General features: G+C 44.1%; 1 protein-coding gene across 1 annotated transcript; it reads left to right on the top strand.

Annotated features, from left to right (window-relative positions):
- The first annotated feature begins 41,573 nt into the window (after window positions 1-41,573).
- LOC144729302 (zinc finger protein 385D-like) lies at window positions 41,574-125,087 on the top strand. Its single transcript, XM_078609462.1, has 9 exons — window positions 41,574-41,917; window positions 61,270-61,403; window positions 100,041-100,166; window positions 106,130-106,268; window positions 116,605-116,779; window positions 117,501-117,709; window positions 120,168-120,355; window positions 121,793-121,894; window positions 122,903-125,087. The coding sequence occupies exons 1-9, from the start codon at window positions 41,908-41,910 to the stop codon at window positions 123,104-123,106; spliced, it is 1,287 nt and encodes a 428-aa protein (XP_078465588.1). The 5' UTR covers window positions 41,574-41,907; the 3' UTR covers window positions 123,107-125,087.
- Window positions 125,088-144,179: the final 19,092 nt, after the last annotated feature.

Below are 144,179 nucleotides of genomic sequence, written 5' to 3'. Positions count from 1 at the left end.
ATACTTATGTCATACTGACGACAAGACTATATTCGATCATTAAAAATAAAATAAATTTAAACAATCTTATTTTATATCTTACGTTTCGCCTTTGGTCTAATTGTCCACGCTCAACTGACATTGGCTGTAAATCACCACGGCCACTTACGTTATGGCAAGCTTCGGGGCCACTTCCTGGAGTCGTGGAGTTCTGCCATTACTAGTACGGTACATTTCATTAAAGCATGTTTTTAAAAAAGTATTCTTAAATATTACTTATTTATAATCACCTTGTCCTCTTAGCTATGGCCATTTTTATCCGTGACTCATTATCTGCACAAAGGCGTCAATGTTCCACATATATTGAATGAAAAAAACTCAACACATTTTGGTCAATAACATTGTCGTCAGAAGGGCAAACATAATAGGCAGCGTTTTGGGTAATTACCCTTAATCATTAGCAAATATTTAATGGATTGGCTCAATATTTACGATTTCACACATTAAAGGAAGAGCGTTAAAGAGTCTGGAGGAAAGCGCTAAACCCACACAATAACCGCGCAATTAAACTAATTATTTGGTGATCCTTGGTGGCAGTGGTGCAAAAGCAAATCACCTCAACACATTCGTCTGTAAGACTGTAATCTTAAACGGAGAAAATATAAATAGATCACGGGTAACTTGTTAGGCAATGAAGACGATTTGTGAAAGTGAACAAGAGTAGCATATGACAACAATGACTGAAGATTAATCAAGTCAACGAGCGTTAATGATGACGTTGGTTGATAGGTGCTAATTACAATGATGAAGAATAATGATTCAAAAATAGTTTTACGATAATAAAAATCACGATCATGAATTACGATAACAGGGATTATGATGATGATATGCATGACAGCAATTATTAGAATGATGATGGATAAAGATAATTATATTCTTGGTTCTTTCGGTAAAGTCACGTAGAAGGGACATTTCCCTTCTACGAAAGCTTTAAATGAAAAAGACAATTATGTTAACGATGGACGTTTGGTTATATGATTCAGCGCCTTCCAGTAAAAACGAAAGTTGTTGTCGTTGCCAAGTTCGCTGCTTTTCGTAAATTCAATCTATAATGAAGATTACCTTTGCCCCCATTTATCGTTTACCGCCACCAAGACAGCCGAGTGGCATTGGATTCAACTCCCAGAGGATGGCAAACACTTGGCGATACAAACAATCGTCAGTGTGGGATACGGCTAACGGAGTCAGCACCCCCGACGTTCCGTGCTGACACCGACTGTGGGATGGGAATAATTGTGACGATGATGACAAGGTTACATTGTGAAGATATGACAGTGATATTGGATGATGACGGTAATGATGATGACAAGATGACGTTCGAGTTGATGATGGTTGATGTAAATGATGACGGATGTCGACAATGGATCACATTAACGAGGATATCATCATTGAAGCTGCTACCACTGTCACTAATCATTGCCATGCCTACTGCAACCACGAGGTTTGGGTTAAATAAATTACGCGAAGCCTTCTTATCCTAGTAACATACTGCTTGCTAAAATAATCGCATCTTTAGTTGTTGTGGATAATACTAATGAGGATTTATTTCTGGAGATAATTGGACTCTGCCTACTCGACAGACCTGCTCTCCACCTGAGGACGGCTGCTTGCGTTGTGGCCGAAACGTCGTGAGAATTATGTTGTTTTATTTTTATTATTTTATTATTTCCATTCTACGTGACTTTACCGAAAGAACCAAGAAGATGAATCTCTGCAGTCACGAAAGCTTTAAATCGAAATTCGACTTGAAGCATGTTTTATTTTTTGAGAGGGGGGGGGGGGCAGAGCTTTGTGACGTCATATTTGAGGGGGGATTTGACTTTTTGTGACGTCGTATGACGAAGGGGGGGGGGGGGTCAAAAATCGTCCAAAATCTCGTGACGTCATTTATGGACGGCCCCTATGGAAATTACCCACAAACGGATGCAGTTGTGTATGACTGCTCTAGCAATTGTAATAAACCTGCATTAATAGCCGAAGAAAGCTTTTCAATGTGGAGTTAATATTTAGGACTTGCAGAAAAAAAGACGAGTTTGCAGAAACACGACATTCCAAGACTCATAGCATTAAATTGCGATTTAAAGCTTTCGTGACTGCAGGAATTCATCTTCTTGGTTCTTTCGGTAAAGTCACGTAGAAGGGAAATAATAAAATCATAAAAATTTAATAAAACATAATAAAATACAATTCTCACTAATTAAATATACGCTGCCAAGCTTGGTGGTGTTCATTCAGACGCTGTCTTTCCGACAGACCTGTTCTTCACCTGAGGACGGCTGCTTGCGTTGTGGCCGAAACGTCGTGAGAATTGTATTTTATTATGTTTTATTTTTATTATTTTATTATTTCCCTTCTACGTGACTTTACCGAAAGAACCAAGAAGACTCATAGCATTGCAGAGTACTCAACTTCCCACTGCATCACAGAGCTTCCAGATACAAAATCAGTTTGGAAGGGTTCTCAACTCAGGCAGGTATTTCCATGTACAATGTAAACACGTTTACATACTTGTGGGAAATATATTATCATTTTCCTCGTCTGGATTTTTGGATAGCGTAGCCCTATGGCAATGGGCAATTCGTTCATACGCAGTTCGATGCAGGTGAATGAGATGATTCGCTTGGAAAGTGTGCAGGTCACTTGCAAGAGCTGTAGGTGGCAGTGTTGTAGTACACTTTAGAAGACCACTCCCAACGTTTTTGGCATTGTACTTGACCGTTTGCAACGCTGTGAAAGGCGTTGCACATGTCCCAGTCGCCCTCATTCGCCTCCTCGACTTCTGCCAGTCACCATCGAGAAGATGCCGCGTCACGAAGAAGACAGCTTCACTTCGTGATACAACTCCCATGCATACATCGCCGAATACCCTCGCCATTGAAACGAAATAAAGATAAATCAAAATATTAATTCTAACAGGAGGAATCCAATGAGTTTTCAAGCTCCTTTTCACAGATATTCTCCAAATTAACTAAACTAATTTTTTTTTATTTTTGTCAGGAAAGGCCCACTGAGCGATACAGCTGTTTTTTTAGAAGCGACCTGGCCACAAATGATAGCTAATCGAAGTGGCGTTTCATGTGCACATTTATAGCAGTCAAATACTCTGAACGCATGTTGAATATAAATGTGAAGGGTAAAACCGGAGGACCCGGAGAAAAATCCATGCGACTATGGGGAGAACATGCAAAATCCAAATATACAGGCGCCGTGGTCGGGATTGAACCCACGACCTCCTGTAAACCAGGCGAGGTAATTAACAACTCACCACATTGAGGAATCACCCTGTACTGTCCTTGACCACGGTAAAAAAAAATACTCAAGGCCATGAACTACACAGCAAAGTTGCTCAGTCTCCATACGTCCATCGCAAGTACTCGCATGTTTAGCGTATCTTTATGCTGTATCCCACAGCGTGCAGTATAATTAATGCACAAACATTGTTCCGGTCAAGAGGTTTTTTTTGGTCTATTTTTCTTTCGTTATTCTGGCAGCCTTTCTTTTTTACGACAAATTCCAGCTTCGTGAGATTTTGCTGTATTCGGAATGATCAATTTAAAACCAAAACGTCAGCGTTATTCATATAAATACTGTGCTGGTTTAAGATTCGAAGAACACACAAAAACTCGTTACCGTTTGTACACTATGCAAGAATGATCAATAGTTCCTGAAGAAATGCACTGTGGTACTCTAGTCTTAAGTAATAATAATACTATTAATATATTTAAGTGAAATGTGACCAACTAACAGAGAGCGGTGAGACGGAGATAGATAACTGTAGACCGGTTTCGCTCTGATTATGAATCATCAGTACAGTATAGTCACCAATGCTCAACTGTTGCAGAGTCTGCCTCTGGAAACCACTTTCTCACTATGGGGCCAATTATTTGATTACTGTTTTAAGTGCACACTAACGCCAATTCGTGTGCATCTGTGGAGCTTACCTACACATATATTTCTTTTAGTTGGGCCCGTTTGACTCCAACATGCAATTTCCAGTGTCGTATGTATGCTGTGTAACCGTATCTAAAACTAAAGACGTCAAGTTAACAGTCTCCCGGTAATGACTGCTTCACTCGCGGACATCTTTATTACTATACAAGCGTTAAATAGCATCATTACATCACAGTAACAAAGCATCGCCTATTTAGTGTCCGCCTGTAATCTGAGAAAGTTGCCTTTAATTTTTAAAGTGATAACCACACCAACGGAAACATAACCCTCGTGTGCCCCTGTGCATTGTGAGGGCAGTATTGTCTGTGAATTGTAAATGTCACGTATCAATTTTCTCGGCAGGCATACGTTAGCATCTCGGCACGGTGGCTAGGAGATGTTAACTACCTCGCCTGGTGTACAGGAGGCCGTTGGCTCGATCCCAACCCTGACGTCTGTATATTTGGAGTGTGCGTGTCTCTCGTTCCGTGGTCGCGTGGATTTTTCTCCGGATCCTCCGGGTTTTCCCCTCCACATTTAGACACGTGCGTTGAGGGTATTTGGCTGCTATAAATGTCCACACGATAAGCCACTTAATTGGGCTATCATTTGTGGCCAGGTGGATTCTAAAAAAAGAGCGTTTTAGCTCAGCTGGCCTTACCTGGTAAAGCTAAAAAATTGTTTAATAGTTTTGAAAATGGTACAGTGAACATGCAGACTTATGGTGGCATGGGGCTGGACTGAGTGTTGACATTTGATCACAGCTTGTAATGGCAACATTTTAAGTCAATGTGCTGTGGGGTAGGAGGAAGGATTAAGTTTACAACTTCGGAAACATTTCCAAAGAAGATCATGACATAATTAGGTGGCTGCATGGCGTCCCTTGTACGCCATGAGCTTTGCTAATTATTATTTACACGCTTTCATTTAACTCACTCTGTCTGTTGTTGTTGTCGTTGTCGTATCCTCAAATCTTGTAACTCAATTTTAACCCAATTCCCAATGTGGTATCGACTGCAAACTTGGTATACTTATGTCATACTGATGACAATACTATATTCTATCATAAAAAAATGAAAGAAAATATTTTTAAACATAATTTTTTACATGTTATTTTTCGGCTTGGGTCTAATTGTCCACGGTCAACTGACGTTGGCTGTAATTGGCCACGGTCCCTTACGTTATGGCAAGCTTCGGGGCCACTTCCTGGAGTCGTGGAGTTCTTCCATTACTAGTAGGGTACATTTTATTTAAGCGTGTTTTTAAAAAAGTTTTTTTAAAATATTACTTATTTTCATTCCAACATACAGCGACGTGACCCCTCCACCGCAGTCCACGCGCCTGCAATTCTTATTCTGAACGGGGGTCAGGTGAATCTGCGAGTCACCCCCTCCTTAATAGTGGATTGGGCCTCCCTTGCTGTTGTCCACGGACAAGAGGAATAGAGCCACGAACTTGACATTTCCCACGAGCAAACGTTTTATTTCGATGGGCACATAACAAGCAACGCGTTTTTTTTTCTCTCCAGCCAAAGCAACTTTGATCTCGTCCGCGGGATCCACAAATAAGGCTACGTACAGTCTGGTCGAATTACCTCGCGGGCTATTAGGGTATGCTGGCGTGTATGCAGGGCTCCCATGTTGATCTGACTGGGGTAGAGCGCTTAGTCCGTCACTGGTGAGTGTCAAGAGTTGCAGAGGGCATCGAGGGGTTGGCGTGGTGGGGTGGGGCAAGAGGAGATGCATGAGAATGAGCAGATGGCGAGGGTTTGGCATCACACCTCAACCCCACCGTTGGTTGAGAGCGAATAATCTTCAGTCAGTCTCTGTTTTACCTCCTTTGCCAGCGTCAAAATATAAAAATAGGTTTTCCCCTTTTTTCTGGCAACAAAACAGGTGTTAAGATGTTAAAATACCAAATTGAAACCTTTTGCAAGGAATCATGTCTGCATTAACCACATATACTTGTGGTGAGAATACGAACAAAAAGCATTCTCTGACAGTGTATGCATTGTCTTTGAAACTGATTGGACCACACCAGAGACAGCTTTCTTTAGAGCCTAGTTTCAAACAGTGTTAGATCAGAGGACGCCAAAAGGCGGACAGCACAAAGACAATGTCACTATCAGAGCTCGGGGTGAGCAGCTACAATATGGGACCTCCTTTGCCAGTGTCAAAATATAAGAATAGGTTTTTCCCTTTTTTCTGGCAACAAAAAGGTTAATGCAGTAACATGATTCCTTGCAAAATGTTTCAGTTTTGTGTTTTAACATCTTAATACTTGTTTTGTTGCCAGAAAAAAAGGGGAAACCCTATTTTTATATTCAGTCTCTCTTTCTTTATTCACCCAATTTGGAACCTGCACTTAACCATTCGCGTTCTTGTCTCCTCTTTGCTTGTTTGTTTTGTATGTGCACATGTATGTTTAATTTCTTTCGCACCGTACGTAGCCGATGTATTTAATTATAGAGTGGCATGGCAAATGAGCTGAGCTTTAATGTTCGGGTTGCCGGGGATGTTTTTTTTAATGTCGATATCTAAGACTGCAGCTCATTTTTCGGCTTCTAGTGGATGTAAGTTGATGTGTGGAACACTCTTTGTCAAAAACAACTTGCAGACTTACTCGCTTGCTCCTGACTAACAAACTGATTGCTGCAGTCACCTAAACTGAATGTTGGAAGACCGGTAGGACAGAGTGTAGTCTCAGCGTTTGTTTATATCGCCCTGGTGTTGTTTAATCGTGTATTCCAAACGTTCTATTCCTGGGTTAAGCTGTTGACAATCTTAAATTAAGTGTATGAGGCGTGGAGCTCAAGTTGAGGAGCATATGAGGCAACTGTTTCATTAAAACACCATTGCATCGCTGCATTACTGACCCTTCCAGCAAATTGAACAGTTAAGTCGATTTTCCATTAGGTTCACTTCCATTCTATTAATTATTCCTCTGCCCTCTATAGGCAATTCTGTCGGTTATTTTCGCTTTTTATTACTGTATGTCTGTCTAGTGTTTAACCTCATGGATTTCACTGTTTGCCTTTATCCCCGTGCAGCTCTGGTAATGTAATTGTGTCGGCTGCAACTGACATACTTGCATATCTCTGCTAGCTCTATATTTTTTATAATAGAGGTTTTTGGGTTCGATCGCGTGAATATAAATGTGTCGTTAAACCCGCCACCACCTGACACAGCCAATTAGAAAGGTTTGTCGCAGCCAGTTATGATGATTTGCCAATTAGTATGTGACAACCCTTACTAATTGGCTGCGTCGGGTGGTGGCGGGTTTAACGACGCATTTATATTTATGCGATCTCACCCAAAAACCTCTATTAGGGATAATATTAGTCGCAAAAGCCTACTACGTGTTAAACTCGCTCTAATTTATTAGCAGATATGTCTGCTTTATCTTTATAATAAACTCTGCCAAAAAAATTGTGTTGAAACTTTTTGCGTCCATGCCTCCGTGCTCGAGTAGATAGGTTGTATTATTTCACAAATTGTATTTGATGCTGTCTTGTTTGCAGCTGAAGTTTAAAAACTACAACTCGACAACCTATCAGCTACACTCATATGCTGTGAACAAATTAGAAGAAAAGAGAAAAATACATCAAGCCTGTGTCCAAAAACGGAGCACGAATATACAAACGTATGATGTGAAAACATGCTCTTCAGATTATGTAACAAGGGCTTAAAATATATCTCCTACAATTAATTGGTTTGCCGCAATTATATTTTTCACGTTTTGATAGGATGTCTAATTAAACGATGTGACCATTGTCGCAATATCAGTTTGAAGCTGCCACCAACCTTTGAAAGTGAACGACTCCTCGGTTTGGTAAATTCACGGTACCAATCGTTTCTGCAGTGGCACGTGGTGAGCGAAAGCCCATCGGCGGCCCAATGTCACGTGAGGTCGTGGCTTTCCACGCACCACTTGGCGATGACTTGTAGTCAGGGATCGAACAAAGGGGGTCACCTGCTGTCTTGCCTCACGGCAGGTGTGGAGCGTGCGTTCACAGGAAGTTCCTGTTTTTTATGCTAATTTTGGTCACGTGACCAGGAAGTGACAATGTTAGATTTCCACTGTACCACGCGGGCGTCGGCCATTACACAGATAAGTCAAGATGGCGGCACGCATCGCATCTCAGTGAGACCACAGCCGCACTTGTCCATTGTGGGAGCTTAAGAAGCATTATCTGTAAGTTTGTTTATATTCCTATAATATTGGCAATGCTGTTGTAATGTTGGAATGACCGTTATAGTGATGTAAATGCCTTTATAGTGCCGTTAAGTTGTTGTAGTAAATACGAGGCCTAGTTAGTAACGAAGCCTGCGACTTTCCTTATTGTGGATGTTACTTGTGATTTAGTAGGTCGAGTCAGACTTGTGCCTATGTTGCGATCCTGAGAGTAAAGTTGACGAAGTATCTCATCCACAGTTTAGTGTTATGTGTAATGCTGTACATTTGGGGTGCAGTGGGATGAATACACGATGTGCCTATATGCAACGCACCGGCTTGTGCTTTTTTCTAGTTGTTCAGTGGTAATGTAGGGGCCTGGTCCGTCCAGGATCTATTGTTATCTAAGACAATGTTCTGATGCTGTGGTGTTCATTGTGTTGGTGTTTCCGGATTATAACAGATGCTGTATCTGTGTTTTCTCACCAGTTTTACCTTGTTACAATCAATAAATGACGATTGGAGTTGGACGTTCATCCTGGCTCCGAGGGTTTATTGAACGCAAGGTTATCTACTCAACTAGCGGTGCAACGCAGCGCACAGTGAGGCCGAGATAGTAAAAAGATATTCTTCTTGAAGCTCCCAACCAGTGCTGCAGCCAGCTCTCTGCAGCCAAGTAAAAAGATAGTCTTCTTGGAGCTCTCAAGCAGTCAGCCTGCAGCAAGCAACCAGCTCAAGCAGTCAGCCTGCAGCAAGCAACCAGCTCTCAAGCAGTCAGCCTGCAGCAAGCAACCAGCTCTCAAGCAGTCAGCCTGCAGCAAGCAACCAGCTCTCAAGTAGTCAGCCTGCAGCAAGCAAGGAGCTCTGCAACGAGTCTACATTAAAATCGTGCTGCAAGCATCGCAGCATGGAAAGCCACAGTTCAGCAGGGAGAGATACTGAAGAAGGTGATTTTAGCAATCCAGGACCTCCCATCCTGCCTCAAGAGGACCAAGGGAGTTCAAGGCCCCAAAGAGAGGTCAGGTTGACACAACGGGCCTTGGAAAGCTATGAGGCTGAGAAACAGGACCTCGATGCCAGGATATAATGGGCATGGAACCGGGTTGAAGCAAATTTATCTGAAGCTCCAAACGCCTCAGACACAGTGGCCTCAATTCAGAGGGCCATCCAGCGAGTGAATGTGAGCAGCTCAAGCTACAAGCTCCTGGCAAATAAATACATCTCGCTCCTGATGAAGGTGAAAACAGATGAGGGCATTGAGGGAGTGCGCAGACAAGAGCACTTCCTCGAACTGCTCGATGATAATGTGCAGGCAGTGATACAAGATGCAATGGACCGTGTGGAGGGCTTAAGAGAGACACGATCTCAGCACTCTGTCTCATCCAGGTCCACCACAAAATCTAAAGCCTCAGCACACTCAAAGACATAATCTACTAGTATGGCAGCAGCTCAGGCACGCGCAGCAGCAGAAGCAGCAAACGCCCGTATTGCCTACATGGCTGAAGAGGAAGCCATGCTAATTGAAAAGGCCCACATACAAGAAGAAGCAAGCATAGCAACTGCTGCCGCACGGAGGAAAGCAGAGCAAGAAAGTATATTAGCAACTGCTGCCGCACGAGAGCAAGAGAGTATATTAGTGGTTACTGCTGCACGGAAGAAAGCAGAGCTTGAAGAGCAAGAGAGTATATTAGTGGCTACCGCCACGCGGAAGAACATTGAGCTGGATGCTAAGTTAAGCACCCTACAACTCAAAAGGGAAGCAGCTGCTGCAATGGCCCAGGCAGAGGTGCTCGAGGCAGCAGCCAACCTGGATAAGGAAGAGAATTGGAGTGAGTTTGGCACTCAGATACCTGTCAAGGACCGTGATCAACTCACCAGAAAAAATATTTTGGACTGGTCTGAACAATGCATCAATGCTCCTTTACCAAACGATACTGAACAAAGGGTGGACGTTCAGGCATTGCCATCTCCACTCCGAATGAACATGAATGCTGTCTACAGGAATGGTGGAAATGCATATCCTGCACTGGCAGTTAGCCGCCAACTCAGCGTCGCGCACGTAGGGTCAGACGTGGATGCACCAAGTCAGACCCACATTCCAGACAGTCACATAAGGGGATCCAGCCAACGTGATCGAAACCCTTTGGGCCCACATTCCAACGCCATCGCAAATGACGGCATGCAAGGCAAAGCAGCAAATAATAGCACCTCACAAGCGCCAATATGGACACACTCTGGATCAGCAGGACTAGGGGACTTTGCTAGATACCTGGCTCACCGCGAACTAATCAACACAGGACTCGTTAAGTTTGATGACCACTCTGAAAACTATCGAGGCTGGAGATCTACCTTCAGGAATGCAATCCGAAATGCAGACATCTCTGCAAGTGAAGAACTTGACCTGTTGGTGAAATGGTTAGGAAATGAATCTGCAGAGTATGCAAAGAGGATCCTGTCAGCAAACTTTGACGACCCCACCTCAAGCCTGCATGCGGTGTGGGAGAGGCTCGAGGAGTGCTATGGTAGTCCAGAAACCATTGAGAACGCTCTCTTCAAGAAGTTGCAGAACTTTCCAAAAATCTCTGGTCGAGACAATAAAAGGTTACGGGAGCTTGGAGATCTTTTGATGGAGCTTGAATCAGCCCAGGCTGACCCCTACTTACCAGGTCTCATTTTCTTGAATACATACCATGGCATGAACCCCATCGTAGAGAAATTGCCATTTGACGTGCAGGAAAAATGGAGAACAGCGGGTTCAAGATACAAGTCAGAGCATCAGGTTGCATTCCCCCCATTCTCTTTTTTCTCAATGTTTATCCGCAACCTGGCTAAGACTAGAAATGACCCGAGTTTCATGTTTAGCACCACGGGGATTTCAAGTCCAGATCTCCCAAAAATGGAAAGAACGATGGCGAAACGAGGAACAGCGACAGTACCAATTTCCGTACACAAGACTGAGGTCTCTCCTGCGACATTCGCAAACTCCGTCCAGTCAACCACCACAAAGAAGAAGATAGAGGATCCAGAGAAGCAATGCCCATTGCATGATTAACCTCACTCCCTCCAGAAATGCCGTGAGTTCAGGAGGAAGCCATTGGAAGAGCGGAAGAACATGCTGAAAGAATTTGGAGACAAGTGCAGAGCTTTGCAAACACGTTCTGGCGTCGCTGGAAAAACGAGTACCTTACGACACTCCAAGTGCGCAACAAGTGGCAGTCTAACAGACCAGACATCGAAGAAGGCGACCTCGTCCTACTGAAGGACAACCAAGCCAAACGGAATGAGTGGCCAATGGGCCGCATCCTCAAGTCGATTCCAAGTGCCGATGGAAAAGTTCGAAAGGTCGAGGTTATGATTGCGAAGCAAGGTGTCGCAAGAACTTTCATCAGGCCCATAGTCGAGATAGTACTACTTCTCTCTCGCAAAGATATGTAAAAATAAGTCGACCCGTTGAAGTTGTTATACACTTGTTTATGAGATAGGAAATAAATGGTCGTATCTCCTAGATACCAGACGGGGAGTGTCTTGCCTCACGGCAGATGTGGAGCGTGCGTTCACAGGGAGTTCCTGTTTTTTTTATGCTAATTTTGGTCACGTGACCAGGAAGTGACGATGTTAGATTTCCACTGTACCACGCGGGCGTCGGCCATTACACAGATAAGTCAACATGGCGGCACGCATCGCATCTCAGTGAGACCACAGCCGCACTTGTCCATTGTTGGAGCTTAAGAAGCATTATCTGTAAGTTTGTTTATATTCCTATAATATTGGCAATGCTGTTGTAATGTTGGAATGGCCGTTATAGTGATGTAAATGCCTTTATAGTGCCGTTAAGTTGTTGTAGTAAATACGAGGCCTAGTTAGTAACGAAGCGTGCGACTTTCCTTATTGTGGATGTTACTTGTGATTTAGTAGGTCGAGTCAGACTTGTGCCTATGTTGCGATCCTGAGAGTAAAGATGACGAAGTATCTCATCCACAGTTTAGTGTTATGTGTAATGCTGTACATTTGGGGTGCAGTGGGATGAATACACGATGTGCCTGTATGCAACGCACCGGCTTGTGCTTTTGTCTAGTTGTTCAGTGGTAATGTAGGGGCCTGGTCCGTCCAGGATCTATTGTTATCTAAGACAATGTTCTGATGCTGTGGTGTTCATTGTGTTGGTGTTTCCGGATTATAACAGATGCTGTATCTGTGTTTTCTCACCAGTTTTACCTTGTTACAATCAATAAATTGCGATTGGAGTTGGACGTTCATCCTGGCTCCGAGGGTTTATTGAACGCAAGGTTATCTACTCGACTAGCGGTGCAACGCAGTGCACAGCGAGGCCGAGATACCTGCCATCGCTCGCTGTCGGATGTACTTCTACGGCCATCTGGGATGCTCTTCCTTGCGATATTAGCAAACCCGCGAATACCTTCTAGAATTGAAGCTTTCGTGACTGCAAGGATTAATACTCTTAGGTTTTTTTTTTACGTCCATGCCTCCATGATACAGCAATCGTGCTGTGACGGTTCCACCTGAAGACGGAAGCTTGTGTTGTTTCCGAAACGTCGTGATTTTTATTATATTTCTATTATTTGTTCTATTATTTTTATTATTTATCTTTTATTATTTCTTTTTACCGTGAATACCTTCTCACAAAGTATAAGGGTTCGAGTTCACTCTTTGGTTCTTTTGCTGCAGTCACGTAGGTACAAATTGAAAATAAATTCAATCACGACGTTTCGGGCGCAACACAAGCATCCTTCTTTAAACACCAACTTAGCGAAAGCACACCGCACGAAAGCACGCCACATTTAATCGGTGTACTTTCGCTAATTTGTCCTCACCTGAAAAAGGACGCTTGTGTTGTGCCCGAAACGTCGTGATTTAATTTATTAAAATTTTCATAAGAGTATGAATCCTTGCAGTCACGAACATTTCAAATCTAGAATTCACATAATTACTTCTGGGGTTCTTAAATTGAGGGTTACGAACGATAATACCTTGTTGATCTCGTCAAGGAGCATACACCATCACACGAACTTCAGGGCTGGCTTCAGAGTAGCGCAGGAAATCCCACCGCTTTTTTTTTACTTGGTGCAAGGAGACAGGTGAGAGACAGACACTGTGGGGGCACTGTGATAACAGATCAGGGGCTCACACTGCTTGTGCGATATGCACCCTTTAAACTGGCATGTGCATGCTCCGGATAGTTTACGTGCACCCTGAATGCTGGGTTTGCATGGGTGGCACGTGGCCTCTCCTCTGCGAAATGCCACGGGGTCCTTGGGTCGTGCAGGCAGCCCACCACAAATGCAGGTGTGGCGAGTGTCCTCTGTCCCCTGCATTGGCATCATGAGGAGGCTGCTGGTGTGGCACATGATCGTATCCATTGTGCATAGGCTAGTACACGTCGTAGGATATCGGCTAAAAGTTGTAGTTTTAAAATGATTCTCTAAGGTTTACAAGCCCCAGAGAGAGAGAGAGAGGTTGCATGCGATGCCACCAGTGTGCAATCGATGCTGTTGCAAGACACGTTGCTCTAAAACAAGGCAAGTCCGTGTGTAAGGCTTAACGTATTCACTGGGACAACTTGGGCTTTCACGATCAATTAGGGTCATGAATACTTGGAGTAAACAATGGATAATGGGAAAATGTTCCATTGTCCATTTATTTTTATGGTAGCATTTGAGTTTGTTTGCAAATAATAGAGCTTAGGTTAGGATTTCTACCGTGAAAAATAACAGGTTTGAAAACATAATAATTGCAAGCTTTGTTTCATCACATGTGAGCCAACCTATCTGGAAGTGGTTTGTTAGGGTTAACACATTGCATATGCTTCTCCAGTACGTTGTACACGTATAAAAAGCCAACTCTGTGAAACACAATTGGATAGCAGGGAAACCTTATGGTTATCTGATTATTTTAATATATAAAAGTGACATGATGGGTAAATTAATAATATTGATGAGGAATTTGACTTTTTAAGTATGGATTTTAATGTTGAAACTCCTTATTATGCGTAAAGTCACTTATCTAATACAAGCAGCCTCACTTTGTCATGGATAAGAGGATTTATATTGTAATTAAATGAAAGTAAAAATATCCTTTCAGACTAATCTTGATGCGTAACATGCAAGGACTATTTAATAAGGTAGTTACTAAAGGGGATTATATTGAAACTTTAAATTGAGCTCCATGTCCTCTAAGCCTTGTATAAAAGTACCCCCGAAACCTAATGCATACTGACGCGGTTAAATGACGGAGGGTCGATTAAATTGGATAATAATGAGAAGGGACAACAGCAAGTGGACTTCCTCCCGGTGAAAGTGGAAAATAAATAGCGGAGAAGGTACCAAAGAGGATTGAGAGACCAACAAACAAATAACGGAGGGATTAAGGGAGAAAGCATGTTGGCAAGAATTGGTAAATAAAGTAAGATGCTTTATACCCATACTCCAGTGTTGCTTGGGGGGAAATCTCGTACGGTATTTTTTATGCACCAAAGCATGCGGGCGAGAGTAAAATCTGCACCGTGTTCTTTGCAGCAACATTTTGTCCGTGTTGTGTATTTTAGGAGATACATTGTGGAATATGACATACAATGCCCCTGGACAGATTTGTGAATATTATTGCAAATTATTATTTCGGGCCACCATTATTTTGAGTTATATTGGATATATTTGTTTACTCTTATTTTTTATCGTTGCCGTAAATCTCTGATTTGTACAATGCGAGCCTTACATTTTAGTAGTCGCTTTTGTTGTGCGTTGTTTATTGCCTACCTTGTTACAGATTATCCATTAGCATTCCACTGCCAGGCTTGGCCGGCAAGACCTGGCAGAGTGGTTGTGTGTTACCCGGTTGTTGTAGAGGTTTCTGGTCCGATCCCAGCGGCCGCCCTGGTCAATGCTGCGGGGGTATTCATCAACGAATATGTGCCGTCCGCTGCACAGTGGACGTTAAAGATCCCGTGATGTAGTTTAAACAACAGGAGGTCATAGTATGCCGGCACTCGGGTTCAAATTGGCCAAATTATACATTTACCCACAAATTACCGCAAGACCATACTAAATCGAGTAAAACCATTGCTGGCAGACTATACCCGTCTGTGAAACATAGTGCCGTCGTGATGTACTATGATAATAATGGTGATAATTCTAGATTTGAAGCTTTCGTGACTGCAAGGATTCATACTCTTAGGTTTTTTCGGTAAAGTCACGTAGGTAAAAAATAAAATTAATAAAAGTAAAATTAAAATTACGACGTTTCGGAGGCAACACAAGCTTCTGTCTTCAGGTGGAACCGTCACATCACGATAGCTGTATCAAGTAACAGCAATCGTGCTGTGACAGCAATCGTGCTGTGACGGTTCCACCTGAAGACGGAAGCTTGTGTTGCCTCCGAAACGTCGTGATTTTAATTTTACTTTTATTAATTTTAATTTTATTTTTTACCTACGTGACTTTACCGAAAAAACCTAATGGTGATAATACCACATATATTACTTTGTATTTGGTACATTAGCATTGCCAAACACTGCCTTATACTGGAGTGTATGGGGGTGCCGTGGTGGCGAGATGTTAACTACCTTGCCCAGTATGCAGAAGGTCGTCGATCCGATTCTGACCCTGACGTCTGTATATCGCCACACTGATCAGTGTGGCTCAGTGAAGATACTCTCCTGACAAGGGGGTCCATCGCCACCAATGTGAGCCTCACCCACGACGTTGCCCAAGGGGTCACCAGGGCGATTGTTTTTAACGCTCATCCCATTATGGGCGGTAAAGTGGCGGTGAACTAAACTATTTTCTAGATTTGAAGCTTTCGTGACTGCAAGGATTCATATTCTTAGGTTTTTTCGGTAAAGTCACGTAGGTAAAAAATTAAAATTAATAAAAGTAAGATAAAATAAAATGAAAATCACGACGTTTCGAAGACGGAAGCTTGTGTTGCCTCCGAAACGTCGTGATTTTTATTTTATTTTATCTTACTTTTATTAATTTTAATTTTTTACTTACGTGACTTTACCGAAAAAACCTAAGAATATAAAGTATTTTTATTTTATTTTATCAGGTAAGGCCCAATGAGCGATGTAGCTCTTTTTCAGAAACGACCTGGACATCACAAATGATAGCCCAACGAAGTGGCTTATCACGTGGACATTTATTGCAAGCCGAATACTCTAAATGTTGATTCTAAACGTGGATGGAAAAAACAGGGGACCCGGGGAAAAATCCCCTTGAACATGCAAACTCCAAATGTACAGGCGTTCGGGTCGGAATTGAACCTATGATCTTCATGTATACCCGGCGAGGTAGTTAACATCACACCACCACAGCACCCAACTAGCTTCACAGCCAATAATGAGCAGTACAGAACGATTTAACGAGGCAATGAGCAATAACACGTGTTGTCTAAAACAGGGAGGCAAAACAAATGTTTAGGATTATAAAATCAATTCGCTTCCTATTACACGAAGATCATAATGCGCGCCTTTTGTGGATTATGAAAAAGGCACTTGATTCAGGAGAAAATGATGGGGTCATCCAAGCTCTCACAAACAAAGGTTTTCATCGTCTTCTTTCATATGGCGTTTGAGAAAAAAGAAACCGGGCTATGATTCTGTTTTTTATTTTGTCAACCATTCCGAAGCATCCGAGGTGGTCGCTGAGTGGATGTCTTCATGCGTACTATTTCGGTAACGCTTTCCAACATGTGTTTAGCCAAGGAAGTCTTTTTTTGTTATTTTCTTTGAACCTATCTACGTGACTTTACCGAAAGACCCAAAGAATACGTCTTTTTTTCTCTCCAATCTGTGAATAAAAGTGATGCAAGTGACTGATCCCTTTTATCCCCCGCTTATGTTACTGACCCGGTGAGTGACAAGAGAGATACCTACCATCTGTCGGCAGACGAGGAGGCGTATTGCATTAGCAGGGCAGGTGTTCGATGGCCTTTGAAAACCACTTTGGCAGAGAAGCAAGTTTGAGTGTAAAGAAAATGGTATTTGAAGCTGGAGTCAAAGTGATTTCCTTGCTCAAATGAGCGAAGAGGCGTTGCTAATCTCCCGTTTACAGCCATGGGTGGAAACTGCACGTTGCTATGGCAGGGGTGAGTCTATCCTTCGAACGACCACTGTTGATTGAAGCTGCAGTGTTATCTGTATTCACGGTATGTTCAGACAGCTCTATATGAATACTAAAACATGCATGGAAGTCGAGGCTAATCAACGCTGAAGTCTGGAAGACACAAAGTTTCAAGATTGCGCCTGGTTGGACAAGTGCGGGTTTGAGGAAGTCTGGTCACCGAGCGAGGCATCGGAGTGGCCTCCACAAGCCCTGGCCAGCACGGGGAAAGACCCAAGACCAAATAGTGGGACACTTTTCGATTTAAAGCTTTCGTGACTGCAGGGATTCATCTTCTTGGTTCTTTCGGTAAAGTCATGTAGAAGGGAAATAATGAAATAAAATAAAAAATAAAACATAATAAAATAATTCTCACGACGTTTCGGCCACAACGCAAGCAGCCGTCCTCATGTGAAGAACAGGTCTGTCGGAAAGACATAATAAAATAATTCTCACGACGTTTCGGCCACAACGCAAGCAGCCATCCTCATGTGAAGAACAGGTCTGTCGGAAAGACAGAATTATTTTACTATGTTTTACAGTGGGACACTGTTCGGGAAGATCCGGGAAGTCTTCCGTCTGCTGTGCAGCAGGTGTGAGATCTGGCGGCGGGTCAAAAACATTGGCAATGAGGCATGGGTCGCAACAACGGCGTTGGACACGATGACATCTTGATTTGCAGGTCCCCTACCATTTGCTCAAGGCTTCGACGAAGTTGCGAGTGTTCTAAACTGTTTGAAATCGCACAGCAGACACACATGCACCCAACAATGGACTTTTGACCGCCAGTCAGAGATGATAAATGGACACTGTACAAAAAGTGATGATAACAACTGCAGTTCGGTAGGAAATGAAACACAGATGGAAAGTGATAGAAGCTGTGGAGAAATGCTGCCACACAATGGGTTCGTTTCAATGAGTGAGGATTTTAGGGGAAAAGTCACCGTCAGCGGGCGTGGCCCCTGGGTAAAGGAGCAAGCTTGCATGGAGCTCGTGTGTCAGTGAGCGAAGGCTTCAGGCAGAACTGCAAGTTCTTAACGCTGGGTGTCAGAGGGATCGGTCACTTGTCTGTGTAGCCGCATGGTCAGTGGTGCCAACATCCACCTTGAACCTACTTGCACGCACAATTGCCCTACACATCAGAGGTAGAGATAGGCCTTCCGATTACACATTCCTGCGGAGGGAGCTGGTAGGAACGTTGGGTTGCTCGGTCAATGGCCAGGGTCAACGGCGGCGTGGTGTATTCCACAAATATGCCCGACTGTGAGGGTGGGCACAAGCCGGCGTGAGTAGGTAAAACGTTGAGTTTTATAAGGGCACCACGGGGTGACCAGCCCCTCCCCACCCAGCCCCACCCCTCCCACCCCCCACCCAGCCCCACTCTCCCCACCCAGCCCCTCCCCACCCTTCCCACCCAGCCCCACCCTCCCCACCCAGCCCCTCCCTGCACGACGGACACAATAATCCCTTGTGGGCTGGTGTAACCAGGAGGTTCCTACCAGTATTATTTAAGTAGTACAATACTAATTACTCAATTACTGTGCAGGATATTCGGTTGCACAACGAGCCAGTAATTGGATAACACAAAAATAGTTTGAAAGAGGTTAATTGCATATCTTTCACTGCTGCTGATCGGCCCGCGATCGCAGATATTAGAAGTTAAACACAAGATGAGTTACATTATATGAATACATTATTATTCTGTAATGTTAATTTAAAAGTAGTTTTTTTCTAGTCAATGCAATTATCGACGTTTATGTATTTTTTGGGTTAGGTTACATAGAATGTTATGCCATAATTCGCACCATTAATAGCAATAATTGTGGCCTAACCCAAAAACAAATATGGACCACACTATGATGTCTTTTTTTCGCAATAAAACGTCATTCATTCTAAAAATGCGACTAGTTTACAAGTCGAAAACATTTTGTGCATGATGTATCATAAAAAACACGTACAGGCAATAAACTGACATTTATTGACACGAGAGGGCCTCCTGCTAAAGAATACTTCAGGACATTTTTTTACTTTCAAACTAAAACACTAACATGGTACAAGTACTATAACAGACAGCCGAAGTTGTCCGTATACTGCATAGCAACACAACGCCATTATTACCTCTTCTGGATATAAAAAAAAACACACGGTTATTATGTTAACAGTCTAACCTTCATAATTATTTGTCAGATATGGAGGTAAAAAATAATAATTCTAGGTTTGAAGCTTTCGTGACTGCAAGGATTCATACTCTTAGGTTTTTCGGTAAAGTCACGTTGAATTAATAATATAATTATAATATAATTATTTTATTTCTATTATTATTTCAATTATATTTTTATTTTCTTGGTTCTTTCGGTAAAGTCACGTAGAAGGGAAGTAATAAAATAATAAAAATAATTTTTTTATTTTATTATGTTTTATTTTTATTATTTTATTACTTCCCTTCTACGTGACTTTACCGAAAGAACCAAGAAGATGAATCCCTGCAGTCACGAAAGCTTTAAATCGAAATATATTTGTATTACTTATTTTTTACCTACGTGACTTTACCGAAAAACCTAAGAGTATAAAAAAAATAGCCAAAGTAAAATAATACTGGATGTAGCATTTACTCATGTGGAAATTGTTATGCAACCATGAAGGCAGTACCGTGTTAGTGCACAACTCGGACTTAAGTGTACGTTATTGGACCATAAAAGGAGTTTTTCACATGACACGCATTATTTATACATATATACATACATTCTGTTTTCACAGCAGCCTCCATAAGATGTCTTCTTTATCTGCGGAGGTATGAGTATCTTTCTTACGATGCATGCCTGCAAAGTCGTTGTGTGTTCACATACGTCCTGCCAGCACAAAGTGGATGCCATCGGAAAATAGAAGGAAAAAACACCCATTTGTACTGGTGCCACAGTTGTTCACATACACAAATCCACAGAGAGTGAACACAGACAATTCAAGGAGTGAGATACCACTGTTTGCTAGAGCGACTGCTTTTGATGTATAACTGCACACATCTTTCGTCACAACATCATTTTGTTTCCCCTACATATTCTATACTGTAGGGCACTGCCACGTAATGGCAATTTGATCATTACTCTTAATCTTGCAAAATGAATGACATAAATAGAACGCCGCTGTGTATAACAGTCAGATAAAAGAGTATGCTTCGTAAAACCAAAACAATACGGTTTTTGTTTTCATAACGTGAGACTATCTTTGAGAGATTGCGAATTGCGCCCGTTTACTCTGTTGCTGACATAACCACAGAGGCATGATGAATATTGCCAGAGAAGTCAATCGTTTACTGCTTATCGTGGGTTTTGACAGGTATACAGTATTTACATCTTCATTTCCATGCCTCTGTGCATACAAAAATATAACATATACACAAACATGCCCATCTGCTCCTTACATAACCACAAAAGAGACAGCTAGCCTGAGGGATATAGAGACACAGTAGGCCCTATTTAAACTCTTATAACGCATAAGTACTCCTCATTTCCTTTAGATTCCTCGAATAGTAGAATGTGGCACTTAGCTGATTTGCATGAAACATTTAAATGCATGTTTATATTGGCCATAATAAGCTAACTTTACATTTTTAATTTTACTAGGTAATGCGCACAGAGCAATACAGCTCTTTTTCAGAAGTTACCTGGCCACAAATAATAACTCAACGAAATGACTTATCGTGTGGAAATCTGTGAAACAGATCATCAAAGCTCATCGGATACCGCCAGTATGAATACGTATTCTGATGGTGAAAGAATATTCTCGAATGGAGAAACTGCGTGGCGATTGAAGGGGAGGGGTGTGTTTTTGGCATGGTGACTTGGTGGCTGGGTTTGCCGGGCAAGCCACCTGCCTGAAATGTCTTCCGATAACACGGTCATTAGTAGTGCAGGCACAAAGAAGCCACCAGCCAATTAGGGATCACGTTGTTAGGGAACAAAGGCGGTGCTCTAAATAATTTACAAGCGCTCTTCATGTCAGTGTAACGTGATATGTCACACCAATGGAAAGTAAAGGGCCTCTGCCACATCAGAGACTACTTTCATGTGCGTGCCTATGGCTTTTAGCAACGGTATGTTTTAACTTTCAAAGCTTTAGTTAAAACGCGTTTTGAGTTCAGGAAAACTTGTCTTGGAGTTGTGGAAGCAAAAAATAAGTTGCAATGCATTACAAACTTTAGTCATTCGCACTGCAAAAATATATAGGCAGCGTGGCAAGGAGTCAACGCATCACAAATTGGATTGCTGAATAAAGAGCGGCTTTGCTATTAAGATAAATGAATTCCACAAAAGGAGATTAGTGTGAACAATGTTGGCAGGAGGCAGTATTCGTAGTATGCGCTTGCGGGCTGCATGCAGAGCAGTGAACGACACTTGGGTGAGCTGAATTACAAGGCGTGTAATAGAGCAGCATCAGAGGGCACATGCCTTGCCAAAGATACGCCATATCAGTCGGGGGTCATAATCAATCACTACAAATCTGAGTGTTTTGTAGTTACATAATTACAGGTGAAAATCGTTAACGCTGTCAAGCCCCATTACCAACAGCTGAACGACTGTAGTTCCAACGGAAGTGTTTTGAATTAATTCATATCCACACGTTGCTTACATAATAACTAAGCATAGACCAAAGACAACAAGTTGTGCAATTTCAAATCACGGTCAGAGGAAGATGTATCCTCTTATCCTCGTGGTGGATAATATGAGAACCACTTTTGTGAGGAAATGGCCCTCGTCATGGGAATGTGGATTTTCCACCACTGGCTTAGGGCTCCCAATGGAGATGAGCACTGCCCAAGGCTCTGAATGTGAAAACACCTTGACTTTTTTGTGTGACTGAAGCTCATAAGCGAACAACTATTGACAGATAGCACAGCACAGGAATAACAGGGGAAGATAGGAGAGTAAGAATGGGAAAGATGTGGAAAATGATGGGAAAGGAATGGCAAAAACATCCACCTTGAACCTACTTGCACGCACAATTGCCCTACACATCAGAGGTAGAGATGGGCCTTCCGATTACACATTCCTGCGGAGGGAGCTGGTAGGAACGTGGGGTTGCTCGGTCAATGGCCAGGGTCAACGGCGGCGTGGTGTATTCCGCAAATATGGCCGACTGTGAGGGCGGGCACAAGCCGGCGTGAGTAGGTTAAACGTTGAGTTTTAAAAGGGCACCACGGGGTGACCAGCCCCTCCCCACCCAGCCCCACTCCTCCCACCCCCCACCCAGCCCCACCCACCCCACCCAGCCCCTTCCCACCCTCCCCACCCAGCCCCTCCTCACCCTCCCCACCCAGCCCCACCCTCCCCACCCAGCCCCTCCCTGCACAACGGATGGACGGACACAATAATCCCCTGTGGGCTGGTGTAACCAGAAGATCATAAGCGAACAACTATTGACAAATGGCACAGCACAGGAATAACAGGGGAAGATAGGAGAGTAAGAATGGGAAAGAAGTGCAAAATGATGGGAAAGGAATGTCAAAAGGGGGTCCATAGGGTCAGGAGGGATGAGGATGGGGGCGGACGAGTCGACATCGGGCCCTCGACGCCGCTGCTCGGGGGAGCGAGCGGCGTGTGTTGTCACAGTGGGCGGTGCCATGCAGATGGGAGGGATTTAAAGTGGGAGGGGGGGCACGTAAAAGTCACGTGGTTTACGGGAGGCTTGACCCGATCTAAAACACGCATCCTATATATATATGTAACAGTTCTCAAAGTTCAAAGTTCATTTATTAGGTATAGCCCTGTGAACCATTCGGCTCTTGAATCGGGTGCAACCGCAACAAACAATAAACAAAAACATGTGTATACAATCGTGAAACTGAGTCGTACATTACAGCTAAATGTTGCTTCGACGGCACCCTTTGCGCCGCACCGCTTACGAAGCCGCTGCACGCAGTTGCCGCTCTTCGCCACCATATACGACAGATGGATGACACAAGCCAATGTAGTTAAGCCCACACAAGCGTACGTGAGCACATGGGGTTTCAAACAAATTATTTGTCTTTTGCTGTTTATTACAACACATTTAATTTGCTTAAAACCTCATGTGACCACAATTGATCATGCATGGCTGGCTACGAGCTTGCTTCACACCATCCTGTGGGCTTAAGACTTCTATCGCAACCACTGTTTCTTGGCATCGTAAAAGGCAAGCTGTTGTTCGGTTTGTTTTCCTGTAGGGATATAAGGCCATAAATTAAAGTACAGAAGTAAACTAATGACATTTTGTGTTCTTTAAAAATTAAGTGAATGGGCTTTAGCTTCTTATGTAACCTGTGCTGTGTGCTTCAGGCTGTAAAGTCAATGAGGCCAATTCAGTTGTTGCTGATGATCCACAAAACGCCAATACACAAATCCCAAACCAACCCGCACTCTCCTTGTCATCTCCAAATGCCAACCAACATCTGACATCCAACCCCCTTTGCGACGCGGACCTTGCCTCCATACAATGCCGGATTGAAACTAGTGTGGGGCCTGTAGCATATTTACCTATAAAAGTAAATTGTTGTCTGTCTGTGTGTGTGTCTGTCTGTGTGTGGACGAATCTTGCGAAGGATTTGACTCGCGAACCGTGGGGTTTACGGTTAGAAAAAGCTCCCATGTACCACGCGATAAGCCCCGTGAGCCAGCGCTCTTCCGATTTCACATTGGTCAACTTTTAAGTAGTTAAATTCACAATTTAGTACAGTTTATTATTGTAGGGTCAATAGATACTACTATACAGTCAATATATACTACTGTAGAGCCAGATACTACTATAGAGTCACGAGATACTGCTCACTCTATTGAATGTAGGGTGTGTAGGTATATATGCCTACCAGGGGGTAAACTTATTTTTTAGGGGGGAGGGGGGAGGTCGACAATTTTCGGAAACTTTTTAGATCAACTATTTACCCGCCAATTTCTATTACTTTTTATTTCAGGACTTCTTCAAGCCTCTTGTAATTTTGTTGATGGACAAATGGACAGACAAACGTAACGCCGGGCTTTCACAAGAGTGTAGTACTTGTGGATGTATGTGTTATGTTTTTAAGAGAAGTTTTGAAATATATTTTTCCCCCGGGCAACGCTGGGTACATCCCGCTAGTATGTTATAAAGGGGCCCTAGAAAACCACGTAAATGTTAAAACACACATTTTTTACTTACACAGTAAAGTAATTGTATTTTTTCATTTGCGAAACAACCAGATAATACGACGAATCGCTAACCTTAAACACCCAGTCGTGCATAAAAGTTGAAGGCAGTCTAGTACTATCGTAATATAGAGCAAGTGCAGAATCACTGAACCGGAATTGATCGCTTGAAAGCATTTAGCGCGGGGTGCTTGAAAGTGCGGAGACGTAGCATATGCAGCTACTTTTGCTACAAGGAACACATTCCTGTGGAGGGAGCTGGTAGGATCGTTGGGTTGCTCGGTCAAATGCCAGGGTCAACGGCGGCGTGGTGTATTCCGCAAATATGCCCGACTGTGAGGGCGGGCAAAAGCCGGCGTGAGTAGGTTAAACGTTGAGTTTTATAAGGGCACCACGGGTGACCAGCCCCTCCCCACCCAGAGCCACCCGTCCCACACCCCACCCAGCCCCACCCTCCCCACCCAGCCCCTCCCCACCCAGCCCCACCCAGCCCCTCCCTCCCCATCCAGCACCTCCCCACCCTGCCCTCCCCACCCAGCTCTTCCCACCCAGCCCCTCCCCACCCACCCCTCCCCACCTAGCCCCACCCTACCCACCCAGCCTCTCCCCACCCTCTCCTCCCCACCCAGCCCCTCCCTCCCCACCCAGCCCCTCCCTGCACGACGGACGGACGGACACAATAATCCCCTGTGGGCTGATGGAACCAGTGGGTTCCTACCAGTATAATCCGGCACTGCCTCCATAGCACTTCATTACAGGCGCGCACAAGTCACATCGTGTGCAAAATCACACCCTCCAATTTAAGGCTGAATCGACCTAGGGAAGGGTCAGAACGGGTGCCGCTGATGTTTGCTGCAGTTGAAGCTGTGACCCACCCCATCCCCACCCACCCACCCCCATCCCCACCGGGAGTTGTTCAGTGTGTGTGTTTGTCTTTGTGGGGAGCGGTGGTGTAGCGGTTAGCGCGCTGCTGCGCTACGAACCCGGCGACCCGAGTTCGATTCCCGCTCACTTGCCAACACCATCAGTGACGATTGTTATTTTAACCGGTCCTGGGCATCCCCTAGGTCGACTCAGCCTCAAATGAGTACCTGGTGTGGTGTGTAAACATCACCCCTGGGGAGACAAAGGCGGTCAGGTGGGGTGTTGGCCACCCATCTCCTTGTACACTGTACCGGTCTTCGTAGGTGCTTGCGAACAGCACTTACCGCGACAGTCTTTTTGTATATATGTGTGTGTGTGTCATTACATTAGTCGTACACGTCTATGTAGTCGAGTCATTGGTGCAGTGGGTAAAAAAATATCGCTGAAAAGACGCCAAGTTTGCCTTAATAGGCGCTTGCTAACTGCGCTTTCCCCCATTTGTCCTGAAGGCGATGTGAATGTCCTCCATGTCTGTATGCGGAGAGCGTAGTGCCTTGTGCACTGGGCAATTAACTCGGTGACCTGTGCCCAATTCCCAGCAAAGTACTGCGGATCAAAACCCGTCCTCGGCCTCCCCTAGGTTTGCTCAGCCATAAATGGGTGCCTGGTGGGGGTCTGTGTGGATATTGGCTCTTTGTTGAAATCTGGAAGTGACAAGAAAACTCACGACAACAGAAAATAAACGGCCGGTGTGGATGCAATGCACATCTTTGTGTTGTTAAGAAAAAATGCCACTTGTCCACGCCTGCCATTCATTGCTTTGGAGCAGTGGTTCTCAAAGTGTGGTCTCTGGACTGCAAGTGGTCTGCCACGGACCTCCAGGTAGTCCATGTGCTGTGATTAGAAAATAATGACAATGTTTATACCTTTGTTTCGAACAGTAATTCATCTTTTACTTATGATGTTTAGTAAAAAAAAAAGATAAGTTAGGTAAACTAACCTGATTAAACTACCTAACCCTAATATCTAAATGCCCCCCCCCTAAAAAAAACCCTTTAACTACTTTACATGTATTTTTGTTCATGTTCCGGTAATATGAATCATGCTGTATTAGTGGCATTTAGAGAGAAGCGAATGCGTTTTGTCACCAGGAGTGGGGGGCTGAGTGGTCCGTGGGCCAAACAGGTTTGAGAAACACCGACGTAGAGGCAAAGGTTGGTGGATCATGTCAGGGGCGAGTCGAAACATAGGACACTCACTCACGACTCCCCCACAAATTGGTACCTATTTTATCGCTCCTGGGGGTGGGTGGTGGATGATGGGCTGAGTCACCTCCCAATCAAGATTTGAACTCAATTCTGATTGTGAGCTACTCGCTCTACCGCAGAGGCACGTGACTAGACTGCTTGCAAATACTTTTGACAATGCTTTTGTGATGGGGGATGGCAATGGCGCTGAGAGTCCTTCAACCATAGACAATGACTGATGATGATGTTGTGTCAGAGAGTGTACAACTGTGCGTATTTGGACAGGGTGAAGCTATCGAGTGGGGATTGCATGCCGTTCATCATCCATCTGTTGGGGCGCCACGCTTGGTATACAGGAGGTCGTGGGTTCGATCCCGACCCTGACGCCTGCTGCTGTATATTTGGGGTTTGCGTGTCTCTCTCCCCGTGGTCACGTGGATTTTTCTCCGGGTCCACCGGTTTTTCTCTGCACAATTAAAAACATGCGTTTAGAGTACTTGGATTCCACGTGATGGGCCACTTCGTTGAGCTATCATTTGTGGCCAGGTCGCTTCTGAAAAAGAGCTATATGGCTCAGTGGGCCTTACCTGGTAACAAAATAAAATGGTTCGTTTGTATGTGTTGCAGGTGATAGATGAGAACCACGTAAATTGGTGCCATAACCAAACAGTGCCACAGTCGCCACCAAAGCTGATTCGTCACGATTTTGATGCAGTCCCTCGCACTCTGGTGTCAATATTCAGTTAGTTATTGTCTGTAAATTAAGAATGCAGATATAAAGAAAAAGTAAACACAAACTTGAGGTACGTAACTCGTGAAGCATTTGTTTATCCAAACATACACGACTGTATTCTGTCTTATACTAATTTACATTCAACTGTTTTCTCATTATTTGAACAGAGACTCTATAATAGAGGTTTTTGGGTTAGATCGTGTAAATATATGTGTCGCTAAAACCCGCCACCGTTCGACACAACCAACTAGTAAGGGTTGTCACGTAAACAGAACGTGGCCAATACGTCACTAGTACAGCACACCGGTGTGTTGGAGAGCCAAGCCACAACATTTACAATCTGAGTACGACGTTTCGCCAGTAATTACAACTAGCTTCATCAGGCGATAGCCAGATTTGTAGAGAAGTCTTACTGGTTCGTTCCTTATATAGAGGCGTAGATGTGGTGACCACACTTCTGCGCTCTTGCACAAAATTTCGATAGATAATCTATTGAAATTTTAAGAAATCAAAATAACGTTAACCGTTCTGATAGCTACCGCCTTAGTGCTGCGTGGAAGTGAATAATCAAATAAGAGATTATTTAAATGCATGCCTACAAAGGGCAGCGTACTTCAATAGGGATTACCGTTGGTAGGGCTATTTTAATAAACACAATAGACAGGAAGGACAAGTTGAAAGGGCTCGCAAAATGCACATGCATAATGTACGTTGCCTCAGAAATCCCCCCCCCCCACATTGTGCACAAGAGTATATGTTCACACGTATAAAGCCTATGTGTGAACATTTTCTCTCGGGTTTTTTTCACAAATTGTGTTTTTGCGCTACTTTTATACGCATCAGAATTTTTTGATGGATTTCTGTCAATTGAAGTCTCCTGACAGAAATGACTCGTTTTCTCCCCATCAGGCTCGCTCTTTGTGGCTGGAAAGTCACCCCAATTCCACCCTTAATGGACATCTGTGACAACGAGTTTCATAGCTCATCGGAGTCCTCCACAATAAATAAAGATTCCGATTATGAATTTCAATTCATGAAAGGCTGTTTCTTCCAGGAGTGATCCTTGTTGTGCCATGCCCCTCTCTCCTACCACGGAACGGATCAAAGCCAAAGAATTGAGCACTCCAGTGGCGGAATAATACAAATTTTTTTCCCAGGTAAGGCTCACTGAGCTATATTGCTCTTTTTCAGAAGCGACCTGGTCACAATTGATAGCTTAAGGAAGTGGCTTATCATGTAGAAATTCATAGCAGCCAAATACTCTGAACGCACTTTGATTATTAAATGTGTAGGGAAAGACTTAAGGACCCGGAGAAAAATCCACGCGACCACAGGGAGAGAGACATGCAAACTCCAAATATACAGTAGGCATCAAGGTCAAGATCGAACCCAAGACATCTTGCATACCAGGTGAGGTAGTTAACATCTCGCCATCGTCGCGCCCAGGATATAATTCTACACTTTGAGGCATGAGTAGTCAAGGGTTTGCAGAGTGGGAGTAGCAAACTGTCACGTGTCAGAAAAATGCAATAGAATTATGCCAAGTAGTATCGTCCAAAAACGTATAATGATGCAATATGCCCATTCTGGAATTGCTACAAAGGTTCTGACAAGTTTGGTCAGTTTATGGTCAGGGGTCAAATCCCAGTCAGGGGTCAAGTTGGTCCACCATCAATATCATCATTATTGTCACTATCCGGTTACAGTCGCATCCCCGATTAGCACGGTTGGCTACGCGAAATAAGTCCAACACTCATACATGCAGTCGATAAAGTATATAACACCACTTTGTGTGACATCCTGTGGGATCAGATGGTTGTGTTGCTTGGCGGTTGTGTGCAGGTTTTTAAGATTTGACAAGTCACCAAAGCAGGCATTAAAGTGACACCAAAGTGTGGCCGAGCACGGTGGTCATGAACGCTGTAATCGCTGTACTTGGAGGTCAAATGGTGAATTGTGCCACAATTGCAACATCAGGAAGGAAACAAGTAAACCCGTAAAAACAAAGTTTTTCACTATAAATCCTTTATATGCGTGGCGGCTAGAGTCCTCTCGTCCTCTGGCTTGAGATGGCTGCCACCTATGGGTCAGATGATTGTCTGCCACCATTAAGCAATTGGTAATTAAATATTTAATTTGTTTTCCCTAAACAGTGTAAAATTTAGGAATTTTTTTTCACGAAAATTAATTGTCACACACAACGAGTCTGTGTGGAAAATGTCAGCTCGATTGGATCACGGGAAGTGGGTTAAAAAACGAGCGAAAGATTTGCACGGTCCTAAGCAAGCAAGCGAACTTAATATAAAGGATTTAAAAATATATTCGCTTGTGGAGGACGCGGGGATCGATCCCGCGACCTTTGGCATGGGAAGCGAGGGCGCTACCAACTGCGCTACTCCGCCACGGCCTGTGGAGGGGTTACGCTCTGGGCTCTTACACTGTGACGTTCAGCCAAAGCCATGAATGAGTTCTATTTGAATATATGTAAAATAAAAAAAATTTGACTAAAAAGTGTAAAATTTTGGGAATTTTTTTTCACGAACATTAATGGTCTCGCACAACGAGTCTGTGTGGAAAATGTCAGCTCGATTGGATCACGGGAAGTGGATTAAAAAACGACCGAAAGATTTGCACGGTCGTAAGCAAGCAAGCAAGCACGCAAGCAAGCAAGCAAGCGAACTTAATATAAAGGATTTAAAAAGAAGCAATAGTGAGGCGTGACGACATTGGCTGTGCTGGCTTCTTGGGCTTTATTGACCTCTTGACTTCGCTGTATTTATCCAAGTGCACAGACACGCACCTTCACTCGGCAGTGGATTGACGAAGGGCTGCAATCACGCATGTTGTATGTGATCGGGAGTGCAGTTGCATGCCACTACTGCAGATCTCTCTGCAGCTCTCTCAACCTCCTACGCAAGCTGCACAGTGGCTTTAGAAAAGGTGCAAGGCCACCCAAGGCTTTGCACAATGACTCTGCCATTGCAGAGAGGCTCTTGAGGCAGAGCAGCCGTTAACACAGATAGAATCACAATCTGTATTTATGCTGAAGGAATCAGATGAGCTATAAAGCTCTTTTTCACAGATGTCCAGTAGGGGTGTATCAGAACGTTACAACAACAAACAAAACAACAATACGACAGGAGTGTAAAGTATAGGAAAGGTAAACAAACGACTTAAAAAAGAATACACAAATTAAAAGATACTATATATTTTGAGCTTACCAGGGAAAGCCCACTGAGATATTAGCTTCTTTTTTCAGAAGCGACCTGGCCGCAAATGATAGCTCAATGAAGTGGCTCATCATGTGGAAGTTTATAGCAGAAAAATAATAGTTTCTAACCAACCGCGTGTGCTTGAGTGTCGCACGGACCAGCGGTAACGACCTTGCCGCCGGTCGGTGCCGGCAGGTGACAGAGCCACAAGCTCAAACTTACATTCCGATTGTGGCGAATGGTAGTGCATCCAGTGGATACGGGAGCTACTTGAGAGCATTACAAACAACACACGCCGAGCGACAAAGACGTTGGTTCTTAGTCGATCAGTTGGGTGGATTACAAGCCTCGGAATCGGGATGAATTGGTTGATGAAATTATTCATCATTCCATCACTTTGGGGGCTCCTGTAGAGTGCAGTTCTTCATCTCCAAGTCAATCTACCACATCAAGACATCGCTGTTCCCTTGAAGAAGCTGATACATTCCTGGCTGGAATGTTGTGTTTCTGGGTTAATTAACACTGGCAATAAGCGTTTCGGTTATTAAGACGTTTAATAGGGCATTGATATAATATGATTGTCTACGTGTTTAAACTCGCGGAGGGCTGTGTTCATCTTCTTTGATTGACATGAGCCAGTGGTGGAAATGTAAATTGTGTGGTTTTTTTTTGGGAAGGATCATCTTCTCCGCAGGACAACTGCCGGGCAAAAGTAGAGTGCTCATTTTATTGACCCTGGGCTGAGCTGGAGCCCGAATGGAATTCGACACGAGCTGCCTTTCGAATTGTGAAAATAAACATTGGGAACAGCACAACAAATTGCGTATACAGTATGAAGGAGGGGTAAAACAGATAACATCTAAACAGTAGCAAAGAGCAGCCGTAGAAGAGGTAATAACACACCACAGGTATCCCATTACACTGTAAACACTCATTAAAGGCTCCTCTCCCCTTAGGTCTGTTTGGGTAGCTTGAGTCTGTGCGCGTTACCCCCCCACCCCCGTCCGTGTATTTACCGTGACTCCACTGATGTGGGTTTCGTGTGTAATACGAGTGACCGCATGATGACACATAGATCTGACATGGCACACCCTATTCCACCGACCTCTGTGTATCCGCAGTTGGATATGTTGTTGCTGAGTTTCTTAAGATAAAAAATTATCATCCCTGTTTTTATATTTCATGCCTACTGCATTTCACACCACTGCACAATCCCCGACACACGCAGGGGCATATATATATTAAGATGTTTTCAGTAAATTAGTGTTTATTCGGTAAAGTCACGTAGAAGGGAAATAATAGATAAGAGGTAAGCTAGTTCTAGACAGAATTCGTTTCGCATTAGAAGAAGTTACAGCAGCAGAGGTGAGTGTCTAGAACTAGCTGAGGTCTTATCTATTATTTCCCTTCTACGTGACTTTACCGAAAGAACCAATAAGATGAATCCCTGCAGTCACGAAAGCTTTAAATCGAAATTTAGTGTGTATTCATTAGCAAGAAAGACGAGTGAATAACATTAGTGCCAACAAAACAATCGGTATAAATACAAGTGCTGTGCACTCTAAACGTGTTTTTTATTGTATACATTGTTCTCGTGTTCATACGAAGAACGATGTAGTGTTCTTAGCCATCGGCAGCCATTGGTTGAAATTCCAGGAGGGGCATTTATTGCAGAAGTGGCCAATTGCAATATGGACAAAACGCTGCTTGGCTTAGTATTGGTTTCACATACACCCACGTGCTTAGACATTCATAACAAGTTGCTCGGTGAGCCAGAAGCGCGATGCAGTGACCGTCTTTGCTAACCATCGAACAAAGACGGCCACCGCATCGCGCGGCGCTTTCTGATGCGCTTCTGCGGCCATCTGGAACGCTCTTCCTTCCGATATTTGGATGCCACTGGAGCTATGCACTTTTTAATCTGAATAGAACACTAATTTTTTTAGAACTGCCTTTTGCGTTTATTTTGTTGTCCTTCTCCCCAGCACCTCCGATTAGCACGGTTGGTTACGTACGGTGCGAAAGAAGTTCAAATATACATGCAGTACATACAAGCAGAAGTTAGCACTCACATTTTAGTCACTGCGGCTCAACATGATTCTTCCGTGGGCTGCTCCACACAGCAACAATGCTTTGTCCATCAGGGGATGCTTCATGGGCTCCCACACTGTGCACAGAGGTACTGCCTGTAAGGGCATCAGAGGCCAATGACATTGACCTTGCACAGGCGGTTGTCAGTTGGACCACATTGAAGGTATTGCCAAGATACGGGAACAGAAGCTATCCCTCGCAACTCCATTTTAAAACCAAGTTAAATCTTCAATACTAAATAAGAAAAATGTAAAAAAAAAATGGTTGACAGTGAATAAACTTTCAAAGGAGAAATAGTACATTCTGAAGGAATTCAAGCGGTTATGAACGAAAAAATACGCATTTCATGTTCAAATCAGAATAATTACAAAACGGTGAAATATAAGAATTTCCCCTCACAGACTATTAAGTTAAAACATGTTTTTCTTTCTCATAAAAAAAAGAATGGAATCGTTAAATTGAGCGTTTTCCGATGGATACGTCTTTAAATAGATAGAAGGGTAAAAAAACAATTATATTTTTACTGGCAAATGAGGTTCCAATGGTGTTAAGTCAAGCTGTCAACTATTTTGGGATTTTTTTGGCAGAAAAACCAATTTTTTGAGTAGTTGTTCGTGTCTGCTCGTAAATATAAATTGTAAATAAAGAATATCAGGTCCATTATTATATTTATTGAAAACTTTTGCCTGGCAAAGGCAGGCTTCATGAAGGCAGGCTTCATGAACAAACAAGAATCTACGTCTAATGCAATTGCAAATAATGTAAGGTTATCGAAAGAAATCTAAAGTTCAGAGTGAAGGGAGTTTGTGTGTCTATGCAGTTTTAAGTTAAATCAGTGTAGGCGAACATCTGTTCAGACACAAAAGTCAATCACGTTTGGATTTAGGATGTTTCTATTTCCGTACACTATGTCCTTGTGTCTCTATTGCATTCATGTTGTTCTTTGTTCACATTGTATTGTAATGTATTGGTACCTTACTTTTCACGATCATGTTCAGTTTTAAAAAAGCACTTCACCACGCTCGATCGCGGTCTAAATCCAATAAATGTGCTGGGGTACACGTATTCTTAGTTTTTATTTTTCTCAATTGTGTATCTCCAATGGAAATCACCAATTCTTTAAATCTTGATTTAACCAATTTTTTTAGCAAACATGCTACTAGGGTACGAGGTGCCACGCTCTCAATACGATAATTCAAAGTGCAATTCGAAGATGTTTTCCCAAAATCAGATTGGGAAAACCAAGACGTATTTTTTTTATTTTTATGGAGAAAACGTTACCCACCCCAGATGTGCTGAAGTCGTCGGCATTATGTTGCCCGTGAGATTGAATGGTGGCAAATGCACAAAGAACTCCATAATGCAGACTGCAAACTCATGCCCAAGATAAATACGGGCAACACAATTATTATGTACTGTGTTAAAACTACATACCAGAAATCTTGACTTTCGTGACTGCAGGAATTCATACGGTGTTGTGGTCAGCACGCTGGACTTCCAATCCAGAGGTCACCGGTTCTAGTCAATATCCCAGTGTGGCAGTTAAAATAATGTGGCACCTTCCTGAAATTTTCCCGCAGCTGTCCACCCAGCGTAATAAACAGGTACAACATCACAGTCTCGACTATAAGCTTTCGTGACTGCAGGAATTCATATTCTTGGGTCTTTCGGTGAAGTCACGTAGATCGATTGCTTGTGTTGCGATCGAAACGTCGTGATTATTAAATCCTTTATTAAATCCTTTATATTAAGTTCGCATGCTTGCTTGCTTGCTTGCGTGCTTGCGTGCTTGCTTGCTTACGACCGTGCAAATCTTTCGGTCGTTTTTTAACCCACTTCCCGTGATCCAATCGAGCTGACATTTTCCACACAGACTCGTTGTGCCAGACAATTAATGTTCGTGAAAAAAAAAAAATTCCCAAAATTTGACACTTTTTAGGCAAAAACAAATTATTTTACATATATTCAAATAGAACTCATTCTTGGCTTTGGTTGAACGTCACAGTATAAGAGCCCAGAGCATAACCCCTCCACAGGCCGTGGCGGAGTAGCGCAGTTGGTAGCGCCCTCGCTTCCCATGCCAAAGGTCGCGGGATCGATCCCCGTGTCCTCCACAGGCGAATATATTTTTAAATCCTTTATATTAAGTTCGCTGCCATGCATATAAAGGATTTATACTGGTAGGAACGAAGTGGACCAGACCACCAATAGATTAATGTGTTTGTCCGTCCGTCCGTCCGTGTATCAACATCGCCCCCTACTGCAAACACTTGGCATGACCCTGTCCGACAAGATGGCCGCCCGCTCCCCCTGCGATCTGTGAATTAAACAAGATGGCCGTCGCTTCCGGCGCATCACGGCAAAACTTTAAACTTCGCTTCAAAATTACTTTACTGAAACGCAGCACGTTTATTTTAAAAATTACTTTACTGAAACGCAGCAGGTTTTTTTAACACAGAGACAAGAAACATTTATTAACACAGAGACGAGATACATTTAATCGCCTTATTTGTGCACGAAAAGCATGGCACGAGGCCTAGTGTGGCAGGCTTCGCGAGGCCTAGTGCGGCAGGCTTATTAACACAGAGATGAAACGCAGCTCGTTTATTTAAAAAAAAATACTTTACTGAAACGCAGCACGTTTTTATAACACAGAGACAAGAAACATGTATTAACACAGAGACGAGATACATTTAATCGCCTTATTTGTGCACGAAAAGCACGGTGCGAGGCCTAGTGCGGCAGGCTTCGCGAGGCCTAGTGCGGCAGGCTTATTAACACAGAGATGAAACGCAGCACGTTTATTTAAAAAAAAATTACTTTACTGAAACGCAGCACGTTTTTTTAACACAGAGACAAGAAACATTTATTAACACAGAGACGAGATACATTTAATCGCCTTATTTGTGCACGAAAAGCACGGCGCGAGGCCTAGTGCGGCAGGCTTCGCGAGGCCTAGTGCGGGAGGCTTATTAACACAGAGATGAAACGCAGCACGTTTATTGTTGTTGTTGTGCATATTGGCAGTGGTGCCTGACTCGGCTGAATCTGCTGCCCGGCAGCGGCAGAGCAGAGGCAGCGAGAGGCCTCGTCGCTGCTGCTATTCACTCGCTTATAGTTCTACCGTGTTCACTACATCTCTGTCGTGTTCACTACATCTGCTGTGTTCACTACATCTCTGCCGTGTTCACTATCATCTCTACATCTCTGTCGTGTTCACTATCATCTCTACATCTCTGTCGTGTTCACTACATCTCTGTCGTGTTCACTATCATCTCTACATCTCTGTCGTGTTCACTATATCTCTGTCGTGTTCACTATCATCTCTACATCTGTCGTGTTCACTACATCTCTGCCGTGTTCACCACATCTCTGCCGTGTTCACCACATCTCTGTCGTGTTCACCACATCTCTGCCGTGTTCACTACATCTCTGCCGTGTTCACTACATCTGCTGTGTTCACTACATCTCTGCCGTGTTCACTATCATCTCTACATCTCTGTCGTGTTCACTACATCTCTGTCGTGTGCACTACATCTCTGCCGTGTTCACTACATCTCTGCCGTGTTCACTACATCTGTTGTGTTCACTACATCTGCTGTGTTCACTACATCTCTGTCGTGTTCACTACATCTCTGCCGTGTTCACTACATCTCTGCCGTGTTCACTACATCTGTTGTGTTCACTACATCTGCTGTGTTCACTACATCTGCCGTGTTCACTACATCTCTGCCGTGTTCACTACATCTCTGCCGTGTTCACCACATCTCTGCCGTGTTCACCACATCTCTGCCGTGTTCACCACATCTCTGTCGTGTTCACTACATCGTATTCACACGCAAGTATTTCTACTTGTGCTGCAATCTTTGATTATTTAGCTGCTGGCTGCATGTTTGGTGGCGATGCTACCGTTATAGCAGCACCAACTGCGGTTGGTTCTAGGTCCATGGAAACGACGCTTTTCACTGCGAGTTTGTAAAGGGTTCCAGCAGCAAATGCGGTCTCTGTTTCAGCAAGCATCTTTTCAACGTGGGCGTCCAGACAACCATTGGGGTCTTCAAAGTCGTGGTTGTTTTCGGTATCCATGTCGTGCGCGCGAATAAAAACTCGAAGTGCCAAACAAACACTGCTCAATGTAGTACTGTTATATGAATATGCCAAACGCCCGTTTATTCAACTCTATGTAGACGACATAAAATGCACCAAGGTGCCGTTTATTCCCTCTATTTTATTTCACCTTTATACTAGTAAATGCATTCGAGTTTCCCCATCTAAGGTCAATTAATCTCAGATGTGATCGTTTGGAAATGAAAGACTACGAGTCTTTAAATTTCACAGCGTTTCTTGTCAAAACAAACACTTTTAATTAACGTTACACTAGAATACAGTAATTTTTTCTTTAACTCCTCTATACCCGGTTGATATCCCTGTACCGGTACTAAGTATTATTCCTACCAGCCCACCCCGCAGGGTCCTGTTAGTGAAAACTTTGTTTTTACGGGTTATACTTATATTAAGTTCGCTTGCTTGCGTGCTTGCTTGCGTGCTTGCTTGCTTGCGTGCTTGCTTGCTTGCGTGCTTGCTTGCTTACGACCGTGCAAATCTTTCGGTCGTTTTTTAACCCACTTCCCGTGATCCAATCGAGCTGACATTTTCCACACAGACTCGTTGTGCCAGACAATTAATGTTCGTGAAAAGAAATTCCCAAAATTTGACACTTTTTAGGCAAAAACAAATTATTTTACATATATTCAAATAGAACTCATTCCTGCCTTTGGCTGAACGTCACAGTATAAGAGCCCAGAGCGTAACCCCTCCACAGGCCGTGGCGGAGTAGCGCAGTTGGTAGCACCCTCGCTTCCCATGCCAAAGGTCGCGGGATCGATCCCCCGCGTCCTCCACAGGCGAATATATGTTTTAAATGCTTTATGTTAAGTTCGCTGCCACGCATATAAAGGATTTATAGTGAAAAACTTTGTTTTTACGGGTTATACTTATTAAAATTAGTTTTCTATCTACGTGACTTTACCAAAAGACCCACAGAGTACATACCAGAAATGTACTTAAATAAGATAATTTAACATATCACCTAGTTTATCCGAACATATGCTTGCTTTAAATTTTATTTAAAACTAACCCCCCCACTCACCCTCTCCTTTGTATCACTCCTCGCATTTTTCGATTTAAAGCTTTCGTGACTGCAGGGATTCATCTTCTTGGTTCTTTCGGTAAAGTCACGTAGAAGGGAAGTAATAAAATAATAAAAACAAAACGTAATAAAATAATATAATTCTCACGACGTTTCGGCCACAACGCAAGCAGCCGTCCTGCTGCTTGCGTTGTGGCTGCTTGAGTTGTGGCCGAAACGTCGTGAGAATTATATTCTTTTATTACGTTTTATTTTTATTATTTTATTACTTCCCTTCTACGTGACTTTACCGAAAGAACCAAGAAGACACTCCTCGCATGTTTCATTTTAAGAAAGGAACGGCCAATCCTGTAAAATCTCCAAACCGAGCCCTGCAAATAATGATGTGGACGAACTGTAACGGCGGGCATGTGTGGGTATTTTGTTGGAGTGTACCGTCCATTGGAAATGTTAATCAAGAAATATTGAAAAAACTTTTTTTCCAACATTGTGTCTTGGCCACCATCACGAGCTTGTGTACAGTAAGGGAGAGGGGTTAAGCAGGGATGACCCAGCAGAAGTTGCCATGAGCAACCCAAGCGAAAGCTTAGGGCCACAAGTAGCTCAAGGGGCCTCGATTTTATGAAAAAATTGCAGGGCTTCAAACATCAAATTGAAATAAAAAATAAACGTAAGCTGACATACAAAAGGCAACACATCTCTCTTGCCTGCATCTTTTTTTGCTCATCTCACTACATCTATATTTTTGTCTCCATTTCTCTTCTCGCTTCAATTACATATCTCTTTTCTGTTTCTCTTCTGCCGTGTTACTAACATTGTATTGATTGAAACGGAAGGCTCACGTATTTTTTTTAGCACGGGCTGAGTCCATGGAGCTTCGATATTCATTGAGCATTCGAGCTGCTCGTTAAGGTTTTGGCTGCCAGTTTCCAAAGAAAGTGCGAACAAGGAAGCTGTGTCATTAATTTCACTTATATAGCCCCCCCCACACCACTGCTCTGATGAGGATATTTGTAATTTGACGTTGTTTGAAAATGCTTAGAGCAGCACTCCCAAAGACATTACATGCAAACTTTGTTAAGTTTTAATGGAGCCATCAGCGATCTGGCTGAGATCAAACTCACCATATCTGATAACCGTTGTGCTTCGGGCGCAGGCTTGGGGCTGATGCTCAGCATCTCTGTGAGGTGATGGCTCATTGTTTTAATTGAGACATTAGCCCCCCCCCCCCCCAAGCCTGGCACTACCACCTCCCCTTGTTAGTATTCTTCTCCTGGTTTAATCGTAACTGTAGCAGCAGTCGGCCCTCAGGTGGTGTGATCACCATACGAATCCAAATCTCACAATCCTCAGCCATGGCCCCGAAGTTGTGTAATGGCTCCAAATCATTAAAAATACACGGTTCAATTGAGAGAACGTGCAGCTTTATGTCTCATTAAACATAACTACAATCTATTCTTAGTTAACACAAAACAATCATTAGCGTCGCTGTGGAGAATATATGGAACAAAATCAAGCAGGCAATATATCTCCTTCAAATATCTGGACATCCACACAGAAAATAAAATTTATATCTTTCACACTTTTCATGAACCTACATTGGCCTTCCGTAAGTACACAAGTAAACGTGGGTCGGTTTCAACATGCATTGTCTCAACAGCAGAGTCAGGGCTGCATGAACCAACGCTGACACACTGATAGATGTCACAGGCAAGGACCCTCTCCTTGAAATATGAGTCCTAGTTCGACACAACACATTCCTGTTGAGGGAGCTGGTAGGAACGTTGGGTTGCTCGGTCAATAGCCAGGGTCAACGGCGGCGTGGTGTATTCCCCAAATTTGCCCGACTGTGAGGGCGGGCACAAGCCGGCGTGAGTAGGTTAAATGTTGAGTTTTATAAGGGCACCACGGGGTGACCAGCTCCTCCCCACCCAGCCCCACCCCTCCCACCCCCCACCCAGCCCCACCCTCCCCACCCAGCCCCTCCCCACCCTCCCCACCCAGCCCCTCCCCACCCTCCCCTCCCCACCCAGCCCCTCCCAGCACGACAGACGGACGGACAGAATAATCCCCTGTGGGCTGGTGTAACCAGGAGGTTCCAACCAGTAAAATATAGACTGTAATCTTGCGTCGATATTGAACCCATACTCATTGCTGCATGCACATGCAAGACGATCGTGACTAACCCATTGCGTGACACCAAAGATGACTTACTCCAAAGTTTGAAATCATTGATCGTGTCTCATGGCTGCATAACTTATTGAGACGGAATCTATATACCGTATATACACAGGAACAAATACATTCGTTATTGCCTCATGGGAAAAACAAACAAATGGTCATTAAAACTCCACGAAAAGTTATAGTTATATACAGGGTATTCAGAACTGACTTTAATACAAAAGTATGAGCAACAATTAAAGCTTTTGTTTGTCCTTATACTGGTGTTCCTGAACCAATTGTAAAACAACCATTACTTCCCAAATTTTGAGTAATTTCGTTGACTGCATACATGATGACGGGTTGAGTTGAATACCACCACGACTGTAACTCGTAACTTCCTAATTGTTCTGAAAAAAGTGTTTTTTAATGGGAGTACTGGCACAACACGACTGTGTTTTCCTATTGTGGCATAAACCAAAGGTAAGAAAAAGCTGAGAAAAATAAACAAATAAATAAACGCGCACGTAAATAAACTCCAGTGGCAATATCAGCCAATCAATCCCTTTGCAGTGAAAGCACGAGGGGCCAACAGGGAGATGCCATGATCCATTGTGTGGTCCCCCGGGGTTCGTGCTGGGGAGATATGCTCTTTGAAAAGGACAGCGTTCCGTGGCTTCTCGGGACAGGTTTATTTGAAATTTGTATCCTGGATATAAAATGCGAGCCATTTTCCCTCGGGGGATTTTACAGCATCCCTTCCTTGCTCGCTGATTTAATGTCTCCTGTGCCTTCGTTACGAATACTGTAATGGTTGGGGGCTTGCTACCTTGCATCTCGCATAAATGGCAGCTAATCGTGGATTTACTCAAATAAACATTACAAAGAAAGTGTGTACAAGCATGTGGAGTGTTGTGTATACATTTTTGATTGAATCGTTTTTAAAAGTTGAAAGTGTGCGTGTGTTTTTTTTATTAACTGCCACCAGATGGTGAAATATGGCACGAGAAATTGTATTTAGCGTGGCCGCGAATGGAGCGCATGGACTCATATGCAGTCTGAATTACGCTCCCTGTGAGATTTTATTACAATAAGCCCATTGCGAGAGCTGTTCCTGGGCAAAGGATTGTTGTGGTATATTGTGCCGAGAATTCTACAGAGCAATATACATTATGGATGAAAAGACTATACGTGAAATATGTGTTTTCTAATGAATTTGGCTAACAGATTTTGCGAAAATGAAATCTCTCCCAAGGACGGGAAGATTATTAGTCTCAGGAGCATTGTAATTCAAACCTCACTCACTCACTCCCACTATTATTGCCCGCCATAATAAAACACACATGCACACACACGCGCAAACACAAAGATTCCCCGCACAGCCTTGACAGACTGCTGGTGCAAGTGCTGTTAACGAGCCCGTGAAGGCCGGCACGGCACACGAGGGGGGGCGAGTGGCCAACACCACGCTCGGCCGCCTTTGTCTCCCCACCAGTGGCGACGTTCACACACTCGTTTGAGGCTGAGTCGACTTAGGGGGTGCCCAGCACTGGCTCAAATTCGTAGCGCAGCGCGCTAACCGCCACACCACCGCCCACCACCCCCCCGCACCACCACCCCCCCGCACCACCACAACCACCACTCCTCCTCGCTCCCGCACAGCGCATTCAGCGAGTGACTTGGCAGCGTCTCTCACGCCAAGCCAATTGCAAGCGAGGCACCCACGCTTCCCCGACAGCGGTGGTGGTGATGGTTTGGGGGGGAGCTTTTGTCTCGTCAACGTCGTGAACGAGTGGAGGTGCCCAGCCGTCCAACCCCGCACGCCCGGTGCATGCGCGCGCGCGCGTGCGTGCGCGTGCAACGTGAACGCGCTTTCGGCCACACGGAGCAGCGTGCAGGTGTAGCAGTAGCAGCAGCAGCGGCAGGGAGGGCAAGTGGCAGCAACAGCGGCAGGAGGCAGAGGACAGCACCATCGCAGCACAGACCGGCCGGTCCGTGGCACGGGTGTGAAGTGAAACCAGCTCGCCGCGTCTTCTCTAACAATGATCTTGAGTGAGTATGACAACTTTCATCGTCAAATGTCGTTTTTTCTTTGTGTGTGTGGCACCGTGAAGATACTCCGGGCAACAGCATCGGAGACGGCGTTGTAAAGTGAAGTGTTCATAATACAGGTTTTTTGTGTTATTTAGCTTGAATATTGGGTTAGATGGCGTTAATATTTTCGCGATTTAACCCAGAATAATACAGATATTTTTGGATTAGAACGCGTAAATATTATTAATGATATTGGTCACGAAAACCTACGTGTTAAACTAAGCGAAGTGTTGCTTCGTCAGCGTTGTCAAATAAAGGATTATAACGTTGCAAAACATAATGGTTTATAGAATGGTTTCCTTATTGCTGGTTTACATCATTGTGTAAATCGGAATATATCTGTCATCAAATACACGATATTCATATAGATATGAGATATATAAAATAATCTTGCAGAGTTGAGTCAATGCAAGGCACGCTCTATTGAATAGGAGCCATGTACAGTTTAATTGTATACACACAGACGTAAAAGTGGCGAGATCTAACTTGATATGCCGAAGTTTCTTTAACACAAATATGCTTGTGGGGACAGCTGTTTATAATTTGAAACATTCTTGATCTGTGGCTTTTTAGTGGAGCATGGAAAAGGACAAACTGTGGAAGGCGTGCCACTTTAATGTAGAACAGGAGACACGGTACACACCCGTTCTGGATGACTGCAAAACCACGGAAAGTATTTAGAAGCAATTTAAATTGCTGCGTTTTTTGTTGTTGAAGTAAATTTAACCCTCGTAATTTGTAATGACATAGGAGTTAATGGTGGATCTAAGCTGACCAATATACAATGTAATTCCGCAACATTACACTGCATTTAAAACACTACTTTTTGTGCGTACACACATCGTGTATATTATATGCGCCGCGTTGGCGAGATGTTAACTACCTCGCCGAGTGTGTAGGAGGTCTGTGGGTTCGATCCCGACCCCGACGCCTGCTGTACATTTAGAGTTTGCATGTTCTTCTTGGTTCTTTCGGTAAAGTCACGTATAAGGGAAATAATAAAATAATAAAAATAAAACATAATAAGATAATTCTCACGACGTTTCTAATATGTTTTATTTTTATTATTTTATTATTTCCCTTCTACGTGACTTTACCAAAAGAACCAAGAAGATGAATCCCTGCAGTCACGAAAGCTTTAAATCGAAGTTTGCATGTTCTCGCCGTGGTTGCGTGGATTTTTCACTGGCTGTTCCGGTTTTCCCTCCACATTTAGAAACGCGTGTTTAGAGTATTTGGCTGCTTTCAATGTCCACGCGATAAGCCACTTCCGTCGGGCTATCGTTTGTGGCCAGGTGGCTTCTGAAAAAGAGCTACATAGCTCAGTGCGCCTCACCTGGTAGAATAAAAATAGTCAACAGTTAAAATATGCACATGTTTTATTTTGCCAAAAATTACACTGACGTGTGATATGTATATATACTTTACATACTCTCTGGTTATTTCGGTAAAGTCACGTAGATAGAAAAATAATTACGACGTTTCGGCCGCAACACAAGTGTCCGTCTGCGACTGAAACGTGTTTTATTTTATTATTTTTTTCTATCTGCGTGACTTTACCGAAAGAACCCGAGAGTATGGATGCCTGCAGTCACGAAAGCTTCAAATCAAGATTGTATATACTTTCACCATAGGTACATGTTAGACAAGATACTGAAGTTGGCTTGACAAACGTGTGTTGCAAATGTACACATCAAGCGGCCACATTCCTAAGTGTACAAAGTGCAAGTTTTCAACTAAATTCCTGTGAATATGCATTTGTTTCTGCCTTTGATGGACTTACATTTGACTTAAACACTAGGAGCGATCGTCAACGTACTTAAGCACATGCATACGTTGATTTGGAATCTATAAAAAATGAACCTTTCCTAGTTTTAAACCCTTTAAACCTGTTTTTAATGGGGATTCCAAAGGGTACAATTCTCACATGTCATCGACACATGCACACACATCTATACAAAGCCTCTGGCATTATCGAGTCTGTCTTTTGTGTGCTCCACATGCAAAATGGATATAACTGGAAAAAACTAGACACAATCATGTGGTAAAGAAGCACTGCGGGTGTGCAGATATTTACATTGATGTGGTATTCAGACTTGGACGACTTACATCGCCAATGTACCGTTTGCGTGGCCAGAAGTTTCAATGCACACGAGCTACCACTCTATCGTGTGTGCATGAAAAACAGTTCGGAACGCGCAGCTGATGAATGTATGAAAATAGATGTTGCCCTTTCTGGCAATAAAACAGGTGTTAAGATGTTTAAACACCAAATAGATACCTTTTGCAAGGCATGTTTCCTTGCAAAAGGTTTCATACTTTGATACTGGCAAAAATGGTCCCATTTTGTAGCTGATGAATAATTTGCATAAACGGCCATGTGTCAGTTTAATAAAAATAAAATTGCTAAATGGTTGTAAAAATGTTCATATGGAGTATTGGCACTTCTCATCTACACAATAATTACACACACGCGGATAAATGTACTGTATATGTGTTTACAATTGTAGTGTCCATCCTTAATGTAGCGTTTGCTAACACCACACAGTATTTGTTTGTGACATATAGAAAAGTAAGAGGGCTTGGGTAGGATGCGTCGCAGAAAACACGATGGCCGATGGTCAAGCCTAATGATGGAGTAGAAGCCAAGGAATGGAATGCGTCCGAAAGAGAATCACGTCCACAAAGGAGATGGAGCTATTAAATGAGCTCATTGCGCATGTGCTAGTTGGATCACCACATCCCAGGTTCGTGAGGGATGGCGACGGCTCGGTGAGGCCTTCATCCAGCAGTGGATTGACCATGTCTGATGACAATGAGGATCATCAGCCATTGAGCCTACATTCAAGACATTGAAGCCATTCTCCCATTGCTCTTGTTAAGAAGGGAAATAAACGTACGAGCATTAGAAACAAATTTTCCATACCACTCTAAGGGTAATCCGTATACATTATATATTTCATCACTACTACAGCAGGGATTAGGTCTCGCATGTGTGAAATTTCCGCCAGCAAAGCGTATAATTGCAGCGAGGTTTGATGGTCGTGGCAAAATGTGTAGATTATTGGCCCAGTTTCAGTTAAATTGAGTTTATGTATGGATTAAGTAGACTTTCAAATTACACGCCATAGTTCAGTTACATATATATGCTAATTAAGTTGTGTGGTTGGTCAGATTTATATTTGAAACATGTTTTTTTTAAATAATTATCCGTGTAAATAATTTGGCTTAATTTATGAAAAGTCAATTATTGCTGCAATTTATTTGCACAGGAAATATTTGCCGGCCGTAGATACGAGTCTATCTGGCTCATTGTAGCACCGACAAGAAAGGCCGTGTTAACGAGCACTGTATTTTAGTATGTAGGACAAGTGTGGAATTGAATGAGGACCGTGGCTCCTTAACCTCCCATGCCTGGCATAACCACATTGGGATTCATTAGGCTGTGAGTATACCACTTGATACACCCACGGCTTGTCTGCAGTATCGTTTGTGTGCCTCGCCTTCACTCTGTCCACTGCAACAGTTCGCCGGGAACCAAAAAAAATCTGCATTCACTCACAAACCCCAGGCAAAGCGTTGTGCGACAAAGATGGTGTTGTGGCCATGAGTCTTAGCTTCCTGTTCGTGACGATGGTACAAAACATGTGGCGCTCGCACGAGACGTGAGATAGTGACTCCATTACAGGACTCCATCTCGGCAACATTGTTGAAAATTAACCGCGATATTGTAAATTAAAACGAATTCATTTACGTTGCACTCATTACACACAAAGTGCTTATCATAAATGAACCACGATACCTTGCTGACCTCGTCAAGAAGCATAAACCATCACACGAACTCTGGTCATCCTCGCAGCGGCTTTTGGCTAGCCATTGAACAAAGACGGTCACTGCATCACGCGCTTTCAGATGTGCTTCTGTGGCTGTCTGGAACGCTCTTCCTAACGATATTAGGAAGCCACTGGAGCTATGCACTTTTAAATCTAGATTGAAAACTCATTTCGTTAGAATTGCTTTTAGTGTGTAGTTTGTTGGTTACGTAGGGTGCAAAAAAATGTCAACATACATTCGTACAAACTCTTTTATTCTTTCGGTAAAGTCAAGTAGGTAGAAAAACACATATATAACCTCTTGTTGTAACAGATCTCTCGCTGATTCAGCAGTTCCACTGCCGGGTGATTTTTTCCGCCTGAGGACGACCGCTTGTGTTGCGATCGAAACGTCGTGATATATTATTTTCATTTTGTTTAATTTGTCTACCTACGAGACTTTACCGAAAGAACCAAAGAGTATAGATTCCTGCAGTCACGAAAGCTTCAAATCATACATTCGTACGTTTATGAGGGCAGTCGGGCTCAAAACATATAGGTGGGGCACCTGCTTGGCTAGTTCATGCTGTGTCCACCTCTTGGTTAAAGTGTCTCCCTGCTCGTCTGTATGTTGAACTTATTTCGCACCCTACTCAGACATGTATGGTGAGACCCTTGGGCAATGATAATAAAATCGAATTCTCATAACGGTGGTCAGTCCACCTACGAGATTACCTTTTTTTTACTTTTCACAAAATGGTACTCCGTTGGTACCTTCCAATATGTGAGTGAAATAGCCTAACCAGTGTCAGCTGCGTCGTATGTACTTTACTATATCATTCACATTTCTGCGTTGCAATATTTTTACCAGTTTATCAAACAACGTTAATGAAACGTTCATAATTGCCGTTGCCTTAAATGCTTTCACCGATGACAATTTAATTTGTTTGGCTGTGTAGGGTGGTGGAGGGTTTACATGACAAAACTTGGGCAGTTTCACTTTCTTACCTACCTAAACAATAAATTATTAATAATAATAATACAGTAATGGCTGTGAAAAACCACATTGTAAGTTAGCGAATGCATGGTTATAGAGTATAGTTAACAATCAGCAATATAACAGTCATCATTTATCAAGTGTGTGTCTTATTTTTAGTTTTTTTCGGTAAAGTCACGTAGTTAAAAAAAGAAAAGAAAACCAAAAATAACTGGATTAAATCACGACGTTTCGGAGGCAACACAAGCTTCCATCTTCAGGTGGAACTGTCACAACAACAAAATGTACCTACGTGAAATTTCGATTTAAAGCTTTCGTGACTGCAGGGATTCATCTTCTTGGTTCTTTCGGTAAAGTCACGTAGAATGGAAATAATAAAATAATAAAAATAAAACACGTGACTTTACCGAAAAATCCAAAGAGTATGAATTATTGCAGTCACGAAAACTTCAAATCTAGAAGTGTGTCTACGTAATTGGTATTTACATACACTGCATGTTACCCCATTATAGACGTGGATTTGGGGTTGTTTAATGAAACGGAGATGTGTAAACATCACCACAATAAGGCGGCTGCAGGATGTAGTACTGCAAGTAGGTTCCAGGCCTTGCTGTGCGAAGTCAGTGCATTCTGTTTGCATGATTTTGTTTGTTCAAGGCACTCCACTTTCCTCTAATAGCCAAAAAAATACTTGATCAGTCAAACATCTCAAGCAACACACTCGGGGGGGGGGGGGGGGAGATCATGGGAACTCAACGAGGCTTTACAGGTTAGATCAACAGTGATAATTATTAGACACTAAAATGTGTCTTGCATTGTGGCTTATTGTGTTATACGCTTCTAAACGCCATCGCAGTGGTGAGCACATTACAGGAGCAACCCAACGATGCGTGTTTCAGGCCACAGGAATCGTCAGTGGCGAGTGATATCTACAACCAGTCCTGGGCCGCCCCCTTTTCAACCAACCTGTAACTAAGCCATCACGGTGAAGTAACATCAAACACCCCTCCCCCCCGATGATCGGCACGGCTTAGAGAGGCTTTCATCCGCCAGCCGATTGACAGAGGCCTATCGAGGAGATGTTTGGCGAGAACCATACAACAACTGACGAGCCCACGCTTACGGTGTGATCGAGCGTGACATGTATCAATCCCTGAGTTGATCCCGAGTCCAAGCCATGCATAGAACAGCCGCCTCACCGCATTCCCACATCTCCCCACCACCACCACCACGTGCCCTCCCGCTGCCCATCATCCCAATCGTCTTGTCGTCTCACGTGTCTGTCTGCCTGTCTGCCTGCCTTCCCCCCCAGACCTTACCGATCGGCTCCACTCGGCAGGGTGTTTCCCCGAGTATAATTAGAGAGCCCTGCCTCAAAGCACGCAAGTGACCTGTCCTGCCTCGTGGCCTCAAACAGTTGGACAGTGATGGATTTGTGGCCCACATTTATATTCCAGTTCAGCGGTGAAGTGTGCTGCAATAAGCTACTGCACATGGGGCCGCATTATCCTATAGCGCCTACGAGAAGTAAAGTGCCTCGGGGAAAAAATGTGACCGTGTTTTTTTGGATGTATGATGCAAAAATATAAGCAATATATTTTCTTGAAGAAATGTATGTATATAGCAAGGATAGGCAGAGTGTTTCAAATTAAATCTGCTTATCTGCGGCACACGGCGCACTCCCGTCGAATTAAGGCCCGGACTGAATAATGAATGTATCAGTAACGACATCTGTCCAGCAGCTGGACGACGTAGGCATGAATCAAGCGGAGTGGAGGCGGCAGTAGCAACACGGGGCAGCAGCAGCAGCAGATATCACTGAAGGCCTACGAAACAGAAGTGCCTAGGGGCCGACAAGAACCTTGATCCGGCCTTGTCTGCAGTAGTGAATGAACGACCTGTTATCGTTTCTGCCTCAATTTCTCCACTTTAAGTCGGCAGACTTATTTACGTGCAGCTCAAATTCTCTATAATGCAATGATCGAGGAAAACGCGAGTGTCAAATCTCTTTGTTTGGAAGGTTCCCAGGATGTTTTGGCAATTCTTTGTCGAGTATTTTTTTTTGGTAGTGAGGGGAAACATGAATGCAACACTACAAAACTGTACAGACAGGTCAGTAGTCTGATTAACACGTAGGCTTTCGCGACCAATATTATTCATAATCAACGTTTTTGGGTTAGATCGCGTTATTTATAAATGTGTCTTAATTAGCTTTGAGCTGTCCTGGTAAAGTAAAAATCCATATTTCAGTCTTGTGTATATGGTACACACCTCGGAGGTGTTATGAGGCGGCTCACAGATGACAGGACAGCAAATAGACTACTGACGAATTGCCTGATGATGCTGGATGCAATTACCAGCAAAACGTCGTACTCAAAAATTGTAAATGTTGTGGTTTCACGCTTCAGCACACCGGTGGGCTAAAGCAGTGAACTATTTGTCTTTTGTCAACGTGACACTTTTTTGCTGATTGGCCGTGTCGGGTGGTGGAGGGGTAAACCTTCTCCCATGTGCATTGTTATTGTTGAGCATAAATATGCGATGCATTGTATTCCATTTGACGTCTGCGTATATTTCACGACCATTATCATTGGTATTTTACCTTCCACATTAATATTGCACGATCGTTTTTTTAGCTCATACGCATTGTTTTTTGTATGCACCCATTGATATGTTAATATAGATGTTGACGCTCATGATATATGCATTGAATTCTGCGTGTGGAATCAATTATGTATGATGTTTGTACATTATTTACATGCAGTAATCTAATGCGCGTGACCAAATCACCCATAATGTACCCAATAAGGTCAGACCTGGGAAGCTCAGCGGGTTTGAGCCTGAATGGTGCTTGCGTGGCTGCCCACCGTGGGCACAGGGCAGGCGTGATTGGCATTTTTGGCAGTAGAGGGCAGTGCAGGAAAACTGACTGTTGCACTGCCATTCTGTCACCAAGACAAAGACCCCCCGTGTAGCCTTAACAGACTGTCGGGGAAAGTGCTGTTTGCGAGCACCTATGAAGGCCAGCACTGTGGAACACGAGGGGGGTGGGTAGCCAGCACCATGCCCGGCCACCTTTGGGGCCGTCCATAAATGACGTCACGCACCTGGGGGGGGGGGGGGGGGGTCAGACATTTGTGACGTCACATGAAAATGCGCAAATTTAAATAAATATAGACAACACGTTCTACTTAATTACATAGACTTTCTTTTTTATAAATGTTTTCTCCTACAACATCAGAGTGCAGCGCCACATTAAATACGCACGACAATGACAATAGTTTAAAGCGATGTGACGTCATATTTGAGGGGGGGGGTCTGACTTTTGTGACGCAGTGTGACGAGGAGGGGGTCAAAAATCGTCCCAAATAGCGTGACGTCATTTATGGACGGCCCTTTTGTCTGAAGTATCTCCAAATATCCCTCAGGGCTCACAAGGCATGATGAGGCCCGTCATCCAGTCGCAGCAGCGGATTGACAAAAACAAGCTATACATGTAGATAGGTTCAAAGAAAATAACAAAAAATAACAACGAAAAACTACGACGTTTCGATCACAGCAGCAGCGATCGTCATCAGGAGGAATAAATAGGGGGAAAGATGACGATCGCTTGTGTTGTGATGGAAACGTCGTAGTTTTTAGTTATTTATTTGTTATTTTCTTTGAACCGATCTACGCGACTTTACCGAAAGACCCAAGAATATGAATTCCTGCAGTCGCGAAAGCTTTAAGTCAAGATTTAGGTTATACATGGACAAGCTAATGCTACATTAAGGCTAATCGAGTAAACAAACTGCACATATACGACGGAACAATTTTTAGAAACAACAAAAATGAAAGGATAAAAAAATATAATGAGGTAACAATGGTGATGATAGAATACCGTCAGAAATGAAAAAAACGTCCTACGCCGTTGATCTCGGCTAATGCGTTTGCTTTCTCCTGTAGTGTAGACAATACGGCATAAAGATAATATCACTGCACTAATAATAATTTGCTCTGGACCCTGTAATCCTGTGAACTATAATGAAGCCGCGGCGCAATAACATTGCCTGTCTAAAATTGTTGCCAGGCAGCTCAACGTGAGTTAGGACATGCATCCTGTGCAATATAACGCTTGAGTCCTTTGTAATGAAATATCCTGGTGACAGCTCATGTGTGATGTTGGCACGCTGGTCACCCAGGCCAAAACGTGTCGTCGTGGTGAGCGCTCCGTGTCACAAGGCTCACGCCGTGCGGCGCGTGAGACAACACATTTCGGATGAGTTTTGGACGTTTTGTACGTTAAACTTCGTTTGCACCTCATGTAGCCAACCGTGCTAATCGGAGGTGCCGGGGGGATGGACAGCAAACTAAATGCAAAAAGTAGTTCTAATGAAATGAGTTTTCAAGCTAGATGACTTAAAAGTGCATTGCTCCAGTGGCTTCCTAGGAACGAAGAGCGTTCCAGACGGCCGCAGAAGCGCATATGAACGCCTTCGTTCGATGGCCAGCCAAAAGCCGCTGCGAGGATGACCGGAGCTCGCGTGATGATGGTTTATGCTCCTTGACGAGATCAGCAAGATTTTGCGGTTCATTTGTGTGCAAGCACTTTGTAATGTATTCATCCAGCAACCGGAGGCCGTGCAGCTCAGCGGGTATGTTGCACCCACAGAGACACGTTCTAAAGTTAAGATTACATACAGGCTGATACATGCATAGTTACCCCCCTAACATCACAGGGGGAAATATCGGCACAAAACGTATTTTTTTCTTTAAAATGTATTTTCTGTAAGTTAATGAGCCGTCATTTTCACAGCACGAAATCACCTGTTGAGAAGAAAGTAATTGAGTCGTTGGAAATCCGTTGCGCATCTACAAATGGATCAGCATGTACACCGTCACTGATTTATATTGTGCGCCAAAACAAATATCCATGCTCAAATGAGAATGGTTATTGGCAGCCCTACATCGTAGGGCAAACGTTCCAAATACGGCTCAGTCTTGTAGATAGACAGGATTATTGTGGACTTCTCAGAACAGTGATACACATTTCAATAATCCCGAACGCATGATTGGCTGATGCGATTGCCGGCTAGTATTTTATTTTACAATCTTCCAATTAATTATGAGTCGTGGTCGGTGCCACAGCGCCACCCAGCCTGATTGATGTGTAGCTCTCTATGGGGCCGTCCATAAATGACGTCACGCGATTTTGGACGATTTTTGACCCCCCCCCCCACCTCGTCACACATTGTCACAAATGTCTGACTCCCTCCCCCCCCCAGGTGAGTGACGTCATTTATGGACGGCCCCTATACCCTGTATAATAATTATTAAACCTCTCTAGTGTATTATGAAACTGTAAGGCAATACACAACGAGGAACACAAACATTAGCCTGTGTGGTGGTGTGGCAGATATTAAAACTGACTTCTCCAATATACACTGTGTATTATAACAGTACAGTACTGTGTTATTCGTGCAAAGAAGACCCAGTAATACTGCACGCCAGTGTCTCGTCTCTGCCAAGGACTCTTGCTATTCGGCAGGGGAGATGTTGTAGCTGTTATCCATCTCCTTTTAGCCAACACAAAGACCAGCAGCTCTGGGCCAATAAGATGCCATCACGGCTTTAAATTAGAAGACACACAAATGCTTGCTTTCTGTTCCGAGTTGGAAGAGGTGGAGAAAAAAAAAAATCTGTCTTGCACGGAAAGTGAGGGAGGTCAAAAATAATGGTAGCATGCCATTATAACTAGCTGAGTCGTGAAAATAACAACGCAAGGTCTTTTTCAAATCTCGTTGCCGAAAGATTCCGAGTAGAAAGGAAACAGTCAAGCGTTTGTAGTTTGATTGATCTTGACTGTGTATAAATGTAACTTACGTGATAAGCTACTGTTTCCAAAAGAATTCACTGTAAATACAATAGTGTGTATTCAAAGCATGCATGAAGGTATTTGTTTTACCCACCATGCCTTCATCATCTACAGCGAGGCTCAATGGGAGAGATGGGGTGGACGCGGGAGGGAGCTTTGGAGATGTGATTGTACGAATGATCAATTACCATCCTGAAATAATTTTACTTTGTAATTATAATTCGTTTATACAAGTGTTTTTGAGTAATCAACAATTCAAAGCTAATTGCTGCATTTTTTTCTGGCGAATGTCTAGGATTCACAAGGGAATGCAATGAGATTGAAGCTCATGGCAAATAGCTCACAAGGATATTTAGAGAAAGCAGAGCTAATTACAATAACAATGGCATGCCAACAGGAACAGCTGAGCGAGGATTTAATGAGAAGAGATTTTAAAGTTCCTGGTGGATTAAAGACTTGAAGTAGAAGACGGTAGACATCCACTTTAACGTTTCATTGTGTCATGAAAATAAGACAAAGAAATGTTAAATTAATAAAAATAAAAAACAATATTTTATTTTATTTTTATTAATTTTTATTTCATTTTTTACCTACGTGACTTTACCGAAAGAACTAAGCGTATGAATCCCTGCAGTCACAAAAGCTTCAAATCTAGAAATACAATGAACTTTATTTTTCTAAAGCATCTGTTGCAGACGCATAATAAAAAATTAAAGGCGTAGAAAATTATTATTTTTACTTGCAATGTCTTCATCATTCTTTGAGAGAGAGAGAAAGTGAGCTTTGTGAGATGTCTTCTGGAATTAATTGTAGGCCAATTTTTCTTGGGTCTTATTTGAGTTCTCGATTACCATTCTGAAATGCAATAATTTGGCAGTTCCAATTTGGTTTGTGAGTAGATTTCTGGGTTGTTGAAATGCGCGCAGTATTGAGATATTTGTTTTTATTGTGAGGCCCTGGCTTCTGTGATGAATTCGTTTTTCCAAGTATTGAATGAACGATGGATTTTGTCGATCATTTATTATAGTTTTTAGGGTGTGTGCGTGTGTTTTTTAAACTGTATTTAATACATATACCTAAGGATTTAAAGTAGACCAGGCAGTGACCATATCCAACTGTCAAGCCAACAGTTGGTTATGTGAGTGAGGGTTAAAGAGGTGTTTCTTTTTATATACAGCAGTGACATGACATAGCATTGGATGTGAGCGGATTCTTGCCACACCATCATGCATTCATGTGGCTGAAGAACCACCCATTTGTTTCAGAGCAGGACCTTGAGAGCACATTGTTGGTCATGTTGACAATGAGTGTACACCACTTCAATGCCCAGTCCACGCAGTTCCTCCTGATTCCAGGTTACCAAGTGTCGGTCTTATCTGAAGCTCGGTCACACCTCAAAAACAAAGATCCCCCGTATAGCCTGTAACAGACTGTTGAGGCAAGTGCTGTTAGCGAACGCATATAAAGCCCGGCACAGCACACGATGGGGTGGGTGGCCAGCACCACGCCTGGCCACCTCACCCCCTGCTCCCCACGCACCCTCAAAACTGGCTCCCTCCCCTCTCTCTTGGGGAAGTCACGTTTAGGTGGCTCAAAATGCAGCGGTAATTTATAAGCATGTTCCATCTGCTCTGCTTGCTTCTACCAATAAGTAGACGTGGACCCCTTCAACTTAGCCTGCTTCCTACTCTGCTCTTCCCTATTGTGCTTGACACACAGCTTTTGATTAACTTCCTTAGCCGTGTCTATGTCTTTTCTTGTTTAAAAACTTATTCACTCATCCTTCCTCCGTACTAGCAGGGCCTAGAACCTCTGCTGCTCTCTCAACTCTGTGTGAAAGCCATCCAAGAGTGTATCTCCTTCTGGCTATGACGTCCCTCTTCTTTTATAAGGTTCACAAGGACTGCAAAACCTGCCTCCGATGCTCTCACCTGAAATTGTTTTGCCGCACTCTAGCGGCCCCTCTCTCTTGCCGTGGCAAAACTAAGTCGCGGGCCCTCTCTCTTGCTTACTCCACAACGTAGGGACTTTATGTCATGAGGCAGCAATGCCCATCAGGGATTGTGAGGAGGGGGGGAAAAGGCGCATTGCTTTAGCAGTGCAGGTTCTTTGATGGACTATGGAAAGCACTCTGAAAGAGAAGTTGAGTCTATACGGATCAAAGTGCTTGACCCTACGTATGCCAAAAATAAGTTGTTGCCATTTGAGCACAGGTGTCTGAGATGGATGCTGGGAATTTCATAGCAAGACATGATACAGCAATGAAGAAGTCCAGGCAAAAACATGGCAGGTCAGTATTGAAGATGGGATGATACAAACAACATTGCGCCGGGTTGGACGTCTGTGTAGGATGGAGGAGGGCCGATCGCCAATACGGGCATTAGAATGATCGCCATGAGTCTGGTGCCCAAGGGGAAGACCTCAGACCAGATTGTGGGAGACTGTTCGGGCCGATCTTCGAGGAGGTCGACTGTCTTCTGTGCAGCAGCTGCCGAATCTGGCAGAGGATAGAACGATCTGGTAGGACGGATCTGCCGGAGAGAACGGATCTGCCGGGTCTGACAGAGGATATAACGCCTTTGGCGAGGTGTGGTGGCATCGATGCCTTTGGCCATGATGATGATGTCTTGCTATTGAAGTCAGGTCCCGAATGGATATAATGAGTCGATGCGATACAGTATTATGCATGCAATGTAGATTTTAATCGGAGCAATTTTAGTTACTACTTTGTACAAGGCAAATACCGTAAAATATTTGTTTGCGATGCATAACTCACATTTCTTTTAAGATTCATTATAAAGTAGCTAAAAGGTCAAATCCATTGCTTGTGGGTTTAAATAAAACGTAATTTTAATAAGCAATAACCTTTGCAGCTGATTTAGTTGCAGTAATTTCGCAATACCTATGTTTAATATATTTTACAATTAGAAGCACTACAGTTATGGAAATATGACTGACATTTACTTTCACTTGAAATAAGTGCTGTGAGTAAATGTCAGATGCAGATCATAATAAAGCATCTGCTTACGTTGTGCGTTTAACCAAACCTCTTTGAATACCAGTGACAAACAAACCACGGTACAGACCGTGCTTGTAATTGAACGCTCCCATAGGCAATGTGTGCTAACACGTAACTCTCCAATGTAATAATAATCTTTTAGCACTATTCACTGCCTACTGCCATGGAGATTTTAGATTTTGTAAGTACATAGTTTATGGGTATATTTTTTTGCCTGCTTTTTACATGGATAGTGATTATTTTACTTTGCAGGGTATTTTATCTTGAATTGTCCCTTGTAATTTAAATGAGTGGTTCTTCTTCTTAACCTGGGGTGCACCACCTCCCTGGGGTTGCGAGATGCCCTTTCTGGGGGTGTGAGACATGGGGCAGATTTTTTTTAGAATGTAAATCATCTTCTTGGTTCTTTCGGTAAAGTCACGTAGAAGGGAAATAATAAAATAATAAAAATAAAACATAATAAAATAATTCTCACGACGTTTCGGCCACAACGCAAGCAGCCATCCTTAGGTGAAGAACAGGTCTGTCGGAAAGACAGCGTCATTTAGACGCTGTCTGAGGACGGCTGCTTGCGTTGTGGCCGAAACGTCGTGAGAATAATTTAATGATGTTTTTTTTTCCCTTCTACGTGACTTTACCGAAAGAACCAAGAAGATGAATCCCTGCAGTCACGAAAGCTTTAAATCGAAAGGTAAATTATTGTAACACAAATTAAGCATGGGCACGTAAGTACAACTACTTTGTTTCATCAAACCCTGTGTTTATTAACATTCGTGTTTTTACGATTGAGAACCCAAGGGGTGCAAGGCTGCAGTAAATGTTAAGAACCACTGATCTAAATTGAGACTACTTTGGTTTACATGCAGTTAATTATGTTGCACACTCGAAATGAAGCGGAAAAGCTGCTGAGGCAGGCTGTTTTAAAAGATTGGAGGTTTCAAAACAGGCTGCCTCAGCAGTTTTTCCGCTCTTTTTTCTCCTGATGACGATTGCGTGTGTTGCCATTGAAACGTCGTAGTTTTTTTTGTTATTTTCTTTTAACCTATCTACGTGACTTTACCGAAAGACTCAAGAATATGAATTCCTGCAGTCACGAAAGCTTTAAGTCGAGACTGTGATGTTGTACCTGTTTATTACGCTGGGTGGACAGTGGCGGGAATATTCCAGGAAGGTGCCACATTATTTTAACTGCCGCCCTGGGATATTGACTAGAACCGGTGACCTCTGGATTGGAAGTCCACAGTGCTGGCCACGACACCCTCTGTAGGCCTGTGAAATGTCCACCAACATATCTCGGAACCTCCAATGGAATCGAGTTATGCTCATCGCTCATTCGTGGATGGGCGCACTTAAACTCTTTAATTGCCGTGAATGGTTATTAAAGTGTAGTGTGAGTAATGCGTGTGTTACGGTACATCTTGCATGCTGTTTTTCTTATCATATTAACGCGTACTCAGCACCATGGAACGTTTGCTGCATTGAAGCACTCACTGCCCGCCATTGGGGCTGATAAATTGCCTGGGAACAGCTCAACGCCTTTTGGATGTGACCCAAAAGCGGGAATCACTTGGCCAAGATGCTAATAGCATCTTGCTTGTTTATGTCTTTTAATTAAAAAGACACTGGACGTGCTCATTTGGCTGCTTGCGAACCCAGTCCTCATTCAATGAATATTCCATGCATGGGATTTACAGGGTAGGGACACACTTTCCTGTCATAACACAGCAGTCGTGGTCTCGCCGAGACGGATACAGGGCAAGTTCCAAACTTTGCTCGACTCTAAATTAAGTTTGGAACAAATAAAGCGCAGCTAATGTGGCACGCATGACAGCAGCAGCAGTGCTACCTGGTATTGACCTGCAATGGAGCTACTACTATAGTTCTAAGATCTAATTTACATTTAGACACAACAATCTAATTTGAGGCACACGTATGGCTTACATAGCATCTCCACATTTGTTTTATAGTTGCAAATTGAACATCCCCGTTGGAAATTGTAACATACACAGTACTTTTTCCGTTATGAGCTTCTTCGTTACGAAAGCTGAATTCTTTACACATCTTTGTAGTTTGTAGAAAAATATAAAATGCCGTTGAGATCAAATTCATGTTTTTTTTTGTAGTGTGCACGTATACAATATAGCGTATGCAATGTGCACGAGCGTCGCAACATATGATGATGACGGTGATGACTGGTCACAAGTCAGAAATGAATGTTGTGAATAGAATTTTGCCGTTGATTGAAGAGGGTCAGTGACGATTGAGTAAATGCGTTTCACGCTTCACACATCCCGTGAGGCGAAAGTTGCAGGATCACTGAGGTGCTGTTCAGGTTTATTGCATCTCCCACCTCCCCTTCCTTTCTCGGGAATAATTCAGCACGAAACTCAGTTGCATTGACCTGCCTTTTTTTCGAGTGGTATGGCAATAACTCTGAAAGCGGCCTACAGTATTTACAAAACTTATAGTCGAAGCATCTCTCTGTACTCAAGAGAGACATTTTGCAGCATTCGGTTTCATTGCTGGCATTGAGCCAGTGGTGGAACACATTCTTCATTTCTATGGTTATTATTTTGTATGGTAAGGTGCAATTTGCAATGAAGAATGTGTATATTGAGGTTATAGGGCCATGCATTAGCCTTTGTAGAGCCTTGATGGTTGACGATGATATTGAATCGGCAGCGAGGGGATGGCAGTGCTGGATCATGTATGTGTGTATGTATGTTGAATTTCTTTCCCACTGTGCTAATCGGAGATGCGGGGGAAGGACAACAAACCGGCAGCGCAGGGGTCAGAGTGTGGGATCACGTGACCCATGGTCTGGCTCTGGTTAACCGCAGCAGTCACATTGCCGAATGTTTCTCATTTTCCATCAATGATGGAGGTGACCGCATCTTCCGTTGCCCTGTTCTGCAGCTGTTTCGGGTTGGGTAGATCGAACTCGGGAAGTTCCATGGCGTGAGCCAGTTTTTCTCTTTTTAATACTACCATTGGAATTCGATGGAGGGATGACAGCCCGAGTTAACCCCTGCATCAAAACTGAAGATGCGCTGGTCGTGAAGCACTGTCAGCAATACACAAGTGAACAAAAGCCTTCTCTTTAATCCCGAGTTTCCGCTAAGATCAATGATTCATCAGAGCATTTGTTTTCGGCAGGCACATTCTGGACTGGCTTCAACCTCCTGGGTCTCATCACCGGAGCCAGGCTTTCTAAACCAATGTTGCTATATTATGCCAGATGTTATAAGTAGGAGCCGTTCGCCAACGCTGCAGGGTACGTTTAGCACAAATCAAAACACTGCATCAAACTAGGGTTGTCAAACGACACACGGCAACCGTTTTCTGGATCGATTCCCAGTTTCGAAAGACGGGAAACGGTGTCCATTTCTGGTGCAATTTTTAATAACGAGTGGAGTCATCCATCTTCGTTACCACCAGCCAGCCAGCCAATGTCTACACTGTAATCATCGTCGTCCTGCGTCTATCAAGGTGCATCACCCTGATCATCATCAGCCAATGCCTATAATCGCTATCATGATAAATATATTCTCCGCCACCATCGGAATTAATATTTTAACGTCACGGGCTCAGTATTGGGGAGAGAAGAAGTCATTTACATCATCATTGTCCTTGTGCAAATATCTTTGAAACACCACATTGTAATTCGCCAAGAGACGATCGACCGTTCTCTCCACGAGGCCAATCCCGTACGGGCAGTCCTCGACTTACGAAGACGATTAGTTCTTGAGACAGTTCGTAAGTTGAACGGTTCGTAAGTGGGGGAGCCTATAAGCACGGGTGTTTGTAAGTCGAGGACTGCCTGTATTTGTAAATGGGTGAGTGGCTTGAATCGGCCATTTAGATGACAAGAAGTGTCCCAAATCAATTCTCGTCGATTTATTTAATCGATTCTATTGGAATTTGCTACTTGTGTTTTCATAACAGATGTTTTTTAACTACTGGATTTCTTTTGTTAAATATTAAATTTCTCTAAGGAACAATGTTTTAAGTGTGGTGCCAGCTCCAACGTCCCAAACAGACCAGCCACACATGGAGATGCAGAGTTCTGCGCATGTAATTCGTAGATGCAAAAACAAAAATAGGTGGCATACACGATTTCAGCCATATGCTAGAATTATGCTATAAGAGCATGTTGTTTTTGGGCATTACATGAACACCAAAACCACGAGTATAGGTGCTGACACATTGACACAAACTCAAAAACACATATACAGGATACAAAAGACAAAGACCCCCCCTCCCCCCGTTTAGTCTTAACAGAATGTTGGGGCAAGTGCTGTTAGTGAGCACCTATGAAAGCCGGCACAGCACATGAGGGGGTGGGTGGCCAGCACCACACCGGTCACCTTTGTCTCCCCAGTGTCGATATTTACGCACTACAGCAGGTACTCATGTTGAGGCCGAGTCGACCTAGGGGAGGCCCAGGACCGGTTCAGATAACAGTCACTGATGGTGGCTGTGAATGGGAATCGAATCCGGGTTACTGGGTTCATAGCGCAGCGTGGTAACCACTACACACACAAGTAATAAAAAAAAAACCTTGCATCCAGGCACATACGGAATAATTATTTCTAAATGCTGAAATACACAGCAATTAATGCAACACGCAATTATATACACAAGCATATGTACATGCGTGCATTTAATCCACATGCATGCTAGCAAATGTGCATACATAAATGTACGCATTAACACACGCAAGCCTACACGATCTTTTAGCGATGCAGGTAGGAACGTATGAATGCAGTTACACGTTAATGAGGGCACGGACCAAGTGCACAGTAAAAATATGTATGTGTCGGCACGTGCCCACGGTGAATTGCATGGGCCTGCTTGCGCGCACAGACACGCACACCGACGCTTGCAGCGCTCACACGTCCCCAACATTCATTTTACTGCCTCCCATTCTCAGCTGCCAACGGAGTTCTGGGCAGTCTGCCCGGCTGGCCAAATGGTGTGTGGGCTATAGCCTTGCCTGCCCGGAGAGAGAGAGAGAGAAACACGGTCATGAAAAGTAGTGTGTTAGCGGTTTTAATGCCATCCATAATATTGACATTGTAAAAAGAAAAAACATTTGGACAACACTAATATAAAATTGTATTTGCAACTATGGTGTATATATATGTATACCCAGATAGAAAATGGGAATATGAGCATCAAGTCAAAGTGTATTTCTGACAAAAAGATAAATAATAGTTTATAATTTCTAACGTGCAGTTTTCATTCTCTCAGAGAGATAATTATTTCAGAGGTGCAGCAAACCAAAGACAAGTTTTAAAGCAGGCAGAATTGCTTTCAACAATTGCCCGAGCTCTGCGGTCCTATATTGGGATATTTGTCCATCTCCATTATTCAGCGTTTATTCACATGGGAGGAAACCGGAGTACCCTGACAAAGCCAACGCATGCGAAGGGGCGTTGGGTGGGGTGGGGATGGTAACCCACAATCCCCCTGCTGACGGAATTCATTCCGCTTGCTGTGCATCTCTTGGCAACTCAGGAGATGCCTCTTTGCCAGGGTAATGTGCAGTACAGCATCATGAAGCTTGAACAACGACAGTCGCTTACAATTGCATTGTGTTCATCTGCCCCACTCCTGCCCTAGCTGGGGCGTACCAGCCAGGCGGGATGCCCGCGGTGGTGCGGGCTCACGCGCCAATGCTGCGCTCCGGCCTCGCGATGAAGCCCTTCTTCAACTTCCCGCTTGCGTCCCTGGGATTTTACAGCAACTTCCACGCCGTGAGTCGCACGCCAGTCAACAACAACAACCGCGACCGGCATTCGCCACTAAGTGGCGGTGACGCGAGTCAATGCGCGTGTACACCCGTGCGTGCGTGCATTGCACCAACGGCTACATGCGCAGTCCGTTCTCCCATAATGCGTGTGGTTTTCATAAAGCGAATTGGATAGAAACGGGATGAATTTATTAGAGAACAATTTTTTTCATAACGCCGATGTCAATTGGATATAACGCGATTGAGCGAACAGAATCACGTCACACTGAGCAGGAATAAGCGGTTGTACGGCTGTCTGGGCGACGCATCATTACTACAAGGCGGGATGCTGCTGGATGCTTGTAGATGCTACCCAAGCGTTTCAGTCTTTATTCAGCCTGCATATGCATCTGCCGTGTTATCGCGGACTGCGCTTTACCCTATATTATTAATTATTGCTTATAACGCGATGTTTCCATAACTCGGTGTTCTTCAGGAGCACAAACTGCCGTTATAGCAGAACAGAGTGCATGTTGAGCGCATGTGGGGGTTCGCAGCTGCCAACACGAGCCGCGTAAATGATTGTTTGTTCATTAGCATTGCCGCAAACAAAACAAAGACAAAGATTCCCCATATAGCTGTAACAGACTGTTGGGGCAAGTGCTGTTAGAGAGCACCTGTGAAGGCCGGAACTGTGGCACACGAGGGAGTGGGTGGCCAGCATTACGCCCGGCCGCCTTTGTCTCCCCAGTGGCGATGTTTACACTCCTCACCAGGTACTCATTTGAGGCTAAGTCAACCTGGACACACACACACGAACACACACATGTACACACATATAAACACCTATAAACACAATGAAATACCGTCATTCAACTTCATAAATGAAGGAGAGTGCTTCCTCTGAGAGATTGGTATTGCCTGCATCACACCAGGCAACCTTTGTCTTCACAGATGCTCATTTTACTGGTAGAAACCTCCTGGTTACACCAGCCCACAGGGGATTATTGTGTTCATCCGTCGTGCAAGGAGGGGCTGGGTGGGGATGGAGGGGCTGGGTGGGGAGGGGAGGGTGGTGTGGGGCTGGGTGGGGAGGGGAGGGTGGGGAGGGGCTGGGTGGGGAGGGGTGGGGAGGGGCTGGGTGGGGAGGGGTGGGGAAGGGCTGGGTGGGGAGGGTGGGGAGGGGCTGGGTGGGGAGGGTGGGACTGGGTGGGGGGTGGGAGGGGTGGGGCTGGGTGGGGAGGGGCTGGTCACCCCGTGGTGCCCTTATTAAACTCAACGTTTAACCTACTCACGCCGGCTTGTGCCCGCCCTCACAGTCGGCCATATTTGCGGAAACACCACGCCGCCGTTGACCCTGGCCATTGACCGAGCAACTCAACGTTCCTACCAGCTTCCTCCGCAGGAATGTGTTAATCCATGTCAACAGAAAGCATACCCAGAATAAGGTTCACTATCCTGATTTACAAGAATGTGCATGTATGTATTTATATTGAACTTCTTCTGCACCGTGCCTAGTATTCACGACGACTCTGCACATTCGCACATTCACATACATACATACACAAAAGAGACAGACTCCCCCGCATAGCCGTTAGCAGACTGCTGGAGGAAGTGAAGATCACCACGGCACACAAGGCGCTGGGTGACCAACACCACGCCCATCCACCTGCCTCTCCAGTGCTGATGTTTATGCACTGCAGCAAATACTCGTTTAAGGCCGAGTCGACCTAGGGGAGGCCCAGGACCGCTTTAGATATTCGCCACTGATGCTGGCTGTGAGCGGGAGTCGAATCGGATCACCGGGTTCATGTCGCAGTGCGTTAACCATGACACCACCATTGCACAGACACACACGCTCGCCTATGGTTTTGTATAATTGTCATACAATAATGCAAACCTGCTCATTAGCGCATGCACACACAATTTATTATAGGTTCACATAGATATAATTGTGCGATTTCATCGTGTTCCAATTGCTTTCAATTAAACGTTGGTTTACAAATGCTCACGATGCTGCTTGTTATATAAGGAGCCTGTAAACAGTAACGGTAATACTGTAACAAAGTTTCCCTTGGATGTTCGTGCATTTCTTACGCTGTGATGCCTTTGATTTAAAATCTTTAATGTTGAGAGCTAAACATTGGACACAGACCTCTGAAACATTGAGGCCCCAAAATATAAACACAGCAATACCCCGATTTACGTCTCCCCTTTTAAGTCGTTTCGCAAATACGTCGTCACTTTATTATTAACACCGCTACCTAATTTGCGTTGCCTCAATCCCCACAATTACGTCGCTGACAGCATCGTCCGTCCTGTCTCGTTATCCGTTGCCTCTCAACCTTCCCCTCCACGTACTGCCCTGCAAATCGCTTCGATTTACGTTGTTTCGATATTCGTCGTCGCGCCTTTCAGGAACGCATCCCGGAAGTAAAAACTGGGGTATTTCTTTAGATAAAAAAACACACACATGGTGTCAGACGTTAGTTAACCTTGCAGCAGCAAATGTCCTACACATGATGTCACCCCAATTCTGATACAGCGGTACACATGTCAATCCCAAAGGGGTCAAATCAATGAGACCCTTCCTGTTAAAAAAACACTTGGAGAAAAAAAGGCAGGAACCTGAGACAAAAAACCCCCAAGAAACTGAGAGTAAATTCCAAGATATTGTGGCACAAACTGTCAGACAGGTAAGGGGGAGTTCACTTTTTGAGAAAAGGGGGGTGAGGTTACTAAATGAGTTTGCTCAGCAGCAATAGGTGAATGCACACCACTTAGAGAAACCCCCACAATAACCTTGGGTAGTTTGTATGTTAACTACCTCGCCCGGTATACAGGAAGTCGTAGGTTCGATCCAGACCCTGACGCATGTATATTTGAAGTTTGCATGTCTCTCTTCCCCGTGGTCGCGTGGATTTTTCTCCGGGTCCTCCGGTTTTCCCCTCCACATTTATAATCAACGTGCATTCAGAGTATTTGGCTGCTGTGAATTTCCACGTAATAAGCCACTTCGTTGAGCTATCATTTGTGGCCAGGCCGCTTGTGAAAAAGAGCTACGTAGCTCAGTGAGCCCTTACTTGGTAAAATAAAAAATAGTTTAGTTTTTTTGTTTAGTTTTCCTGCTTTTGTCTCATAGAAAGGTTGTGAGTAAAGACAGCACTTTTCCGCAACAGCCGCTGGTGCACTGCGGCAAATAGGGGCCGAGTGAGTTATTCACAACAGGTAAACAATAACAACAAACACTGTGAGAATCGATAGCATGCCCATGAGATGCTTAACATTGTGAAAGAACCATGAGCCTCAAGAAAGACTTAACATGTGTCCCGGGGGAAATATATAATATTTAACTTTATTTGATTTGTCTACACGTATGTATCATGTAACATTTAAATGCTAACAAAACATTATTTAATGCAATACACACTTTAGTAAGTAATACCGGAATGTATGTATTTTGAACTTCTTTCGCACCGTACATAATCAATGATACTATTCATTCATAGGTGCTGGGGAAGGACAACAAACTAACCACAAAAAGCAGTTCAAAAGAAATTAGTTTTCAATCTAGGTGATTTAAAAGTGCATAGCTCCAGTGGCTTCCTAATATCTGAAGGAAGAGCGTTCCAGACGGCCGCAGAAGCGCATCTGACAGCGCGCGATGCAGTGACCACCGCATTTGTTCGAGGACCGGAGTTCACGTGATGATTTATGCTCCTTCACCGAGAGCAAAATATATACACACAGTACGCATATATTGCGTGATTTATGTTTCAAAACGGAGATTACGACCCGGGGATGTGTCTTCATGAGTCTTGTTAACACAAGCAGCGGGATGTTGTTGGAAGATTACGCTGGAGGAGAGAGGAAAGAAAAGCCGACGTTGCCCAGCGAAGCCATCAGACTCACGCCCCAATCCCCACTCCATGGACTGCTTCTCTTGGCCATCCCCATTGGCCATATTGCCGCTGCTTCATACACTTCAAGTGGGAACTGCCAAGGACGTGATGTCGCGGTGTGTATCAAGCAATGACGGAAATGATGTTGCTTACAGCCGTTCACGACGTTGTCCCAAGTGCATAATTGCGTATTTTTCGTGAAATTGTAATCCTGCAACTCCTCAGCGTTGCGAGGACACTGCACTTTGATTTGAAGAGGTATTTGTTGTTGAATAATTCGTGTGCCATGCACGTGATTGACGGGAGACAACGTGTGATGTTTGCCTCTGATGTCGATGCATCATGGTTACTCATCACGGAGAGTCTTCGACTTCACGTATTCTCCTCCGTATAGATATGAATTGGGTAGAAACTATAAATGCAGCTGCTGTCTTCCGGGCACACTTAGAGAATCTCACGGAAGCGTGGTGCATTCATTGTACTGCACACACAGCGTGGCAAGCAATCATGAGAAACATTAGCTCGTTGTTTTTTTTTTATTCCCGTGAGTTTAAAACATGTTTCTGTGTCATTACGTCTTTGCTACGTACGTATCACTCAACACCCTGGACACCCTTGCAAACGAAGATGCTCCATCTCCAGGCGAAAGGTTTTAATTTGTAAGAAAATAAATAAAGCAATTACAGCTCTATCATTATACCTCCTTTGCCAGTACCAAAATATAATAATAGGGTTTTTCCCCTTTTTTCTGGCCACAAAACTGAAACCTTTTTACAAGGAATCATGTCTGCATTAACCACAATACTTGTGGTCAAAATGCAAAAAAAACACTCTGATAATATATGCATTGTCCTTGAAACTGATTGGTCCACACCAGAGACAGCTTTCTTTTGAGCCTCGTCTCAATTGGTGCTAGACCAGAGGACGAGGCTCAAAAGAAAGCCATCTCTGGTGTGGACCAATCAGTTTCAAGGACAATGCATTTATTATCAGAGTGTGTTTTTGTTTGCATTTTGACCACAAGTATTGTGGTTAATGCACACATGATTCCTCGTAAAAAGGTTTCAGTTTTGTTGCCAGAAAAAGGGGAAAACCACTATTATCAATTACAGCTATGTGTGTGTCCTGCCTGTGCACAATACCGCCCTTAATAGCAAATGAGGTCTAATTTTTTTCTATTCGTTCCGTAACCGCATTCTCCTCTTAAAGAAGTAATTCCCAGCATTCATGTTTTCCATGAGCACTGCTTTGTATACTTTTTCAGCGCTTGTTCTGTATTTCTTTGTCGGTGCCCATGTTTTCAATTCATATTTCAAAGCAGGTAATATGCAATTATTGAAACCATCCCTCTTTAGGCACATAGCAATGTTGCTTTTCAGTCTCAAATTACATTTTTAGAATGTGCTCCAAGCTGCACTCTCATACCCCTATCTTCATGTTGTCATTAATATTATTATTTTATCCCAGTCCAGAGTAAAATAATGTCCCAAGACATAGGGATGTGTTGCATTGTCCCTCCAACAATGAATTCCTGTTGTTCAGCGAATTTGTCACGTTTTTGGTAGATCACGTTTTCGTCACTCGTGTAACATCTTTAGCCCAACTTTGCAGGCTTCTCTATTAGATTATTTAATCATTCCCTGCAAGTGAATTTAGAACAACAACAACAAAAGAACGTGAATGCATGGTAACGGTTGTAATATGCGTGACAATGTTAAAGTGTTACTGCTTGCTAAACAACAAATGTGAACATTAAAATATTTTTTTTTAAATAACACGGGATACAAGCATTGCATAAAATACGCAGGTGCAATACTTTTTCTATACTGTACATTTCACAATTTGTTGTGAAAGGTGTGAAATGTCACCACTGGAATCTCTTATGGACAACTTATAAGCTTGAAGATATTGCTCCACCAAAAATCGCTTTATTTCTTTCTTAACTTCGTTTAAAGTTTCTCATATTGGATTTTCCCCCTATCTATGTTTTTACCTTTTTTGCCATCGTTGTCGTAGCCATAATTGACTCGTGCAGTGAAACTCATATATAATATGCATCTCGGTAACACATGGTGTGGTATTTAAAAGGTGATGTATCACAGCTTCATAATTTAATGTTTATACATTTGGATAACTTTTCTTAAGCTTAATTTATTTTATTGTACCTATCATCTCAGTCTATTTATGGATTGGCAAATCTAACAGGGATTGAGTAACTTATTATTATTTTTCATCTGCAGCCCCGGTGGTCTGGAACAGTTTTTTCCACATGACGTCTGCTCAGTCCTGACGATCGGCGCTTTTAAGAGCTGACCTTAAAATAATTAGTTTCTGTTCTCATTAACTTGATTAAAATTTTTATTGAAAACTTTCGTGACTGCAGGGATTCATATTCTTGGTTCTTTCGGTAAAGTCACGTAGAAGGGAAACAATAAAATAATAAAAATATAAAACAATAAAATTCTCACGACGTTTCGATTGCAACACAAGCAATCATCACCAGGTGTAAAAACTACGGCAAGAAAATTTAAAAAAGTGGCGGTTTTTTCTTAACGTTAAAATTTGAAAAAAGTGGCGGTTTTTTCTTAACGTTAAGAAAAAAACGCCACTTTTTTCAAATTTTCTTGCTGTGGTTTTCACATCTGATGACGATTGCTTGCGTTTCAATCGAAACGTCGTGATCATTTTATTGTTTTATATTTTTATTATTTTATTGTTTCCCTTCTACGTGACTTTACCGAAAGAACCAATAATATAACTTGATTTAGTTAAATATTCTCAACCCCATCCGCGCTTCCATCTCAGCCTTTTGTTTCTAAATTTGGCATGTGCATTACAAATCTTGGATCTATTGATTGTAAATGTTTTAGCTTCAGGGCTGCAGCGAAATCTTAAGAGGGGCACAATTGCATCAAGCTGTGGTTACTGCGCCATTGTCTCTGGCGTGGATTTCCAATGGACCCTGCGGGTTGATTTTAATTAATTATCAAGACCAAACTGCCGTTGCTTCAAAGTTTGAAACAAAAACTCGCTTCTTTCCATTTTTTTTTTGCGTACTTCTCGGTAGGAAACGTTTGTCTCTCGGAATATACACACTGAAAATGTTCACCTTTTATCGCGTGACTATGCGGCAGAGGTTGCAACCGGGTACCCAATACCCGTACCCGTACCCGGCTGGGTACGGGTACCCGTTTGCGACCCTGGTGCGGCCGGGTACGGGCAGGCCGTGAGTCACTGGCGAGTAACTGTTTGTCACTCATTTCCCAACGTCTCGTCTCTTCTCACAATTCAAGTTCCTAGAATCAACCCACCCGCTCCTGCAACATGGCTTCATCCCAGAGGTCGCAATCAGGTACCCGATACCCGTACCCTACCCGTACCCAGCCGGGTACGGGTAGGGTACGGGTACGGTCGGGTACGGGTACCCGTTTGCGACCCTGGTGCGGCCGGGTACGAGTAAGGAATCAAAACCCGTTTGCGACCTCTGCTATGCGGCTCGAGGAGACCGCACTGACCGTGTTCAAGCAGCAAGGCAGTGTTGCTGAGATTCAGTGCTCGCATAGGCGGAGTTTGACTTCTATATTTGGGGCGGGCAGGGGTTCGCTTTGTCCATTGCATTAGGAATCGTGGGTGCTTATAAGTAATTCATGTATTTTTTATGTTAACGGTAAACTACTGAAAATAAATTAATTAAGGTGCCCAGTTTGGGGGGCATTGCCCGCCCCCCCCATGACGCCACCCCCCCCTAAACTCCGCCCATGAGTGCTCGCATCCTAAGTCAGTCACGAATTATGCACTTTTAAATCTAGACTGAAAACTAATTTCTTTAGAAGCAACATTTGCAGGTCCTGCACCAGAGTTCAGGCTTATTCACTCTATATGTTTTTTTTTTACCAAAATCTTAAATGTAAGTTAAAGAATAATGAAAGTTTCAATTACCCTTTGAAACATCTCCATCTGTTTTGGATATATACATACAAATGATGAGTATAAATAATGTATTTTGCTTCAGTATATAAAAAAAACACCAGCTTCATTCACATTACAAAATAGGTCTTAAGTAAAATAATTTTTTAATAAATCCAATTGGATGCAAAGACATTAATCTTGATGATTTGTGAACATTTGGACAGGTAAAGGCATTTCCCTGCCTAAATATTTAATTGCCTTGAACAATGAATTGTCTAAATGAACAGTCATTGCATTTGCTGTCTACATTATCCACCACACATTATACGTTTATTTGTTTTTGATTACGTTCCTAATTGTCAGGCTCTTGAGAGCGATTCTTGTTATGGAAATACGGAATTTATTATTTTCAATAATAATCAGCAAGCAATATACAAGATACATTGGTTTTCATAAGCGTGTTTGCTTATTAGTGTTACGGGCGACTGTAACAACGTGAAATATGCAGCAACTGTCCAGAAATGCAGAATGAAAAACGCTGCATAAAACCCACCACAGCCTGCTAAATGATCTCTATTCCATGAATTATGCTATTACCGTGATGTCGAGGAATTTGCCGGTTAGCCTGCTCGTTACCGAGCGAGCCCACACTTGTTTGGCTGAAAATACTTGCCAAAAATATGTATTTATCCTGGAGGTATCTGATGAGCTATGAAGCTCGCAGATGTCCAGTAGGGGTGGGTAAGAACGTTCCAACAACAAACAACACAAAAACACGACAGGAGTGCCAAGTACAGGAAAGGTAAACAAATCACCCAAACACAAACAAATACTAAACCATCCCCATCCTCGTCTTCTTGGTTCTTTCGGTAAAGTCACGTAGAAGGGAAACAATAAAATAATAAAAAGAAAACATAATAAAATACAATTCTCACGACGTTTCGGCCACAACGCAAGCAGCCATCCTCAGGTGAAGAACAGGTCTGTCGGAAAGACAGCGTCTGAATGAACACCACCAAGCTTGGCAGCGTATATTTAAGCTGGGTTGGAGGGGGAAGAGCGCCTTGACATCCCCATCCTACCAAGCAAAGCTCACCTGGCCACAAATGATAGCTCAACAAAGTAGCTTATCATTTGGACATTTATAGCAGCAAAATAATCGAAATAGTCTCAACGCGTGTTTCTAAATGTGGAGCGAAACACCGGAGGACCCGGAGAAAAAAATCCACGCGACCACGGCGAGAGAGACATGCAAACTCCAAATATTCAGTCGTCAGTGTCGGGATCGAACCCCCACGACCTCCTGCGTACCCGGCGAGGAAGATAACAAACCAGTTAGATGATGACTGTCCAAGTCTACAAGTTTTTGAACAATTCCTCACAACAGCCCGTTTATTGTATACAAGTTAATGCGAGTCGATTGATTGTATACAAGTTTCTGTCGAGAAGACATTCAGACTGTTCTTCACCTGAGGACGGCTGCTTGCGTTATGGTCGAAACGTCGGGAGAATTATTTTATTATGTTTTATTTTTATTATTTTATTATTTCCATTCTACGTGACTTTACCGAAATAACCAAGAGATGTATACAAGTTAATGCGAGTCGATTTAACCCCAAGCAGGTTTACACACAAAGATCAAAAACAAATCGAAGCAGCCTGGTTTTAGCATGACGGGTTTAGACAAACCCGGGTCTTTTAAACGCATTCACTTTCCTCTTGTGTAAAACGCCCTAAAGACAAAAGTTAAAATTTGACTTTTTGTTTGTTCTGTGTTGGGGCTCAGCATCCCTGTGGATGATACCCAATGCTAAAGTCGATGTAAATAGCTTCCACAATGAAACAAGTGACTTGGAAAATAGACAAGGGGATTTATGTTACTATTAAAACTATATATCTTATTTAATCGTATAGAACCAATAGGGATTTTTTTTTGTATAAATATATTCCAGACACTTTCACATTCATAAATGTTTTCATGGAGAAATTCATGCCTCATTGTAACCACGTCTGAGAATAAATCATAATATAAATTGATACAATATTAACCATTTCAGGTATGCATGACATTCATTACCACAACTAATCGAAATGACCTAAATTATTGAAGAACTTCACGAAGGAAAATACAAAGTGAGGCTCGAGAACATTAGGAACAAACTAATGTCACGTACAACAAGTTCACAAAAATGTACAAACTCATAATCTAGGAGTGTGTACATCGAGAAGAGTTGGTGACCTTGACTTAAAGCTTTCGTGACTGCAGGAATTCATATTCTTGGGTCTTTCGGTAAAGTCACGTAAATAAGTTCAAAGAAAATAACAAAATAACAAAAAACTACGATGTTTCGAGCGGTCGTCGATTCCCGCTCATGGCCAACACCAGTGACGAGTATCTGAACTGGTTCTGGGCCTCCCCTAGGTCGACTCAGCCTTAAATGAGTACTTGGTGCTATGTGTAAACATCACCACTGGGGAAACAAAGGCGGCCGGGCATGGTGCTGTCGACCCACCCCCTAGTGTGCCGTGCCGGCCTTCTTAGGTGCTCGTTAAATAGCACTTGCCCCAACAGTTTGTTAAGGCTATATGGGGATCACTGTTTTTGTATTAGTGTGGTGATGTAGAGTGTACATGTGCCATGTCTTCCAAGACGTCTGGTCAGCATGGAAGAGTAGGCCAAATACACTCTCTAGAGCAGCCTCTAGTGGAGGTTCCTCCGATTGCAGAGGTATGAGTGCACACTTTTGCAGGGCTGCACCTTTACCTTCATGCTGCCGTGCGGTTTATATGTCTGCATACAGTGCAAATCACTGCGTTCATAACTAACATTTCGCTGGAAACGCTTACTAGTTTCTGACTGCCGATTCTGAAAACGGTTCCTGGTTTACTGGCTGGGTGCTTTTGCTGCCTTACCGCTCCTCTGTGGTTCATCGGTGCGGCGGTGATGTGGTTAGAGCCCTGCGCTACGAAACCCTGCGGATCCAAGTTCGACTGCAGACCAGCGTTAACGAACCGATCCTTGTCAACCTCAAATAGGTACCCGGTTTGGTGCGGCAATGTCAGCAACTAGGGAGACAAAGGCAGCACAGCATAGTTGCTGATCACACCACGCACGTGTGTGCCATGCTGGCCTTAACGTGTAACCACTAGGAGCACTTGCCTGAACAGCCTGTCAAGACTATATGGGGGCGGGGGGGGGGCGGCTTTTGCTTTTGTTATCGTGAGTATCATTGCGTCCATGCGGTTTTTGTTGAGATAATTTAGGATGGAGGGTTCACCGGTTCTTCGCTCCACAGCAGAGGCCCTGTAAACCACGTGGGCTTGCCACGAGGGTAATCAGCCAACGATTGCAAGCGTTTCCCAGAGGGAAATGCTCACACAACCCACCAGTGTTGCCATCTGGCGCAACAGGAAAGTGAGGATTAGTGTGTTTTTTCTGCCTTCAATGTGATTTTGCCAAAGAACAAAATACTGAAAATGTAAATAGGCACGTGCCAGAGGTCCTGTGGAGATCGGTGTCCGTAACAGCCCCTAGCCCAAGCCCTTTTGGCAGAGCCAGGGAATTGAAATTCCCCACTCAGAGAACCTCCAGAAAGTATAGGAAAATTCCATGGGTATCAACAAGGTAATGTCTGCTGGATAGGAAAGGCTGTTGCTATTCCTCTCTATGTATGTATGTATGTTGAACTTATTTTGCATTGCACGTAGCCAACTGTGCTAATCGGAGGTGCAGAGTTGGACCTTTGTGGAATACAGGAGGTCTTGTGGACTGGTTCTAGCTCCTGTACTCTGAGAAGGATAACATCAAACGTCAGGGGGCAGAGTATGCAGTTGATATTTGGAGGGTTGTGTATTCGTGGCTATGAACATAAGGTAAGGAATGTTGGCAGTGGTTCTTTATATCCCCAAAGAATATGAATATCCATGAACGAGCAAAGCTAACGAGTCATATGCTTTCAATAAACCCGAGCTTTAGGTGTTGGCAAAAGTAACCCCACCGAATAAAGTCACATTTTATTACTTTAATACCAGCCTGAGTCATAAACATGAGAACTTGGGTGGGTGTGTTGGATAGGGCACAGGCAGTGCTCGGTCTGTTGTTGGTGTCCGGCCTACTGCCTGGTGGTTGCCTTCCCAACTTGCCCGTGGTATTTCACGCCTCTGAGTCGTTCTGTCTCTTTGAGAGTGAGCGAATTGCGTTGCGGCGTGTTGCAAGTTGAAATTATGGTCGCTGTACGTATTAGAAAGGGTGAAAAGAAACTAGTGCTGGCACGTGCTGAGACAGCTTCCAGCTGAATTAAGCCCCGGTTGTAATTGCTTACATTACACGCTTTTACATTACACGCTTTTACATTACACGCTTTTACCAAGTGTGCTGCTCAAATCGGGTGTTTTTTGCCAAGCTATCTTGTGCTTTCAGCGACCGTTGTAACTGCACACATTATACATTCTGACTGATATATTTTACAAGAAAGCTAAATTCATTCGTCGAAAAGTGTTATTGCCTGTGCATCGCTGGCAGTTCACTGTGACCAAATACATAGATTTATTTTACACACGAGTCTGGCTGGTGTATTCGGGCAATATCTTTCTTTCGCATTGTTGTTGCATTATTAATACGTGATATATTCGTACAAATATACGTGATGTATTCATACAATAATTACATATACGGTTATGTATTCAATATATGATTCACTCTGAAGTTCAGTCATAAACCAACACGATTGACTAAGCTATCCTGTGCTTTGATTTTTTTGACACATGCCCTGATCTCATATGTATGTTTATGCATGTTGTCTTTTTCATTAAAGTGAGGAAAAATTACAATATTTGGGAGACTATGCTATGACGATATGCTCTTGTCATGCTTATGAATTATAGAACAGATGGAGCATTACTTTTGAAACATACATACTCTCAATTGCTCTTGTCAGAATTTTTTTTCAGTAAAAGAGTATTTTGGCTTTTACGATTTCAAAACGAATTGCCAAAACCCTCGACATATGCCACACTTTCAAGAAAGCAACACCAAGTGACTCATGCAACCACCTGCCATGCTGTGTTGAAAGCGCACTGAGGACGCTTGGTATAGGACTGTTTCCGGTAAAGGGATCGGCCTCCAAATCAGTTAGTGAACATGTCACTAGAAAAAGAAAACATGAATAATATATTAAAGCTGTACCGTGCTGCTGCGCTGGAGCCTAAGGTGTTCAACTAACATTTGAAATGCTTTGTAGGTGGTAACTTGCCTCGGCTAATAGGGGTATGCAGTGCAGTACTGTATATCTTAAATATCTTCCGAGGGCATTAATCTTGCGTGTGAATTCACTTTGTGATGTACCGGCGACCCAGTTCCATATGGAGGACGCTCGGAATTGAACAGTCGGATAGGGTAATAAACTTGCAATTTTTTAAAAGTGTAGTGACATATAATCGGTCACTTAGCAGCATAGCGCTTGTTGCTGGCAGGGAAAGGGGATCTCTGTAGTTACAGCAGCCCTGACTGACAGCAGGTCACGTGATAGACCAGGGAGAGGGATGTCGGGGAAAGGTTACGGTAGGGAGGCGTGGATGGGGGCAGAGCCAGGCCACGCTGGCAGTACAAGAGGGGCCCAGGGAGGGGACCTCGGGGCTGTCGGTTGGAGTGGGATCTCCGTCGTGCTGCTGCTGGAGTCTTCGTCACCGTCTTCACCGTCCCGCCGTCGCCAGTCAGGCAGTCTGCCAGCTGTCCTGACTGCGAACCGTAGTTGCTAAAGTGTGAACTGTTAAGGCCGTGTTAATAAACAGAGTGCCTCCTACTCTTAGTGTCTCTGAGTCAGTCACTACAAAACAACCAACAACAGCACTGGCCATGATGACCACGTGATGAAGCACTGAGCAATTATTACTATTTTTATTTCAAAAAATAATTTTACCAGGTAAAGGCCACTGAGCTATATAGATATTTTCTAAACGCATGTTTCTAAACGTGGAGAGAAAAAGCGAAGGACCCTGAGAAAAATCCATGGGACAACGGGGAGAGAGACATGCAAACTCCACATATACAGGCGTCAGGATAGGGATCGAACCCACTACCTCCTGCATACCGGTCGAGGGAGTTAAGATCTCTCCACCGTAAATAACTAAAATGAGCTGTGATTTCAGAAAACATTAGACTCTAGACTGTTGCCCAACACACACGACGTCTAAATAGCAAGATAACATACTGGTTAAAGCACTCAACTCACAAATATAAGGGTTCTAGTTCACAATGTTGGTTAAGAGTCGATACCTCCCCCACCCCATCATCCCACTGGGGTTCTTAAAATGAGGGATATGAACCACAAAACCTTGATGATCTCATCAAGGAGCATTAACCATCACGCAAACTCCGATCATCCTCGCAGCGGCTTTTGGCTAACCATCAAATAAAGACGATCACTGCATCACGCGCTTTCAAATGTGCTTCTGGAACGCTCTACCTTCCGATATTAGGAAGCCACTGGAGCTATGCACTTTAATCTGGATTGACAAAATCATTTCTTTAGACCTTATTTTTGTGTTTAGTTTGTTGTCGTACCCCCGCACCTCCGATTAGTGCGGTTGACTACGTACGGTGCGAAAGACGTTCAACAAGCATACATTCATACAGAGGTGGCAGGGTGTGTGGTGAGAGGTGTGTCACGAGAGTGGCAATGTGTGTGGCCAATAGTGGCAGGGATTTTTACGGAAGGGATGAGTGATGTGGGATGTTTGTAGAAATGGTGTATGCTGGAGGGTGCAGCTGGATGATTCATACAAGATGGATCTTAATGAAACATTACTATTTGACATATATTTTTTTCATCTGGCCAGATCTCATCAACATCATTGTCATCTATGTTCAACCCACTGCTAGAGGAAGGCCTTTCAAAGTTGTCACCATCTATCTCGGTCCTGTGACGGAGCAATCCACGCACAGTACGAGCTGCATTAATCGTGGGCACACTACCCTCCTATCCCTGCGACTCTGACGTTAGTCTTAGCGACCGCTCATCGTCGCTCCTCGCGACACGCCCGATCCAATCCCACTAATTTTTCACGACTAATAAATATGATGTTTTTAAGTTCTCTAATGCACGTGCTCCTCTTTTTGTCTCTCAACGTAATTCCAAGCGTGCACCTCTCCTCGCTTCGTTGTGCACTCATCAGCTTTGGTTCAATGTCCGTGTTCCTAATCCATATATAATAGCAAGCAATATATATAAGTATATAATATATCCCTTGAATAGTTATCAGTATATTTTACATATATTTTTACTTTGGCAATCAATACTGCAAATGGTCTATATTATTTTGTCACATTGCTGCAATTGCAATAATATTGCTATCATTGGTGTGAATGCAAAAATATATATACATAACAGTTTCAATTGAATATTTTGCGAGCACGGCTTAATATTCACATTAACAAATGCCAGAATGTGCTTGTTTATAATTGACCACGGTAGATATTACTCTTCAAGAAAATGACACATTAGATGTAGGTGTTAAACCATTACAATGCCCCATAGACTATGTGCAACATTCATATATGGAGTTCATTAGGCTACGGAGAAAGGAACATTTCTGGCATGGCAAACTTTCTGCATTCAAAGTACAATTTCAACAACTTTTTACCTCACAGAATGAGAGGGACGGAATATTTGTAATAACATAATACTAGTAATAATTCCACTCTTCCAGAAAATTGGCCTTCATCCTGCCAAAACAATGTGGAATGACAAGCATGCCCCTTCTTGAGTCGTGTTGTTGTGCCTCTTGATCCGTGAAAGCCTGATTGAATCTCAAGGCATTTTCAGGAGGGTGCTGCTTTTGTATATTTGGTCAATTCCATGAATGACTATTTTTCACCTTGGAGGAAATTGAAATACCCACAGAAAACTTGCATCTGAGTGGGTAACATTCAGAGATTCACGCAGACGTGTCCATGAACCTGAAGACATGGATGGTTCACAACTTATTTGCTATACTCCTACCTCCTGTCCACTTCAGAGCCCATCAGCTTTGGGAGTTTCACAAATGAATATAATCCATCCAACCCTCACCTTAGAAACTTTCGTTTTACATGTGCAACCCACCACACCTGACTTAATAGAGAAGTGTTGGTATTTGTCAGTGATGTATTGGCCACAGAATTTCCCTCAGACCAGTGCCTCAATTGGAGGTTGAGGGGCACATGGCTCAGATATGTGTGACTTCGATTCCTTCTGATGCATTCGCCGCAAGACAAACTTAATCCAAATATATTGATGTTCTATGCAGTAATTATCTCAATAATCTTTTGTTTTATTTTTTTCAACAATAGCTTGAGTTTTTGGAAGCGATATGTTTTATTTTATCTTTATATCTGTGTGTGTGTATATATATGTCATTCTGCAAAGCTGAGCATGGTGAATGTATACATTTTCCCAAACAGATGGAGGAGCAGCCATGTTTTATACCAGGAGATGATATTTCGCAGATTGTAAATGCTGTTGGCAAGTGCGGATCTAAATCTGGCACCACGGTGATAAAATATAGCACCAAGGGAGTGTGTTTCAACTCCAAAAGTTAATAAACTGGCACCAGAATATATTTAAATATTCCCACATGATACGCATTTAGAGCGAAGGAAAACGTATGGGAAACTTAGCAATTGAGATTTCATACATTTCGGCTTTATTCACGAAGTTAAAGCACTCAGTACAATTACAAAACGCCACAAAAGACCGCAGCTTTAAACTTTGGTGGACCGTTTAAAAGTGAAAATGGAATAATTTTTAACCACCACTGCTGAATGAGCTTATAGAATACAGCAAATATACTTTTAGCCACAATTATCAAATCCGCAATCTGAAAACTCAAAGGCAAATGGAAAACTATGGGTTGGTTCATAATCATGAACCCAAACATGAAACATAAAGTTTTTTTATATTCTTTGTATTTTGAATGTAAATATGATTTATATTTTCTAGTGTTAAATATAATTTGTACAGCTATTGTACAGAATTTAAAATGTATATGTAGTATATTGTACACTACTGGAAGATAAATCGTGTGGCTGAACCTCACTGCCTCCTCACTGGAGGCTGCGGACACTGCATGGCCTGGGACCCGCGATGAGCCACTTGGGAGACACAACCGGTGTGCTGAAGTAGTAACCAATTTCGAGTTAAAGCTTTCGTGACTGCAGGGATTCATCTTCTTGGTTCTTTCGGTAAAGTCACGTAGAAGGGAAACAATAAAATAATAAAAATAAAACAATAAAATAATTCTCACGACGTTTCGGCCACAACCCAAGGACGGCTGCTTGCGTTGTGGCCGAAACGTCGTGAGAATTATTTTATTATGTTTTATTTTTATTATTTTATTATTTCCCTTCTACGTGACTTTACCGAAAGAACCAATAAGATAGTAACCAATTGCCACGTTTTGTTTACGTGACAAGCCTTACTAATTGGCTGTTTCGGGTGGAGGTGGGTTTATGACATTTACGTGCGCTCTTACCCAAAAAACCTTAATCATGAATTTTGCTCGACTGACCTCTGCTGACAATATAGGCCCGCAGCAGTCTAGAACACCTGTTATATGCTTGGTGGTTACCCATCACAAGATCTATCCAGGCTAATTCCTGCCTAGCTTCCAATATTTGGTCAAGGTCGGGCACATTTTGGGTGATTTGTCCATTGGTATTAATTTATTTTATTTTCGTCTAGAAATAATTCTCCAGTGTATGCAAAACTATGATCCACATTATGTCTACGAGAAAATGAATCAATATTAGCTGCAGGTTTATAGAAAATTATAATATGATGCATTTTGTATTGATATTTCTGGCCATTGCACAAACGGCTGATATTGGTAGGAACCTCCTGGTTACACCAGCCCACAGGGGATTATTGTGTCCGTCGTGCGGGGAGGGGCTGGGTGGGGTGGGAGGGGCTGGGTGGGTGGGGAAGGTGGGGCTGGGTGGGGAGCGGAGGGTGGGGAGGGGCTGGGTGTGGAGGGGCTGGTCACCCTGTGGTGCCCTTATAAAACTCAACGTTTAACCTACTCACGCCGGCTTGTGCCCGCCCTCACAGTCGGGCATATTTGCAGAATACACCACGCCGCCGTTGACCCTGGCCATTGACCGAGCAACCCAATATTCCTACCAGCTCCCTCTGCAGGAATGTGTTATTCTCATTCACAAATGCCGCCAGTTATAGTGCAGTTTTCACATCACATCTTTAGAGGAGCTTTACACAAGCGTAACATAACCAATGAAGACAAAAGATACACGCTGTTCAAGACTGTTAACTTTGAGTAAAGATAAATATTTCACGAACTTGCTTCTAACTTTTTTTTACTGTTTCCTATTTGGCTGGATCCAAATTGTGAGGGAAAAAATCAGCTGGATTTAAATTCAAAGTAAATATCGAACCCCTGGTGACAACAGTGATATGTACTGTTAAAAATGTGCTTTTAGGAGCAGAGGAAAAGTTATTTAGGGTAGGGTTGAAAGTCTTAAAACACAAGTGACCCAAGTTCAATGAACTCCAACGGTGGGTATGTTGACATAAGAGTTTTTTTTCCAAGGTCATTGGTTTATGTCAGGCTACATACCTTTTCATGAACCCTCCTGTATCTGCATTCGTGCAAGCAGCTATATTGCTGCTCCACAGCATTTCCAGGGTGAGGGTGAATTACACTGGTCAACAAAAAAAACCAATTTTTTCTGGCCTGGACTTTTGCAGCTGTTTTAGACTAATTTCAGGGTGCTGATTCCAAATCTGATCTCAGATTTGCTCTATCACATCTCATTTTTATGCTATCGGCATACCCCATTTTAATTGATTTGAACTGAAATTAACTCTGTCACTTATGATTGCAAGTTGTTGCGAGTTAGTGACTGCTTTAGTGTTAAATATGGTGCTGCATATTTAGGATAGTGTGTTTATAATATCATTTTATGTAGATCTCCACATTTATTTAATATTTTTCTTCTGCAGTTTTTATTGAAAATGCAATATTTGATATCTCAAAAACCGGATGTGATAGACAAAAACTGATGCCAGATTTGGAATCAGCACCCCAAAATTACCTTAAAGCCGTTGGAATACCTTATGCCAGAAAAAGTGTGTTGACCAGTGTTATACATGAGAAGACTGCTGGTGAAAGAGAGTCCAATCGAGTCGCCCTGGTAAGGCAACTTTATTGTTCCATCAACGTCAACACGACCACTTGCAGGGCCCAAGCACTGTCGCTGACGACCAACGTTTTCTTTCTTGGAGCCCCTCCGCGTTGTCTCCCCTTTTGGCGACACAGTGGTGAAATGTTAACTCCCTCACCAGGTATGGAGGAGGTTGTGTGCTCGACCTCCTGCATACGACCCTGGCGTCTGTATATTTGGAGTTTGCGTGTTTCTCTCCCCATGGTCGTGTGGATGTTTCTCCGGGTCCTCTGGTTTTTCCCTCCACATTTAGAAATATGCGTTTGGAGTATTTGGCTTCTAGAAATTTGCACATTTTAAGCCACTAGGTAGAGCTATCATTTGTGGCCAGGTCGCTTCTGAAAAAGAGCTATATAGCTCAGTGGGCATTAGCTGGTAAAATAAAAAAAATAGTTTAGTTTAGTTATTTTTATGCATCTCTCCTCTTCCCACCAATCTGTATATTTCTCGGTTCCCTCCCCTCAAACCCCCGTCCCCCTTTTCCCACCTTCCTTGCCAGCATAGCACTCTTCCTTCATAGTATTTATGGGCCTGGTCCCTTGTCCTTTGCGTGACCCCCTGCCCTCCCCCCACATTCAATTATTAATCCACACGAACTCTCCATCGATAATACTGTGTAATTCCTTTTTTTTGTTCCTGGATTTTAAGTGTTATTTCCTAATTGGTTATGCCTCAAAAGTACAGAAAATGGATATTATCCCCCACAAACTTTGCTTTTGTGACCAGGACAATGATATTTTGAAATTTACCTCTTTTCCAGAACATTGCAGATAGCTTTAGTGCTGAGTAAATTTGGAGTAACTTCTAGAACATTGTAGAACTTTCCAGTAATATAACTAGCAGTATAAATACAGGGGGCTTAAGCCCACCAGTTCAGTTTAGTTCCAGCTGCCTAAGTGGATACATATCTGCATTTTTCTGAGATGGCATCAAAAGGCTGCAAGCATCCGGCAGATGCATGTTACTATGTCTGCGGCCGATTTATCAAGACAAGAGTGAAAAAGTATTCTGTGGAAGCATCTGCTAAGATGTGTGAGGCCTACAAGGCATATTTCGGCATGCCTGTCGGGGATCAAAACAAACCCTGGGCACCTCATTTCACCTGCGAGCAATGCAAAAGAACTCTGGAAGGTAAGATGGACAATTGTTGCTCTGAATGTTATGTTATCAAATTAGTAAAAAATTGTAAAATTGTAAAAGTTTAAAATGTTTTACAATTTTCAATGCTATTGAAAAAATATATCATACATGAAAAATGTTGTGAGAATCTCTTACACATTAGTCATGAGTGAAATAAATGTATTTTTGTAGGATGGTACAAAGGGGAAAAGAGAGCCATGAAGTTCGCTGTCCCAAGAATTTGGCGGGAACCCACTGACCACTCAAGCAACTGCTACTTCTGCATGGTGGACCCTTCCAAACGTCGGACTGACAAGAATGCACCTGCTATCACGTATCCGGACTTTCCTTCATCCATCACCCTGGTGCCACACTGCCATGATCTCCCCGTACACACTCCTCTGGAGAGAGAGCAGCCGTCTTTCGAAGAGAGCACCAAGTCAGAGAGCGAGGAAGACATTGTAGATCCAGATGACAATTTCAGAGGTGGAGCTAAGGAGATAAACTCATACTACCCCAACCAAAAAGACCTCAACGACTTGATCAGAGAACTTGGTCTCACGAAGTCCAATGCCGAGCTTTTGACGCCTAGGCTCAAGCAGTGGAACTTGTTGGATAAGTAGCGGATCAGAGGAAGTGTCACCAACCTTTTTGCAGCTTCTTCGTCCGTCAAGATGGGCTCTGCTTCTGCCACAATGTGACCAATCTGTTTGAGGCAATCGGAATCGCCTGTAACCAGAATGAGTGGCGCCTCTTCATTGACAGCTCATCCAGGAGCCTCAAAGCCGTGCTGCTCCATAATGGTAACAAGTACCCGTCTATTCCCCTGACACTCGGTGCACCTCAAAGAGGATTACAACAGCATCAAGACCTTGCTGTGGACACCCTTGAAGTATGATGAGTATGGCTGGGAGGTCATCAGAGACTTCAAAATGGTGGCATTCCTGATGGGTCTCCATGGCGGTTTTACCAAGTTTCCCTGCTATCTTTGCCTTTGGGACAGCAGGGACACCAAGGCGCACTACCACAGGCGGGACTGGCCACAACAGACCGAGTTCTCTGTGGGGAGGAACAATGTCAATTGAGCGCCACTGGTGGACCCCCGGAAGGTGCTGATGCCACCACTGAACATGAAATTGGGCCTTATGAAACAATTTGTCAGAGCTGTAGATAAGGAGTCGGCAGCCTTCAAGTACCTTCAAGACTTTTTCGCTAAGCTGTCTGAGGCAAAGGTCAAAGCCGGTGTCTTCGTCGGACGAAGATCCTGGAGTGCAATGAATTCCCCAAGAAGCTCACTAGCAAGGAGAAAGCGGCTTGGAACAGCTTTGTCACAGTGGTGTGTGGCTTCCTGGGCAATCACAAGGTCGAAAACTATGTGGAGCTGGTTGAGACTTGCGAAGAACTACGGCACAATAGGCTGTAGGATATCCCTCAAAGTTAATATCCTTGATGCTCATCTTTATACATTTAAGGGGAACATGGGAGCGTACTCAGAGGAGCAAGGCGAGCGCTTCCACCAGGATATACTGGACTTTGAACGCCGCTACTAAGGACAGTATAACGAGAACATGATGGGAGACTACATTTGGGGGCTGATTCGTGAAAGTGATTTACAGTATAATCGTAAATCTCGAAAAACGACTCACTTCTAAATCTTTTGTAGTCATTATTCATGCTGTTTTTTCTGACTTAATGTGATCGAAAAGACACAAATTCGCCAGTTTTCTCATTGAAAATAGGTAAATTTAAAACTATCACTCTTCTAGTCACAGGACAGTGATATTTTGGCCTAAGCAATTACGAAATAATTACGAAATAACACTTACTACCCAGGAACAAAAATTGTGTTACATTGTGTAACCAGAGAGCCCTTTCGGCCAAGGTCTGTGCACAGAGAACGCTCCTTCTCTCTCTCTCTGTTTGACGTGTCGTGGCCCCTTTTGCCGCAGTGTTTTCTCTCGTGCGCACCACGCGCATGCCGATTAGGCGCGGGGAAATCGCCACCCGTCGCGATCGGCAATTGCTCGTCCATCACTGGCCCGTATCCCCATCGAGAAGGACTTGCCATGGCATGGTAAGATTTGACGGGCACTCAATCGACAAGTTGGGTTTTTTTTCGTTTCTAAAAAATTATATTCATATCAATTCCACAGCTGATGACATTTATTATACCAGTTACGCTGTCTCATAGGGGCATTCATATGTAACATTGTGCAATATGCAATCATCTGCGATACAGTTTTAAAAATTTTTATTAATACGGTTAACTAAAGTTACCTTTTTATCACCGAGTACGTAGAGTTGTTTATGTTTCGTCATGAGATATGTTTGGGTGTGCTGCAAGGTTGCTCTGCTAATTTGTATGCTTTGAACATTACAGGGAAGTACAATTCTCGTCACAGAAGCAATGGTTCGATGTTTGAGTCGAGGGGAGATTCTCTTGCTCATCAAACAGTTCGCACGGCGTTGAAGTGCCAGAGGTAGTGAGACATATACTGTATTGTGTTGGTGACATTGTGGAGTTACACAGGCAGGAAGTAACCATGTAAACACAGCAACGTAAGAGAGGAAACGTAACTTTTTATTTTTTATATAGATAAGATAAAAAGTAGCTTGAATGTGATTTATAATCGATTTCTCAAAATACATCCATTACAGCTGCTAATAAACTCCATTTACAAATGTTCTGATCGTGACATTTCGCGTTGACACAATTGGCAAATTATAGACACTTTTTGATTAACGAAGCCGAATTCCCGCGTAAACAAAATTTCACACGGCAAGTGCCATGAGATCGTCAAACAAGAAGCATCCTCGGCAACGTCACGGTCTCCCCACAATGCAACAGTAATGCCTCCGCATCACCTTTCCAGGCTTTCCAACATGCAGATATATTGGCGAGTTCCCTGTAAAGGTAATTTATTGAAGTTTTTAATTCATTATTATTCAATCATTTTAATATTTATCTTCAATATTATTTCTTGTATTGTGAAAAGTGATGTAGGTGTGTATATTTTTTAGGTTAGGTGTAGAGTTGGAATGACTGTCCCAAACACATCTCTAATGTTTTAGTAACAAATCAATGGGATAAGCCATTCGGATATACGAAGTTTCATGTTACGCGTTTTTCTTTTTTAAACGCACCCCTTGTGTAAATCGAGGGATACCTGTACAGTTTTACTTTGCACCTCCACACATTAGGTGACACAATGTTGCCTCGACTTGACGATCTCTACGAGTGTGGAACATTATTTGTTGAATACTCACGCAGGTTCTGCGAATGAAGAGTGTGTTTGTCTGCCATAGGCAGTAAAGGACAACTATAAGCGAGTCAACTATATTTATGGTGCAAATGTGGTAACTGGGAGTCTGTCCTATGAGCTTATTGGGGGCATGGTTCGCGTGGATTTTTTCTGTTTGCTGTCATTTATTTTGGTGGGGGTTTCTTTTTTTGCAGACAGAGTTACAATCACGCACTTTGATATATTTGCGAACAGCCCCGTTTAATTCCACTTGTGGATTGCAAGGCGCCGTGTCCCAGTCAATTTCGGCGGAACGGTCCAAGTGTGGCCTGGCTTAAAATGAAATAATATCTTTTACAATTCAATTTTCAGGCGGCTTGCCCACTGCAATGAGTGCTAGGGTGGACATGGTGGCTTCTGTCAGAGTGTGCATTTCACAACATTGTACCTGCCAGGAAGGTGTCTGCTGCATTGGACCACAGTGTGCACCTCCACCACAAGTATCCGTGCGCCATTATACATAAGGGTGCAGAGGACATGGCGTATTCAGGTACTTATTTGCATAATGCAGAAAATTGTGAACAGGCGTTTTCTTTTATGGAAATAATATAGCTTTTATGTAAAGGACGTGAAATTATTTGATTTTGAATCAGGCAAACGTAACAGTCTTTGTATAAAGACCCATTCATCTGGACATAAAAACAAGCTCATGTATGCGTAGCTGCATGTGTTTAAATGCGACAGTGCCACACCATGCATTGCGGCGTATTATCTCATTCGTGGGTTGTAAATTTAAGTATCGTGGCACATTTAAGCTGGTTAAATGGCTCTGCCTTGTCGGATTTATACATCATAAAAGTCATATCTATCTGTGTTCATGCACATGCACGGTCCTATTCGTGACTTAATCCAGCTGCGTATCAATTTTTTTTACCCACAGGTTTTATTCACACGCATAATGCAACAATTTCTTAGAAGGCAATGCACACAATGACGCCGTAATAAAAGGGCACGAAGAGCATGAAGCAACATTACGGGAGACAGTGATGATCATAATGATGAAAATCTTACCACCTGCAATTTCAATGCTTTTCTTGTGTACTGCGAGCATTCACGGTTTGTGACCTTGCTCACAAGAGTAGGTCACCATACGCTATGCCATTTCCAAATGAACCGCTCTGCTCAATTTAGATAACTAATATATTCTCCAGCACTTTAAAAAAGGTCTGCACATAAGTGCAAACTCGTTTACTGCACAGGAACTTACCAAATATATACTTCACTGATTAAAGAATTACACGTTTGCAATTTTCACCAGTGAGCAGACATGATTACACCATGGTAATCTGTATTCTGTTCTGTACAATATTTAGTCTCATTGAGAGATCGCTCATCTTCCTCTGCTGCCCCCAATTTCAGGAACTCTTTCTCCCCACTGTCGGTGCTGACTGCCCCAGTTGAAGGCTAGTGGAATAAATAAATGAATTATGTATTTGACTATCTGTGAATAACCCAGCCAATTATAGTTACTGCATATTCTCAGATGAACATGATCCATTGTAATAAATATAACTACATTGACCCCCCCTCTGGTCTACGCACCTGATAGGCTCACAGTGATGACATCACTGCTGTCTTTTCTTGGATTTTCTGTTTGCACTCAGTCACATATTCACTTTAAGATGTTCTTTGTTCTTGTTTTAGTTTTTTGTTTGTTGCGGTTGCACCCGATTCAAGAGCCGAATGGCTCACAGGGCTATACCTAATAAATGAACTTGAACTTGAAATCACCTTAACTATTTAAGATCGAAACCGGAAGACTTCTTCACAATTATGGCTGTCGCCTGATGATGCAAATTGTAATTAACAAAGAAACGTCGTACTGGAATTATAAATGTTGTGGGGTTACTCTCCAACACACCGGTGTGCTGAAGTAGTAGTAACCAAATGGCATTTATTGTTTACGTGACTAACCTTACTCATTGGCTGTGTGGGGTGGTGGCGGATTTAACAACATTTATATTTAGGCGATCTAACAAACAAAAACTTTATTTTGAAATAAAATAAATGGATTTTTCCACAGAATACTCATGTCCCACTTCTATGACGCATCTTTAAATGCAGATACATTGAGATTTATTTAAATCCCACTTGTATTGTAATCTGTAGCAAGTATTTGTCCTCCAATTAAGGCTTTATTTTGGTAATGAGCCAAGTTGAATTGGTTGATATACGAAGAGGCTAGGTTGATTAGAACAATAATACTGTACTGATAGTACAGTAATTCATTTATAATCCATGTTTTATTCTTCTTGGTTCTTTCGGTTAAGTCACGTAGAATGGAAATAATGAAATAATAAAAATAAAACATAATAAAATAATTCTCACGACATTGCGGCCACAACGCAAGCAGCCGTTATAATGTTTTATTTGTATTATTTTATTATTTCCATTCTACGTGACTTAACCGAAAGAACCAAGAAGATGAATCCCTGCAGTCACGAAAGCTTTAAATCAAAATAAAATCCATGTTTTATTCCTAAACCAGAAAAATCACCCAAGCGTGAATACATCACTACACTGACATATACAAGAGCATTCATGCCCCGGCACAATTCCATCCTCATTTTGTCCATACAAGCATGTCGATGATTGATTTATAAATGGTGGTTCTCGTGTCACTGATTATTCCATGCCGAGTTATATAGAGCCTGAACCCATCCCTTCGAGACCAGTTTCCATAGATTTGCTTTAGCATATTAGAGAGCATCGCCTCTCGGAGTTTTCTCATGTCACACTAATTCGTAGTTCATGTTTAACTACGTTACAACGTGCTTTATTTCTGCAACGAGATAATGCTGCTGTGGAACTACTGTTAGAATTTCTCGACGTAAGATAATATTTCTCACATTCGCCCGCTTAGTATTTCACTTCTATGGCGAGTCATCGTATGGTAATTAAAGTGGCTCATGGCTGCTTATATATCGAGTGGGAAAGATAAATGTGTTTACATTATATAAATGAAAAAAAGTTACGCATCTCGGCTGTGTATCTCAACTGACATGGGATTAAAGTGGCAATAATGAGAACAAATAATTGAATGTGTGCAATAGAGTACTTCTCCATTCGTATGGCTGATGATGTAGATGCAGAGCAACAACTACAATTTCACATTCAGGTGGTCAAGCCAGGCAACTGCGTCAGGAGCAGCGGAGTGTGTCATCCTCGCTGCGATGTTCGTTCCTCAATCTGCTTGTCCTGGTGAGGGTCGCGGCGGCAGCATATTTTGGTAGGGCGGTCCAGACCTCCCTTTCCCTGGCGACCGACTCCAGCTCTTCTTGAGTAATTCCCAGGCATTCCCAGGCCAGCCGAGTGACATAGTCTTGCCAGCATGCCCTGGGTCGGCCCCGAGGTCTTTGCCCAGTGGGATGTGCCTGGTAGAGTTCCAAGAGGAGTCTACCGGGGGGCATCCGCACCTCAACTGGCTCCTCTCGATCTGGAGGATCAGCGGCTCGACTCTGAGGCAAACCTTGCGGAGAAACCTCATTTCAGCCCCTTGTACCCGCGATCTCATCCTTTCAGGCATTACCCAAAGCTTATGACCACAGGTGAGGGTGGGAACGTAGATCGACTGGTAAACTGAAAGCTTTGTTCGAGAACTCAGCTCCCGTTTCACTACCATGGGACGGTACAGCACCCGCATCACTGCGGACGCCGCGCCGAGCATAACTCAAGTCCTAGGGTTGCCGCCATGACAGGCACCAACTGCCTTCAGGCCACAGCTTTTCGCAGCTGCATCGACAATCGAGATCCTGAACATCGTCTACCTGGACTAAATGTCCGTGACATCCCCTGGAGTGTAGGAGAAGTTTTCCCGGAGGTGGCAGTTGAAATCTTTCTGCACTGGGTCTTCTGCCAGACGTTCCCAGAAAACCCACACTATTCGTTTGGGCCTTCCACGTCTATCTGGTCGGTGTCCCAAGCGTCGGATACAACTTACCACCAGTTGGTGATCAGTTGACACCCGAATATCCAGAACATATGGCCTTAGGTCCGAATAATTATACAACTTTAAAGTCAATCATTGACCTTCGGCCCAAGGTGCTCTGGTTACCAAATACACTTATGAGCATCCTCGTGTTCGAATATGATGTTTGTTATTGACATTCCGTGACTAGCGCATCATTCAAATTACATCTCACCGTTCGGGTTCAGATCAGGAGGGTCATTCCTCCCAATGATGCCTCTCCAGGTATCTCCATATTTTCCTACGTGAGCATTGAAGTCGCCCAGTAAGACTATGGAGTCAGTAGGCGGCACTCTGCTGAGCACTGCACCCACCATCTCCAAGAAGGCCGAATACTCTGAACTGCTGTTTGGTGCATAAGTGCACACAACAGTCAGAGTTTTCCTTTCTGAGACCCGAAGTCTCATTGAGGCGATCCTCTCATCTACTGGGACAAACTCCAACTGAACAGCCCCCAGCCAGGGGGCTTGTGAGTATCCCCACATCCGCCCGGGGCCTCTCACCAGGGGTGACTCTGGAATAGGAGGGACCACCTCCAATCGCTAAGTTTGGTTCCAGTGCCATTTCTGTGTGTGGAGGTGAGACCGACTATGTTGAGTCAATACCATTCCACCTTCACCGGCTCCGGCTCCTTCCCCCCGAGCGACGTGACATTCCACATCCCAATAGCGAGTGTCCATTTCCAAGGTCCTCTCCCTGCCATAGTGGCATCGCACCCGCCCCTCATCCTTCATACTGCGGATTGTGGGCCCACAGGATGGTGCCACGTAGCCATTTCAGGCTGGGCCTGACCGGGTTACGTGGGGGGCCACCCATCCACCAGGCACTTGCCAGTGAACACCACCCCCAGACCTGGCTCCAGGGGGGTGTCCTGGTATACCTTGTCCGGGTGAGGTTCTCTGATTTTTATATTTCAGAACCATTCATAAGGGGCTTTTGTTTGGACCGTCATTTTTTTTCTGGAAATTCCCCCCAAGGGAGACCCTACCAGGAGTACAAGACTGTAGGCGACATAGCTCTGGGGGTCATCGAAACGCACAATTCCCACCACCACAATAAGGTTACGATCCTTCAGTCGGGTGGCTGTGATGTCTCCTCCGTATTTGTGGATCGGCCATTGCGTCGTTAAACGTTGTACGGTTTGTTCTGAATGACCACATTCGCACACTGCAGAGTTTTAAATTTTCCACTTGTGCATCAGGTATCTGCATCTGCCATGGTTTGTGTAATGTACTGCGGCGATGTCACAGCTATCATGGAGTCGTGTCTCATCCAATCATAATGTGGGAGTCCTGTCATCCTGGCAATGTCACCAAGTGCTATATACGTTGTTGGAGTCGCTTAATGTTCAGTTCGAGGTGCATTCGAATGATGGCACGCTATTCTGCAGTTTGGACGAGAGAGAGAGAGACGTGCGACAGTGGGCAGCCTTTTTAAAATTCAACTGTCATGGTACTCTGGATCAATATTGTTTTAAAGTGACGCAACAGCACCAAAATGGGGTTTTGGTTGTTTCTTCCTTTGAAGGCATGCCAGAATAAGTAGGGAAAGAGCCGTGTTTAATGTTCCAGAAATGCCATATTAACCCCAAATCAAATAATTTCCACACCAGGCATGGAGTGAAAATTTAAGGTAAACAATTTCAATTTCAAGAAATAAAAACATTCATAGAACTGGCCCTGATCAAAATATGTAGGTGCCACGGTGGCGAGATGTTAACTACCTTGGCTGGTATAAAAGAGGTGGTGGGTTCAATCACAACCCTGATGCCTGTATATTTGGAGTTTACATGTTCACCCTGTGGTCATGTGGATTTGTCTCCGGGTCCTCCCGTTTTTCCCTCCACATTTAGAATCATGCGTTTTAGAGTATTTGGCTGCGATACATTTCCACATGATAAGCCACTTCGTTGAGCTATCATGTGTGGTCAGGTCGTTTCTGAAAAAGAACTACTGTATGTGGGCCTTACCTAGCTAAATAAAAATAGTAAATAAAAAAAAATGTTTCTTAATAATTAGTTATTTCACGATAAAATTGTTTATTAATAATTAGTTATTTCACAATAAAGCCACACTGAGTCCACTACTCAAGTAATTGCTACAACAGCATTGTATGGTGGAATATGTATGATAAAATGAAAATGTAGCTGCTAATGTTGTTACGTAAATGCTTTTACAGGTATCGTACTCTCAGAGGTGTGTGATTAAAATTGTAAGGGCTGTTATTGTCCGATGGAAATACAAATGTTAGCGTTTTATGTGTAAAAGTAATGGTTATTTTGTCTTACAAACTTAAAATTACCACGTAGCATAATATAATAAAAACTCATAGCAATGTCTAAAAAAAAGATGTATATCACTTTCATACTGGTAATAAACCACACTCCAAATGGCCACATTTGGCTCCAACGTCCTGTTTACAAGTGCAGTCTATTCCAATTTCAACTTGGAAATTCAACGGATCCTGCATGCAAATGTGTTTTTAGGCAGCAACATGGTGAGGATATCAATTGGAGTCGAGAAAAGAGGTCCACAGCCATTGATTCCGGTCACAAACCGATTGCATTGTCAGTAAGCATGCAGGTGCTGCAGATGCATGTAGTCATCACATCGTGCACAAGGCTACAACAGTGAAAATGGAGAGTTTAGGTCGCCATTACAATGAAGATGATAAATAATTATAAGAGTAGAGTAGCAATTATTTGCAGTCCTTTCTCAATCAACTGCTGTATGGAAATGCGCAGCACAGTGTTGGCAATTTGCGGGGGTGTTTAACCATACTTCACCATGCGGGTCGGTGTTCTTTGGTAAAGGGGACTTCAGGACCAGTTTAAATATTACCCTCCATTGATGTTAACCATGGTTGGTAATAAAACTCGGGTCAAAAGGTACATAGTGCAGTGTACTCCGAATTGATGGCACTGCTCCTCCTAGATAGTGAATATGTTGCATTAAGTTCCATAATGCCATGCGTTGACTGGACATGACATCTGGGAAGCTAGAGTCGGGGAATTCTACTTTAGTTTCTAAAGCACACTAATTGAATTTTGTTAGCTTAGCACCATTGTAATGATATGCAAATTCCACATATTACATTTGTTGTTATAAAGTATTCCAGTATACAGTTTATTGCAGAATATGCGAAAGCAAACATTTGAATCGTCTACCTGCTCCTGGCTATGTCACAGTGCTAATATATTTTGACAGATCTGAAGAATGGAAATTCCACATGCCTATGGTAGGGGCCAGTCTGCCCATAGGTTCACCACTGTTACGTTTTCACAAAGTGTTACTCGTATTTACGAACTCCAGAAGACTAATAATACATTTAAATTACCCCCCAAACGGGGATTGGAACGTGCAACTTTAAAATTGTGAGTTGAGGGCTTTACACAGCACCATCCAGTCAGATAATGCTTTTGTATAATCTGATATTGTATTTCAATTTAATCTAGAAAATATGACCATACATTAAAATTTACACCGACATTGTGTTAAAAGGTATCGGACAGAACTATTTCCATGGTGTTTATGTATCACTGTAATTGTGTTCTTGTGGGATGTTTACTTTTTTGTTCCAATTATTTGTGCTGTGAAATAGTGTCACTTGTGCAACCAATGTGTCACTTAAAAAAGGACGAAACATGTACAGGTGTAATAATCCTTCCAGAGACGGCTTCGGAATCGGTCCTTTTATTTCCACTCCACAATACACTTTGCTCACTCACTCTCCGTTGCTGGCAGACAACGGAGAGAGGACAGACCACGCACTAAGTCCCCACCGCGCACGTGGCAACCCCAGCCCCCGTCCGAGCGTGACCCTGCTCTCGTTAGTTCCAGTCTGCTCACGATCGTTCCCCTCCACTCGCTCTTAATCCCTTCGTCACGTGGTTCCCCCAGCCAATCGTACATGGACAGCTTCGACCATTCTCGATGGTTCCCTGTCAATCCCGGGACCACGCCCCTCATCCGGCTCCCCATTGGCTGGGGCCCCGAATGGCTAGGCCAATTACTCCTGATGACCTGTCGTGATGACGCATGGGCCATGGTCCCTATCTCAACCCTTATTGGCTACAAGCAGGACCGGCACCCTCTATGGCTGTTATTACATCACCCCCCCCCCCCCCCGGTGAAAAAATTTAGCCGTCTCGGCTGGGAAAAGGGTGAAGAACCAATTCCGCAACATCTTATTAGGGCACCAAGGTGCGTTTAACAATTTGAGGGTGAACCGGCGTTCCCGCGCCTAACAACATTCAAAACAGTCACCCATAATAATAAAAAAAAATAATAAAAAATCACAACATACATTAGGGCGCCCCTGCAGCGCGGTAACGACAGGGAATGAGCGAAACGATCAAACGTTAACGAAACGGAAGAGATTTCGACCGCGTACGCGACGCGGGACCCTCTCCGCTCCCAGCGCAAGGTCGCTTTGCTTCCGGATGGACAGGAGGTGGCAGGCTCGAAGAAGAAGTCGGTTGTTGGTGCTTGGTCACGTCCAGGGCGGGCCCCGTTGGAGGGGGGGCAGCGGGGGCTTCCCCAGCCCTCAGAACCTGTTCATCTGCAGGAGGCACAACACAATCCCCCCTGGGATCAACGGGCGTGTCCAGCGGTGTAGTCGACCCAGCAGAACCCAGCAGGTCAGCTATTGGGGATGAAGGACCGACACGCGCGTCAACATAGGGTTTAAGTCGCGAGGAATGAACATACCACCGACGTTTGCCGTATTGAACGCGGATACTTTGCGAGTTCCGAACGTCTACGAGCGTCACAGGCCCCCGCCATGGCCTGTGCAGTTTAGGGGATGTGCCCGCTGGTACCTGGGGGCAGTGGAGCCACGCCAGGTCTCCCACTGACCAAGGCATGCGAGTATGCGATCGACGTGCGTACCGCTCGTTCCTTGCCTGAGCACGGGCCGTCACACACCGGGCAGCCTCTCGCGCTTCCGTTACTCGTTCAAGCGAGTCACGCACGTGGTCAGGCAGGGAGCGGGATGGTTGTTTACTCGGCGTATCCAGTTGCACATCGATGGGTGGAACATTTTCACGGCCATACATAAAAAAAAACGGTGAGTATCCCGTGGACGTGTGCGGAACCATGCGGTATGCCGCCAAAACGCCTGGTATGTGCAAGTCCAAATCGGTTTGCTTTTCACTGACCGTGTGACAAAGCATAGCGGAAAGGGTACGATTGAATCGTTCCACCATACCATCTGTTTGTGGATGGTATGGGGAGGTGCGAACTTTCTTTGTACCTAGCGCGTCACAAACTTCCCTAAGCAATTTAGAGGAGAAATTCCGGCCTTGATCTGTGAGCAGCTGTTCAGGTGCCCCCTTGTCCATGACATACCCGTTCAAGAAAGCGTCGGTGATGGACGCTGCCGTTTGGTCGGGCAGAGGCCAGGCCATCGGCCATCGATAAAAATATTCCACCCCGACCAGAAGGTATTTATTGCCCCTAGCCGACGGGGGAAACGGCCCCAGAATGTCGAGAGCCACTAATTCGTTAATACGGGACACTTCAATGGAACGCAACGGTGGTACATAGCGGTTCCGAGGCGGCTTCCTTTTCGCACAGTCATGGCACGAGCGGACAAAATCATTGATGTCCGCCGTCATACCGGCCCAGAAAAAATCCTTTTGCATCGCGGCCACAGTCTTTTGGACGCCAAGGTGCATCAACTTATCAGCGTGCAGAGCACGGAGCAGGTCGTAGCGAAGCGAAGTAGGCACCACCAAGCGTGGTCGGTCAGACACCCCGTCGGTACACATTAGCAATCCCGACTTACCCCGGAACATCTGCCACTTCCAGCCCGCCAATTGCGATTTCTGTTTCCCAACCAATTTACGTAGTGGAGACAGCGAGGCATCGGCCTCCTGCTCGCGCAACCAGACCGCGTGCGGCAGCCGTAAGGTGTCATCGGTGTCCACCGACACTTGCTGGTCCTCCTCTTTCGCTTTCGCCCCTGCGTCGTCCTCATTCGCTATCGCCCCCATAACCGGGCAGGGCGACGTGGGCGGTGCGGCGCAGCAGTGCGTGCCCGTCAGGCAAGTGCACGGAGGAACGGGCGGCAGCCTTGAGAGCGCATCAGCGTTCGCATGACGGGCTCCCTTTCGGTACGTTATATCGAAGGAAAATTCCTGTAACGATTCCAACCACCGGGCCAATTGGCCTGACGGCTGATCCAACTTGAGGGAATATTGCAAAGCCGCATGATCAGTGCGGACCAGGAATTTCCGTCCATACAGGTACGGTCGGTACAATCGAACAAAATGGACAATTGCCAAAAGTTCCCGCCTTGTCACGCAATATCGCGTTTCCGCAGGGGACAGAACCCTGCTGCCATACGCCACCACTCTCTCAACCCCATCCTTACGTTGCGACAAAACGGCCCCAATGCCGATATCACTAGCATCCGTATCAAGGATGAACGGCTGTGAAAAATCTGGGTAATCTAACGTAGGCGCCGTGGCGAGGTGGTCCCGAAGTGCCATAAAGGAACTTTCTTCCTCCGCCCCCCATTTAAACCTTTGATTTTTGCCAGTCAGAACGTGTAATGGTTTTGCCAACGTCGCAAAGTTCTTAACGAAGCGGCGATGATAGGAAGCGAATCCAATAAACCGCCGAACATCACCCACTGAGGTGGGTGTGGGCCACTCACGTACACACTTCGTTTTCAGAGGGTCAGTGGATACGCCGTCCGAACTGACAATATGACCCAGATAACGGACAGAGTGTTGCAGGAGGTGGCATTTCTTCAGTTTAAACTTAAGGTCAGCCGCCCGCATTCTTTGAAAAACTGTCTCAAGGCGTTGGAGGTGTTCCTCGAACGTGCGGCTAAAGACAATTATATCGTCTAGATATATGAGGCACGTTTCCCACTGCAGTCCCGCCAACACCAACTCCATGAGCCGCTGAAACGTGGCCGGAGCCACGTTCAGGCCCATCGGCAACCGATTAAATTCAAAGAGGCCTTGCGGCGTGCGGAATGCCGTTTTGGGTTTTGACTCGTCATCGAGGGGAAGCTGCCAGAAGCCCGAGGACAGGTCAAGGGTGGAAAAGAATTTAGCACCCGATAAAGCATCCAATGAGTCATCCATCCTCGGTAAGGGGTACGCGTCCGCTACCGAGATTTTGTTCAACCGGCGGAAATCAATGCAAAATCTCGTACCACCATCTTTTTTCTTAACCAAAACGACGGGCGCGCCCCAAGGACTGTTGGATGGCGAGATAATATCTGCCGCCAGCAATTCATCTACCGCCCCACGCACGTGTTCCCTTTCCGCCGGGCTCATGCGGTGAGGGTGCATACAGACAGGTGGCGATGCACCGGTTTCAATATGGTGCGACAAAAGCGATGTGCGTCCGAGGTCCAAATCATTCCTGCTGAACACATCAGCGTACTGCAGCAACAGCGAACGCAAGGCGTTCCTATGTTCATTTGACAAGGAAGAATTCTCTCCGCATAAATCCGCGATCCAGCGTTCTTGTCAACGATCATGCGGAGACCCATCAGCCGGCATCCGAGCGCGCGGCGGTTTTTCACAAGAGGCGAAATCGGTAGTGGCGTGAGCCAGCACCGATCCCTCCGGAACAACAACGCGATCAGGTCCCCCATTCAAGACCTGTATGAAAGGTGCCTGACCTGGGCGCACAATCGTTTGTGCCGCCGCCGAAGAAAAGGATTTCGATACGGAATTCGATGGGGATAATAGCACGCCTTTCGCACCCCTTCCCATTTGAAGCGGTTTTCGGTAACGTAGCGGAATGAGCATTTGCGCTCCCGATGGAACTTCCACCGTAGCCGCAACTACAGCAGTAACTGCGTTACCTGTAGGCGCCTTGGCCAGCAGGGAAGGCAGGAACGCCATCCTACGACCCCCCGGCATTTCCAAACAGTCCTGGTCGACCCGTATTCGCAACGGCATCCGGCGCAAGAAATCCGTCCCCAACAAGCATGGAACAGCTAGCGAGCGAGAAATTAACACAGGTCCTGCGGCGGTAATATTTTCGATAGCGATGCGCACATCCACCTGTCCGCAGATACCCATGCTCCCCCCATTGGCGGCAACACACGCATCATTAACCTTGCGTATTCTCGACGCAGGAATGGACAACAAATGAAAAATTACATCCGAAATGATGGTAGCCGATGCGCCAGTGTCCACCAAGATACGGACGTCAACGCCGTCGATGGTACCACGTACCGTCGACGAGCCCGACGCCGCAGCCACAATCCTGCGAGCCAATTTCTTCCACTGTGTAGCAGAGCGTGTCAATGGAGCAGGAGAAGTAAAATCGGCCTTAGGAGTGTAAGAATGAGTGCGAGTGGATGAGTGATGTGACATGACCTGCCGGGTGTCCGATTTGTGCCGACTCGCCCGAGGTTGTTGCAGTTCCGCGGCAGGTAGAGGAGATGGATGTCCCCTTGGCGGAGGAGGCGACAGCAGAGGTCGGCAGCGGCAGTCACGGGCGAAGTGGCCCCGTCTGCCGCACTTAAAACACACGGCCGACGTCGGCCGATGGTCGGACGACCCGGCCCTCGCACGCGGTCGGGCCGTGTAGTCGTCCCGCTGGTCACGCAGCCGCCGGCCCGGAATCCTACGCGGGACAGCAGCAGCCAGCATGTCGTCGTCGCCCGAGTCGTCGGAGCAGTGGACAACCAGTCGCGGAGACCACCCCAGAGGCGGCCCGTCGATCTCGGGTTTCCCCGTCCACGCCGCCATCTGGTCCCACCGCTTGAGATTAAACTTAGCGTCCAGGCAGCACGCCACCCACCGCGATGAAAGCGGTTCGTGGCCGCACACTGGAAGAGAGATGTTGAGCTCCTGAGACAACTCCAGCATGCGGGAAAGGATGAGTGGATCCAAATGCTCGGCCGTTGCGTCGGGGTAAGCGGCCATGGCAATCGCCATCAATGCCCCCCGATAGGCCAACGGCGATTCCTCCGGTGCCCGGCGACGCGACATAAATTTTCTGGTGGCCGATGTCGGCGGGTCGTAAAATTCCGCCATCTCTGTGAACGCATCCTGCAGTGTCTTCTTCTTGGACGCCGGAATGGAGCGGAAGACTCCCAGAGACACATCATCGAGCAGCGTAGGTAGCGCTCCCAGCGCTTCTTCCTCCGTCCAGTTGACAGATCTAAAAGCCGACTCGAAGCGCCACGTAAAAGCACTCCAATCGCCCCCGGCGATAAATTATTTTATTTGTGGAAGGCGATGTCCGCGGTTGCAGGCGCGTGCCGCGGGCGTCTCCGGACGCCGTTCCCGCTCTCCGCTCGGTACAGACAAAATGGCGTCCGGCGTCCGCGTGGTAGCAGGCGTGCCCAAAATGGCGGCCGACGACTCCGGCGCAGCCGCCCCACCCAAGACGACGGCGTCCTCCCGCGTGGCAGGAGCAATGGCGGGTGCCGCTTCTATAGCAGGACCCCTTCCCGCGGCGTCCAGCTGATCGGCGATCTGGCGACCCACGGCTGGTGAGGACGCCACCGCGGTCACCAGGCTTAGCAGAATTGCGCGCAACGACTCAATCTGCTCCGCCATCAGCCGCCATTCATCTCTCGGTCCTGCGGTGGTCGCATCTTCCCGCGGTCGACGCTGAGAGGCGTCGAGGCGAGCGTCGTCAGTCGGCAGCACCAGGGCTGTAGCTCCCAACAGCTCATCCTCCTCCGTCTCGGCCTCTTCCTCCGACAGAGGCACGGGCAGGTTCTTTTTTCTGAGGTGTTTAGACATCTTGACGATCGTCCAAACAGTCGCAGAATTACTTCTGACACCAGTGTAATAATCCTTCCAGAGACGGCTTCGGAATCGGTCCTTTTATTTCCACTCCACAATACACTTTGCTCACTCACTCTCCGTTGCTGGCAGACAACGGAGAGAGGACAGACCACGCACTAAGTCCCCACCGCGCACGTGGCAACCCCAGCCCCCGTCCGCGCGTGACCCTGCTCTCGTTAGTTCCAGTCTGCTCACGATCGTTCCCCTCCACTCGCTCTTAATCCCTTCGTCACGTGGTTCCCCCAGCCAATCGTACATGGACAGCTTCGACCATTCTCGATGGTTCCCTGTCAATCCCGGGACCACGCCCCTCATCCGGCTCCCCATTGGCTGGGGCCCCGAATGGCTAGGCTAATCACTCCTGATGACCTGTCGTGATGACGCATGGGCCATGGTCCCTATCTCAACCCTTATTGGCTACAAGCAGGACCGGCAAGCCAATCCCCACGTGAACCCTCTATGGCTGTTATTACACAGGTAATCACTGTTGTTATTTAAAAGATAATTGGAAGTGTTTAAAGACTACACTTTATCAGTGGCACCAGTGTGAATATTTTCAGCTGTGACCTTTACCATCATCTTAACGGATGCAATGCTTGGCCTCACATTCTAAAAAACCAAACCACGTTCCAAATGATTAATTCCACACACGATAACCTAACTGTTGCCTTTAGCTCAATATCAGCAGCCTCTAAAGTCAACTTTCAGTCACAAACGTCCATTCTAAAAGCATCCATTCTGAAATTTTAGATTTTCTTGTATATGTAAACTCTGCATACATTAAGCAATTCTCAAACAAAACAACCACGTTCAGCGTACAATCAGCGATGACCAACTTATGGTAACCAGAACGGAATACTTATTCTCTGTCTATCAGAATCCGAGCATGTGGCCGTGCGGTAAGAGTGCATGATTCACAATTGGAATTTCGTCTGAGGCCAACTCAGCCCACCATTTGTCTGTGGTCAGTAATAAGAATAATATCAACTTGTAACACGCCGCACGGTATTCGCTCGCTCTCGAAGAGGGAGGATAACTTGGAGGCGGTGAGCCAGTGCAAAATTCCACTCCCAAGCTCTGCAGTCCTCCACGTATCAAGGTGCTATCGGCCAATCGATTAGTGTTCATACGTGGGAGAAAGTCAGAGTTCCTGTAACAAAAAACCCACGCATGCGCGGGACAATGCTGTAAGTACCTCATACAGATGAAACACTTGCTGTACTGCCATCTCCTGGAAAGCCAGAGTATGGAAACCTCAAAGTCCATGAGTGAGAAGGGAGTTTCACGACATTGTGTGATTCACCAACCCTTGCCTCCACAGCGCTGGGCTATATCCTCCGAGTCCAAGTTCAGCACTCTCTCAGTTGCTACCCAGTCCTTACCTTGCAGTCTTACAAATGTGGCTTCAGAGAGAGCAGAGTGAAAAATAAATGCTTTTGCTGATGACTGTGCCCTTTCCTTTCCTTGTTGAAGATGGACCCCATGCAAAAGGCTGTCCTCACCCATTCCTTTGGAGTCCCAAGTTCTGCCACTGCGTCTGCACCCAGGAGAAGACACGTGCTGTGCTGCAACATCTGCCAGATCCGCTTCAACTCTGAGGTCCACCTCTCACCCTCCTGAGTGCCACGTGTGAAACTGTTGGGCATATGGGGCTTTACCTAAAATGTATACTCACAGTTGAAATGGAAGTTGGTGTAGATAGGTCCAGCTTGTTATAGAATAATAAATCTGCCTAACACTCCACTCCCGAACTTTTCGAAAGAGTACCGAAACAAAATGTAATGTTATAAAATTTTGACTAGCTAATTAAGGTTAAGCTTAACTACAGAGCACACTGTGATTCAGGTTAACATTTAGGCCAGTTGACCTTTCCTCAGAGAGTGCATTGTGTGATGAGAAAGTGCTCGAGATGAACATGGTAAGTTTTCCTGGCTTGGATGTCTAAAGCCTCTAAATACGGCTACATCAATATGCTGTACATGGAGAGCAAATGCATGACTCACGAGGGTATGATGGGAGGAGTGTGGGGTATGACAAAGTAGAGAGGATTATTTTTGCAATGTACAGGATTTCCTCGTTATTCGCGAGGTGTACATTTCCGAACACAATTGCGAATGGTACGTTTCGCAGATAATGATATTGGCCTCGGAAATTAATCACCTTAAATAAATACATAAATAAGCTATCAAATCATGAAAATTATCATAATACAAACTAATGGTACGTGAAATAAACTTTTCATACTCTAAATATATTAAAGTATCTCATCGCTTCATCTCTCATCACATTCTCATCACTTTATCTCATCACTTTTTCACATCACATTCACTCTCATCACTTTATCTCATCACTTGCTTTCTCTCTCTTTTTCTCCTCTCTCTCTCGATTAAGTTGTGTATAGTTCTAAATGCGATTCGCGGATAGCCAAATTCGCAGATAGCAAGTTCGTGAATAACGAACGAATACCACACTACATTTTTAAGAACGGGGACAATGGGAGGAGCGAACATAAGCAGCATGATCAGCCGGCGGCAGGCGTGGCCAGGAGAGACTCAGTGTGGGGATATACTTGTGTCTCGGCCTCGCTGTGTGCTGCGTTGCACCACTACCCGAGTCGTTAACCTCACAGTCAATAAACCTTCATAGCCAGGGTAAACACCCGACTCAAAACGTATTTAATTAATAGAACGAGGTAAAACTGATGGATAAACACAGCACAAAATGCAGTATCTGTTAATACTTGCAATATCGATACAATGAATGAACGCAAGGAGCATCATAACATTGTCTTAGATAACATGCAACTCAACAATAGGTCCTGGATGGACCAGGCACCTACATAGCACTGAATAGCTATACAAGAGAATAAGCTACACTGTTGAATAAGGTCACATCGTGTAATCACTCTACTGCAGCCTAAATGTACAGCGCTGCACATAACACTGAACTGTGGATGAGATAATTCTTCATCATTGCTCTCAAGATTGCATTAAAGTTACATGGGTACAAGTCTGACTCGACTTATCCAATTACAAATAACATTCACAATAATGCAAGTGGCAGGCTTCGTTGTTAACTAGGCCTCATATTTATCATAACAATTTGACAGCATTGTAAAGGCATTTACAGCATTATAACGGCAATCCTAACATTATAACAACATTCCCAGTATTATAAGAACATAAACGAACTTACAGACAATGCTTCTTAAAGTTCCACAATGAACAGATGCACCTGTCTTCACGTAGACTCTATTTGTGCCTCCATTTGTATTCTGTGTAATGGCTGACACCCTGCCTCATGGCTTAAAGCATCTTAAATCGTAACTTCCTGGTCACGTGACCAAATTCAACACCATATCAGGAAATTCCTGTGTACTCACACCCCCGTACCTGCCGTAAGACAGAACAACTTGGCTAATTAAAAGGCGATTTACTGAATTATTAATTTGGTCAGCTTGTGCAATCGTTAGAGCATGTGAGCAGAAAATAAGAAGGTAGCAATTTCGAATTGCAGTCGGGAAGTGGCTCAGCCCATCATCTAATTGGAATGTTCATGATACTGCACGTTTAATACTGTAACGTGTATTATACCGTATGTCCTAAAACAGAGATCAACTGTGTCAACTGAATTTCATGAATGCGTAAGTATATCAATCGTACTGGGATTTACCCGAAGTAACAATTCTATACCGAAATACTCTTCCAATGGGTTTGGAATTATACACACGCTCCATTCTTTAACGAAGTTAAATGTAATGATCTTGTCATATAGTTAAGGTAGTGAACTACGTTTATATGTAGCATGAGAAATCGTTCATACATCATCCCAATGGTAAAAAAGGCATTTAAAATGTTCAAAGTTGTAAATAAATCCATTAATAGGCATGTGAAGCAGTCAGCTTATTGACTCATGTGAATGTGCAAAATGGTCATTAGCTATATTATAATAACATTTTAGTCATTACTTCTTTCACCACAATATTCCCCCAAGTGTGAGTTGTTATTGCCACAATGTAAAAATAATCACAGGAACGGCTCCCAAGGCTGCCAAACTCGAGTCAATAAGAGCAGTTGCTCGAGTATATTTTTCCAGAATCTGCCAACCTTAATGGACCTGCAGACCTGGAACATATTAACGCAAAGTGCACACCGGTGTAAAGTAATGAAGTATATTTAATTTGAATGCTATTTTATGTTAACACTCTAATGTAATTTGTCCTAAAAGACCTATAGTAACCCCGACAAAGGCATTACCGTGTATTCAGGTTCCCATTAGGACCTTTAAAAATGGCAATGTTGTCAAATGTTTTTTATTCACAGCTTCCGGCCTAATATTCATTTTAAAAGATACGGTGAAATTATTATTTTATGCGACTCATTGTGGAATGGAAGCAGATAACTGCTTAGTGAATTTGGGGAATAATGGGTCGCTATGGACTCAAGTAGTTTTCTCACAAAACCGTACACCAAAGCGTAATATACGAGATTTTACATGATGGCCAAAAGCTTTCCCAAATCCATGTGTGGCCAATACCACGCAAAAATGCAACCATATCCCTACTACCTATGCTAATAGAGTGTGGCGGTGTTCTTCATTTCAAGGCCCTTGGGCCACTGGCAGCCTCTGGTTTTTTTTTGAGCGGCCCCTGACATGCGGTTCCAGACAAAACACACATGTGAAAACACCCCATCATGCTGTCAAACCCAATGGTTTCAAATGTTTGGCGGCCCTCACACCGATGTCTTATTGACGAAAGTGGCCCCCCTCTGAAAGTTAGTGAAGAACACTGCCTTTAGGGCGTTGTTGGGGTGGAGACAATTATTGGGCAAGTGTTTTCACAAATTTGCAGAATGTCTACCACTCTGCCTTAATGCCCACCCGTTCTGGGCATTCCTCAATTTAACAATGCAGAGCAGTGGAATGAGGTCTTTTTGGCACAACATATGTCCATGCTGAATTGAAAATTGTGGAAATGTGGCCGATTTTCTGACAAAAAATTGTGGTCGTACTGCAAATTTGTGAAAACGTTTGTCCACCATTGGCTCCACCCCAACAACGTCCTAATCCAACCACATTGTCACTCATAATATATATATATTTTTGCAAGGGTAGTAGGGGAATGCTTGCATTTTTTTTTAGTGGAATTTTTCACACGTAGATTTGGAAGTGCTGCATGAATTCCATTCATGTGAAAACACTTACTGTACCATTTCACCACTTTTTGGCAGAAAGATGGCCAAAAATAGCCAAGTGAATTAGGCCCTTAGACACTTAGGAAAGATTAACAGATGCGCACCTTCAGATACACACAGACTAACACACAAAGACCAACGTAGAGTGGCACATATACACAAACAAACGTGTAGACATATGCATGCACACAGGCACATCCATTTTAACTGATGCAAATATTTACAAAAGCCATGCACAGTGGTATTTAATATCATTTGTCCTTCCTAAAATATATTGGTTGTATATATGTGCTCAATATCGAAAACACGCTTCCAAATTCACCTTACAAACATTGTTGGTTGGCCTTTTTGTTTCATCTGATCGCATATTTAGAGGATACACACATACACACAAAAAATACAAAGACACCAACGTGATGACACCAATCACCTATATAGCCTGCGAGGCAATTGACATAATTCACAGGGAACCGCACTGCGCTATCAACTCGGTGACCTAAATTAAATTCTCAGCCACAGCAAATATCAGTGGCACCTATTCCAAGACTTCTCAGGTCAATTCAGCATTAAAATGGTTCGTGGTACAGTGTACACATTAGCAATACTGCACACCTGTAATCCAGGGCTTTGGAAGTGGAGGTTAGTGGCTTGTCAAGAAACAGGGGTTGATGGATTTGGTGGATCATAAAGATATGGCTGTTGGTGGATTTTCATTGGCTATATCAGTATTGTTGGCTCCATTGTCATGATAATCATCATTGCCATCATTACCAACATCATTATCATCATCATTGACAAAATAAGAATAGGTTTTAGCCTTTCTGGTAATACAATAAGTGTTAAGATATTCAAACATCAAATATAAAGCTTTTGCAAGGAATCATGTCTGCATTAACCACATGTACTTGTAGTGAACATGTAAACAAAACATGCTCTGATAACTATATATGGATTGTCTTTTAAACGGATTGGTCTACACCAGAGACAGCCTTCTTGAGGGCCTAGTCTCACCAGTGTCAGACCAGAGAACGCCAAACGGCGACAAGTACAAAGACAATGCCACTATCAGGGCATTGATATAGGTGCCAGTATCAAAGTATGGAAAAATAAGAATCGCTGTCATAATAAGATTTTTTGTCATCATCATCATGTTTCATTTATCAAAGACAGCTTAAGCGCTACAAAAAGACAGCATAGCATAACAATTCCGCACCTCGTGAGACAGTGGAACAACACGCAGACACACGAATATCATCAAGTGTACGTGTGTGCGAAATGATCAGAGTCTGATTGGTTAGTTCGGCCAGACAGTGGGGTGAGCATGCTAAATTGAGCAAATACACAATTATAAATTATAAATGAAATGGGCCCTATCACTTGCAGAACATGTAATAAGCACGTTTGGGGAAAACACAGATATGACCATTTACAAGGTGCACCATCACTGGTGTGCTACTCATGGGACCTCCTTTGCCAGTACCAAAACATGAGAATAGGTTGTTCCCCTCTTTTCTGGCAACGAAACAGCTGTGTTAAGTTGTTAAAACACCAAACTGAAACCTTTTACAAGGAATCATGTCTGCATTAACCACAATACTTTTGGTCGAAATGCAAACAGAAAACTTACTCTGATAATAGAGGACGCCTTTTGGCGTTCTCTGGTCTAACACCATTTGAAACGAGGATCAAAAGAAAGCTCTCTCTGGTGTGGACCAATCAGTTTCAAAGACAATGCATTTATTATCAGAGTATTTTGTCTGTTTGCATTTTGACCAAAAGTATTGTGGTTAATGCAGACATGATTCCTTGTAAAAGTTTTCAGTTTGGTGTTTTAACAACTTAAAACCTGTTTTGTTGCCAGATAAAAGGGGAAAAGCCTATTCTCATGGTCTGCTACTTTTCCAAGGTGCCCCATCACTTCGTTTTAAAGCTTTCGTGACTGCAGGGATTCATATTCTTGGTTCTTTCGATAAAGTCCTTTCCTTTATTACTGCTAATCCTACATAATATACTTGCATAATATAACTTTCAAACCCCCCACCGCCTACACATTCCACAAGGAGTGACTAACCCCAAATCTGCATTTGTCATCAACTTGCTAAATTCCTCTGTGCATATGTAAACTCCTTTGTCAAGGAGCTCTCCTCCTCCCACCCAGCTTAAACTACGCTGCCAAGCTTAGCAATGTTCACTAGGACGCTGTCTTTCTGACAGCTCTGTTCTTCACCTGAGGACGGCTGCTTGCGTTGTGGCCGAAACATCGTGAGAATTTGTATTATGTTTAATATTTATTATCTTGTTATTTTCCTTCTACGTGACTTTACCGAAAGAACCAAGAATATGCCCCATCACTTGTTGTGTGTGCAGAGCCAGTCAGTGGCTCACTACAAGGGCACCAAGCACTCGAGGAGGCTCCAGGCCCTGGAGGGTGGCAAAGAGGCAACCGGCAGCTCCGCCGAGGACAACAAAAATGGCCGCCAACTCAGCAGCCCACCTCGTCCTGCTGGTAAGAGATAACCCCGGTAGTAATAATATAATCATACCCATGCCCACCATTCAGCTAACATCAAGGTTAATTAAAAGGTTCTTATCAAACTACCCCTCTACTTGCGTGATCATTGGATAGTGTTCATATGTTAGAGATCCTAAGCCGGTGATTTGTAACACAAAAAATGAACAGCCCTTTATCATACTCTTTGGGTCTTTCGGTAAAGTCATGTAGATAGAAAAAAATCATGACGTTTCGATCGCAACACAAGCAGTCGTCTTCAGGTGATATAAGTAATAATTAAAGACTTTTTTTAAACACGCTTTAATGAAATATACCCTACTCGTAATGGCAGAACTCTACAACTCCAGGAAGTGGCCGCAAAGTTTTCCATAATGTAAGGGACAATGGTGATTTACAGCCAACGTTAGTTGAGCATGGACAATAAGACCCAAGCCGAAACATAACATGTAAAAATGAATGTTTAAAAAAAAAATTATTTTGTTTGATAGAATATAGTATTGTCATCAGTATGACATAAGTATATAAAGTTTGTAGTCGATACCACATTGGGAAGTGGGTTAAAATTGCATTACAGGATTTGAGGATACGACAACAACAACAACAGACATAGTGAGTTAAATAAAAGCGTGTAAAAATACAGTGAGAGAGCTGCTGAAGCAGGATGTTATATAGGCCTGAGATGGGTGCAGCCCAAGGGTAAGTGGGCGGGGCTAGAGATAGTATTTGCATGTATATGTAAGATGGGAGGGCGCCCTGAGGGTGTGAAGGGAGCCATTGTATTATGAAAAAACGAGAGCCACGGCCACACCTGAAGACGATGGCTTGTGTTGCGATCGAAACGTCGTGATTTTTTTTTTAATATATTTTGAATATCTATGTAACTTTACCGAAGGACCCATAGAGTATGAATTCCTGCAGTCACGAAAGCTTTAAGTCAAGATTTAGCCCTTTATCAGTTCACTGCTGGATAAAGGCATCCCTATACTGTGTTGGTTATGGGGATTGTTTGAACAGACTTCACCACACTGCTCAGTGCGGATTGTCGAATACAATTTTTAGTTTATACCGGTAACCACCTTTGTTTGGCGGTTTGAATTTCGGTTGGATAATCAGTATTCAAGTCTAAAAAAAGTATAATTAACTCCTCCCGTCTTCTTGCATGCATGTGTGTTCTGTAGTGTACCTCAGTTTCTCCCTGCACCTCCTTTTGTCTATCCACATTCTAAGTTTGTCTTTCCGTTTGTCTCTGCATCTCTGCCACCAAACATCACCTTCACTTCCTTTAAGTATATATCCCAAAACCATTCCAAATTCGATACTCATCATCAAAGATCTGTTGTTTCTGTATCCCACCATCTGGCTTTATGTCTTTCATTTGGTCAATTAATTCCATGTCCCCACTCAGTGACCATCTCGGGAACCTGACCTCCACAATCCTAAATATAAAGCACTCATCACATCCTCCTCTTCTTTAATACGTACGCAATGCTTGCCGTGTTCTATCCTGAACTTTAAAGTTGTTTACTCTATACTGTATGCTGGTCTCTCTATAGGACTACCAAAGCAGGTGATTTTTCCATAAGGTGTTAATTTAGCCTTGGGTGAATTACGACCTGAGTTAATCCCTGACTGGGATTTGAATCCACAGCTTTAAAATAGTGCTGTGTAACTTGTTTTTTTTATATTGTTTTTTCGATTATTCGTTCGTTGTCCCTGTTTGACGTTAATTTCACTGTGCCGGCATTTTCCAATACATTGCTTTATTTCTCAGTCAGATCAGCAAATTGTACAATAATGAACAGTACATTTGCAGCAACCATATATAGTTAATTTGTAATGCCTATTGTGTGAGTGCAATTGTCTAATTGGTTATTCAATGAAGTATTATCTACAATATTTTAAAATGAATGTTCTCTTTGTTAAAATGAATGTGATTTCATTTCAGTTACTTGAGATATAAAAATGTCTTTTCTATGCAGCATCTAGGCTGCTAGTTTAAACAATGGCTCGGTAATTAAGCTAGTCGCTGACACGACAGTGAAAATTAAATGGCCTAAACAGCATATGCTGAAAGCTTGAGATAATCTGTTTGGCTATAATGCTGACTGTGATTGCAAGTGTAATACCATCATTTGTCGTCTCTTCAGACACTTTTTTCATTAAAGAGCCCGAGGTGTACATTACTTCAGAGGCTGACCGAGCTGACATCTGGCCATGCTGAGAGTAGAAAATGACAATATTCGTTTTTAATAAGCTTCACGGCCTACATTTTATCACCGCTACACTCCAAAACTTCAATTACAGTGGGGCTTCTTCGGCTTCCCGTCGACTTTTTGGATTCACTGTAGAGAAAAAGAAAATGCTACCGCGAGATTTGTTGGCATGCAAGTGGGCGGTAGACGGAGCAACGGGGCAATGGTGTCGCACTCTTGAAGCTTCCTAAAAGACAACATGCAAAGGGAATCGGTGGAGACCTGCGTTGGGCCCAAATATTCGCTTCTGCTCAGGGTGATTCCTCACAAGTCACAGGGAATGGGTACCAGTGAAAGCAGATGGCTTCGTTACGTAACCAGTTGCACTTTCTGGGCCACTTTAATTATTGAGGACGTGAAGTCACGCAATTGGGTTGACAGAAATTTGCCCGTTCTCAAAACGAGTAACCATTTGTCATATAAAAAAATATATCAAATGGGTTTTCTATATGGTGAAAAAAATATTCTAAATTGTGTGTGGTGCAATACACCCGTAAATGTGATTGAACAGTGTTATAAAAAATGTGTATAAGTGTTTTCAAGGCAAATCCATGAGAAATAAAACAAGAAAAATAATCTCACAGTAGCATGATGTTATCCACACAACAAATATTGGTTACCACTCTTTGACATGAAGAGGTTTAAAAAAAAAAATTTTTCGGTATTTATTGTATATGTTGTGAAATTCAGACTCATGACCTGATAAAAATATGGAACATGCCTTGAGTGACCTATCAAAAACGTCAGCCTTCCTTTCAGAATTGCATTCGATGAAGCTAAATCCCATTATAGTACATTCTATATGTCTCCATTGGGAGCTACTAGCCAATTCTGAAAATATGCATGACCTGCACCCATGTAAACCATTAGGACCGCTGTGTAAATGACGTGATATCCCTCAACCACGCTTCTTGATTAAAATATTTGGAACATACACGGTAATATATATTTTTTTATGTCTTTCAGTGTGCACGGATGGCTATTGCTCATATCATCAGGCCGCTCGTTAGAATTGGTTTAAGATGCCACACTAGTGCCAGTCCTTATGATGGGGTGGTCTACGCAAGGTATGCATACCCGCAAGAATAAACCATACGGTATATAATATACCGGTGAAATAAACAATATTAATGTAAAGTTAATACACGAAAACATAAAACGAACACGAAAAAACCGGTTATATACATTACTGTTATGTGTATATTACAGGCATAATGACACCGTTTGCCAACAAAGATTAATGCATGTTGAACTTCTTTTGCACCGTACATCACCGATCGTGCTAATCGGAGGTGCGGGGGAAGGACAACAAACTAAACATGATTTGGTAGTGAGTTGAAGCTGATCCAGCGCTTGTCTTGTTTAACCTACAATATTTAAAAACCTAGTATTATATTTTAATGTAGCACTCTTCAGTACCTCGGCATACAAACATTTGTAAGCCTAGGCTCAAAACAAGTCCCAAATGTTGCCTCACCCCCATTTTGGGGTACCCAAAAGCAATTTTTTTTTTTGGATTGTGCCAAATGTCAGTTTTCTTACCCTTCTATAACACTATTACAATTCACGTCATTCACTTGTTCACTCGCGTACTCAGAATTGTATTTTTATGCAAACTTTCATTCCCGATGAGGATGGTAGAGGTATTTAAAATGCAGCACTGGTGGCTACTGAGCCTTGGAGCTAAGGAAATGCCAAATGGGTCGTCAGCGTAGCTTAATGATCACTTCCCCTGTTGGAGTAAAGAAATAACGAGATGGTTGACTGTGATAGAACTGAAAGGTCAGCAGTGATTGAGCCTCAGTTGTAGACTCACGTGTTTTTAACACATGCGTGATCACTTTGGAAGCGTCTCTTGTTCATTGCGATTAAAATAGCTGATATTCCTTGCCATTACACGTAACTCGATATGTCATTGTTCCATTGCATGTTACGTGTTCTTAGCATGCGTGATTACCATATGGGTTTGATTTTTTTTTACATTAAAATCAGATTAAACATTCGCATGAATTATATTATTGTACAAGATATTTAAATACGTATTAAATCAACAATTTGAAGACCCTTATTAACCTTGTAGTAGCAATGCGGTTTTTTCTAATTAGAGCAACTGTGTACACATATTATCATGCATTGTTATACTTCATGGTAATGAAGCAGCATAGCAAGGATGACAAAATAGGAAAATTGAAGTGGTATAATTTAAAAGTTTCTGATTACATTTCGACAAACATGCTCTTTGTAAATAGTTCAATATTCATTATAAACAGTGGACAAGTTCTTAGATAACACAAACATCTATCTGAAGAGCAGAAGCTCTGTTAAATAAAAAGTTGCTAAGGGCAGTTAGTGGTGCTGGGGGAATGCAAACAGCAGAAGCTGCCAGACGCCCACCATTTAAAATTATCTGTTGAATAATTTCGTATCAAAGAGTGTTCAGTGTAATTTTTTTTTGATGTCACATTCTATGAGTGTTTTTTGCTGCCCTATTGTAGAATGTACCATGTGATCTGGTAATGGTATCGTATCGCCAGTATATTACAGCTTGAGAGTAGATATATGGATAATATTTTCATAGTACGCATTCAGCGCTCCAATATATTTTATTGTAGTTTTGCCTAAGCCTTGGGCAATCACTGTAATTCAAAGGGGATCCTTAGAATTGGATTTCATGCCATGCTGGTCACCTACATTAAACAAAATATGGACAGCAAATTTAAAAGTAAAGAGCATACAATGAAAGTCCTTTGTTGCAGTATATTCAAACGTGTCATCCACATGTGAAGGCATCACATCAAATGCAATATACTGTAGTTTTGTTTTAAAGTAATGATAAAATTACACTCGAAAGCATGAATTTTTCCATAAGCATAGGCTGCTGTCATGATTAATTTGTTAAGAAGTCATGGGCCAGATATTGCCCTCCAGTCTTGCTTTGTTACCATGGAGTCCAACGTTGTCAGATTTGCACCACCAGTTCGGCAGGATGTATTTATAAGCATAACACGCCATCTCCACATCTTACTTTGGACCTTTACTCGTGCAAACCACAGACTTAGCTCTGAGAATGGCTTCAAACAATTTATACTTTTAACATTTCTAAATGTGCATTTCATGGACCGTCGCATATATTTCACCTGTTTTTATATATATACATATTGTTTTATTCCGAATAATATGGCGAATCATATTGAGCTTTTTAATTATTTATGTGAAAGTCACTGCATCCCATTGATCGAACGAACGTGACACGTTGGCTAGAGTGTGACACTCACAATCGGAGTATTGAAAAGTTCAAATGCTAGTTATGGGTCTTACTCAGCCCACCATTCCTCCAGGGTAAACAAAAGTATTACTGTGCAGTACTACTTCATGGGTCATCATGGGACCTCCTTTGCCAGTACCAAAATATGAGAATAGGTTTTCCCCTTTTTTCTGGGGAAAACCTATTCCTATTCTATTCAGTTTGGTGTTTTAACATCTCAACACCTGTTTTGTTTCCAGAAAAAATGTGAAAACCTACTTCATGGGTGTTTAGCAGTGGTAGTCATATGCAGGGCCACAGAGAGTGAAAGGCAGGTAGGTGTACGAGATCTGCCATGGGAATGGGTGATTACAACGGAGGACTGGTCCACACCTTCGATCAGCGCGGTTGGCTATGTACGGTAAAAAAGAAGTTCAACATACATACATGGTCAGGGATGTGACTGGATTCATTTCTCTGTTGTGATAACTTTTGTTGTTCTGTAGTGCCTTTTGTTTTTGGTGAAATTTTTTAAATTGTTTATTCTTTTTATTTTCTGAGGCTTGTAATTTGCTTGGTAGTAGCTATATCTATAGGGTTTTGGCCCTTAAATAATTAATGTACAGCGTTGTGGGATGCAATTAGCATGAGTTATGCGATATAAAATTGTATTATTATTAAAGACCCCCAATGGAGATGAACCCCACTCCACTGTTAGTTTCAGCAGGCAGACGCTCGCTCTCTGACAGCGAGTACGCATCGAGAATATTTGCGAAACAGCGTGTGCAAGGCGCCCCGACAATTCAAGTAGGTAGGCATGAAAGGGGTTATGCTGCTGTTTTGATCCTCATTATTTCGAGCTATTAAGTTACACTCACACGAGGAAGCAGTTGTGCCAGCTCGTGTTGTGTTGGCACAGCATTTACCGTTTGTCTGCCCTTTGCAGCAGTGCTGTACTACTCATCACGTTTAATCAAACATCAGATAATTGCCCTATTGTTAGAGTCTGTTTTGTCTTCATTGAAGAGGTTCTTGAATGCGCGTCCAGATGCGTTGCTTTGCAGATGTATGATTTGGTGCATTACAAGTCCTGCATTGATATTGGTGGTGTTGCGTGTTCGCATCATATTTCTTGTGGGACATCACATCACAAAAGGAGGCATTACATTTAGCGTAGCTATTTAAGCGTCACCAGCATGATAAACTCTATTTGTTAAGTCACTGGTGATATGCACACATTCGTAGCAGAGTGTATTCAGCTGTGCCATGGTGCTTTGTATGTGTAGTGACATTGAATGAGTCACTGTCGCGTGTGCTGCTGGGAGATTGGTAGACAATGGGATTGGGGGTAGCAGCCAGTTCTACCAGTTGGACCTGTAGGCAAGGCACGGAGCCCTCTGGGGGATCCAGAGGGGTGCGGGGGCCGAGGGCGGAGCCTGGCCACGCTGGGCAGGATAAAAGGCGAGCTCCGACTCACAGTCGGGGCTGCTGCGATCTGGAGGGGAATCCGGTGTTCCGTCGTTGTCATTATCGTTGTCTTTGCCCTCTTCAAGCTGTGGGTCTGGCAGCATTTTGGCTGCCATGACCCGGTATGTAGTTATCCCCCAAGGCTGTAAAGGCCGGAATTTAAGAGTACCTCCTACTAGTGTCTGTGAATTGGTATACTACATATGTGTTCATATTCTTGGTTCTTTCGGTAAAGTCACGTATTATTTCCCTTCTACGTGACTTTACCGAAAGAACCAAGAATATGAATCCCTGCAGTCACGAAAGCTTTAAATCAAAATGTACATGTGTTGTATAGGAGAACCACGTGGAGATGGAAATTACTATTAGGGCTGTTTTCGTTTATTAAACACTTACATTCAGCACTCAAGCTCACACCAGGGGTAGGTGCTCTCTATTCTTGGTCTTTACCCTGGACCCCCGAACACTGTCGTCCTACCTTTGGCTGTCCCGTGGGCTCTCTCACTCGGGCCGGGGCTCGTCCAACACCGCCCGGCAACGAGGAGTGAAGAACCCACTCCCTCTCAGCCGATCCTCACTGAATACTTGGAGCCCTACTCTCGGCTATCCCCTTGGCTCTCCCACTCGTCTGCCCCGGATGGGGGTTCAGCCAACACCGTCTGGCGACGAGCGGTAGAGGCCTCCTGCAGCCGATCCTTACTCTTGGGCTCCCACAACGGCCACGCCCTCGTCACGGGGTCCCCCTTAATTACCCCTTGGGCGGCTCCTCCCCCTAACTCGGACCCGCCTTTGTTCCCGAAGGTACCCCCTTACAGCACCCGTGGCATGACGTCATCCTCCGCTGTCAACGTGCTCGCACCTCCCTCTGTATGCCCTCTCATGGTTGCTCGCACTACTCCTCTACATATGTACTTGCATCTTATTATTGCAAGCAACCTTAACGGGCACTTGGCATTTAACAATTATTTGAACCAAGGTGTTAGATACATGAGCTTACTCCAGTAAGCCAGACACATGGGACCTACATTTGTCCCTAATGCTTAGGCCTTTGATCATAATTGCTATTTAAGCTAGTTAATCCTCTAATTGTGTTAAGTCGTTAAGAATTGGCTCTGCTGTAGGTAAGAACACGGTTTCATGTCTACCAAAACTAGTGAGCATTGTGACCAATATATTCTTTATAGATGAGGCCTGTTACCTGTGAGGCAAAAATAAAGTATATGGCAATGTGTAGGGTTTAACAAAGTGACCTTACAAAACACACAATGTATTTGATTTAAAAAAACGTAATTCATTTATATATGGAGGTGAGTACATGTGACCTATCTGGAAGCAATCTTTGTGTGCAATTTGCAGGTAGTAATTTGAGGCCCTTCCTTGACTTTGTTAGTACTGTACCTAGTCAAATATATTGTAAGTGACATAAATTGAGTGCAGTGTACCTGCACAGGAAAGATATCTAGGATGTCAGTGTGCTTTTGTTGCATACGTAGTCTGTAGATTCTCTGCAGCACAGCTCAAAATTGTATTGTGATTGTCTCCACAGATGCAAAATGTGTGCTTTACAGCATGTAAAAATGATGCACTTTCAAGTTGACATCTAATGTACTCAATATTACTTTGAACTTAAATTGTTATAAAGTAGAATGCTACTGTAGACAAACAGGCACATTTTTAAAAGACTTTTATATTTGGCGCGAAACAATTCTGATATAAAATTAACATACGGATCAGAAAGGCTTTGAAAACATCAGGGTTTTAAAGCTTACATTCGATCTTTTTAATAATAAACAAAACTATATTTCAATGACAAAAAACTTTTTTTAATCCACACACAGGCTTTATAGAAATTATGTAATCGTGAACAACGTATGTGATGCAAACCATAAGACGTTGAAACATGACTCCTGATTGCATGCATTAACGTGTTTACCGACATTTTTTTTATTATCAGGACATTTCATTACAGTATTTAATTTGATGGTTTTATAGTATCGAGTGCGTTATGTATTTTAGGCTATGTGCGAATTAACCCACAGAATTACATGACTCAAATATACCCCTTTTGTGATCCATGCTACAACAGAGGTCGATTTGAACAATGCTTATATCAGTTACTAGAGCATTGTGGGTGGATCACAGAGTGGTGAAACCTACGTGAGACAACCAAATTATCAGAGCTACACAGAGTAAAATATCGCTTTGGAATATATTTATTGCTCTGAAAGTAAAATTTACAGCATTTTTAAATATACTTCGTGTTCACAAAGACCTCATTTTTTGCGATGCCTCAAGACATCGAAAGCCAAAAGTGTGATTAAAAAATTTGCTCGACCCAATTATTCACCTTCACAAGCGTTTATATAGCTTTGGCCGTTTTCCAGTCTTTTAAAGTGTGTTAGAGTGAGATGGAAAATTAAATAAGCTCTGAGAAATGCAGCAGTACTCTCACAATGTGAGCAAAGCTGCCTCGCAGCTTGCCATGATTAACACAAAGTTTCTGAATCATGTGGTTCACCTTCACTAATTAAGAGAAAAAATAACATCACGATCTACTTACACTTTTCAGAGGATGAGTATAATCCTTCAAAACCTTTTAACGTCATTAGTTAAAATGCGAGAAGAATGGATTGCATTTTGCTTAATATTTGGAAAGTGAATTATTATACTTAAAATAATAATTGCAGATCATGCACAGAATGTAATGTTTCAGATTCTTATACATACTTGGCTTGGATAGCACTGGTGGCAGAGTGCTTGTCTCATAACCAGGTAGTGAGATCAATATCTCTGTCAGGGTTAATACTGCGGTTAATCAAATACAAGTCTACAATGCTCGTCATATGGATGCTCCCACGATAAGAATATGGCATTTTATACCATGTAAATGAATATTCATTTCGACTTGCACTGAGATGGCTACGCGTTATGATCATCAGTTGGGACTGTTACTGGTAGGAACCACCTGGTTCCACCAGCCCACAGGGGATTATTGTCCATCCATCCGTCGTGCATCCAAAAATGGGAGGGGTCGGGCTGGGTGGAGAGGGGAGGGTGGGGAGGGTGGGGAGGGTGGGGCTGGGTGGGTGATGGGTGGTGGGAGGGGTGGGTGTGGGTGGTGGGAGGGGTAGGTCTGGGTGGGGCTGGGTGGGGAGGGGCTGGTCACCCCGTGGTGCCCTTATAAAACTCAACGTTTAACCTACTCACGCCGGCTTGTGCCCACCCTCACAGTCGGCCATATTTGCGGAATACACCACGCCGCCGTTGACCCTGGCCATTGAGCGAGCAACCCAACGTTCCTACCAGCTCCCTCCGCAGGAATGTGTTTTTGCACGTGCTCAAATGAATCCTCCCCCTGTTTTCACAGTGCGTATAGAAGGCACGCGGTCTACGATTTCTGCAGAAGATGACATCGCTGATGGCAGTAGCCCTGTTCCACTAGCCAATGCGAATGGAATCGGCAGTGGCTGCCCTTTCCCCGAGCAGCTGTCGCACCTCGCCGATGCCTCGAACAGCAGCGCTTCTCAAGCAGCTGGACTAAGGTGTGCAGAACTCTGTTTTATACTCGCATTACACAACCACAGCGGTAAATGTAAAACATTTATTCAAAAACATTACCGTCATCGTTCTTGACAAACGCTGGCTACCAGCCCATTTATTCCAACCACCACCAATGCACTACCTTCAAATATAAATTCATCACCCATTATTAAACAATTGTAACAGGATAGAAGTTTCAACTGTTCAATTGCTGGCAACATATTATTTATATACTTACGTGTTTTCTGTTCGTGTTATAGTTGTTTTAGATATACATGTATTGAGATGTTTTATTAATCATAATTGCATTTTGTTGTGTTGTACATGGACACGCTATGGTGAGCCCTCCCCTTTATACAAATAATGTACCAACATATAGCAAGGTCTCTTTTTTCTATTTCTTGTTTTAATTAACACACCATTAGTTAGGAAAGGTTCTTTGGAACAAATCAACAAACAAAACGTTAGGTATACACATTCACAGCCACACCAGAATATTAAATTAGTCGAGAAACATTGAAACTCCCGTGGACATTAATCCACAGCATTTGCCCAATAATTGCTAACAGAGGTTGTCCGATAGGTTGGCCTCTTCCATCAGAATATTGAAAGTCCACAGATACTGCATGGACACCGATAGAGATGAACAACATATGAGCACGGATACATTTTTTAATTGACTGACACTGAGAAACAAATTTTATTTTGACCTCCACGTCTTAGCTCCAGCGACGGCACCGTGGACAAGGACACCGGTCCAGGCGAGTTTCCACCCAGAGCGGTTCAGCGGAGAGAGAGAGCGGCCACCGGCGCAGTCAACGGCCAGGGCCACGACGGGGAGTCGGAGGAAGAGCGTGCCAAGCGGCTCCTCTACTGCTCGCTGTGCAAGGTGGCCGTCAACTCTCAGTCGCAGCTCGATGCCCACAACAAAGGTGGAGACGCTCGGGAAAGACACGCGCACCCATGCCGAAATGATGCCTTTAGCGAGCGGGTGCTTGAGGACGCCGGGTGTTTCGATGTTTGTGTCAGGTGCAGCACAACGATTGTTATCAGTCGCCTTTGCAAGTACGTTTGCTCGTACATGAAGCCGTCAACTGGATTTAAAACGTATTGACATTGGTTTATGATGGCTCGGCAAATCCATACAATAGAAGTGGCCTGATCTGTAGCTCCAAATGTCCGAAAGGCCTGGGCAATCTGGGATTGTTCCCGGATTACTAAAGGATAGGAAGAGCACATACAATGAGGTGTTAGATTAATCCGACCATCCACGAATAATATAAATAATGATGAAGATGACGACAAAAATTTGTGATAACCATCATCCCTGCTCCATTACATTGTTCTTTGTCATCATCCATTGCCATCACCGCTAACGCCACCACTCTCCGTGATAATTGGTGAAGGGTATAATGGTCATCATTCATCACCTTCGTGATCACCAGTCACTGCCACTCTCTCTGGACATCGCCCAGAGAGAGTGGCAACGTCACACAAGTCAAACAGCACCGGCCACTAGACACCATGTGGGAGATTCAGTAACAAATCATGAACATGGAACAAAAGCTGAATTGGTGTGCAGAGTAACACAGACAGGTGCATGTTTGGAATTGCACTGAAAGACACGAGGATAAAACGCATCGATAAGAAACAAGCGTGATTAGACATCGTATTGATTTAAGACGAGCGGGCTTGGGCAGAATGCATCGTCATGAGGGGCTGATGGCTGTTGGCTATAACCAGTGATGTGGGGACGTGCCTGAGAGGAGATGAAACAATGAAATCAACTCGTGTGCAGGAACTAGATGGATTGTTACATCACAAGACCATGCGATGGCCACAGCTTGTGCAGGACATCATTCATCAGTGGATAGATCATGACTGCTGATGATGATCTCGATATTCTTTATTAGAGGGTGAAGCTAGACTGCTGTTTTATTCTCTGTTATCTCTGATAGCAGTCGAGTACAGGGATAGAGAATGCACATAGATAACAGAGTAGATGTGGGACAGACAGAAGCAGAGGTCCACCGACAGATGGATACAGAAAACATCAAGAAAGCTAAGCCAAGGAGAGACGTGAAGACTAAAACAACAGAAGCAAGAATAATAGGAGCAACAACAGAAATATTTGTGTGTCTCATGGAGCCTGGCGATGCCATCATTCATGTTCATTGGGTGTTAAGTGGTCCAGCCTCATGTGCGACGATTGTGCTTGAGGTGTGTTAAATACATCGTAAGAAACGATGTCGTTGTAAGCAACAGAGCGGGTGAGTTCTATGCTCTTGTCCTCGACCCAAGTGAGAAGTGGGTGTAAAAGTATGTGTACCCACGTTTACCCTCGACAACACTGCCCACTGCACCGTAGCCGACCCAGTGGGCTCTTGGCGATGCCACACAGGCTGCTATAATGACGCTATGTGCCTTTTCAGCCCACGGGTGCCTATTTGGTTAGAGACACTTTTGCAAAACTGCTCTAAATTCAAAACGTGCGTATCAGCCTTGAACAAAAAAAAACCAGACAGTTCATGCCAATTTTGTATTTTTATTATTACTAATATAATACTCTTTGGGTCTTTCGGTAAAGTCACGTAGATGGAAAAATAATAGATCACGACGTTTCGATCGCAACACAGGCAATCGTCTTCAGGTGAGAGAGAAAGCTACTGAAACAAGGTCTTATGTAGGCCTGAGATGGGAGTCCCCTCAGGGTAAGAGGGCGGGGCTAGAGATGGTCTCCCTGAGGCTGTGGAAGTGGCCATTGTATTGTGAGAGATTAGCATGTCAATGATGTTTCGGTGGCAGATCGAGTCGGACATCCAGCCTGTCAATACAAAGACTTCCAACCGAGTAATGCAACTCAGAGTCAGCTAACATCGGCAGGAAGGATGGAAACATCACAGTAGGTTAAGACTTTACCTGGTTAATCACGTCCTTCAAATGATTGCTCAATTTGTACCCATCTTCTCAGTTGAAGTTGTGTCTGTGTTCATATATCTGGATGGCTTCATGGACAAATCTTTGATGATAGCCAGTGGGTTTGCATAGTACCTTCGTCTTGGAAAAATCTATTTCATGTGAGCCCACAGCCAAGAATGTGTGTTCCGCGCATGACGTCACTCCACATGCACCCCCCTATTTAATTATCATTAGTAGGTGACGTCACTCCACATTGGGTAACCCCATCATGAATAATCATGAGCAGATGATGTCCCTCCACATGGAGCTCCCCCCCTAATCAATAATCATGAGTTGATGACGCCACTCATGTGGACCCCACCCCCACCCCCTCATTAATAATCATGAGCAGGTCATTATTTTCGATTGAATATTTTAGATGAACTGCAATACATTAGCCAAAAACAATCATTGCCTTATTGTTCACGTTAGGTTCTAAGCACAAGATGATGATGGAGGCTCGTAATGGCGGGGGTGCCATCAAGGCTTTCCCCAGGCTGGGCTCTCGGCCCGCCTCCTCTGCACAGGACAACACTCCGAAGGGCTCAGGCCTCCAGGATAAAACCTTCTACTGCGAGATCTGCGATGTCCACGTCAATTCGGAGACGCAGCTCAAACAGGTCAGTCGCTCAACGTTCACTCGTCAGATGGGCGAGTGCTCGGACTGCTTTGTGTGCTCTTCGTTTACTCCATTAGCCCACATCCAATGATTGTTTTTCAAAAGTGTTTTAGTTTGTGTAACTTAACTCACTGGCGTGAACCTTGTTATTGTTGTACGAAGAAGAGCCATGGGCCGGAAATGTTGCTAATTATGTATGTTTCTCCTATTAAGGCAAACTTATTGATCCTAGGACACCATTCAAAAAAGTTAGTCGGTTCACTCTGTGCTAGGGCACCCATTCTAAGGTTGCAAGTTCACATTCTGGTCAAGGGTCGACTAAGCTCAGCATCCTTCAGGTGTGGTCAATAAAGTTAATTCTCTACCACTTTGTCGGACCTATTATCCAATGGAGAGGCGACTGGTCCCTGGAATAGGACTGCATTTTCCACGATTGAATCCAGATCGTGATTGTTATATGAGAAACCACCAATGGCTCATTTGAGCATGGGTACATAGACCGACCTTTGTTTAATAATTAATTAATTAGATCGAAGAGGAAACATGGCATGATCCTTATGGCGGTACCCCGGGGTTCAAATAATACAAACTGGCCGAGGCAAATAAATATTTTATTTCTGGGACACTATATTTTTTCCAGGGGTGTACTTAACTCCGCGACTGGGGTACCAATAAATCCGAAATCGGTGCCACTCTGTGATGTCGAAACGCAGCGAGGACGATTGCGCTGACACCCTGAACACTCGTATGCACCATAGTGGTGCATCGTGTACAGCTTGTAGAGATGAGTCGATTGCCGCATCGCCGACTATCAACAGACTAAAAATGACTGCATCACGGACATTGTGAGAGCCGGGGTACTATGGTACCCTGGGGTACCGCCATAACGTTCACATTTCCTTTTTTTCTATAACTACTTTTCACTTCATAAGGTTGGGTGTCAAACCTGGCAGATACGCAGTGCAGACTCTTTAACTGAAGAGGAGTTGGTTTAGCTTTGTGATAGTGGGTTAGGCGGTAATGCCACAAGGCCTAATAGATAAGAGTGCGTTGACGCAGCTCGAATAGGCTTTGCTCCAGGTAATCTTGTAACTTGAGATTAGGATGTTACATCTCAGCACGTACCGAGATTGTACAGTTAAACACTGTTTTAAGGAAATCGTTGTCTATCGTGTAGTTTTTAATCTATAGTGTGTTCCTATATTTCTCATCATAATCCATCTTCCACAGAAAACTGGAAACAATAAGGTTATCACCGGACATTTCCCTATCGCTCCCAAATAAAGCATGTAAATGACTGAACTACGTGTTGTGGAGTTAAGACGTTTAAAAAATATTATCTTTACGATCAAAACATTGTACATGTTTTTAGTCGAATAAATATGAGCCTTTTGATGTAAACGCTCAAAAGAAATACGTTTAATGTGTCTGTGCAAAGCATATTACAAGCCGAAGACACAAAGACCGAATAGCAGGCAAGCCCATTAAGCCAAAATTCTCTCCTTACAACAAGATTCAAGGACATTCCAGCTCAGTGGGGGTAAGTCCACCAACATTTTCTATACATAGAACAGAACAAAATCACAGTACGGCTTGTTCATCATTATACACTTCCTAATATATACTAGCATTAATGAGGAACAATGAGAGGAAAGTATGTGGCTCTTGCCAAATTCAATGTCTTGTAGTGTGCAAAATTGTATGTGTGTAATTTAACGTGTCATTTGAAATTTGAATAAAAAAAATAACAACCCCCAATGATTAATCTGTTGCATTTAATATTATTACAATGTTAACCACATCAACAGCTTCAGCCATGATTGCATCTTGATAATTTTAACTTCAGTATATAATTGCGTTTTAAAATGATTGCCATTCATCGGCTGGTTGACCAATTAAAATGTTCTCGTGCCGTTCAACTTTCCTGACTGAGCCCTCAAGAGGCTAAAGTCTCTTTATTGAGCTGCGAAACGGCAGAAGCAATCCTCTACCCAATTATAAAACTGACGCCATGCATTCAACTCCCATCGCCTTGGTAAACCCAGAAGAATAAATGAGTACACGAGTCGATCGACAGGTCACAAGTTTTGGAGGAAAGATCCCGACCCTGACGCCTGCTGTATATTTGGAGTCTGCACGTTCTCCCTGTGGTCGCTTGGATTTTTCTCCGGGTCATCCGGTTTTTCCCTCCAGATTTTAAAAACATGCGGTTGGCAATACTGTATTTGGCTGCTGTACATTTCCACGTGATAAGCCACTTCGTTGAGCTATCATTTGTGGCCATGTTGCATCTAAAAAAAGAGCTATATAGCTCCGTGGGCTTTACCTGCTAAAGTAAAAACATGTTTTATAGTTTAGTATAAAAAGTGTGGGTACTTGCACCTCTTTCAAGATGTCTGGCTAGGATGGAAGAGTAGGCCAAATACCCTCCAGCAGAGCTGCTCTTTTGAGCTCCGTCTAGTACAGGCCCTCGAGTTTATATATACACACATACATTGAAAATATTCGGCACTTCATTGCACAACCCCCCCCCCCCATTTCCCTGCAGGGAAAACTGCCTCCAGGATTTCTGCCGACGTCCCTCGCGGGCGTGAGGGATCCACTGGGCCTGCACGGGGCTCTTGGAGCCGCGGCTCCACCAGCCTCGACCCTGACGTTCCACGTGGCGGCAGCGGCTCCTCCGCAGCTGTTGCGTGCCGCCCCAGGGCCAATCCGCAGCTCTCACCGGTCCATGCTGTTCACGCCCTACTGAACCCCCCCTGCCGCCTTCTGGAAGCGGGCTGCGAACGGTCAAAATTCGTTTTAAACCTTTGGGTGGCCAACCTCCTCAAGTACAAAACTACGTAACAAAAAAAATCCAGGACATGTCAATGGAAAGAAGAATATGTGAAAATACTAGAGGACGGGAGAACTACATGTCAATGCTTTGTCTTGAGTGGTGTATTATTACTATTATGCAACTGGCAAAAAGCTGGACTTTTAATGCCCTGGGGAAGACTTGCGTATTTCCCAAGACAGTTACCTCGACAGAGAGGGTGATCCTGGGACAACCAGGACAAGTGGAAACTTTATTTAAACTATGCCCGTGAAGCAACCACATCGGTGTTGTAAAGCACAGTACACGTGTTGTGGTTTTTACAGAGCAACAGTGATTACAGGCAATCGTAATTGCCTATCATTGCTTTGGGTTCCCCCCCCCCACCCATAGTGTCAATGGTGATAACAATGCGCTGTAGTGATGGCTTGTTGTGGCCTCGTCGATGGACCAATTGTAGACAACTATGATGTGACGTTCCTGCTCAGATGCCCTTATACCCCTGCCATGTAATCACTCTGAGAAGTGACATCAGGGTCAGTCAGTGATATATTGTTTTCTACTTGAGCCTACATGGGCTCCTTAATGCGTTCGACCTGGTCAAGGTGGCCATACACGTAAATGGAGATAATACAAGCAAACAAACAAGGTATTTCATAGACATATGTAGGCTACCATAATGTCATTCAAAATTTACATTACAGCAGACATCAAAATAATAAAGCAAAAACACACAAAATAAGAGAAGAAATAAAACCTGAAAATTAATAGTAACCGTTTTTAAATCTTTATTATATTATTTATAATGTTATTCCATCTTTTTTATTGTATATTTATCTTCACTGTCATCATCGTTATATATGTTTTAACGTGTGCTATATTTGTCTTACTTGCTCCTTTGTGTTCAAATATGATTCCACATCTTTGAAAAAGATCCTCCGTATAGGCTTGACAGACTGTTGAGGCTTGTGCTGTTAGCGAGCACCTATGAAGGCCGGCACGGTACACAAGGGGGTGGGTGGCCAGCACCATGCCTGACCGCTTTTTCTCCCCAGTGACGATGAATTTACACACCGCACCAGGTACTCATTTGAGGCCGAGTCTACCTAGGCGAGGCCCAGGCCCGGTTCAGATAATCATCACTTGGGTTGCCGGGTTCGTAGCGCAGCAGCTCGCAAACTGCTACACTACCGCTCCCCACACACAGCCTGATTGGTCAGCTCTGTCTGCGTGCAGAGTGCCAGGGGTAGAACAACCTTGCTCCTTAACTACCTTATGACTGTAATGGTGCTTCACCCATTTCGTCTGTATGGACGTATGTATGTTGCACTTCTGTCGCACCGTACATATCCAACCGTGCGAATCAGAGATGCGGAGATCGTCTGGCGAATTGATGGGAGTTACTATGTGAAACACAAGCTGTGCATTAATTCGGAACAAAGAAGTCGTCATGCTAAATGAACGTTGGGCACGACTCGTCTTCATTCTCCAACACCAGCGGTCAGCAACCAAAAATAACAGAAAGAGCAATTTATTTAGAATTTGGTGGGGGTGGAGGGAAACCCCTCAATATTTCAAGAGTCGCAATGCACCGTGTGGTGCAAGGCCGTAGCTATGGAGTCAACATTGGGGAGGGGACCAAATCTTCCAGGGGGTCTGGGGGTCCCCCCCCCCAGAAAAAAAAATCTAGATTTGAAAACGAATTTCCTGCCTAAAATATAAAAAAAAATCACTAACATGGGATGGACTTTTATTTTATTTTTTACAATGTCTAATAGTGTATTGTAATACATTGCTTTTTTTACTTTTTCTTGTTTCATTGTATGTATTGGCAGAGATTAGGGATTAAGAAAGTACAACCATAACCACAATCATATAAACAGAAATCTATTTTATAGCTATATATTGGGGGGGACATTTTGAGCATCTTTGAATATTGGGGGGGGGGGGGGGGGTGGGGTGTATCCCCACCCCCCCCCCCCCCCCCATATATATTATAATTACGGCCTTGGTGTGGTGAATACGAGATGGTGGGTCCTTAATAAATGACGTCACGAAGCGGCAGTCCTTAAAGAGGCACATGCGGCTCTTGGGGTGGACGTTGCTGACCCCCTGTCCAACAGAGTTGATGGTGGAATGTCTAAATTTTAATTGCAAAGACAACTTATTTTCAAAAGACAGCCAGTCTCTTGACAATCAACAGCATGGCACTTACGTCATTGACCCCGTAATAATATCAAACAGAGTCGATCCCTGAATGACTTGTTAAAACACAACCTTCTGACGGTGTGTTGCCACTTGCAAACTCCCGTCACATTGTCGGCTACCATCATTTCAGTCTAAATGTTTATAATCCAACACTTTTGTATGAAGCTAATTTATAGCCAATTCAAACATACGCTAAGACATTATTCGATCAAATGTATGTCATTTGGATTCATTTATCTTACCCACAATCGTGGCAGATTAAAATTTATGCCGATTCGGTTGCCATGTTCCTACGACATCAATTGCTAGGGCAAGAACCACAAATGATTTCCAGGCGATTGCTTTCTTCCATCACTGATGAAGCAGTTTATAAATGTGGATTTTACTGGTAGGAACCTCCTGGTTACACCAGCCCACAGGGGATTATTGTGTCCGTCCGTCCGTCGTGCAGGGAGGGGCTGGGTGGGGAGGGGAGGGTGGGGAGGGGCTGGGTGGGGAGGGTGGGGAAGGGCTGGGTGGGGAGGGTGGGGTGGGGCTGGGTGGGGAGGAGCTGGTCACCCCGTGGTGCCCTTATAAAACTCAACGTTTAACCTACTCACGCCGGCTTGTGCCCGCCCTCACATTCGGGAATATTTGCGGAATACACCACGCCGCCGTTGACCCTGGCCATTGACCGAGCAACCCAACGTTCCTACCAGCTCCCTCCGCAGGAATGTGTTTCAACCGAAAAAAAAAACCTGGTCTGGTGTCAACAGAGAGGAAGCAGTGTCTTGCACGTACAGTGCAATATAACACTGTGGCTCACCCCATGGCAGTCCTGCCAGGCTCACATTTTTTTATGAGTGTGGGACTTTTATTAAGACTAGCATCTGTTCCAAAAAAAATCACTCATGTCGTGTTTGTCACACACGACCGAAATGTAATTATATCGGTGTAAATTATGTTTAAATGTGTGCTTAATGACGAGTAGAATTAAACGATGTGTTATGTAACTATTGTAATTTACAATTACGCTCCCGAACACGTTTTGGTTCTTAAAGACATGCTTTTTTATGCAAATGTTATATTTACCGATATTGGTGCATAACAAAAAATGGGCCTGGATCCGATTCTCACCCCCGCATAGAAAATGTGATGGCAAGTGATGACCTTCACGCTTTCTGCACCAAAAGTGGTGTCATGTCGTGGTATCGCACATGGCATCGCTTTTGTCAGCACGAAGACGAGTAAAATAATTATGTAAAGATGTGAGAGAGAGATAAAAAAGAGCTTAATTGTCGTTAAATATATCTGAAATCCCAAAATTGTTGAATCTGAAAGTCATCCCGAATATTCATGTATTCTATCGACGGTGTACACGTATATATGACTAGAAAATGTATTTAAAATAAAATTTAAATATATATGTATTGTACAGTGTAAATTATTGTGGGTACCTTGTTTGGCTTTATTTTCCCATTGAGCATATTGGTTAATTGTTTGTGCGGTGAATGCTATTGGCCAGGTTCGTTAAGGGAGCGATTTCCATTGTTTTGTTGATCACGCTGCAGAGCGGTTTCCCCCCCCCCCCATCCCATTCAAGAGAGCAGTTTTGAGAAAAATGTTGCCAGCAAATGAACAACGTGGCAACTTTAACTTATGTGGAGTCTGCACAGCGGACAGCAACGAGGATGGCGGATGGAAACAAGCACGCAGATGGCATAACACGGAGGGCCAAGAGGTTACTGATGATTCATACTCGGTCTCTAACAAACAGAAGTGGGAATAAGTAATATTTAAAAATACTTTATTTTTTAAACACGCTTTAATGAAATGTACCCTACTCGTAATGGCAAAACTCCACGACTCCAGGAAGTGGCCACAAAGCTTGCCACAACGTAAGTGGCCGTGGTGATTTACAGCCAACGTCAGTTGAGCATGGACAATTAGACCCAAGCCGAAACATAACATATAAAAATGAATGTAAAAAAATATTTATTTTACATTTTTAATGATATAATATAGTATTGTCATCAGTATGACATAAGTATAGCAAGTTTGCAGTCGATACCACATTGGAAAGTGGGTTAAAATTGCGTTACGAGATTTGAGGATATGACAACAGACAGTGAGTTATTAGAAAGCGTGTAAAAGAGCCCTCCACTGCATCGCCTTCAATGTCAGCCTCGCCAAAATACCGTCCCAAAAAATTGTTGACTTCAAAGCCAACCTCCAATTAGCACGGTTGACTACGTACGTTCAGAAAGAAGCACAACATACATAATTGCATAAAATGCGCAAACAATGCATATCCCATTGTAAACCCCGAGGCAACACTGGGGGAGGGGAAGGAGATGTCTCACACCCCCATACCCTCATGAGAAATGCATTGCTCTTTGACAAATTTACACGCGGAGAAAAAGCACACTCGGAAGCAGAATCTGTATTTATAATGGCGGAGATATTAAGCTGTTTATCATAGATGTCAGTAGGGACGGGTGAGAATGTTACAACAACAAACAATACAAAAACATGATCGTGGTGCAAGATACAAGGTAAACATCACATCTATTCATACTCTTTGGTTCTTTCTGTAAAGTCACGTTGTTAGAAATAAAATAAAACAAATCACGACGTTTCGATTGCAACACAAGCAATCTTCATGAAGTGGGACAACCACAGCAAGAAAAAAAATTGCTGAAGCGAGAGAGTAGCTCTCTCGCCCACTTCAGCAATGTTTTTGTTTAATTTTATTTCTAACTACGTAACTTTACCGAAAGAACCAAAGAGTATGGATTCCTGCAGTCACGAAAGCTTCAAATCACATCTATTGTAAAATCCCGGCGTTCCGTTTATCCATCAACTACATTATAAGAGCCTTTCAGAAGGCCTGAATGAAATGTATAGAAAATGGACCCCCAGATATGGCGGTTAAAAGTTTATTTTAAAGTTTTACAACAATTGTCGACCCCCCCAAATTGCTTTTTTAGTAGGCATTTATGCCTACACACCCTACATACAATAGAATCCACGTTTCTTTTGTAGGCAGGAGCTAGAATAAGGCGGCCGTGGGCCGACGAAATTCTAGTATAAATAAATCTAAACCATCCCCATCCTACCAGGCAAAACCCACTGAGGTATTCACTTATTTTTCAGAAGCGGCCTGGCCACAAATGATAGCTCAATAAAGTTGCCCATCATTTGGACATTTATAGCACAAAAATAATCAAACACTGCCAGCGTTAACGAAAACGTCACTTTTACAAATTTACTTCATTTAAAATTTATCCACTTTCTATTCATGCTGAAACGAGCACAGAGCCGGACTCATCACTCGTGGCAGCCCAAAGCCATCGGTTGGAATATTCCACATTCATGGTAGGGGCCAGTCTCTTTCTAGGACAGCCACTGTCGATTTCCCACCCCTCAAATTTGTATTTGCAACCTTCTAATTCCGAGCCACGTGCTCTGCTGCAGCACAACTTGGGCAGATAATAACTTAGGCTGCGTGTTTTCTTTTCCATATTTGCCTTACAAAACTAGAATATCGCAGCGGGGACACGGCAGGGTTGTAGTTTTTTTTCCCACGCACTTATATGACATCCCGTGCACTACCCATGCCCACGTTTGTACAGGAAAGTTTTGAAAGGTAATCCGTTGAACGAAGTGATGAGCGATTGGCCTTTGCAGTCGACAATGTCCATTGGGCATTGCTCTGCCATTGGCTTTTAATTACAGGTCACGTGTGGGTCAGTTCAGTTGGAAACGCTGAACTTGATGGCTGTTTTCCCAACTGCTCCGAACATGGCTTACTGTAATTTGCTTGAAAGCACAATGGGGAAATCTCCTCGCTCTAATTTATCGTGTGACAAAATTGTGTTGGAGGACAGGAAACTATTACTCAGATTAAATTGTCATGACATCTCTCGAAACTTAAAATTAAAATTCCCATAAACGTTAAGCTAAACTATTCATGGAGCTTTAGAACAATTTCAAGAGTTGTCATACGTGTCTAGGCCTCGGCAAGGTAAGGTAAAAGTTAAACGGTAAAAAAAACAAGACAAACTTTACCCTACCTTTTACCTTACCACAATACAATCGCGTTACCCTAACTTTTACCCTTTAGCAGGTAAGGTAAAAGGTAAAAAAAGAACGAGCCTACCTTTACCTTACCTTTTACTCTTATCCCATACAAATTTCGCGATTACAGGGTAATTACTGGGGTAAAAACATGGACATTTTTTTTTTTCGATAAATGCTAGTTAGAGCACTTTATTCATTTTTCGATTTAAAGCTTTCGTGACTGCAGGGATTCATCTTCTTGGTTCTTTCGGTAAAGTCATGTAGAATGGAATGAATGAAACAGCACCATGCTTGGAGCGTATATTTAATCTGGGTTGGAAGGCGGGGAAAGGGCGCCTTGACAAATAATTTGCAAATCAAGAAAAAATTCGCATATTTATGGGAAATGCAGGTATGTGATTAGTACTACTTATGCCCGTGCATTATGCAGGATTATTTGCATCAAAGGGAGGTGATATGGGAACTGCAGGTATGCGATTAGTACTACTTATGCCCGTGCATGATGCAGGATTAGCAGCATCAAAGGGAGGGGATATGGGAAATGCAGGTATGTGATTAGTACTATTTATGCCCGTGCATTATGCAGGATTAGCAGCATCAAAGGGAGGGGATATTGGAAATGCAGGTATGTGATTAGTACTACTTATGCCCGTGCATTATGCAGGATTAGCAGCATCAAAAGGAGGGGATATGGGAAATACAGGTATGTGATTAGTACTACTTATGCCCGTGCATTATGCAGGATTAGCAGCATCAAAGGGAGGAGATATGGGAAATGCAGGTATGTGATTAGTACTACTTATGCCCGTGCATTATGCAGGATTAGCAGCATAAAATGGAGGGGATAGGGGTAGCATTAATAAAGCGAAGGAGTGTTAATAGTATGTAGCTGCAGTAACTAAAACCACCACGTAAACAACTAAAGTATAAACTACATAGTATCATCAGTATACTAAATATACTCTACAATAAGCTGAGTTACTAACAGTAAGTAATACATTACAATTCTACGTCGTAAAAAATATAATATGCTTCCATCTAAACTTTATTCTCTTACATCACACGAGTCTACACCGTACTAAATACTGCCATAGACAAACCCAACATTAAATTATATACTGTATTGCTATAAACTACCCTATACCTTATACATTGTAATATTACACTATGTATTATTCTACCAACCCTAATGTATATCACACTGCTGTATATGGTACAGTGTATAAAAACAAATAGTATAAAATTCATATGCTTAATACAATGTACAAAGTAATATATAGTATCGTAATTGTATAGTGAAGGATGTAGAGTGCAGTTTGTCTGGTGCCAGTATGTAGAGTGGAGTTTGTGTGGTGCCAGGATGTAGAGTTGAGTTTGTCTGGTGCCAGGATGTAGTGTGGAGTTTGTCTGGTGCCAGGATGTAGAGTGGAGTTTGTCTGGTGCCAGGATGTAGAGTGGAGTTTGTCTGGTGCCAGGATGTAGAGTGGAGATTGTCTGGTGCCAGGATGTAGAGTGGAGTTTGTCTGGTGCCAGGATGTTGAGTGGAGTTTGTCTGGTGCCAGGATGTAGAGTGGAGTTTGTCTGGTGCCAGGATGTAGTGTGGAGTTTGTCTGGTGCCAGGATGTTGAGTGGAGTTTGTCTGGTGCCAGGATGTTGAGTGGAGTTTGTCTGGTGCCAGGATGTTGTGTGGAGTTTGTCTGGTGCCAGGATGTAGAGTGGAGTTTGTCTGGTGCCAGGATATAGAGTGGAGTTTGTCTGGTGCCAGGATGTAGTGTGGAGTTTGTCTGGTGCCAGGATGTAGAGTGGAGTTTGTCTGGTGCCAGGATGTTGAGTGGAGTTTGTCTGGTGCCAGAATGTCGAGTGGAGTTTGTCTGGTGCCAGGATGTAGAGTGGAGTTTGTCCGGTGCCAGGATGTTGAGTGGAGTTTGTCTAGTGCCAGGATGTAGAGTTGAGTTTGTTTGGTGCCAGGATGTAGAGTGGAGTTTGTCTGGTGCCAGGATGTAGAGTGGAGTTTGTCTGGTGCCAGGATGTAGTGTGGAGTTTGTCTGGTGCCAGGATGTAGAGTGGAGTTTGTCTGGTGCCAGGATGTAGTGTGGAGTTTGTCTGGTGCCAGGATGTAGAGTGGAGTTTGTCTGGTGCCAGGATGTTGAGTGGAGTTTGTCTGGTGCCAGAATGTTGAGTGGAGTTTGTCTGGTGCCAGGATGTAGAGTGGAGTTTGTCTGGTGCCAGGATGTAGAGTGGAGTTTGTCTGGTGCCAGGATGTAGAGTGGAGTTTGTCTGGTGCCAGGCTGTAGAGTGGAGTTTGTCTGGTGCCAGGATGTTGTGTGGAGTTTGTCTGGTGCCAGGATGTAGAGTGGAGTTTGTCTGGTGCCAGGATGTAGTGTGGAGTTTGTCTGGTGCCAGGATGTAGAGTGGACTTTGTCTGGTGCCAGGATGTAGAGTGGAGTTTGTCTGGTGTCAGGATGTAGAGTGGAGTTTGTCTGGTGCCAGGATGTAGAGTGGATTTTGTCTGGTGCCAGGGTGTTGAGTGGAGTTTGTCTGGTGCCAGGATGTAGAGTGGAGTTTGTCTGGTGCCAGGATGTAGTGTGGAGTTTGTCTGGTGCCAGGATGTTGAGTGAAGTGTGTCTGGTGCCAGGATGTTGAGTGGAGTTTGTCTGGTGCCAGGATGTAGTGTGGAGTTTGTCTGGTGCCAGGATGTAGTGTGGAGTTTGTCTGGTGCCAGGATGTAGAGTGGAGTTTGTCTGTTGCCAGGATGTAGAGTGGAGTTTGTCTAGTGCCAGGATGTAGTGTGGAGTTTGCCTGGTGACAGGATGTAGAGTGGAGTTTGTCTGGTGCCAGGATGTAGAGTGGAGTTTGTCTGGTGCCAGGATGTAGAGTGGAGTTTGTCTGGTGCCAGGATGTAGTGTGGAGTTTGTCTGGTGCCCTGATGTAGAGTAGAGTTTGTCTGGTGCCAGGATGTTGAGTGGAGTTTGTCTGGTGCCAGGATGTAGTGTGGAGTTTGTCTGGTGCCAGGATGTAGAGTGGAGTTTGTCTGGTGCCAGGATGTAGAGTGGAGTTTGTCTGCTGCCAGGATGTACAGTGGAGTTTGTCTGGTGCCAGGATGTACAGTGGAGTTTGTCTGGTGCCAGGATGTTGAGTGGAGTTTGCCTGGTGTCTGGATGTAGAGTGGAGTTTGTCTGGTGCCAAGATGTAGAGTGGAGTTTGTCTGGTGCCAGGATGTAGAGTGGAGTTTGTCTGGTGCCAGGATGTAGTGTGGAGTTTGTCTGGTGCCAGGATGTAGAGTGGAGTTTGTCTGGTGCCAGGATGTAGAGTGGAGTTTGTCTGGTGCCAGGATGTTGAGTGGAGTTTGTGTGGTTTATAGCAATACAGTATATAATTTAAAGTTGAGTTTGTCTATGGCAGTATATAGTACGGTGTAGACTCGTGTGATGTAAGAGAATAAAGTTTAGATGGAAACATATTATATTTTTTACGACGTAGAATTGTAATGCATTACTTACTGTTAGTAACTCAGCTTATTGTAGAGTATATTTAGTATACTCATGATACTATGTAGTTTATACTTTAGTTGTTTACGTGGTGGTTTTAGTTACTGCAGCTACATACTATTAACACTCCTTCCCTTTATTAATGCTACCCCTATCCCCTCCTTTTGATGTTGCTAATCCTGCATAATGCACGGGCATAAGTAGTATTAATTACATACCTGCATTTCCCATATCCCCTCCCTTTGATGCTGCTAATCCTGCATAATGCACGGGCATAAGTAGTACTAATCACATACCTGCATTTCCCATACCCCTCCCTTTGATGCTGCTAATCCTGCATAATGCACGGGCATAAGTAGTATTAATCACATACCTGCCTTTCCCATATCCCCTCCCTTTGATGCTGCTAATCCTGCATAATGCACGGGCATAAGTAGTACTAATCACATACCTGCATTTCCCATATCCCCTCCCTTTGATGCTGCTAATCCTGCATAATGCACGGGCAAAAGTAGTACTAATCACATACCTGCATTTACCATAAATATGCTAAATTCCTCTTGATATGCAAATTATTTTGTCAAGGCGCCCTTTCCCCCCCTTCCAACCCAGATTAAATATACGCTCCAAGCATGGTGCTGTTTCATTCAGACGCTGTCTCCCCGACAGACCTGGTCTTCACCTGAGGATGGCTGCTTGCGTTGTGGCCGAAACGTCGTGAGAGTTATTTTATTATGTTTTATTATTATTCTTTTATTATTTCCATTCTACGTGGCTTTACCGAAAGAACCAAGAAGACGCTTTATTCATATAGAATACTCTCAAATCGGGCGTTTAGGCTGTCGACGACACCGTCCTCCATAACCTCCTCGTCCCAGTCGTCTTGGTCGATGGCGATCTCATCAACAACCTGATCAAGTTCGTCATTGTCATCATCCTTGGACGGACGACAGGCAATAAGATCCTGCGCCGCTCCAGCCCAGTTAGACGGAACCTTCAGGCAGCCGGCCGTGATCCATGAGCGCAAGCACATGGACTTTATGAAGAGCGTCGTTGACAGCAACTGGCGAACGCATGTGAACTCCCGCCCGGCTCCGCTATTCACACGTTCGCAGGGAGTTGACGTCGCCGGCGCTCCCAAGTAGTCGCAGGCCATCTTGTAGTGGGCGGGGAGCAGCTCTTTGTGGAGAAACCACCACTGCATTACGTCAATGAAGGCGCTGGCGGTCGTGACGCCCATGCTCAGAAAACGATCGACTTCATCGCCGTCGTCTATGGAGTTGCCGACGTTGCTGAACAGGGTGCTGAACAGTGACCGCTCCTCCATATGGGCAGCAACTGCCGTCGGCGAGATCGTGAGCACGTCGCGATGCTGCAGGACAGAGCGGATTGTGGCCTTCAGTGTAGCCAGCTCGTCTTGGTCTGTCGTTTTCGGCAGCTGTGGATTCAAGTAGGATGCCACGATGGCGGGTTCCTGAACCAGTAGGTGGCGGTACCGCACCAGTTCGGCCTTCATCCCCGTCGCAGTCAAGGGCTCATCGATCGTTCTAAGGGCGGCTTCACCGTGATCGCAATGACGGACGAGGTGCTCCATCGTCACCGGCACGAGATCCAATGTCGAATTGTGGTCCGCCGACAACGAGGCCATGACCTGGCGCGGCATTCGCAGGAATGCTGTCACGCCCTCGATGTTTGCCCACTGCAGTTCAGATAAAGCACCGACACTGATCACATCCTGGAAGCGCGCCATGATAATGTCCAATGAGACACGCTTCTTGATGGCGTCATCGCCCATGTCAAACGTCGAATGCCACCTGGTCGGCGAGTCCTGGTGCGTCGGCTCCTTGCTGGTGAGCTTGGTGATCTCAGCCTCGCGGCGGTACGACTGCCGGACGACCTTGCTGCACCTGATATTGACGAGCGCCTTGCTCAGTTCGGCATTTGTTGACTTGATCAGTTTTAGAACTTGGACGACACCGATCTGGACGGAATGATCCGCACATCGAATATGGTGGCAAGCCCGCAACTGCTCATATCCGGCGTCCACGTTGACCAGGGCGAACAACGTCTTGACAGCACTGTTCGCATCGGAGCCATTGTCGCTGGTGACAGCGAGCAGCTTGGTCGAGATATTGTGCCCGAGGCTTTGGAGGTGCTCAAACAGAGCGGCCCCAATGCGCTTGCCGACACCCCTTCCGGACTGCACATCGAGGATTGTCAGCAGCATGGATTTTGACGCACCAGATTTGCTGTCGATCCAGTGCACCGTGACCATCCAAAATCCCTTCAGGTTGCGGTTCGACCACCCGTCGATGGTGAGCGAGATGGCGACGTCCAGGTTGGAGAAGAACGCCCCGACGATGGGCAGCATGATGGCGTGATGCTCGACAATCCTGCGAATGATGGTGTGGGTCGATGGACCCTCGTATCCCTGCGTCAATGTGTTGACCAAGGTCTTGAACTTGTCGCTGCCGGCGGCTCGCAAAGAGATTGCACCTTGGATAACAAAATCCACCACCGCGTTCTCAAACTTTACCAGGAGGAGATCCGGGATTGCTGGCTGGCTCAGCGTTTGCTGTATTAGGCGGCTCGCCGACGCCGACGTCCCGACCTCGCTGCCTGGGGCGAGCACGTTGTGTTTCTTGAGGTGGGCTTTCCACCCCGACACGTTCGTGTGGGTGGAAAACCACTTGCGGCAGTGCATGCACTGCCACTTCCCTTGCTGTGCATGCGGATGACCCTCCATCCAATCGTGTGTGTGCTCCCACGGGAACGCATACCGCTGCCTCTTTCGATTGCTGTTCGCAGCAACCCCAAAAAAGCCGTTGCTGGCATCCTCGTCCTCTAGTACCTCGACCTCAAGAACGTGGACCGTCTCCATGTGCTCCGCCATCACTTTAAAATGGAGGCCACGGACTAGCGGTAAACAAGGTACTGTATTTACCGGGTAATTATTCGCCCTACCCTTACCCTACCGGGTAATTCTTCTGAGCTACCTTTACCCTACTCTTTACCTTACCCCTTGGCATGTCCAAACCTTTACCCTTTACCTTTACCCTTTTACCCGGTAATAAAGGTAATTTACCTTACCTTGCCGAGGCCTATACGTGTCAACCCATACGGTGTACCCGTATTCTTGAACATGTAAATTGAGCTTTCAGGTCCATACGTCATACAACCGTTTCAAGAAGGGTAAAACAAATATTTGTTTATGTTTCTCCCTTGTGATGGGACTTTGTAGGATGAACGTTGAGATTTATACGGGGTGACCAATAAGGTCTGAATTGGTCTGAATAGGGTAGGCACTGATAAGGGATTGACAGATATGAGTTGTCTTCATGGTGTATGTGTAGTAGGTTCAAATTAGGTGCACACACACGCAGCTTGGAGGCAACACTATTTATTAAACGGTAAGTAATATAACACTGTACATAAGGTGGTGACCACCTTCCTCAACTCACTAACACTCTGGAACACGACACAGACTGGACCAGGCAGGCAACGGCCTGCCTGGCCCAGGACGACGACTCGGGACTTGACGACCGAAGATGTCTTCACCTTGGAGTACAGTACAACAGCCGCCTCGCTCTGCGTTCACACCACGCTTATATTTGGTTTGGCGTGGCTGGCTCCGCCCCGGCGTGGCTGGCTCTCTTCAGGCCACGCCTCCCTTCCCAGGACACGCCTCACTTCCCCCACCTCTGGGAGGGTCCGGATCCCTCCACCACGCGACCCCCCCAGGCACCCCCTTGGGGCCCCCAGCCTTCGTACGGGCCGACACAGTAGTGACCTTTCTCTGTCACTACATCACCCCCTCCTGTATAAACACACAGCCGTCCCCGGCTGTAACACAACTGTGAAACATCGAAAAGGTGTGCCTCCGAACCAACAACATCAATAAATGACCGGCGACCGATAAGAAATACAATCACGTAATATATACAGAATCGACGAGGGTAAAAGGGAACCGCATAGAAAACGGGGAATTAACAACAATTATACATGAAAACTGGCTAACCCACTTACGCTCCAGCACAGCCCCCCCCCCCCCGTTAGAATCACGCATGCAATGACAGTCACCCGTTAGCACCCCCCCGCCTTTCCGACGTGGCGTCACAACTAGTAGCACGCGTCGGCCATATCGGGGGGGGAATTTCCATGTTACCACCCCACCGCCTTTCCGACGCGGCGTCACAACCAGTAGCACGCGTCGGCCATATCGGGGGGGGAATTTCCATGTTACCACCCCACCGCCTTTCCGACGTGGCGTCACAACTAGTAGCACGCGTCGGCCATATCGGGGGGGGAATTTCCATGTTACCACCCCACCGCCTTTCCGACGCGGCGTCACAACCAGCAGCACGCGTCGGCCATATCGGGGGGGGAATTTCCATGTTACCACCCCACCGCCTTTCCGACGCGGCGTCACAACCAGCAGCACGCGTCGGCCATATCGGTGGGATTTTAACCCAGTCTCTCTCCAAGACTCGCATCGCAGCATATAGCTGTACCGACCAAGCCGAGACGACCCATCGTTCACTCACTGCACAACATGCACCCTAACAACCGAGGGATACAGTCTCAACGTAACAGGACAACTCCACCTGAACCTTACGAATCTCCAGCCCACTGTTTCAACGCACCTCGGAGTGTCCCACTCTCCGGGCCGTCAGGTCAAGCCATCAGACACAGCATGATGGGACCACACTCTCTGAGCCATGTGAGCGCACAGCCCACTTGGCTAGACAAGCCACGGAGTGTCTCGATCTCCGGGCTGTCAGGTCAAGCTGTCAGACAGCATGACGGGACCACACTCTCTGAGCCATGTGAGCGCACAGCCCACTAGGCTAGACAAGCCACGGAGTGTTTCAATCTCCGGGCTGTCAGGTCAAGCCGTCAGCCATTGCATGACGGGACCACACTCTCCGAGCCCTGTGAGCGCACAGCCCACTAGGCTAGACATGCCACGGAGTGTTTCAATCTCCGGGCTGTCAGGTCAAGCCGTCAGCCATTGCATGACGGGACCACACTCTCCGAGCCCTGTGAGCGCACAGCCCACTAGGCTAGACATGCCACGGAGTGTTTCAATCTCCGGGCTGTCAGGTCAAGCCGTCAGCCATTGCATGACGGGACCACAACGTTCATGTTAGACACGCAACACTCACTGGGCCATCCTGGTCAGGACCTGCGCCCCAAGATAGGTGACAACCAGCAGCACAATTCCAAATCCCTGGCAGCATGTCCCCATCGCAATTTAACACCATCACAACACATACAATTTGAATTATGATCCCCCACAGAACTGATCCAATGCCGAACAGGTACGCACAATTTGTGACGATCCCGAATATTCAATGGTCACAACAATACACCTCACATCCCGTATCCGTACACATCATCTCCGAGACTCGCATTGCAGCATGCAGCTGTACCAACCGAGTGGAGAGAGCAACGCAATTTGACGGCAATTAAGGGAAACGCACCCCCGATCCATGTAGAACACAAGGAGCATTCTCGCACAAAAGACATCATCTGTGCAACAACGGACAGGAACCAACCAGTGAGTTTGAAACAAATCGAACCTGTCATTTCAAAATCTCCTTCAACATTAACCATGGGACTCAGGGCATTCGAATTTTGAGAGCAAAAAAACTATACACAAACCCCAAGAATCGCCAAATTGATTAATACAGTATATGCAGTATATGAAATTCGTACAGTGAATCATTTGGCGCAATGCTCCATCCAGTCCCCACATGGCAACACACACAATCAATACTCCAGACAATCCGTACATAGTAAACAATCACAAGCAAGTACCCAACATTCCATACACTGTTAACAATTCCAAGCAAAGCTCCATACGGTCTGTACCTTGGCAACAATGACGATCAAAGTTTCTTACAGTTACACGTGGCAATCACGAGCGAAACTCCATACAGTATACACAATAACAATGGCGATTTCGCAACAAAACGATGTAACACGAGTCATTAACACGGCAACATACAGGATATCAACGGAGCTCGGGACACCAACACAAATTAATCATTAACTACACCCAGAAGATACCGATCTCGACGCCGTATTTAACAACAACACTTGTTACAAGCAGAAACCCGCATGGTCGCCGCGTCACTTTATCACGCACACAACCGGACGAACACGCTCCGCAAACCAGCAAGTTAAAAAAAAAAACACACGCGATCGCAACCCGGCGCACGTAAGATGGGTGAAGATTATTATTATTTTTCTTGGGGCCGGGTGCTTGTCATGTCACGACTCGCCTGGCAAACTGTGAATAGCGGAGGGCGGCAAGGTGGAGCACTGGAACGGCCCGAAGAATCTTTCATGGTGAACACGGCCTGCTCTTGCGAACCCATCCACCTCTCGCGCTCGAGCAGAAGGCTGGAACTCCCCCTCTGCAGGCGTTGATGTCGGCGGGAGCGGCATTTCGGCAGCAGGAGCGGCGTTTTGGCGGGAACCGCGCCCCGACCAGCCCTCGAGTTGGCGGGAACCGCGCCCCGACCAGCCCTCGAGTTGGCGGGAACCGCGCCCCGACCAGCCCTCGAGTTGGCGGGAGCGGCGTTTTGGCGGGAACCGCGCCCCGACCAGCCCTCGAGTTGGCGGGAGCGGAGTTTTGGCGGGAACCGCGCCACGATCAGCCACCTAGTTGGCGGCCCCACCGCGTGGCCCGCATGGCTGGGCCTCCCCCCGCCAGCCCCCGCAGAGACGACGGTGTCCTCTCCCCGCGGCTCCATCGCTCCGTTCCCGATGGCGGCGAAGCAGCGGTGCGATGACAGTCCCGCCGCTCCGCGTGCAGCGCCATCTCTCTCCCTCTGTCACCGGGGCTGCCATCCCCGGGGCTGTCCGAAGGATGGTCGTCACACCATCCCCGTCGTACGAAGGCGTCCAGATGAGTTTTGTCTTTGTTTTTCGTGTGCCCATTTTACTTCCCTAGGATAACACCTAGCAATATTTATATTTCCACAACTTCTGACGCCAAATGTAGTAGGTTCAAATTAGGTGCACACACACGCAGCTTGGAGGCAACACTATTTATTAAACGGTAAGTAATATAACACTGTACATAAGGTGGTGACCACCTTCCTCAACTCACTAACACTCTGGAACACGACACAGACTGGACCAGGCAGGCAACGGCCTGCCTGGCCCAGGACGACGACTCGGGACTTGACGACCGAAGATGTCTTCACCTTGGAGTACAGTACAACAGCCGCCTCGCTCTGCGTTCACACCACGCTTATATTTGGTTTGGCGTGGCTGGCTCCGCCCCGGCGTGGCTGGCTCTCTTCAGGCCACGCCTCCCTTCCCAGGACACGCCTCACTTCCCCCACCTCTGGGAGGGTCCGGATCCCTCCACCACGCGACCCCCCCAGGCACCCCCTTGGGGCCCCCAGCCTTCGTACGGGCCGACACAGTAGTGACCTTTCTCTGTCACTACATATGTTGAAGTTCAAGGATTTTAATGGCTTTGTTCTTTGCATAATTTGGTGTGCTTTCTACACGAGATGGCGTGGGAGCAGCAGCATGCAATGTGTACAAAGCAATTTGTAAAACATCTTGAATACAATTCATCGTCATGTCACTGTCTGTCCACTGCTGGATCGAGGCCTCCCCTCGCCATTGCGATTCCTCATGGTCCTGGAACGTCATAATGCTCAGTCCTGCACATGGAGGGATCTCATCGACCCATGTCTGCCGTGGTCTCTCAGTGTAATGTATGCATCCGTTTGAACCTCTTTCGACACTTTTCAGCTTTTGTTCCAAATATTTAAACCCATGTCGATCATGGGTTACACTCAGCCGCCTTATCAGAATATATTTCCTGGAGACATGCGATGAGCTGTGAAGCTCTTTTGCTCAGATGTCCAGTAGGGGCGGGTCAGAAAGTTACCACAGCAAACAATACAAAACAACGATAGTAGTGGAAAGTATAGGCAAGGTAAGCACATCACTAAAATAAATCATTTTTACTCAACTATATTTAATTTACCAGGTATAGCCCACTGAGCTATTAGTTCCTTTTCAGAAGCGACCTGACCACACATGAGAGTTTAACAAAGTGGCTTATCACGTGGAAATGTATAGCAGTCAAATAATCTAAATGCATTCTTGTCTTCATCTACAGCAGCTTCCGTGGTAGATGCGGTTAATGTTTTTTCTTCATAAGATCTGTCAACACCTCAGCTACACTCCCTTGACGCCCATCCACCGGCCCCCTCGCCAATCTTCGAACACACCTCCTACAACTTGTAAAATGTTTACACTTCCAATAAAGACTGAATTTGGGTCTTTCTTGTGGCGCCAGCAAGCCTACACTTGACAAGGCCTCAGAGTGCACCAAGCCTGACGAAAATGCAATTATGATAGCACCACCACTTCGTGGCAAACATCAATTGTGTGTGTATTAGACATTAGTATATCTGCAAAACATCTGGACTGGGATACACTCCCAACCTTTGCACATGTTTTGACAAAAAAAACAACATGACCAATTGATTCAGGCCAACAAATAAGCATTTCTAAGGTCACTTGTAAGGCCCTGTCATGTCTCGTTCACGTCTTTCTGTCGCTACAAGTGGCGAGAGGCCATGTGGACCTTGCTCCCACGTGACACTAACACATCAGGAGAATATTAATAGCCGGGGACGAGGCAAGGAAGCGGTATCAGCCTTAAAGCAACTATTGTCAAGAAGATGTTCTTCAACTGACCCACCCGGGAGCAGATTTTAACATTTATAACGTGAATACATATGCCAACAGTCACGACAGAACACCCAGATTCTGAAGCACAACTTATACGACACCTTTTACATTGCCGTAATAAATGCCCACTATGTAGGAGCTACTTTTACACAGTGTTACAAGAGGGCAGTTAAGAGAGAATTGCGTAAGCATTGCTATATCAGCCAAGTAGTTTATTTTGCATTAAAACATTCGCTATGTGGGAAGGAATAAAATATTTTAAAATACTTTTTTTAAAAAAACGTTTTAATGAAATGTACTGTCCGAGCTGCATTTATAGCAGCCCAATACTTTGAACGCATGATTATAAATGTTGAGGGAGTAAAATCCACGCGACCACTTGGAGAACATCCAAACTCTAAATATACCGCACAGGCGGACTTCAAAAATGTACCATAGTCTGATGAGCTCCCCCCTCCCTCTCCCTCCCCCCTCAACTCGCTTTTAAGGGATTACATCTTGAATCATTGCCTCACTTGATACAGCTAATCTGGCTGTGACGGTCCCACCTGATGACGGAGACTTGTGTTGCCTCCGAAACGTCGTGATTTTTGTTTTTATTTTATTTTACTTTCTACGTGACTTTACCGAAAAAACCTAAGAAGATGATTCCTTGCAGTCACGAAAGCTTCAAATCTAGAATTACCGCACAGGCGTCAGGTTCTGGATCGAAGCCACGACCTCCTGTATACCAGGCGAGGTAGTTAACATCTCCCCACCGTGGTGCCGAACAAACACTGAGCAGACTTAATACACCAGTGATGACGCCCCATTCCAAAATCAGGAGGGATAAAAACTAAGATATTTAAAGACTGACAAAGCAGCAGGAATAAATAGCATGCCAGCCAACCCCATGAGCAAACATGAAAAAATTACAATATTGCTCTGGAAAATCTCAACACTCTACGAAAACATGAAATTAGCCAGAAAAATGTACCGAATCTAAAATAATTTCATCACTAAGTAAATATAATTGAAGACCGTAATTCAAACTACAGAAATACATCTTAGCCTTTAAACTATCTTTTTTTACAGATTGAAACCAATATTCCATTGGAAGACATACTAGCAAAAGAGGAAGTGTATTTCAGATACAAATTAAGCACTATAGAACACAGTTTAAACGTAAAAATACCACGGATATATAATGCATTTAAAATAAATCATACAAAAAAGATCCATCATACAACTGCGGACTTCAAAAATGTATTTGATCAAATGTGGCACAAATCCCTATGGTGCATAGTGAGCAAGTAAAACTTGAGTTATAAGCTTATCTCATTGATCAAGAGAGAATATGAGATAAAAAAGTAAATCTGCTGAGGCACTGTTTTAAAGGTTTATTATGACCCTTGGGCTACACCTCAGCAGCTTTCCTCTCTTTTCTCCTCCTGATGGCGATCGCTTGTGTTGTGACCGAAACGTCGGAGTCTTTTGTTATTTTTTGTTATTTTCTTCAACCTATCTACGTGACTTCACCGAAAGACCCAAAAAAAACCTGGAGAGTTCTTTAAAGGAACCATCGACATCATCACCTGCAGATCTGTGCTGGAGACAGGTCTCTTGGGCAGGCCTTCAGCCAGCAGTGATGGTGATGATTGAGATGTCGAAGAATAAAAAAAAAAGTCCAGCAGGCCTATATGATTGCCTCTGTGTGTCTTTCGTAAAGCAGGGGAGTAGTAACACCGCTCCCCAGTCACTCACCCTCACTAATCAGCACTCTCCAGGAAATCCACTCACCACGCACCATACATGCACACACCACGCACAGGACATAGTAGATGTCACAAGATACACACCAGACTCCACTCACCACTCACCTGTGTTGACAAATGAAGTGTTGTTCGGCTCTCCGTGTAGGCGGAATCGCACACAAAATGCAATAGCACGCTTAGTCCAGCAGGCGGCGCACTAATCATTGCTATGGTCAAGGCTTTATGGTCTTCATTCAGTACTTCAAAATCCTGCATTAAGTCAAATTCAACACTATTACGTAGTTCCTGGATTATGTTGGTCACGCTTGAGGCCTAAGCGGGCTCTGTACGTGAAAAAATATTAAAATAATTGCTGTCACTAACAGACCAATGTAGACACAGACATAAAGTCAATTGTCTATATTGTATACCCTGTATCTTGATTGCAAGATTTTGAGAACTAATTGTTTATTTGATAATTACTCTTCTGAAGTTTGTGTTGTCGTTAAAACTACAATAATTTTGAGGAATACTTTACCACTGGCAAATTATAGGAAAACAATACGTTCACTTGTAAGTATATATGTATGTGGAACTTCTTTCACACAGTACGTAGCCAACCGTGTTAATCGGAGGTGCCAGGGGGAAGGAAAACAAAATAAACACAAAAATACGTTCTAAAGAAATTCGTTTTCAATCTAGCTCATTTAAAAGTGCATAGCTCCATTGACTTCTTAATATCGGAAGGAAGAGCGTTCCAGACGGCCGCAGAAGCGCATCTGAGAATGA

Source organism: Lampetra planeri, chromosome 2, assembly GCF_965212315.1.
Source record: "Lampetra planeri chromosome 2, kcLamPlan1.2.h2, whole genome shotgun sequence".
NCBI lineage: Eukaryota > Metazoa > Chordata > Hyperoartia > Petromyzontiformes > Petromyzontidae > Lampetra > Lampetra planeri.
Note: the sequence above shows the minus strand (reverse complement) of the source record. Positions and strands in the feature narration are given on the sequence as shown.

What these genes read in the sequence shown, in the direction of transcription:
- LOC144729302 (XM_078609462.1), top strand. An exon ending in CAGCCCACCTCGTCCTGCTG is followed by an intron (nt 106,269 to 116,604) that starts GTAAGAGATAAC and finishes CTGTTTTCACAG; the next exon opens with TGCGTATAGAAGGCACGCGG. An exon ending in GCTCGATGCCCACAACAAAG is followed by an intron (nt 117,710 to 120,167) that starts GTGGAGACGCTC and finishes TGTTCACGTTAG; the next exon opens with GTTCTAAGCACAAGATGATG.